Here is a 143,198-nt window from a genome sequence, read left to right as displayed (position 1 = left end):
CTAAGGTCGTACATAAGCAAACCTCGTGCAAAAGGACAACTTCCATCTCCACAACTGTAACAAACACCAATGGCCTCTTTGGGCGTCTTGTTTCCATGCCTTTTTTGGGTTGTCTATCTCCTTACCTTCTTTTGCTGCCTACCATTAGTCATATGTGATGAAAGCGAAAATGATCGACAAGCTCTCCTCTGCTTCAAGTCCCAGCTATCTGGTCCAGCCGAGGTTTTCACCTCATGGAGCAATGCATCCTTGGAGTTCTGCAGCTGGCATGGGGTCACTTGCAGTGCACAGTCACCTCGCCATGTTACTGTGCTGGACCTTGCATCAGAAGGCATCACAGGTACCATGTCACCTTGCATTGCCAACCTCACCTCTCTTACAAGGCTGCAGCTGTCAAACAATAGCTTCCATGGGGGCATACCGTCAGAGCTTGGACTCCTGAGCCAACTCAGCAATCTAAACCTCAGCATGAACTCTTTAGAAGGTAACATACCTTCTGAACTCTCTTCATGTTCCCAACTTCAAATCCTGGGTCTGTGGAATAATTCCCTCAACGGTGATATACCACGGAGCCTTAGCCAATGCATGCATCTTCAGGAGATTAACCTTAGCAACAACCAGCTCCAAGGGAGCATCCACCCTGCTTTTGGAAGTCTTCCAGAGCTGCGAATACTAGTTCTTGCTAGCAACAGGCTTAGTGGTAACATACCCTCGTCCTTGGGCAGCAGCCTTTCTCTGACATATGTTGATCTTGGTAGAAATGCTCTCACAGGGGGGATCCCAGAGTCCTTGGCAAACAGTTCATCTATCCAAGTCCTTAGGCTCATGAGTAATAGTCTTAGTGGAGAACTCCCAGAGACTCTCTTTAACACCTCATCACTTACTGCCATTTGCCTCCAAGAGAACGACTTTTTTGGTACCATACCACCAGTTACTGCCACCTCTCCCCCAGTAAAACATCTCCATTTGGGAGGTAACTCTCTCTCAGGAACAATACCTGCCTCACTAGGAAATCTTTCCTCCCTACTTGATCTTCGTCTCACACGGAACAAGTTAGTTGGGAGCATCCCTAAGAGCTTAGGTCACTTGCCAACATTACGTTTACTGAACTTGAACTTAAACAACTTATCCGGGCCAGTTCCACCATCTCTCTTCAACATGTCCTCCCTAACAGTTATTGCCATGGGAAACAACTCACTTGTTGGAAGATTGCCCTCCGACATCGGCTACACACTCCCAAACATTCAGACATTAATCCTCTCATCAAACAAGTTTGATGGCCCAATCCCAGCTTCTCTTCTCAATGCTTCCCACATGCAGTGGCTTTACTTAGCAAGCAACAGGCTAACTGGGTTCGTGCCATCCTTCAGATCACTGCCAAATTTGGAGGAACTTGATTTGTCCTACAACATGCTAGACGCAGGAGGCTGGGGCTTTGTCTCTTCACTATCAAATTGCTCCAGATTGACCAGACTGCTTTTGGCTGGGAACAATTTCCAAGGGGAATTGCCAAGTTCTATTGGCAATCTTTCCAGTAATCTCGAGATACTGTGGCTAAGGGCTAATAAAATTTCTGGGCCTATACCACCAGAGATAGGTAATCTAAAGAACCTCAATATGTTGTACATGGATTACAACCGTTTCACTGGTAGTATACCACCAACGATTGGAAATCTGGCAAATTTGGTAGTTCTAGCCATTGCACAAAACAGACTCTCAGGTGCAATCCCTGATGCTATTGGCAACCTTGTTCAGCTGACTGATCTGAAATTGGATACGAACAACTTGAGTGGCAGGATACCTGCAAGTATAGGACGTTGTACTCAACTCCAAATACTCAATCTTGCTCACAACTCACTGAATGGGAGTGTACCAAGAACAATCTTCAAAATTTCTTCTCTTTCTCAAGAGTTTGACTTGTCACACAATTACTTGTCTAGCGGAATACCTGACGAAGTTGGAAATCTCATTAATCTAAATAAATTTAGCATCTCAAACAACATGTTGTCCGGCAACATCCCATCCACTCTCGGCCAGTGCGTGCTTCTGGAGTATCTTGAGATGCAAAACAATATCTTTGCAGGAAGAGTTCCACAATCTTTTGCAAAATTGGTAGGCATCAAGGAGTTGGATATTTCTCAAAACAATTTGTCTGGAAAAATACCAGAGTTCCTCACGTCCTTGAATTATCTGCATTATCTCAATTTATCCTTCAACAATTTTGATGGGGCAGTTCCAAGCAGCGGTATTTTTGGCAATGCTAGTGCAGTGTCAATGGAAGGAAATGATCTTTTGTGTACAACAGTTCCAACAGGAGATATGCCTCTTTGTTCAGCAATGAATGACAGGAAAAGGAAACACATGTCTTCTGTTCTAGTCGCAAAGATAGTAATACCAATTGTTGCTATTGTTATAATTAGTTTGTTCTGTTTTGCAACATTTATTTGGAGGAAGAGAATGCAAACAAAGCCACGTTTGCAACAACTCAATGAGCACACGAAGACCATAACATATAAAGACATTGCACAGGCAACAGATATGTTCTCTTCTGCTAATTTACTTGGCTCAGGATCATTTGGAATGGTTTATAAGGGTAATCTCAAGCCTCAGGAAGATCGAGTGGCCATCAAAATTTTTAACCTCAACATACATGGAGGGCATAGGAGCTTCCTTGCAGAATGTGAAGCCCTCAGAAATGTCCGGCATCGAAACCTTGTAAAAATCATTACTTTATGCTCTTCAGTGGATCCGACTGGGGCAGACTTCAAGGCTATAGTATTCCCATACATGACGAATGGGAACCTAGATATGTGGGTACATCCGAAGGCCCATGAATATAGTCTAAGAAAGGTTCTGACTTTAAACCAAAGAATCAATATAGCCTTGGATGTTGCATATGCATTGGATTATCTTCATAACCAATGTGCATCTCCACTAATACACTGCGACTTGAAGCCAAGCAATATTCTTTTGGACCTTGACATGACTGCATATGTCACCGACTTTGGCCTAGCAAGGTTTCTATATACCAGATCAAGGGCACATCAAGGCAGCTCAACAAGTTTAGCTTGCCTAAAAGGATCCATCGGATACATCCCGCCAGGTGAGATCAGTTTATTTGTTAGTTCTTGGTTCAGCTTGTTCTTTCAGTTCGTACAAAATGACAACCTATCTAATTAAATTATATCTGGAAATGTACATGCAGAGTACGGCATTAGTGAAGAGATATCAACCAAGGGCGATGTTTATAGTTTTGGAGTGCTCCTATTAGAAATGATAACAGGGCATCGTCCAACTGATGAAGAATTCAATGGCGGTACCAGTCTGCATGAGTTTGTTGACAGAGCATTTCCAAATAATATTGACGAGGTTGTTGATCTGCAAGATGACATCAGTAAAACCAGATTGTTGCAGAATTGCATCATTCCCTTGGTTAAAATAGGACTGTCTTGCTCCATGGCGTCACCCAAAGAGCGACCGGAAATGGCACAAGTTTCTACCGATATTCTTACTATCAAACATATGTTCTCAAAGATAGAGGATCCGTCGAAACAGATTGGCTAGATTGTATCTAGTTGTAGTGATTCCTGCACACGTTACCAATGTACTAGGTGAATTTTTATGTATTACCCTTCTGCATTCGGTGTGGCTAGTCAAATTTGCCTTCATCTGCAGAAAGTTTGCCTCTTGCTTGCCTTTAAGCAGTTCATGTCATTTTTTTTCTTGGTTTATTCATCGTGTTGAGAATTTTTACAATGTCAACTCAACCAATCAATTATATATCCCGATCAGGTTCAACTTATGTTTTTTTTCCAATAAACCGGTTTTGGGTCAGAATTGGGAACCAACATAGAACTCGTATGGAGCCAGAGATGCCCCCAACATGAAGTTTCCCCCAATCCGCACGGCGTAACAACACACAATGACGCCAAACATACAGTCAGGCGTGCATACGCGTACCTTGGAGTCGCAGAACCCTAGCTCTCACACGGCTTCCTCCCAGGTACCCGCTGCTTGGGACACGGTGCAGCTCTTTGCCCGCGCCAACGTGAGCCGACGCCGCGTTATCTTACAACGCCATGGATTGCGCCGTTTGGTGCCGCGACGTATCAAACTAACGTGGCCGCCGCCGGTGCCGCCGCTCCCTGCGCCATTGGAACAGAGGAAGGCGGGGTTGGGAGGAAGAAGAGAGCTCTCGTGGGTCCTACCTGTAGGCGACGGGAGCGGATCAGCGGGTTGATGTATCTGACTGCAAGCTCTTCGGACCATCCGATCAAGATCGGGCGGCTATACCGCGCTCCAGTGCTCCTGTGCCAAGTGCGAGCGTGCTTAGGTCGTAGAGAGAATTTCTTGTTTGCCTTCGAAAAATAAGGTCATTCTCTGGTGCCATTGAGAAAAAAAGATTTTCGTCTTTGCCATTAGTTGAGTTTCTCGTTCTTTATTTGCCACTCACTGTGAGATGTCTGTTATTAGATGAAGAAAAGACATTATTGCCCTTTGGGCCTGCATTCCCCCCTCTCTCTCCCTCCCTCATTCTCCATTCTCCATTCTCGGTCGCCAAGCAAGCCACAGCTCCCTCTCCCATCACTTCCCCTCACTCAGATCTGCGGCCCATCCTCCATCCCGGGCTATGGAAGTTGAGCTCGAGGCTCTTCTTCCCCAACTCCGATTGCGAGGTGAGCTCAACTGCCGCTGTCGATCTGTCGTGCCCAGTGAGCGCCACGTCGATTCCTTCTATGCCCTACTTACTCGCGAGGTCGCGCAGGTAACACCAGCCTCCTCTTCCTTTTTCCCCTCCCCAGCTTGCCGGAATTGACGTCCTCGTTGTCTTCTTCTTCACCGACATGCGCCATCCGAGGAGCACGTTGACGCTAAGCCGCCCCAATGCTTCCTCGAACCAGGCAAACCTCTGGTGAGCTTTCCCATGCCACGAAGATGATAGTTGTCTCTTTCTTTGAGTTCCCCGTGTGCTCCTCCTTCCTCTGCACTAGAGACCGAGCTGCCTCTCCGTCTACCACTCACTGACTTGGAAAGAGGAACGAAGAAAACAAGGGTAGTTTTGCCATTTTTTGAAAAAACTGACAAGATTGCAAGGCCTAACAGAGAATTTATCTAACAAACTTGGCAGAAGTGGCAAATAAGGAACGAAAAACTCAACCAATGGCAAATAAGAAATTTTTTTCTCATAGCAAAGAGGGAACAACCTTATTTTTTGATGGCAAATAAGGAATTCTCTCACGTAACGTGTGGAAATTCAGTCCTGGCCATACAACTGGACATCCAAGGGGGGCCTGCTAATTCGCGCACGCCCCCTCACGCACCTTCCGATAAGCCAAAACTAGCATGTCCTCTATGGTCCTCGCTTCCCTCTCTTTCAGATTCGGGTAAAAAAATGAACATAATCTCTTCCCTTTTCTACAAGAAAAAAGTTTATTTCAAACCATTTGGACAAAAAATTTGAGAAATATCAACAAAGAGAGATGGAGATGGTAGGCGATGCCCCCTCGCCAGTTGCCACCGCCGGCCTTCAGGATTGCGATCCGGCGTTGGATGGCAGCATTGCGGCCTCATCAATAGTAGAGGTTCGGCCTCTCCCTTAGATCTATTCTAGAGAGCGGGCGGGGGGGGGGGGGAGGGGGAGGGGAGAGGGGAGGGCGAAGGGATGGCCGACGTCCTCATTAGCGGCCGTAGTTGATTTGGGAGGTGCCGAGAGAGAAAAAGAGGGAGAGACACATAGAGAGGAAGATGACATGTGGCTTCCACGGTTTCATGCTTGTCTAGGAAGGAAGGCACATGAGTGGGCCCAAGAGGGACATATGGGATTGTTGGAGGGCGACAGCGTCGCGCACGCATGCAAAATAGGATTTTCAGATCCAAGGACCCAAAATGCCGTGCAATTGCGATGCATGTAGTTTGACTCTGACCTCTATGGATTCACATACAAAAGGGTTCTGCGAGACTTATGGCAATTTTGCAGCATTGGTCGTGTGAGCCCTTGGCGTGTATGCACGTGATGATCTGATCCTCTATGATTTGGACCAAGGGGTAGAACTGCTGCAAGGAGAAGTAGTTGATCATTTCCTCAAAGAAAAAAGAAGTATTCAGTGCACAAATGCAGTGGTGCTGCTCTGCTCAAGAACAGCCTAGAATGGTCTGATCTATGATGATAGGACAGTATTACAGTTGTGAAGTTGTCCTACCTTTTTGAGTTGAGTAAGTAGATCGAGGATTAGGGGCCGTGTCAGTCGGAGGATCATTGATGAGGATCGGGAGACAAGATTTAGGGACGAATCGTTTTCAAGTGGGGGGAGGATGATGAGGATGTCCCTAGCACCTATAATCAACAAGACCATCTTCCAACTTTAGAAGACCAGTGTTCATCCTCTAAAAGACCGGCTACCAGTGTCTGAAGATCAATGCCCAACATTACAACACCGGTTATCAGCCTCTGAAGACTGGTGCAAAGAAGATCGTGTCTAGTTTCTGAAGACTGGCTCCCAATTTCTAAAGATTGACTTCGTGTTCGAGATGTGTATATGCCATGCTATTTTCAGTTTGGAGAAAATGTGGCATATGTGGATGAATTCCTGCTGTCTTAAGAGTTTCCAAAGGCTTGGAAGGCTTTAATATCTAGTTCTACATAGATTTGGATGCAATTAATACAAGGAAACAAAAGATGTGAAGTTGTCTCGAATTCAATTCGTCACAGCCAGAGATGCCTTAAGTAAAAAGTCCATAAAACACTCAAATAGAATCCGTTTTGGACATGTGAGTACTCGTTGGAAAACTTATTTCATGACCCATGTGATGGTTCTTTTCCTAGCTTCAATTTACTTTTGGGTATTGCAATTGGAGCAACAATCCAATAGTTCTATAATTAGTTTTCCTGTTAAGAGTCCATGTAATATTTAGATTTTGTTTTCTTTCCTTTCCTTTAGGGTTCGTAGACTCTATATAGTGCTAAGGTCACATCCATGTAACTTAGACTTGACATTATGAATATATTTTAGCTAAAAGCTACTCCCATAATGAAGGTCTCATATCTATGTTCGTTGTTCATGAATTTTGATCTTGGAATTCTTGTTGTTGAGTAGGGTTGATCTCTTAATCATGTTCTCTATCCTTCCTTGCCGTGTGGGTTCATTCACTCTAGAATCAAGATCATGTGCTGAGTGCTGACCATATCTGACTTCATCTGTGGTTTGTGTTCTTTGCTACGCGGGTCAAAATTGTATCATGGGTTTGGAGCTTCTCTTTGCCAAGTCACATCAGATCCTTCATTGCTCAAGTTCAAGAAGACGCTTCGTTGTTGCTGCTCGTTGATAGTACCACGAAAGATCAAGCAAAGCCTAGAAGAGAATTAGGTGTCGTTGGTTCTCCCTGTATCATATGGTATCAGATTGCCGAGGTTGACCATGGTATGTTGCTATTGAACTATCTTGGTAGTTTGTAGAGATCACAATGGATTTTTCTGTGGAACATTGTGAGAACGATCCATCGAAGAAACTTAGTTGGTCTATGTTCTATACTGGGTGCAACATGGGAAATATGACATGTGCTATTGTGGTGGATCCATATTGTCTTCGTAATTTTGCAAGTCAAAAATTGATGAATGCATTCAAATTACACACGTCTTTGCATCCGAAGCCATACAAGATGAAGTGGTTGGGTTCATATGTGGAGATAACACATCAAGTCAAGGTAAAATTTTCAATAAGTCAATGTTTATATTTTGCAAATTTTGATGTTATGCCTATGCACAAGAGAGTTTGCTCGTTGGTGATTGGAAAACCATGGACGGATCAACATGATTGGAAGCAAGATTTCCTTTGTCATACTACAAGATTTCCTTTTCTATTGAAGGGACAACAATGTTATGTTCATTCTTATATTCCAGCATAATATTTTGAAGATTGTCAGAAGCGTGATCAAGCTCTCAGTGAGAAGAAGAAACATGTTGCAGGTGCTCAAAATCTTTTTTGTCCTGTATTGATGAAGCTGAAGTACCTACATGTGGTTTGAATTTGCTTGAAAGTGAGCAAACTAGTGTGAATTCAATTTCTAGAAACACATAGATTTACAATCCATCTACATGCTACAATATAACCGGAGTGAGTTGAGGACACCTCATTTTGAAGGGAGGGAGAATGATGAGGATCAAGAAACTAGATTTGAGGAAGAATCCTTAGATTTGAGGAAGAATCCTTCTCAAGTGGGCGAGGATGATGAGGACACCACAGTGTGATGGGACAACGGGATTTGCGGGTCGGCCTAGAGTTTCGTGACCTCCAGTCTTCTAGCCGCACTCGTTGCCTTTATGACCACCCTAGGACGCATCGGATCCTCCTCTTGCTAGATCGGTCTATTCCCCTTGGTCTGGCCCGTGGGTTGCTTGGTGTTGGCTTTGTGGGTGGCATGCATGTGTGATGTCGACATAGGCTTCGTCGGCAGCGCGGCTTCGGCGGTCACAGTCTGTGCGTGTGCGGTTCGGTCATGTGGGGCTCCCTCCTGCACGTCTAGTGGCGCATGGGAGCTCGAGGTAAAAGCTTGCGCAACTATCTACCAGTGCTAGTGATGGCGACAACTGGGGGTGCTACTTCTCTCCTTGGAGGCATTATCGTGGCGCTTCCCACCCTAGAGATTTTCTAGTGACAACCTAGTTCCGTTTTTTGGATGGTCGATAGAGGTATCTTCAATATCATGTTTTTCTTGGAGGTGTCACCTAGGAGGTCATTTCCCACGTTTGGATGGCCCGCCATTGGTCAGTTTGGCGGCAAAGTTGACCACTCTATGCCTAGTTTAGCTAGGTAGTTGGTCAGATGTTGTGGTTTAGGTCAGCTGCTCTGGGTCTATTTTAGCTATGTAGTTTACCCGCGATGTCTATAGTTCAAGCCTGGTTTTCCCTAAATAACCGGACATTGTATGAATATTTTTAAATGAAATGGCAGTGCTCCAGCCTTGAGTGGAAAAAGAGTTTACTGCAACAACTTTCTTCCAAATAATTCAGGCAGAGCAGCTTGCAAAATGGCTTGACTGAACGCCGACAAAGCTGAAATCCAAAAGCATGCATTCCACATCTTTTCCAAGTTCGCACCGCATCTAACTACAAGCCCGTGTGTCATTTTGAGCACTGAGCTAGTCATACATCACCTCATGAAGCAAGGTATCCATGATGTTGCAAATGGCATGGGCTCACTTGCAGCGCCCTTGTCTCCGTGGCGTATCGATCCTATATGGACCTTGCATCTGAAGGTGTCACAGTCCCGTATCACCTTGCACTGCCAACCTCAGCATGGGTTCACAAATTCGGCCGGCAGGTGGTTACCAGCCTTATCGATGATCTCCAGGCTCCAGTAAGGTGAACCCCGCAGGACATCGTATGTTTGTTAGACAATTATGGTTGAATTTGGATAATTTTGGAGTCAAATTTCATTCAAAATTGAAACTCTTTCGAATGCTTTTGTATGAACAGCATTTGAAATTTAAATTGCACTGATTAGTGGACTAGTGAAATTCAGAACTATTTAGTAAATCTCTTCAGCAATGACTAAGCGTCGAAGGCTTACATCGTCAATAAATATCATTTTTCGGTTCAGCCTGGATGGGTGTATCAACACCAAGGTGTAGAATGGTATTTCTTTATTTTTGTCGTACATCCTTCCAACAACTAATGAGGAATTTTAATTCTTACGCGACTATGCCTGCCTCTGGGCGACAACTTTATACTCCATACTGTGCAAGTAGAGAAGTACACCTAATCAGCTACTACATCCAAATAATTCGAAAAAGTAGTGAAAGATTTGACGAGCACAAATGGCTTGAATATATACAGGGGAAGCTGAATAACGAAATGCATGCTCTGATCTCAATAGCTGTAGTTAACTCCATGTCTCCAGTGGCTACTTTCTTGGTTCTTGTTTGCCTTTTCCTATCCCTTCACCTTGTTTTACTGTTAAGCAGTAGGATCGAATATACATAAAATACTCGATCAGAGGGGTGAATGATTTTAGATGCTAAATTCAAAATTTAAATTACCCTAATCAAATATTCATTTTATTTGCAAAATTCAGTTCGGGACGGACATGTATCAGGTCACTAAAAGAGATGCCAAAAAACTACAACCTTTGGATTGCCCTAAAAATTTTACTATATAAACTAGGCAACCATACAAAACTATTTCCATAATAATTAGGTCAATCGCATCTCTGAATTTAAAGATATAAAATTCACAAGCAAATTGTAATAGACTGTTACTAAAATTCGACCAATCAAACTTTTCACGATTTCCAAAGCAAAAGTAACATCCAATGCTATGTTAATTATTTGACTCAAATTTAAAATCTTTCTTTGACCATGTCCCTGAACTCCGGATGTAGCCACATTTCTAGATTCCCATTGTGCATGTACTTGAACATGAGAGCCTTGAATTATTTCCCAATCAAATCCACAGAAGAGCATAAGGTAAGAATTTTGAGTAGATTCCGATGCCGTATGTTTTTTAGGGTTCCACACTCCACAATGAAGTTCTTATTTGCTCCAAATATGTCAAGATTGAAAACTTTGATAGCAATTATGTTGTCCTCAAGCTCCAAACAACCTTTATAAACTGTCTCAAATGATCCCGAACCGATCAAGTTCGCAGATGAGAACTGATTAGATGCTTTTCTAATGTCTTGAAATGTTACCCTCTTCAAGCCTTGATTGGATTGTTTGAAATGTGGCACTGATTGCTTTCTCTTCGTCTTAATAATTGCCACAAGGCATGATAAAGTGATAATAGTAACAACAACAATTGGTACTGTGATCTTTGGAACCAAGGACTTCCCTTTCCTCTTCAAGGTGGCCGATGTGGTGCAAAGAGTGAAAGAGGTATACCAAGAGCTGGAATAATTGTACACAACCTAGTATTTCGACGCAACACCACCGTTGCTAAGAACACCACCTGCTAGAACTACTCCTCCAAAATTGTTGAAGGATAAATTAAGAACGTGCAGATTACTCAAAGATGTGAGGAACCCTGGGATTGTTCCAGATAGATTGTTCTGTGAAAGATCCATCTTCATTCCCACCAAGTTCTTGAAAGACTGTGGAATGCTTCCTTCGAGAAAGTTGCTTTGCATCTGAAGAGACTCTAGAAGCACCCACTGGCCAAGATTGGATGGGATATTACTGGACAACTATTTTTTTGAGAATTTAAGAAGATTGAGATTAATGAGGTTGCCAACTTCCTCTGGTATTTCTCCAACCAAATGATTGTGCGACAAGTCCAAATATATTGAAAGTGAAGAAATTTTTAAAAGCTCGCTTGGCATCCCCCCAACTAGTGAATTGTGAGAAAGATTTAGTGCCTGGAGCTGCCTACAGTGCCCTATGCTAGCAAGTATGCTTCCACTCAAGTTGTTCTCCTCTAAATGGAGCTCGTTCAGCTGGCTAAGGCTCCCGATACCATCCGGTAAGCGATGAGCTATTGAAGAGAGCCTCTGGGAGCTTCCCAGTAAGACTATTGCTCATGAGCCTAAGTACTTTGTACTTGGACAGTGCTATTTGCCAAGTACTCAGGGATTCCACCGGTGAGACTGTTCCTCCCGAGGTCAACATGTGTTAGAGATGAGCATCCCAAGGACGAGGGTATGTACCCAGGTAGACTGTTGGCTGCTATGATCAGGATTTGGAGCTTGGGGAACACCACAAAGGCAGCCGGGATGCTCCCTTGCAGCTTGTTATTGCTAAGGTTTATCTCTTGAACATTTTTGCACTCGCTTAGTGTAGGTGGGATCTCACCTTGGAGGGAGTTGTTCCATAGACCAAGGACTCGAAGTTGGGCGCATGACGAGAGCGCAGACGGAATTGCACCATTGAGAGAGTTGATGCTGAGGTTGAGGTACCTGAGCTCGGTTAGGAGACCAAACTCGGGCGGTATGGAGCCATGGAAGTAATTGCTTGAAAGTTGCAGCCGCTTGAGAGAGGTGAGGTTGGCAATGCAAGGTGATACCTGTGACGCCTTCTGATGCAAGGTCCAGCACAATAACTAGGCGAGGCGAACATGCGCTGCAAGTGATACCATGCCAGTTGCAAAACTGGACAGGTGTGTTGCTCCATGAGGTTATGGCTTGGGCTGGATCTAAGAGCAGGGACTTGAAGCAGAGAAGAGGTTGTCTGTCATTTTCAATTTCATTTTGACTGCTGATGGCTAAAGCTGAAGAGCATACTAGGATGAAGAGGTAAAGAAGCAGAATAGGACTTGGACATGGGGTTCGCAAATGGATTATGCTAACAGCTGTGTACTGTGGAGCTCAGGATTCCTTTTGTGCAATATAGGAATTAGGAGTTCAAGATGGAATGTGTGTGTCTAAATGATCAGGTCTTGCCAGTTATATGGACGGTCCTACACCTACAGGGCTGGGCTCATTTGAGAACTATTTAGTGTTATCATAGCATGCAGAGTCACAGATGAGTATTCTCTATCTTTTTAAAGTCCATAAACATGGCATGGAGGCAACAAATATAATATAATATCTAATACCACTTTAAAAGTTTGAGTTTGACGCACCTTCCTAGTGCTAAGAAACCTATAAGAGAAAAGAAAAAAACACCCCTCAACAAACCAACTACTTTCCAACAAAGTTTTAATCTTATTTAAAAAAACTTCTCCCCACTCTCACAAATTAGTCATTTTTGTCTCCTCGTAATCCCTTCTTTGTCCTTTTAGTCTTCTTTGTCATCACCATGTTCGCCCTAAAAAACATATAAACGGAAGCATACATTTTAGATAAACAAAGTGAGAAAAAAGTTTTAAAGCAACATAACTCCACAGATAGAATATGAATCATAGGCTTTATTCAAAATTATTTCATGTGTCTTTATGAATAAAAACTTGAAACTTGAATGAATAATAAAGAAAAAAACAGTTATCCAAAGCGTCAACTATCCAAATTAATAGTTTAGAGATAAGTAGATTTAAGACCCTCTCAAATACATAAGTATGTGGACGTTCATGCCTCTAGTACCAAAAAGAATTACTTCACAAAGATTAAAAAAAAACTACATCTCAAAAAGAAAAAAAAACACAACCGAAAAAGAAAAACTTGAAAACTTACAAGAGAACCAATAGAGAGACTAGAAGAGGAGAATTCAAGCGTATACAAAAATATAAACTTCATTACTCAAAGAGGTCAGCCTTATTTTAGACGGATTACAAAGTTTTTTCTCTCAAAAATTCTCACATATTACACAGGCTAAGCACTCATCTTCCTCTACTCTAAAACCATAGCACTAGGTTCTCAAACGAGTGGTACAAAGGGTTCAAGTGGTTAGTTCAAACTCTTAAATGGGTGACCTAGGAAACTTGATTTCTAAGTTTTCTAATTTATTACCAAAATACCCCTCTCTAGTAGTACACTCCTATCTACCATTGAGAGTATTTTGATCTATATCCATTTCTTACTCCGTCCATTAAACGGCCGCGACGCCTTCACGACTTAGTTTCGCCTCGATGTAAGCTTCGCGATGGTGCCACATACTCCTATAATCTTCCCACAGCTTTGAGGTCCAACCGTGAAACCCTCTGCACGCTTCTTAAAGCGTGACTCGTCATTTGCTTACAACTTAAGCAATCGCTCTGATGTCAACACGTGTACTTCATCTTGCGATCTTGACCACCGGCAAGTCTCTCTCGTTTTTATTCCTTAAACCGTCTTGTCACTTGCACCGACATCCTTTTCACTTGACTCTATCAGCACGCTGTCTTCATCCTCTAATTCATGATTTACTTTACCTCCACGTGTACAGCTAGTGTCATCCTTGACTCCGCCCGACCTTATCGATCGTCCGATATCAAGCACTTGTTTAACCCCGATCAACTACTGTCGACCATCAAGTTGTATACATCACCTATAAACTATAAGACAAGTAAATACATTTCTCCAACTCTAACTCCAATTAATCTATAATCAAAATGATTAAATCAAACTCAAACAATCCAAAACTCAACAAACCAAATGCAAGAAATTAGTCTTTAGGAAAAATCATGGTACCATAGGAAAATAGTGGATTTAACATTGAATCCTGGCACTAATGTTGATGCGACAGTTTCCAAATATCTTTTCACCCAAAATATAAGCGTATTTTCCTGTAGTTTTAATTTTACCACCTAGGAGATTTTCAGTTGATAAATGTTACACGTTAACCTCAATGCAAGAAATTAGTCTTTAGCTATCAATAAAACTCAGTCACAAGCGTATTTTTAACTCAGATACTAAAAGTTTAATCTCTTGAATGTCTAATCCCAGGTGTTCGTCCATTATTATCACCGTACCCTTGATTCTATTGGCTTAATGTTTATGAGCAATCCATTTTTTCAGAAGTAATAACATTCAAAAAAAAAAAAGAGGAAGGAAAATACATCTATACACTTACATAAGCAAGTTTGATCTTTATTTAGACGATATGGTAGTTTATCCCCGGTAGCAAACTCTAAAAATTGCTCTAAAAGAAGCATGAAGAGCTCTGAACCTCTTTCCTCATCGATTAAGCAAGAACCCTCTCGATCTCTCCGTGTGCAGAACCCAAAGCTCCCTCCGTCTGTGTGCCCGCTGAGCCAAAGTCGCCCACCAAAGCAACCCTCTCTCTAGTCTTGCCCCATGTTCCCATCTCCCTCCGCAGCTCACCCTCCTCCACCCGCCACTCCACTACGCGTCTGTGCTACTGTGCGCTCGCCGTCGACCGCACGCGAGTAGCTGCCAATGAGAGCTCGAGCATGAGCATGGGATTTTAAATTTTATCATAACTAGTTATAAATTTCGTCTCTATAAAAGTATCTTATGATATCGAGCTTGTTACAGACGGTTACAACTCCATCTATAATAAAGCTAGATAGATTTAAATAAAATATACGTATGTAATATAGTTACATATAAAAATCCGTCTATGCGTATTAAGAGTCGCAGAAGGTTTTTTTAAAAATCCGTATGTATAAAGTGTCACAAATGGATTTTCTTGAAAAAAATATCTGTGTGACCCTTCTCCCCTGAGAAACCATTCTGCTTCCTGACTACAACTCAAGAAGCTAACGAGTTACGATCAATTATAATATATATATATATATATAAAGACCGTAGTTACATTTTAGATTGTACTACGATTACAATCACGTTCTTTAAGTTGTACATCATTAGACAAGAAATTTGTTAGGAGTTACATTCATCCATAACGCAATTACAACTCAATTTTTTATTTATTTACGTCTGGTTGTAAATCTCTATCTCGCGGATTATAACTCTACTATTTTTTAATTGTAACTAGAGGTATACGCAGACATAAACTACAGTAAATATACCTACATAATAATAACACATAAGAACATTGTTATGCCTTCAAAACATATTGTTCTATATACACTAGCAGCACATATTTTTTAAATATAAACCTAGCTAACTATACATAATTTCTAATTATATCTTTTATGGTCTTTCACAAAGATGAGATGTGTGACAGGCCAAATTGCTTAAGCATGTCATTAAGCACGATGAGTATTATTAGCATCATGTTTATTGTTTGAGGAAGTTTTGGCATGAAATTAAAGTTAAACATAAACTGTTAAAATCAATATTAATTCATGCGTTGTGAAGCACCTCACAAAGTTACTATGAAACATAGGGCTAAAAATAATTTTAGAAATTAGCTCATGTCATGTGAAGAATATAAATGAATTTTTCTAATTTTTTGGGAATTACTTTGAAGGCATAAAACTACCACAAGTTATAAAGTTTGCATTTTGGAGAATTTTAATTGAAAATTGGCTTAGGCAATTGGGGTCAAACAAGTCAAAATGAATTGCAAGTGAATCATAGTTTCACATAAAATTTGTCCCATAATTTTTGGACCATAGGAAAGTTTTCTTTTGGATTAAAGAAGTGGTGGGGGTATTTTCTTCGGTGGTCATTGTTCACCATGCCCCACCCGTCATCCCCTCTCTTTCTCTCTGCCTCTCACCGCCGGTTTTGATGACTACGAAGGGCAGTTGCCGTTGTGGACTTTTGTGGCCGACAATCAAGTCACGAGGGACGAGCACCTTCCAGGGCGTCGATCGCCCTTATCCCTTGCCCACTCTCTCTCTCTTTCTCTCACTCGATCACCCAGCACAGAGCAAAGCAGAGCAGAGCACAACGCCGCGCTGACGCCAAATCCGTCGCGCCCGTTGCCAATCCGTCGAGCCTGAGCCAAGAGAAGCACCAAGGTAGGCCGTCGAAGGTGCCCCAAGCTTCTCCCACCGGATTCCTCTCCTTTCCGATCGAATCGAGCGTGCAGATGCCATCTTCCCTACGTCGGCGTGTTCCTCTGCCGCTCACCGTCGACCTGCCTCACCGCAGCTTCTCCGCCCAATCAAAGCACATGGTGAGCTTCACCTCGCACACATCTACCTTTCACGCACGTTCGTTTTGTTTTAGCCCATTGTCGGCGTGACCATCCGCACGAACCGAGCGCCGCCGCCTATGGCCACCCGCCGCCAGCCCAGCTCCGGTCGGGCTCACCGGTCGTGAGTGCCTCGAACGGACTCCCCGCGGCGCGCTCCATCTCTTGGTGCCCTCGGGCGAGCTGATGGTAGCCGCTCGCCATCGACAAGGCGGTGGCCGAGTCGGCCGACCCGCTAGCGCGCCGCGCGCCATGGCCTCCAGGCCGATCTTGACCGAGGTCAAAAGCCCGGCCCCACCTTTCATCTCTATAGCTAGCTCAAGCCCGGTGTAAAAAGGAAGTAGGGTTTAAAATACTTAGTTAAATCAGAAATTGTGAATTTGAATATTGGTTCAACTAGTAATTCGGCTGAAAGTTATAAAACGCATAGAAAATAGAATATTACTCCAAAAATAGTGAAACCAATTTTGTTGGGTTTGTATGAGCATAATATGCATGTTAAAAATGCTAGGAGCTATGAAATATGTATTAGAACTTCATTGGTTAATAAAATAGGTTTACGATTTTATTAATCCATAATTAACTGTTGGTAACTCCAAAATTGGTGAGGTCAATTCTGTTAATCTCATTATCTTATGCCCTGTTCATTAAAAATACTCACACTCATGTTAAACATAGTTAACTTCCTAATTTGATTTGAGTTTGGTTTAAGCTTAACTAAATCCATAAACTATTAAATGTTTAACAATAAAGTTAAATTAAGGGAACCCTTAAAGCTATAAACCCATAACATGAAGCATTGCACCTCCATTGTTGCCGTACACTGTGGAGCATCCGTCATTGCATGTCATTCATGCTCATCATTGCATGTGTTCTTTAGTAGTGAACGAAGATCCGGAGCGTGACGCGAGCGCGATTGAGGACAACGCCAACCTTCCGCATTTCTGTGAGTTCTGTGCAGGAAGTATCAAGCAAACCTAGAGCAGCAAGGAAAGCATCTAAGCATACTGCACCCTTTGTTCAAATTAAATGGAGTCTAAATTAATAAATTATGCTTTATGTATGTTCGCATGTGTTGAGTCTAGTGTCGAACTGATATGGGTAGAACCTATGTGTTGGAACCGAAATCCCAGACAAGGTGGGCCTTCGGATACGGGGATATCGAAGGGCCCTCAGGGTGACACGTGTTAGAGGTAGAACAGTCTTTCGATGCCCTTTCCGGGTACAATGTGGCTTTATTTATAGCCCGTACCCGGCCACCATAGGTGCGATTTATAAATCCTACCCCCTCACCTGCTACATTCTTGGAATATCCAGGGGCACTATGGTACAAATGAGCATAATTACATAATTACAACCCTACCCCGGACGACCGAAAACGGGCCCATTGTCCCGCAGCGATTCCTGCCTCCGAAGATGTATCGAAGCCTTCTCCGCTCGGATGTCCATCAGATAGCCTTCGTCCCTCGAGCAAAGGTCGGCTCGCATCTTCGCCCGTCGCAATCGCTCCGGACCGCAGGTCTAGACTTCGCTCGTCGGCCGAAGGTCGCCTTCATCTTCGCCGGTACGGGATGTCGAAGGTGCGGGCGCGCCTACACCCTTTGACCAACGGCGCTTTGCGATCTTCGCTGCTTGCAGATGGAGTCCCTGAAACAAAGTCACAACGGCAAGCATGCAGTATTTCCAGTAGACTTCGTGGTACCCTCCGAAGAGGGGGGGGGAGATCATCCCCAACAGTAGCCCCCTACTGGTAAGGTTTATCTTCGATAGGTCGAACATGTAGTCTGCAAGATGTCTCAACGCCGTCCCCTTCGGCCTGTCGAAGTCTACTGGAGCAAATGCATGTCATTGAAGATTATTGTTATATATATATATATATATATATATATATATATATATATATATATATATATATATTACCAGACGGCTCCTTGGTAACTGCCGAAAGGTTCCTCAGTAACTACCTGCATTTAATGCTCTTGATGTATACCGAAGCATGGTTTTTCCCGCCGGTTCAATTTTCGATGCGGGCAGTTCTAACCGCCACCGCCCTACACTATAAATATCATGCCGCTGTCAATATTTTTTACCGCGCCTTTGTTGAAGCCGTCGCTCTCATACGAAGTCGCCTTAGTTTTCTTGAGCCTTTCAGAGGAAGCCCCAGTTTTTGTCCATTACTTCCCGGTCGACAGGAGACACCGGAGCCTGCCGATGACGAAGCGGTTGTGTTTGTCCATTACTTCCGAGCGGGTCTTCACCTACCATGCGATGACATGGTCATTAAAGTATTGAAATTATTTGAAATCTATCTCCACCAACTGCTGACGCCCAACGCAATAGTGAGGATGAGGCTCTTTGCCTGGGCAGCTCATTCGGAAGGTGTGAAGGCATCCGCTAGGGCCTTTGCTGCCGCACACCGACTTCATCATCAACCCAAACCAGTTTTCACTCCCGGAGTTCAGAGCGAGGCTCACTACAGCTGCTTGAATTTCGCGTACCGCGCTGGGCTAACTACGCCTGTCGTAGTGTACAATAATAAATGGCCCAGTGACTGGGCTCAATGGTGGTTCTACCACAAGGTGGACACCGAAGAATTTCTCGTATCAAAATGCCAAGAGGTCAAGGGAAACCGCGCGCCAGACATGCGATTGAAATCGTCGCAACAGACAGCCCTCGAGGCCTTCGCCAGGTGCGCGAAATATCTTTCTACTCACGACCTGGTGGAGGAGTTCATAGCTGCTGGGGTTTGGCCCCTCAGCCGGGATTGGACTATCCCAGAATTTGGGGAAAAAGGGCCCGAGGGGCTCTGCCGGCCCCACCCTCCTGTGCACGGCTTCGCAAGTACCCGTTTGCCCGTAGAGCATTCATATATATTTTATGTCTTTGGTCTTATTTGCTTAACGGTTTTGATATTTTCTAGATTTGTCGGTGGCCGAAGTGGAGGTCAGAGCTGTGATGCTTGTCGACAAGTTTACACCGGGCGAAGCACAGTTGTACGCTGAACAAGGCCTGATTCGAAGACTGAATAGAGTCTTTGAATACCGAGGCCTATCCTATCTTGAAAGGCCGAAGGTCTCCACTGTGCTGCAGGGTGGTAGGGAAGGTTCTCCGGCAGTGGATGCGGGTGAAAAGGCCGCCGATGGTTCTTCAATGAAAAGGAAACATCCTGAGCAATCGGCACAGGGAGGTCGAACGAAGAAGGCTCTCACCCTCCGGAAGAGGCCACGCGAAGCTGCCCCCGAAGTTGCCCATGCAGAAATGTCTTCGGAGGGTTCCGCTGCGTCGCGTGATGTGCCCAGGCGGGAAACTCCCAAAGGCACCTAGGAGGGCCGGGCTTCGAAGTCATTGTTCTGATCATGCGTGGACCTTCCAACGCTAATCCTGAGCGATGACGAGGAGGTGACAGAGACGGGAACAGTCCCTGAGGCTACCACTCGGGAACCAGAAGCTGAGGGTACCGATAATGTTGAAGTGGTAGCATACTCTTCGCCCTCTTCACCCTCTAGTTCATCTTTTGGGACTGAGACATCGACACCGAGTGCGCCTTGCCGCGGCGGAAAGGGATTGATGGGCCTCGGCGGGCTGCTCGACGTGAAGGCCATAACGCCTGAAGCGTTCAAGCCTGCCTCTTTCGAACCAAGCGTCGGGGAGGTTGATGACGCGAAGAAGATTTTTAGCACCTTCGTCCTCCCCAAGCTTGAAATCCCGCTCGGCCAGAAACCCACCAACGAGCTCCTCGACGCCTCCGACATGGCCATTGCGAAGGTATACCGCTATTTTCTGATATTATTGTACTTAGTATTTTGCTCATATGTGTGCACATTCCAGGCTTTGCTTTTATCGCGGGCTCAGCGCAAGCAAGCTGAGAAATCCGAAGCCCGGGCTCGGAGCGCGCACACACAAATTGATATGTTGCAAAAGCGCGCCGAAAAAGTCTAAGGCCAGAAGCACGAGTTATCGCGTCAAGCGAGGGATGCTGAATCGCGCCTGGAACAACTTGAAAAGGAACTCAGCACCCTTTGCTCGGAGAAGCAAATTGCTGAAGACGAAGTGAACTGCCTGCGCCAAAACCTACAGTCTTCCGAGGCGCAAGTGTGCGACCTACAGGCACTTTGTGCGTTGGAGAAAACTAAGGCGCAGCAGCTGCAAGCCGAATTGAGTGAGGTGAAGGCTTTTTCCGAGGATGCTCTTAACGTGATTGGGGAGCTCAAGCCGAAGGCAGTTGCCGCATGCGAAGCCATCAGCCATACCTTCGAAGGTATTGGTGCCTCGGCGACTCCCCCAACAATTGATCTTGTCAGGCTGGGAGGACTTATAGGTTGGATCAATGAAACCAGCGGAAGCCTTCTGCCTGCTGCTCAACTTTACGGTGACTTCTGCGCGATGGTCACTGCCCGAAGTCTCGTGCAATCGATTGAGATGATGGGCTGTGACCATCATACTGCTCTTCAGAAGCCTACCTTCCAGTATCCGGTGGTCTTGTCGACTTCGGCCGTTATGAGGGCATCGAAGAACACCGCTCGATCATTTACCACCAACTACTGGTGCAAACATGGTCGCGAGCTTGCTCTTCGAGAAGCGGAGATGAACCAGCAGCGGGTACGCTACTTTACATTACTTATTCTCTTATTTGGTTGTAGCACATATATATATATATATATATATATATATATATATATATATATATATATATTGGTAATGAAATCTCTTTTTGCAAGCCAAGGCGAGGTCATCCCTCGTCTAAAGCGACAACCGCGACGACCAAAGATACTGGAAAGGTGGGATGATTCAGCGCGAAACATCGTTTCGTTTTTAGTTTCACTTTTGTGATCTGGCAATGTAATGCACATTGGTGACATAATATATTTTACATTTGTTTCGAAGTGTTTTTGACTTGTTACGCTCCCAGCGCAGGTCCTTCCTTCGGATACTGCACAGCTAGCCAAAGAGGCTGTCCCCCTGACCATGATGAGGGACAATTTTTATGTGTCTTGGTCTTGCTGGGAATCTTTTCACCGCCGTCATACCGATGTTGAGCTGGAGCGATATTGGCATGCGAAGTGTAGAGCGTATGATGCTATGAATGCTAGGACGAAAGCGTTTTGGAAATCCCTTAGCCCTTCAACGCTAGCTAATCCCTGAGCTGAGCGTGACCTGCGTCGTACCGCGAGGGGAGACGTCGGAGGTCCGTCTATGCTCCTTGAGCCGAAGGTTGAGCCTCAACACGACGAGCCCCTCCTGCACCGGCCGCAACTTTGCTATCGCCGTGGCCCTTCTTCGCAAGTAATAGAACACGACGGCGGCGAAGATGGTCTTCGAGCATCTCCATCGTATTTGACTCATGTTGGGGCCCCACTGGCCCCAACCATGCATTTTCATGTGAGCGAAGGCATTGCTTTTCAGTTTGCTTTCAGTCGGTGGTATAAGGATTTTGTTGATCTTGATATTGATCGCTCTGTGGAATAAATTTGTATTTACATTATCACTTGTTTTCCTTTGTTGCACTTCGGCGGCACCGCACTCGAAGCAGTGTTTGTGATTTGAGACGTTTTCAAGTCTTAGGGGGGCACTTTGGGCACGACGTACCGAACAACGCCGTCCCCTGATTTTTTGCCGCAGGTACCTGCGATTGCACAGGAATAGTTTTTTAAACGCCGTCCCCCCCCCCCCATTTTTAGTCGCAGGTAACTTCGGCTGATAGAGATTTACGTTGTTGATCGGACACTTTTGCGTTAGTCGTTTGTTTTACTTTTCTCTCTTTTTATTTGCGTCGCCTTTTCTTAGGTTGGACGACTCTTCGACTTATCTTCCGAATGTTTGTTTTTCCTTCGGTGCGGGGGCAAGCACTCTTAGCCCCCGACTTCTGCTCGAAGTGCGCCGCCTTTTCGTAGGTCAGACGACACTTCGATTTTTCTTCTGAATGTTTGTTTTTCCTTCAGTGCGGGGGTAGGCACTCTTAGCCCCCGACTTCTGCTCGAAGTGCACCGCCTTTTCGTAGGTCAGATGACACTTCGGTTTTTCCTCTGAAGGTTTGTTTTTCCTTCGGTGCGATGGCATGCACTCTTAGCCCTCGACTTCTGCTCGAAGTGCGCCGCCTTTTCGTAGGTCAGACGACACTTCGATTTTTCTTCCGAAGGTTTGTTTTTCCTTCGGTGCGAGGGTAGGCACTCTTAGCCCCCGACTTCTGCTCGAAGTGCAATGCCTTTTCGTAGGTCGGATGACACTTCGATTTTTCTTCCGAAGGTTTGTTTTTCCTTCGGTGCGGGGGCAGGCACTCTTAGCCCCCGGATGTTTTTTTTTGTAACCCTGTTTTTTTTAGAGGTCGAAAGTGTACGTCTTTTTTCGTTGACATTTCGCACCTCATTTCGCGCCGCAAACGTGCGGCCCTCCAGTCGTCGATTGGTGCGCCAATCCACCCTTAGGTTGGCACACTTCGAGGATAAACTACTAGTACTCGAAACAAGCAATATTTTCTGGGGGTACTACTAAATCAATATGTTTACATGGGTTTCTCCCTCGTTAAAAACCTCACCCCTTAACGAAGGGATCCCCCTGTGAGGAAAAGAGTGCAGTTCCCTTACAATTTGATTACATGAAAAGATTGCATAAAGAAAAATTACATAGAAGTCTTCGTCTTGGCCGCCGACTTTCAGGCGTAGAACTTACGGAGATTGTCTGCATTCCAGGTGTGTGGAAGCTCCTCACCTTCCATGTTAGCTAGATGATATGAGCCGGGTCTTAACGACCTTTTGACTAAGAAAGGACCATCCCATTTACTCTGAAGTTTTCCCACCGATGTTGTTGTACCGAATCTTCGCAGCACCAGATCTCCAAGGGCGAAGGTTTTTTCGGATATATTCCTATCTCTCCCTTTTCTTGTCTCCTGTTGATACCTGGCCAGATTTTTGGCAGCTTGCAATCTCACTTCCTCGAGGGCATCCTTTGATGATGACTCTTCACCTTGCTCTGGTTCGTTTCCAACCCTAAATGATTTGGTTTTGCATTCCTCTGGGGTCACGGCCTCTTCGCCGAAAAGGAGGTGAAATGGCATGAATCCGGTCGGTCTTGCAACCGTTGTTCTTAATGACCATAGTACCTTGGGCAATTCTTCGACCCATTTCCCTTTTGGCAGCCCCTGCAGACGCTTTGCGACACCAGCGAAGACGATGCCGTTCGCTCTGTCAACTGCCCCATTAGATTGTGGGTGGTATACGGATGCGAAAATTACTTTTATCCCCAGGCTATTGCAAAAATCCCTGAAACCGGAACTATCGAATTGAGTGCCATTGTCCACAGTTACTTCGCTCGGGACTCCGAAGCGGCATACGGTATTCTGCCATAGGAATTTCTGTATGTTTCTTGATGTTATGCTTACGAGTGGCATTGCCTCCACCCATTTGGAGAAGTATTCTACCGCAACTACAGCATATTGCAAATTTCCTGGGGCTGGTGGCAACTGGCCAACAATGTCGATTCCCCACCGCCTTAGTGGCCAAATCGGCGGAATGAGTTGTGTCTTCGTCGTGGGTCTGTTTGACCCCTTCGCCCAGAACTGACACTGCTGACAACTTCGGACCATTTGATCCGCATCATTCACTACCTTCGGCCAATAGAAGCCCTACCTATATGCTTTTCCGACTAGAGCCCTTGTGCTCACATGAGAACCACACAACCCGCTGTGAATTTCTTTTAGCAGGTTCTGTCCTTCTTTCTGAAATATGCATCGCAAGAATGGTGCACAGACTCCGGCCTTGTACAAATTATTTCCCATAACTTTGTAGTTTCTAGCTCTCTGGGCCATACGCTTTTCCTCGACATGATCCTCAATGTTGCTCTGACCACGAAGATAAGCCAGTATTGGATAGCGCCAGTCTTCGCTTTCGATCATCACAACGGGACGTGTTTGCTTCAAAGTGTCTTCAGCGGCTGGTTCACTCAGCTTCTGGTAGAAAAAGTCTGAAGGCATAGGCAGGTTCTGCGAAGCCGCTTTTGCTAGCTCATCTGCTTCGAAGTTATCATTTCTTGATATACTCTTGACTGTGAATCCCAGGAAGTATTTTTTCATTCTTCGCACTACTGCTCTGTACTTAATTAGTTCTGGTTCTTTTGCCTGGAATGTCTTGTCAATTTGACTTGCAATGACCTTTGAGTCTCTTTTAACCAGCACTCTCCTGGCGCCCAAAGCCTTTGCCTTGCGAAGTACCAGGAGGACCGCTTCATACTCCGTCGTATTGTTTGTAGAACGGAACTCTAATCTGGCGGCATATCTAAGATTTGTCCCCGAAGGTGAGAATAATATCGCCGAAACTCCTACTCCTGTAGCTCCCCAAGCTCTGTCGCAATATGCAGTCCAGACAGGTTCTAGCGGTTCATCATCCGGGGCTTCGGTTTGGGGAGTCCATTCCGCCACGAAGTCTGCCAATGCTTGCGATTTCAATGATGTTCTTGCCACAAAAACAATCATGAATGGAGCGACCTCCGCGGCCCACTTCGCTATTCTTCCAATGGCTTTTTTTTTCTCAAACATGTCGCGAAGAGGCAAGGAAGTTGGTACTGTAATCTTGTGAGATGTGAAGTAATGGCGAAGCTTGCGGGATGCCATCACTAGTGCATATGCTACCTTTTTCAGTTCTGTGTACGTCTTTTTTGGGCCTGCCAGAACTTCTGATACATAATATATTTGGACTTGGCGCAATTTGTTGTCTTCGGGTTTTTCTTGCACAAGTACAGCGCTGACTGCCGAAGGGGATGCCGCTATGTATAACAACAAATCCGCACCTGGATCCGGGCTGGACAACGCTGTATGTTTCGTCAGGTAGCTTTTTAACTCATCGAAGGCTACTTGCTGCTCCGCATCCCATTTGAACGAGTCGGAGCTTTTTAACACTTTGAAGAACGGTAAACTTCGCTCTGTAGATTTTACAATAAACCTGTTCAATGTCGCCAATCTTCCTGCCAGGAGTTGAACTTGCTTTCTGTTCTGTGGGGGTTTCATATCTATTATCGCCTGTATCTTTTGACGTTCCACTTCGATGCCTCTCTTCGACACCAAGAACCCTAGTAGCCTTCCGGATTGTACTCTGAATACGCATTTTTCTAGGTTCAACCTTAGCCTTGCTTTTCGCAGGCTTCCGAAGGTTTCACGCAGGTCTTCGAGATGTTGGCTCCTTCTGGTACTCTTGACCACTATGTCATCAACATAGGCCAAGACATTTCGTCCTAGCTGTGATCTTAGTACTGTCTGCACCAACCTGGTGAAGGTTGCGCCGGCATTTCGGAGGCCGAAGGGCATCCTCATGAAGCAGTACATGCCGAAGGAGGTTCTAAAACTTGTCTTGTCCTCGTCCTCCTTCGCCATCCATATCTGGTGGTACCCTGCATATGCATCTAGGAAGCTTAACATCTCACAACCAGCCGCGGAGTCTACCAGCTCATCAATTCTAGGAAATGAGAAGTCATCCTTGGGACAAGCTTTGTTCAAGTCTGTGAAGTCGATGCACATTCTCCATTTTCCGTTGCTTTTCCTTACTAACACTGGGTTAGCCAGCCACTCTGAGTGCATTACTTCGCGTATGACTCCGGCATCGAGTAGTTTTTTCACTTCAGCCTTCGCTGCTTCTTCTCTTTCGCTTTGAAGCTTTCCTAAGCTTTTGCTTCCTTGATTCGCTTTAGGGTCACATTTAAGCTATGCTGAATGATTTCCCGACTTACTCCTTGCAGGTCCTTAGGAGACCAAGTGAAGACATCGTCGTTATCACGAAGGAACATTATAAGTTGCTGTTGGTCCTCCGCCGGAGCCTCCGCTCCTATAGTGACTTTTTTATCTTATTTTTCCTGATGTAGCTGCACTATTCTGGTCGCTCCTTCTGGTGCAGCCTTCGCTGCCTTGCTTATCTTCGACTAGTTGCAACTTTCCTCCCGATTCGTCGAAGGGTCTGTTATCATGTGGACATTTCGTCTTCCTGGAGCTATTCCCACTTCAATTCGTCTGGCCACTCTCTGGTCTCCAAATACCTTTATGACTCCTTCAGGACCAGGCATCTTCATGCATAAGTACGCATGGTACGGTATTGCTCCAAATGTATTGAGGACTCCCCTACCAAATATCACATTGTATGGGTAATCAATGTCCACCACATCGAAAGTAATGTCTTTCGTGCGAAAATTTGTCCCTTCGCCAAACGACACTGGGATTGTTATTTTTCCCAGAGCGTTGATTGTATTTCCGCCGAAGCCTAGCAACGGTGATCCAGCTTGCTTTAAGTCGCTTTGTTGCAGCCCCATTTTGTCGAAAGCATCAGCGAAGATGATCTCCGCTGAGCTTCCTCCGTCGATCAAGATCCTGTCACTTCATTTCTCGAGATGTTTGCTGTAATGACGAAGGCATCTATGTGTGGGTAGTCTAAGACCCTCATATCCTCTTGCGAGAATGTAATGGGAACGTTTGACCACCTTGAATGAATGTACGTTGGTCCCACTCAAACGTGGTTGACCCTTCGCACATATTCTTTTCGTTGTCTCTTAGATTCTGTCTGCTGGTTAGATCCCCCTGAGATGGCCAACACCACGTTGTACCCATGATTTACCGTGTTTACGGATTTGCTGCTTCCTGGTGGTGCTTCGATCGCGGGCCTCGGTGGTGGCAGAGGTAGCTCCCCCTGGAGGTTCATTTGCCTCGTTTGATCAAACTGAGCTGAGGCTGCAAGTGTATACTGCGGTGCAGGGATTTGTTGCCACTGGTTTGCAAACGCCATGTTCTGATTGTGGTTTTGCCACCCTTCGCTTCTCCCGAAACTTGCTGCATGGTGTACGGTCCTTGCGTGATCAAGAGACTGCTTCGCCAAGCTCTCTTTCATAGCCACGACCTGCGGGCACTGCTTGGTCCGGTGTCTGGCTCCTTCGCCATGCAGCTCGCAGTAAAAGGTTGTTGGGTCCTACAGAACCCGTCCTCCTCGGCCTCCGTGACCTCTTCCTCTACCGGCTCGGCCTCCGCTATTGGCCACACTGTGAGCTTTGCTTGCTCCCTGAGCAGCTTCAAACGGGCTAGAATTAATCTGATTGTTTTCTTTTTGCCTTAGATAGTCATAAACTTCGAGCTTTCTTGGATGGTGCAATCTGTCTCTAGGATTGCTGCTTTCTGCCTCTCTAGCTGGTGCATGTGGTTTTACTTTGGAGGCTGCCATTTCATTTTTCCTTCAGAGGTGATCGAGCTCAGATCTTGAGTACTCTTCCATCTTGTTGAGCAGCTCTTGCACGCTTCCAGGTATTTTTCTCGTGAGCTTTCGTGCTAATAGCTCTCCTCTAATGCCCTGTATTGCGGCATCGATAATTGTATATTCGCTCAGCCCCTTCGCTTGACAACGTATGTGTACGAAGCGACGCATGTAGCTCTGCAAGGTTTCTGTTGGTTGCTGTTTCAGCGCGAAGAGGTCGGTTGCGGTAATTTTGTCTGCTCGATTTCCCTGGAAATTGCTGTATAGTGCACTATGCAATTGCTCCCATGAATATTTGGATCCCAGGGGCAACACGGAGTACCAGGATCTTGCTATCCCTTTTATGGCCAATACAAAGGCCTTCGCCAAGGTTGTACCATCCCCTCCGGCAGACTCCACATCCGCTTCGAAACTCATTACAAATTCCCTTAGGTCTGACTCTCCGTCAAACATAACCACTCTGGGCATCTTGAACCCTGGCGGCCATGGCTGATTTTGCAGATCCATGGCCAATGGGGACTCTAGGTCTCCCGTGGACGACCTCCGTCGAAGCTCCTGCGAAGCTCGTACCATGTCTCCTGGCGGTGTCGCCTGGCGAGACATGCCTTCCGCTTGGTGCAGCATATCGATTTCCTCTTGGATTTTCTCCAATATTTTTCTAGCTTCATCTGCACCCTGCGGTACTCTGCGGCTTTTCGACTTGCTGCTAGGCCATCTAACATGCGTTTCTTCTGCGCTATCTGCCTTTCCAACTCTTCGGCTTCTAGCCTTGCTGTTCTTTCTTCATTCGTTTCTTCCTCGTTTTCAAACTCTGCGTAGTCGTCAAGGTCTTCCCATTCTTCATTACGCACCCTTTCGCCTTCTTTTGCCAGAGGCTCGAAGTGCGTACGATCTATTGGTTCCATGACCCGCATTGGCTCCATGTTAACACGGACTGCTTCACCTTGGCGGTCATCATTGGGTCCTTGTGGTGCTATTTCAACTTCGCAATGTTGTTCTCGTCCGCCCGAAGCTCCACCGGCCGAAGCATTACTTGATCCTGGCATGGCCGAAGGCGGTCTTTCGGCCGAAGGCCCGACTGCGGCTGGAGGTTCCGACAACGCTTCCACTGTTCCGGCTGGCATCGATTTCTTCTTAGGTGGCATGTCGTCGAAGGGTTCGATCCCGCGGATGGCGCTAACTGTTGGAACCGAAATCCCAGACAAGGTGGGCCTTCGGATACAGGGATATCGAAGGGCCCTCAGGGTGACACGTGTTAGAGGTAGAACAGTCTTTCAATGCCCTTTCCGGGTACAGTGTGGCCCTATTTATAGCCCGTACCCGGCTACCACAGGTGCGGTTTACAAATCCTACCCCTCACCTGCTACGTTCTTGGAATATCCGGGGGCATTATGGTACAAATGAGCATAATTACATAATTATAGCCCTACCCTGGACGACCGAAAACAGGCCCACTGTCCCGCAGCGATTCCTGCCTCTGAAGATGTATCGAAGCCTTCTCCGCTCGGATGTCCATCAGACAGCCTTCGTCCCTCGAGCGAAGGTCGGCTCGCATCTTCGCCCACCGCGATCGCTCCGGACCGTGGGTCTAGACTTCGCCCGTCGGCCGAAGGCCGCCTTCATCTTCGCCGGTACGGGATGTCAAAGGTGCGGGCGCGCCTACACCCTTTGACCGATAGCGCTCTACGATCTTCGCCGCTTGCAGATGAAGTCCCTGAAACAAAGTCACAACGGCAAGCATGTAGTATTTCCAGTAGACTTCGTGGTACCCTCCGAAGAGGGGGGGGGGGCAGGAGATCATCCCCAATACTATGTTGATGCATTGTCTCTACCTTGACTTATTGATGAATCCTTATCGCTTGTAGCCTTGATAATATAGTTGGTGTCTAACTTCAAGGATTATTCGAAATGCTTAGCAATGCTTAAGTCCTCAGTAGAAGCTGAGCGATTGTGCTGTCGTTGTTCACGAGCCTAGGGCTTAATCACTGTTCACAAATACAAAGATGAGGTTGAGATGTGAGATTGAGGCGAGATGTGGGCAGTGTTAGGGGTATCTTCTGCCCAGGAGGAGTCCTTTTGGTAGTTCGGGAGGAGTCCGAATTTCATAGACCACTTTGCGCCCGGATGTCAATTATGTCACCCCTATATTTCTTCTTGAAATTCCTAAGAAGATGTTTAAAGCACTCCTTGTGCTCAACACCAATATTGAAGACCTTGCTAACAACTCAAGTCCCTTTCCAGTATCAGTGTGTATCACTAAACCAGGAGGTGTACCAATTGCATGTTTTAGTCTTTGCATAAACCACTCCCAATTATCGAGCGTCTGCTTGTCAAACACCCCATAAGCCACCGGGAACAACTAATTATGGCCATCAATTGCAGTAGCTGCAACAAGCTGTCCTGTGTATCTCCCATTCAGAAAAGTTGAGGCTCATCCTAAATATGGCATACACCTTTTCAAGAATGTATCAATGCACGACTAGAGGGCCACAAACAATGCTACCTAGGTTGGCTCTCTCCATTGTTGCCTTGAATCTCCAAAGCCCTTCAACACTATCATTCCATGATCCATGAATGCTATCAAGAGCCTTTTGCCTCCCATGCCACACTTTCCCATATCCCAATTTCACATTGAGAAACCAAGTTAACATGTGCCTTGATTTGATTGTGATGAGTCATTGATATCATTGAATTTGAGTTGAACTTGGTTGGTATGAATTTATTTGTGCATGATATTGTTTATAGCTAACCCAAGTTAGAGTTGGAGTTTCTGTCTTGGTTCCAGGAAAAATGAACTCACCGAAATACGGTGTCTAGGAAGTTGGCTTCATCTAATGGTTCAGTGTGATGCTAAAGATGACGGCGGAACAATTATGTGCTTAAGCAAAAATGAAGATCAAGACACCGGATTGTCCGGCGATGGGCTTAGAGAGCACCAGATCATTTCCTGTAGAGAAGAAATTTTCGGTGAAAAGTGGAAGATCTCACCAAATGATCCGGTGATGCAATGTTGATAGTGCCGGATTTTCTACTGTGTGGTAAAATTTGAAATTCGAGTTTGGCGCCAAATTTGAAGAAGCCATCGAATAGTCCAGTGTGGGAGTTTGTGAACACCAGATAATACACCAGACTAATTTTTGCAGAGAGGTTGTAGAAGGAGAGTCTGGCGAAGATAAAGGCGTCGGATGGTCCAGTGATAGGAAAGTGAGCATCAGAGTGTCACAACGGATCAATTCTTGCAGAGAGCATTTTTCAATGCGCTAAATGGAAACACACTCACTAGATGTTCCAGTGGTCAGTGAGTGAACACCCCGAAACATCCGGTGCTCATGTTTTCTGCAGAATGAGTTCTAAACTGAGGATTTGTGTTATGGGCTAACTAGAGATATCCTTGAAATTTAGAGATATGTGTTTACTTGTCTCATATTGTACAGGTGATACAGGTGATGGATGCAATTTTACGGTCAATGGCGGGATGATCAGGACCAAGAAGGTGTTTGATGCTAGATGATCAAGGAGACTGGACGAAGTCAAGGGTGATCCTAGCAGTACATGTGGAGTTCAAGCAAAGCATGAAGAGAAAGAAGGATAAAGAAGGCGTGTGAAAAAGTCAAGCGAATGGGATGCCGGTGCAAGTGACAAGATGACCCAATGGATTAGGAGCGCGAGAGACTTGTCGGTGGTCAAGAATGTAAGATGGAGGACACGTGTCGACATCAGAGTGCTTGCTTGAGGAAAAGCGTGCTAGGGTTTCGCGGTTTGGCTACAAAATCGCGAGAGGACTGGAGGATCACGTGGCATCATCGTGAAGCTTACGTCGAGGCAAAGCTAAGTCGTGAAGAAGTTGTGGCCGTTCGATGGAAGGAGCAAAATCTAGACTACAATACTCCGATAGTAGGTAGGAATGCACTATCGGTAAAGGGTATTTTAGGAACAAGAAAACTTAAGGGCCAACGAAGTTCTCAAAGGCTATAAATAGAGGGATAGAGCCGTGGGAGAGCTTTAAGCCAGCCATTTGAGAGCCTAGTGATAGATTTTAGAGGAGAGGAGATGATAAACTTAACTTTTGTAATAGGTTAGAGCTTTTATGGAAGAAAAGTCTTTATAATCTGTTGAAAGTAAGACTAATCTATGTGCTTAATGAAGATTATTTTCTTGCATATGCTCGTGTTCATCTCCTTCTAGTCTCCTGCTTTTGGTTCTCTTACCTTCCGTGTAAGTTTTTCTATTTCCTTGTTGATTTTCATTTTTGCCTTTGAGCTGTGATTTTTCACCCTTGTGAAGTTCTTCTTCTTGTTGTTAGGGACATAAAATACGTATATAATAGTACAAGTTTGGGTCTCACATTCCCTTATCTCTGAGTCATCAACTTTGAGAGTTTCTTCACCCAGTGACCATCTTCTTAAGTTTCTTTTCAAGTTGTGAGTTTTTTGTGGCTATAGTCATGGAATGATCCTACATGGAACATCATGTTCATATCTCATCCATGGAGCCAGGTTTTTGGGTCTTCTCTTTGCGTCTCTCTATTTGCTTCCGCTTATGTGTTTTGAGGAGCGTTAGGTGATGAAGGAGTAGGTCATCTATTTCGAAAAAAAATTATAAGACACATATTCACCCTTCTCTAGTCACCAATCTCGGTCCTACACATATTGTACTTCTTTTCCAACCTTTCTTATAGCTTCCTGGATCCAATGTTTGGTTCTTTGATCATTATGTCTTTCCCCTATCTGCAATCCAAACCTGTGAAGCCATCTTGCCAGTAATCTTGCTTGTGGACATACATATATAAACAGTACCATGACTACAAAACAATATCATGACTACATGAAAAGACAGAAGCATAAGTACCTTGAAGGTTAGGCAATCTTTCAGCTTTTTTGCATAAATGAACCATTGACAATCGTCACTGCTACAACATTTTGCCTTGCACCTTTTTCGATCACTATAGATAACATTCGATCGCTATAGATAACATCAAGCTCAAATTCACGCTTAATGGCATGTAGTCTTATAGAAAGCTTGAATGTATCATTGTCAACAAATGTGGTATCAATTTCAAAAGTTGGATCATCTCTGTCATGCACATACTCAGGAACAACATCACCTTGCTCATCTTGAGGAAGTTCCTCATCTGGTACAGCAGCAGGGTCATGGTCATTAGGGACATCTACAAAAAAGGTCTCACTAGGGGATGACAGTGAATCGACAACTCCATACAGATGTTTCTCCTCAACACCAATTAGCTCATCTTCATCTAGTTTTATCTCAACAATAGCACCTGCTGATTTGTTCTTTACTTGATTGGCTATGTTGGCGTCTGAATTTTGTGCTAGTGGTGCTTCATTTTTAGATCTTTGACAGTCCACTCCGCACAATTTACCACATCCACAAAAAAACTTAGCTGTCTTGACATCAAACAAGACTCAACTAACTTAGCTAGCTCATCATCTATTATTAGATTTATGAATTAACCTGAGCTATTAAGATGACATATGTTGGCTTTCTTATTTGTTCCCCATTGGTAAAACAAGCCAATCTCTTTCAACAAACAACTAAGTGTAAATATCCTGCTATCAACTTACAGTGTCTTATTTTCTCTATTTGCAATATGCCTTCACATCCTTCCTCATATATGACCGCATCTCAATAAACAAGCTATAATCTGTGACCCTATAACATTGACATTGTTTAACTATCAACATGACTAAACTATCACCTACACATGTGCAACAAGGGAAGAACTGGAACGTGAGACCACTTACCCATCATGGTTTTTCTCCAGATCAACCATTCTTCAACTTTGTTTTGGTCTAATCGCACATTCCCCTGATCCAACAGCAATCCATCATAAAAACAATCAAATTCCCACACAGAAGCCAATGACATCCTAACGTAAGGTTTGAAACACATCTAGAAACGGAAGAAAAGAAGTGGAAGGGGAAGTGGCATGGAAACGGATCTCTAGTACTTACCCGTGGTTGACAAGCTTGATTGCCGCTGCCACCGCCTACCAAGGCCACCGAGCACCATCCCCGTCACCCAGGGCCACCTTAGTCGCGTCTCGTAGGCCTGTTTGTTTCGAGTTTAGGAGGGTATTCTGGGTAATAGAAGAAAAGGAAATGGCAAAGAGAAAGGGTCAGTGACGATTTATGGTTTGAATGAAAGAATTTGATGAAAGAGGGTGCTATTTGATGGTATTATTCTTTACGTAAAGAGTGCATTTCTAACATGTAACAGTTTTCAAGGATTGCAGCCGCGCGTGGTCATGGATGTCTCTGTCGATGGTGACGGCTAACGAACTAGGCTGCTTTTGACAGCCCACAGTTCACCGGCGCAGGTGCATGCACAGTCCCAGCACCGGACTGAGCTGCCGACGGCGGCCACGACCATGGACCAGAGGATTGGGCGACTCGCCATCTGCAAGAAAAAAATCATGAAATCAAGATCGAGTAAAAAAAAAAGTACAGCTGCCCTTCTGCACATCCAAACGACAATACTCACACGGGTGTCGCTGGCGAGAGCGCAGCCGACGAGCAGCAGCAAGGAAACAGATTTTTCTAGTCTAGTGAAGAGAAGCGATCACATTTAAAAGCAACACGGAAGAAATGCATGTGTTAAAGTCTTCTCTTGCAATTGTTGGATTGTAGACTCTATTGTAGACCGTTAAAAATAAAATAAAAATTCTTTGGTACCTTCGTAAATGGGTTCTTCTAACAAAAGAGAACCTCATCAAGAGACAAAATCAATGTAATCAAAAATATTGTTTGTTCAAAAAATAAGACGATTAAGCACTTTTTTTTTATTACCGTTTTGCGAGATTTAAATGGTTTGTCATTCAAATAGTTTTTAACCTATACCTACCGGCAAGTGTTCCGAACATGTTTAGCAACTGGCTATATTGTATTAGTAAGCAATGAAAAGCCAAAATAATGATGGCGACTGCAATTTTTTTAGTCGCTATGGCTATACAGAAATGATGTGATGTTTGATAAGAGAAAAAATAACTTTTCTTTACAGGTTATCTATATTTGTATGTGGTTGTTCCACTCATGAGAAGTGTTGCAGCGGCAAGAGGACCAACCTATGGCGGCGACGGCATATACTCTTATAGAGCGAGCGATCAAGAAGATTTTTACCCGTTTTGAATAGCAGTCTAGATTTTGGATTGATTTTTCGCCATAGACCGTGAATATATCCATTTTTCTCCTTTTGTATTTTTTTTCTGTGTGCATCCGTGATATGCAAAAACTAGAAGTGAACTCTTATTTACTTGTATCACATCGATATAACGATAAGAGTCAATAAAACTTCATTTATATAAAACAAAAAAGAATACTGCTCTTAGCCTCTGAAAAGAAACAATACAGATGATGGACATCACAAAGTCAAAGTGTGCCAAAATGTCTAAAGGAAACACTACTAGAAATAAGACAGAAATATTACAATAAATTCGTTTAAACACTTAGAAACGGACTCTAAAGTCTTGTACTTGGTAGACTATTATCACTAATTATCGCATAAATTTCTTAGCGTTGAAAGTTCCGTATTTTGACTACGTGAGAAGACCAACAATCGATTTGATCGTCATTGTCTGAACAAAGCACAGGACAAGAAACGATACCCAGTTGATCTTCCTGTCCGGCTGTCCCTGTCATGGTCCAATCGCCATACCACTGGATGGACTTTCAAGAACAACTAAGTTGCAGTAGGCAAACACCTTGTTGTGAAACCTCCATCTTTGCCGAACTTCTACAAGTTTACACCTCCCTTATAATATTTCTCTCAGGATTATAAATGATGTAGAGGACAAAGAAGCATTTCTGCAGTCTTCCTAGTACAGCAAAGCTGGCAGAAGACACAAGCTCGCAGAACGCAGCATGGATCCTTCTCCCCTCAATGCTTGCTTCCTCCTCTCATGCCTTCTCACTCTTGCAATAGACAGTCACTCTGCAGAAGCTGTTTCCCCTGCAGACACCACTGCTCGGCTACTTGCCGAGGCCGACGGCGATCGTCTGGCTCTCCTGTGCTTCAAGTCCCAGCTCTCTGACCCAACTAGAGCTTTGGCAGCATGGAACAACAACACATCCTTGGACATCTGCAGCTGGCGTGGTGTCACCTGCAATAACACGAGGCAGCCATCTCGTGTCACTGAGCTGGACCTGGAGAGCTCACAGCTCGCAGGTATCATTTCTCCCTGCGTTACAAATCTGACCTTTCTTGAAAAGATACATCTTCCGAACAACCGACTGTCCGGAAAAATTCCACCGGAGCTGGGTGATTTACAGATGCTCCGTTACCTCAACTTCAGCTCCAATTCTCTCAGTGGTAACATACCTAGTTCATTAGGTACTATTCCATCCATTGCATATGTTGATCTAGCCAGCAATGACCTCACAGGTCAACTTCCAGAATCCTTAGCTGGTAGTTCATCGCTGCAAGTGCTTAAACTTGGGAAAAACAACCTTGGTGGGGAAATTCCGCCAGTTCTTTTCAATTCCTCATCACTAGTCCGCATAGATCTTCAACAAAACAATTTTACTGGATCCATACCACCAGTTCCAAAGATTATGTTGATGCTTCAGTATCTCAATTTCATGTCAAATAATTTCTCAGGGAGTATACCACCTTCTCTAGGAAACATTTCTTCCCTCCTGTACCTATACCTTGAAGAGAACAATTTGATTGGAGGCATCCCAGAGAGCTTAGGCCATATCCCAGGCCTACGAGCATTAACCCTGACGGCGAACAGGCTGTCGGGGCAAGTGCCACTCTCCCTTTACAATACTTCAACCCTGGTTTATCTTGATCTTCGCCATAACTTACTCATCGGGAGGTTGCCAAATAACATTGGAAACTTGCTTCCAAATATTCAGACATTGATCTTGGAAGATAACAAATTTGATGGGACAATTCCAGGTTCACTTGCTAATGTCACAAGCCTAGAAATTATAGATCTTGCCAACAACTCGTTCTCCGGAGCAATACCATCCTTAGGGTCCTTACAGAATCTTACATACTTAGATTTCAGCATTAACCACCTTCAAGATCAAAATTGGTCCTTCCTATCCTCTTTGAGTAATTGCACCCGATTGACAACATTAGGCCTCATGTCAAATTACATCGAAGGGAACTTGCCAAGCTCAATAGGTAGCCTGCCTTCCAAACTTGACACTTTGTGGCTAAGCTTGAACAGGATATCTGGAAACATCCCTCCAGAGATAGGGAACTTAAAAAGCCTTACAGTTCTTATGTTGCATGACAACCAGTTTGTTGGAAGCATACCATCGGTTATTGGAACTCTGCGTAACTTGTCAGTCTTAAGTTTATCAGGGAACAGACTCTCTGGGCCTATTCCAGATTCTATTGGAAATCTTGAACAGTTGACCGAATTTTATCTGCGAGAGAATGAGCTGAATGGAAGCATACCTAAAAGTTTAGGTAAATGCAAGAACTTGCAATTGCTAAATTTTTCCCACAACTCTCTGGATGGAAGAATACCAGCTGAGCTATTAAAAATTACTTCACTTTCCGAAGGTTTGGACTTGTCACACAACAAATTCAGTGGGGTCATACCACAAGAAGTTGGAGGGCTAATCAATCTTGGTGTTCTTAATATCTCCAATAACCACCTCTCTGGCCAAATCCCTTCCACCCTTGGCCAATGTGTTGTGTTGGAGTCCCTCCGTATGGAGGGCAATCTTCTTGAAGGAAGCATTCCGCAATCTTTCATGAGCTTGAGAGGCATCAGAGAGATGGATCTTTCTCGAAACAACCTTTCTGGAGAAATTCCACAGATACTCACATCACTCGATTCTTTACAGTATTTAAACTTATCCTTCAATGATTTTAGCGGAGCAGTACCATCTACCGGTGTCTTTGCAAATGACAATGAAGTGTCTGTCCAAGGAAACAAGAGACTATGTGCTGGGGCACCTATGCTAGGTCTGCCTCTTTGCTCTGATAACTCCAAAAGAACTTCCAAGTCCTTAATACTGAAGATACTGATTCCACTATGTGTTGTCGCTGCAATATTGCTGTCATGCTTCTTCGCTGTCCTTTTGAAGAGAAGAAGACCACAACCATCTCATCAGGGTTTCAGAGAACAGGCAAAGGTGTCATATGAAGACATTGTTAAAGCCACAAATCGGTTCTCCTCTACCAACTTGGTTGGCTCAGGATCATTTGGAACAGTGTATAAGGGCACAATGGCATTCGATACGAATCCAATTGCAATCAAGGTGTTCAACCTAAATTTCCATGGAGCATCAAGAAGTTTTGCTGCGGAGTGCGAAGCTCTGAGAAGCATTCGTCACCGAAATCTTGTCAAAATAATTACTTCATGCTCTACTATAGATCCTACCAGGGCAGAGTTCAAAGCCCTCATATTTGAATATATGCCCAATGGGAGCCTAGACATGTGGCTACATCCAAAGGCACATGGATACAACCATATCCATGTGTTGACTTTGGCTCAAAGGATAAGCATTGTTCAGGATGTAGCATTTGCTCTTGATTACCTTCATAATCAATGTGTGAATCCATTGGTTCACTGTGACCTGAAGCCACAAAATGTTCTACTTGACTGTGACATGACTGCTTGTGTCAGTGACTTTGGACTTGCAAGATTTTTGTGCATAAATTCCGCTTCTGTGACTAATGGCTCTACCAGCTTATCCGGGCTTAAAGGATCCATTGGATATATCGCACCAGGTGATGCAAAGTCCTATTAATTTTTATCTCCTACAAAGATTTCTTTATGACATTAGCGAACTTTTTACTGTGAAAATTCTCCTCAAGTTCAGATTTTCAATTAATCTGCAGAGTATGGCATGGGTAGCAAGATTTCTACTGAGGGAGATGTCTACAGCTTTGGAGTGCTTCTGTTAGAAATTCTTACAGGGAAGCAACCTACTGATGAGTCATTCAAGAATGGCACGAACCTTCACAGCTATGTGAACTCGTCATTTCCAGATAAGGCTGGGGAGACCTTAGATCCCAACATAATGCATGAGATAGCTGAAGATAAAAATCAAGCAGTTCTTATCATGCATAGCTGCATAATTCCTCTGATGAAGCTAGGCCTTTGGTGCTCCATGGAATTTCCAAAAGACCGACCAGGGATGGAGCAAGTCACAACTGAAATCCATGCAATCAGTAGTTCCTTTTCAAACCTGAATGTTCAGGGATGAAAAGTGAGCTTTGGGTTTTAGTGATAATCACTTGATTTACTAGAATTAAGTACTACCCTGCTTCTTCTGTGCATGATGGATGTAATTTTGAATTGACAAGGAACAACCTAAAGATTACAAAACGAAACTGTCATTCTAATTGTTCCTGCCTCTCCTGAGTCTAACGATCCAAGTAGATCTGATTTGTTTTGTTTTAAGAAGCCTATCACTGGTGGTAGAACTTGAGAGTCGGTTCACTGTACCATAATGAGAAGTTGTTGACTGCTGAGATGAAACGCTCTTCCAATATGAATTCAAGAACGAACAAGAAGGCAAACAATAGCATGGTTACTTACAGAGTTGTCAACTGCAATGCAATGAAATTGGTACTGACATTGTTGGATCTACTGTGCCCGACTCCCCCAATTGTAGACTCAATCGGCAGGTAGGTGTCAACATCCAGCCGTTCCAGATACATTCTGGAACAATTTTGCTGCCAAACTGATGCCAAAACTTATCCCAGAAATGCTGAAGGTACACTACAAATTTACAATTGGATCTGCAGAAACAATATGATGATGGAATTAGATTACTGGAAGTAAAACATTACAATTGGGGCTGCAGAAACAATATGTTAACGAAACTCGTGCGGCATATTGATGCAAACCCCTTCAATCGAATCCCCCTCCTCTCAATGGAATACCGCAGATCGCACGGAGCAATGTCTACCTGACCGCCGTTGCTGGAGCGCACGTCGCGCCCCAGCTGCTCGTAGCTATAGCCCGACCAGTCGACCACCTCCCTTGAATCGCCAGCGGCGGCCACTTTGTCGCCCGACGGCCGCATCCGAGGTCCCACTGCATGCGGAGCACACCCACCGGCCGCCGTCGCCCTGTGCTCGTACGCACCCTCTTCGGCGTACGGTGCGCCGCGCGTTTTGCTCAGGCCAACCGAGCAGGTGGGTACAGGGAAACGAGAGCTGCGCGAGCCCGGGTGTCCGAAGCCTTCGAGTCGCTGGGTGCCGCGGCACGGCGGCGGGCAAACCCGCGCGGCAGGCTATGGGTGTTCCTTCGGTATCATCGGCAGGCTATGGGTGTTCCTTCGGGATCTACGGCCTTCCCTCTGGATTTTAATTGTGAATTGTATAAATTTATTTTAAGTTGATTGGAGATTGTACGATAATTAAAATATATATTTGCAGAATTTATTTTTAGAATTTGATAGTTTATTTTTAAATCTATAATTCACGATCAGAATCCGCAATACTGTGTTTGTTTGCTCGGATTGTAGATTCTGTAAATAAATAGTCAAATTTTAGAAGTGAATTATATAAATATATACCTAAATTATAACATAATCTATTTAAGATAAGTTTTTACTATCCATAATCTACAATCCAAAATCTAGAATAAAAATAAATAGAACCTAAATACAGCACCACATTTAGACCAAAAGCTAAGCTTGACCTAGCTTTTTTATAGAAAGCAAAACAGGAAACTAAGAGTTCATGCTGGGTTTCCAGCTTACAATGTTGGATCATAACAGCAGACGGTAATCGCGTCAACTGAGAAACAGTTGCAAACTAAACTCTAAACCAAGTCCTAACTCCATGAGGTAACAGAACCGGTCGCAAACTTATCCCAAATTAAACCAAAAGCAAGCAACTTTTTTTCGATTACAAGTAACACGCGCGCGCACTACGCACACGCGCGCGCAACCTCAGAGCAGCCACAGCGTGTGATTTTCGTCGACGCCTCAAAGTATATTCCATGCCACTGCAACACTCGGTGCTCTATGGGAATTTCTTGGCACCGGCGCAAGTAGAAGCATTAACGTCTGCTGATTAAAAATTTCGTGGGGCTCACCTGTCACTCAAATTTGTGCTTGACACCTAGCACAAGAAGGAATCCTTTTCCGTTTTCTTTATTTTCAGGTTGGGTCCTGCTGGTGCTCTACACGTTATGGCTTGCGAAGCTTGAAGCCAATTGACGAGTTGTGGGCCCTTTTTTTTTCCTGGCTTGGATGCCCACGCTGTGGCTGCCCTTAGGATAGCCAGCTGGTAAACTTGCAGCAACATATGCCGAGCTCAAAACATTCTCTGTCTGATGCTTCCCACTAGAGGTGGGGGCTTGGGCCGGGCCGGTATGGTATGGCTCTTTCGTGCAGAGCAGACTCAACCCGTTTAGCCTGTCAGTTTGTATCGTGCCAGCATAGTAAGCTAACGGTTAGGCTCAAGCACGACTCATGGTACGTCGTAAATATGGGGCATGTAGCATGATAAGATAGATAAAATGATATTGCAACGTAGTTATGGAGTTATACTTTTTCAACACTTTAGGACGTATTCTCAAGACTCTCAAAATATCGGAACAAATCGCTCTTTGACATCAGTCTCATCTAAATACTTCTGTCTCAATAACTCACTGCAAGGATCAAATATCACCTCTTTACAGTTTGTAGATCCATTTTGATAACAAGCAATCTTTCGTAACACTAGTTTCAGTGAAGCCTAAAACACCAAACCTTTTAAGTCTAGCCATCACCTCCCATTTAACCACGTCATATCTCTTTATTTTTCAGCACCATGCTGATAAAAAGTTAGATTTTGCAGTGTCCAGCTTGTGGTGAATTTCTTCATGTAAGAGAGATAAACCCCCAAAGTATAATTTGGGACAAAATTTGGGCTCGATATAATTAAGATAGATTTACCCCCTCCCCACTAAGGCAGTTGAGAACACTGCCATGTTGCAAGCAGTGTCCTCCACTTTCTGATCCATATAACCTAGATAAACAACTTGTTAGAATATATAGGTTTAGTTCATCATATTTGTATAATTTCAAATAAATCTTAAATGGCTAATCATGTGATAGAGATGTATTTCTTTAGTCTCACCTTGCTAGTGGATATAGATAGAGACTAACTTAAAAGGGCTTCTCTCCTCCACCTACTTAACATGTGTGGATGAGAGGACTAGAAGAACACACGAACTCGCTCGTTAGGCCGGACCGAGGCGTGGGCGCACGGCATCTGCGTGAATGGTCCGTTGAAATCGGGTCCAGTTGCTTACACAGGTCTAGCTTCCTTTTGCGGTTCTATTTCTTTTTGCTGCATGATCAAATAGATAAATATATATAAAAATTGTGTCGGTTAAGAATCTGATCGTAGCAACGTAACAGACTTCGATCGTGGTGTGTCTTAACCGCACGACTCTCCCTCTATATATATATATATATATATATATATATATATATATATATATATATATATATATATATATATATATATATATATATATATATATATATATATATCTGTCAGTCGTTGCATAAAGATGAGACGCGAGTTGCATAATCGTAATTAGGGTTTTGCCAATTTCTCTCTGCTACGCCATCACACGTAGACTACTCCATCCTGCTATGCCGGCGTGCACCGATAAATGGGAGAGTAGGTCTCTGGAACCCGTCGCTCTTGGGATCTTGCATCGGGAGATGACGAATAAGGGTTTTGGGAAGTGTTCGTCGTGATTGCTCACGATCTGCTTCCTCTACGTTATCATGTGCTACTTCGTCTACATTGCCACTGTTGTTGCCATCTGCTACATCAAGATCAACTTCAACTACTTCATCTTTATCATCGCCTACTGTATTGACATCATGGGAGCTTCTGCATCTTACGTCGACATCGAGTACGTACACTGCAATCCTACTTGAGTGTTTAATTGAGTGAACTAGTCGATATACTACTCGAGTATTTTAGCCCATACATTTCTCAAGTGAGCTAGTCAAGATACTTCTCGAGTATCTAGTTGAGATTGATTAGGATTGGTTGAATTCTAGTCGATTCTACTTAAATCTTGTCAGGACTCGTACGAGTTAGTCGATAATTGATTATTTGTATCTATTTATATTCATGTTATATCAAGAATTAGATTAAATTTAAATCTGAAAGTGCTATTATTTCCAACACAACTCTCGGGATCTCATTACTAACAGGAATATCTAGACACTTCATTGGTAGGGAACCAACTTTACATTTAGAAAATGTTGGCAACTATCATTTGTTCATGTTCATCAACTCCAACTACAAAAACTTAGCTTTAATTTCTGGTAGTTTATCATTAATCCAGACATATTTTCAAATAGTAAAGTAGGAATTTTGTATGAGCAATTGAAATACCATCAACCTCGAAGAAAATAACTATGCCATTTTTTATGAAAAAAAAAATGTGTGTCATCAGCATAATACAAATGTGTGAGGCCACCTGTCACTAAATGTGGTATCGAACCCTTTATAAAACTAACATCTCTAGCATTAGTCAGCATGGTGGATATAAGGCATCCCCTACTAAATTGAATAAGAGCAGAGGAAGTTCAGTGGATAAGGTATTATCCGTATATACAGTACAATCGGTAAGCAATGTATGAGAAGTGTGTATGTGAGAAGATATGAGTTATCCATGACCTTGGAGGGTCATGGAAAACTCATGGATATGCCATACGTTATCTATCATAGATTTTCATATATACCAAATACGGTAAGTGGTACATCCATGGAAAGAAAAAGTTCGTGTACAGAAAAGACAGGACAGAAGACGTTAAACTAGTGTTTCAGACACATAACAAGTCAGGCCAATACCAACTTAGTTGGTAAGGAAACTAGGTTCGAGATGCAGCAGAAACTACACAAGATGTGAATCTAGAAGCTAACATATATTAGTCTGTAAGGAAATTTTTTTAATTATCTACATTAAATGAACAATAAGAAAGAAAACGAGAGTTGAATGAGTTGACGGAGCTGTGAAGTAGTACGCGACACTCTTATCTTAAATCAAGAGAAGATGATATGTGGTTAAGTTTGGCTCAATTTAGGCCCGTCATCATCCAACTACAATATATCAAAACTCCATGCCTGGCAGAATTAATTAACTTTAAGATTCTAAAGTTTAAGAAAAATACTGTTTTGCTTCCAAATACAATTATATTGAGACTCCATTTATGGTATAATTGTTCGAAAGATCTTCAAAATATATATTAGAAAACTGTATGTAAAAAGGGAAACTATGACTCCCTTCCGAGTACAATTAATATTCAGGCTCCATTGCTGGAGTCTTAACACTAGAACACACGCGAACACAGGTAGCTGGAGATCGATTTTGCGCTGCGATACCCTGCAGCTTTTCTGAGCTGTTCCTTTTTATTCACACGAACTAGGAAAACAGGAAAATGAACGTGTCCGAGCTTTGTGCATCAATCTGGTTGTGCCGTGCCATCCCAAGAACTAGGTCGTGTGCTCGTGGTCGCATCGTGGACTCTACCGCACAGCTCTCACACATGCAATCGTGGGCTCGTGCAGGAATTACAAGACTCGAACAGAAAGTAACAAACTAACTACCCTAACTAACACGCCCCAGGATTATCCAACATCCATGTCCAACATAATTTTAAGAAAATATTAAAACAGACGGACCCCAACAAAGAATTTTTATTAAAAATCCGAAATTACCTCATTAGTGGCAGAAAAAGAAAATAGAGAAAAGACATTCATTCGGTACGGCCAAGTTGTAGTGGTTAGATTGAAAGGGTTACTGCTCCACATCAAATACATGACTTGTTTTAATTCTTGAAACTATTGCCTGCAAATGCCTGAGTTGATGACATTACTTACATAATACTACATATGTAGCGTCCTATCAGTATCGGTTCAATAGTAATCAGCACTGAAAACGTATCAGGACCGGTTCTTAAACTCTAGCGCATGAACGATAGCTGAGGAGATAAGAACCGACACTGATAGTTACTATCAGTGTCGGTTCTTGATTGAAACCGGCATTGATAGTGATTGTATCAGTGTCGGTTCTAGATACGAACTGGCACTAATATATCAGTACCGGTTCTAGCCACGAACCGGTACTGATAATCAGTATCAGTGTTATCAGTGCCGGTTCTAGTTACGAACCACCACCGCTATTATCATAACACATCTTAAAAAAATCATAACTTTTTCACACGAAGTCGGATGGGGAAAAACTTTATATGAAAATTATAGCTCTCGATGAGATCTACAACTTTTTAGTTGAAAACTTTTTAATTTGGGGTTATTAGAATGCCCAAATAATTATAATAAAATTGCAGCAGTAGTCGATGATAACTCATATTAAAAAATTCATAACTTTTTCACACGAAATCGGATGGGGAAAACTTTATATGAAACTTGTAGCTCTTGACGAGATCTACAACTTTGTAGTTGATCACTTTTTTCTTTGAGATCATAATTTTTTGAAACTTTTTTTGGCCCGAAAAATGTTGAATCGAGACCGACTATCAGTGCCAGTTAGTAGCTCCAACAGGTACTGATAGTGATTTTCAGTGCCAGTTCCATACTCGGCATTGACTATCAGTGACGAGTAATTAGTGTCGGTTCAAAACCCGTCACTGATGGTGATTTTGAACCGGCACTGATGAGGTATTTTGGTGTAGTGTGACTATGTGACAAATGTTTAAAAGCACTACAACAGAAATAATCATCCATGCCTCCTTTTCACTATCGGTTCAGAAGCTCCAAATGCATATAAAAAGTCAAGCTGATTCAAATTATCACTGTCGGTTCGTAATACAAACCGACAGTAATATTAGTGCATCAAAAGATGTGCTTTTAATGACTCACAGTGATAATAGATATCACTGTTGGCTGTATTTAAGAACCGATAGTGATATAAAAAATCCGTACGTCTTCATGTGTGCGATTTCTCGGCTTCACGTGCCCACCTACTCGGCTTCTCCCAATACCTTTAGATGTTGCTCTCACACTCGATCAATTTTCTCGCTCTCACCCTCTCCCCTTCCAGTGTCGTCGCCGCCGCGCATGGATCCGCTGTCGTAGACTCCACCGCCACCTTTTCCGACCACGCCTCTCACACCCACACCGTCATCCAGGGAGGAGGAGGAGGCCCCGTCGGTGCGATCGTCGGATGAGGCGCTGATGACCTCGAACTCTGGTGACTCGGTGGGGTCTCCCTCCAAGAACGAGGTGTGGGACTTCTTCGTCAATGAGCCAAAGGCGAAGAAGGCCCAGTCGATAATGGCGATGTCGACGACGACAACTTCTTGTCCTGGATTGAGTATCACGTTCGGTAGTCACGCGCGTTTAGGGTTTTTGCGTTGGGGGGTTTAGGGTTTTTGCGTTGGGTCATACATGATGTTAGATTTTGGTGTACAATAATGAATTAGTGTGATATAAACTTTACTATTATGATGATTAGTAATATTAATCTTGGTTAAATTAATGCTTGAATGCTTATTTTTTTTATTTCTTTTGGATTGAGTATCTTTGCCAGTTCGTAGCTGGAACTAGCAGTGATAAGTATATAACGTTAGAATAAGCTTAAAACCGGTAGTGATAGCTCATATCACTGTTGTTTTGTGTTACGAGCTGTCAGTGATATGTATAATCATTGCAGGTTATGTAATCATGGAATATTACTGTCACTAATTTATTTTCGGTTAAAAAATCAACAGTAATATAGTTTTAAAATCGACATTGATAATATTTTTTTTTATGCTCAAACGAAGATAGCCTTTGCTGCCACATTCTCCTTGTCGGAGAGGTCACAGCGAACTCCTTCCATGCCTTCCTTCACCTATGCAATGCTACCAATAGACGTATATAGTTGTTGTTGTTGAGCGACTTCAATTTGACGCGTAAGAGATGACTGTGGATAAGCGATGTAGTATATATCACATATGAAGATAAGGCAGAATTTGCCTGCCTGCAAACACTTTCTGTACATGGCGGCCCGGCTTTGATTGCAGTCATTTAGAAATTGGTACCAGCAACTCGAGTAAGAGATTCGTTGGAAGGAGTAACATGCGTCAGACGAGTGTGTGATACCACTTCAAGATATTTTGCCCAAACTATGGAGACTTAAATTAAGTAAACTAAACCAAATGGGAGACTTGACTCTTACACGAAAGATATATACAGTTCAACACCTTATTCTCCACTCTTACGACTCCTTACAGCACTTCCATATATATCTTATGGCTTGCGGTGAAGTGCCCGACGGCATGAGAGGGTTTGTTACCCCCTATTTGTTACATAACCATTGATTTAGACTGGTTGTAATATATCTATATATTTCTTAATTTTTACAATGTATTGTTATTATTTATTATTCATAACCCTCCAGGATCCTCTGCAAAATATCTTTACTTTTGCATGGTCTAAATTCCTCCGTAACTTTTGACGATGAGTGCTATAGAACTACCATATCTGGAGACATCAGGGTTTCTCCGTTATTCTCGAGGTCTATCTTCGAAAAAAGAGTCCCTAGACGTATAAAAACTGACTGCGGATTCTAGAATATCCCTTAAACAAGGAAGTTTATTCATAAGTTAAAGGATGACAAAATCCTACTAAGAAGGGAGTCAAGATGCTACACGGTAACCCCCATATATATATATAGATACACACACACATACGGAGCCAGGGGACCCTGTGGGGGACAAGTAAACTCAAGCGCTTACAATTCGACACAAGCCATCACACGCCTTTGAAAACTATGGAAGCTCTGACCCTCCAAGCCTTCTATAGTTTAGATAAGTATTAGTATCTCCCCCCGACTAGTGGTAAGGAAGCAATCCGACTAAATTTAGATTCATCTAGGCTAGCTACGCACCCCCTTATAATAGTCTCGAAGAATAATATAAGACAAACATGATGCATGATTATTATTTTAAGAGATACCTAAACCTGTATAAAAATCTCTCTCTATGTTATGTGATTCATCTACTCAAAGCATCCTCTACTATTTCTACAAGTTTTTAGATTGGCGGTTCACATATTGTCGACAGCTGGCACCGTTCGTTGGGATCATGACCAACGATGCCGAATCTTCGCCACACAACATGTCACTGACTCCACCTAAGTCTACCCCAAGAACTGGTTTCTCGGACGAGAGGTGGGGCTAAGGGCTTCGAGTTCCTTTTCATCTGTATATCTTTACCAAGAAAGGACTCAAGTATTGATATGATTAGCCAAATATCAAATCTGTCCATAGCTACTATGACCAAGATATCCAACAACGAACCCTCCAAGTCGGGAACCTGATTTTATGACCTGTTCAGAGCCAACATAACAGTCACAAGCTATCCTTGAAGTGGGAAGGTCTCCACATGGTGGTCGAGTCTACTCATCATGGGTCTCTTAGCAATGGAGGATGGATGGGTTTTCAATATTCTTGGAACGTCGACCAACTCCAAAAGTTTTATGTATAAGTACTAAGAGTAAGTTTATACTAGTAAATGTTCATATTTATCATAAGGTCGTTTGAATCTCTATCTTTTTTGTCCTCCCTAAACTAAGCGTCTAGCACCCGTAAGACAAGTACACCGATAGTAAGCTGCAATCCAGGTACATTTACCTATCACGCGCAACCAGATAAGCCTGGATAATGACACACGAGAATCGACTTGAAGAAACCAGAGTTCCTACGACATAGGGGAACTATGAGTGTTCAATTCTTTTCTCTTACCTTAGTCAGCTAATTCATAAAGGCCAGTCTATAGTTTTTATCTTATTATCTTTGACTGTTTATCTAAGTTTTCTTCCCAGATAATCAGTCGGGGCTAGATGAATACAATATACTAAGAGCTAATGACAACATATTGCGCGTGTGCCAAAACAACTTCCATAACGTGGAGACGATGTTGTAAGTTTTGACCTCGCGGGATGTGACAAAGGTTGCTTATTGTGTCCTCGAGTGCCCGGGGGCTACGATGCCTCCCACTCATGGTAGGTCTAGGGCTGACCCGATTAAGCTCCTCGATTAGTAACGAAGTCATCCTACCCTAGTCAAAGGAAGAAGCGAGTAGCATTAAGCATGTTAGGTTGTCGGTATCGAGTTCCCAAGAAATCCCATCGTTTTTATTTACATTCTATTTTATTCTTTTACTAACAAAAGAATAAATTTATGTTCCCAAGCACAGGTTATAGAAGAAAGCCTAAGAAAACTCAGCAATTCTCTGACTAACCATCACAGCGGTTTCGAGTACTACTCGGAGCTATGATCTTCTGTGCCAGGGTCCCATCACTTTTGATGTTTGGGATTTTTTTTCAACGCATGCGAGAGTTCTTGATACGAAATACCAGGAGAGTTGGTGCACTACATCGACAAATGCGCTCAGTTTTCAAATGTCATCATGATCCTTTGCCAGAAAAGCAGGAAAGATTCTTTTACCACCATGCGAAATCTCCACCACGATGGTTCAACTTTCGAAAAATCCACCGGACGAAGAGCCAAATTTTCCCCAACCTTCTCAGAATCCTAAGAAGTTGGGACAATGCTTATCGGTTGACCCAAATTTCCTACTCGGATGAGGTCCCTGCTCATACGCTCACAGAGCTACTTGGAGAAGACCTAATATCCTGACTAGATGACCCAATGACAACCAAGAACCCGGATCGACGTACATCCTACCTGAAAGCCCGAGTTATTACTCAGAGAGATAGCCTGTTGAGATGTCTTCATTAGCTGGGCTAAGTTTCTTGTCTGTCACAGCCTTATTTCATGTACTAATGGGAGGCTTGATAATGAGTAGTATAGAACGATCATATCCGGATACCCTAGGGTTTCTTTTGTTATTCTCGAGGTATATCTCTATCTTCGGGAAATGAGTCAATAGACGTATAGAAATTGCCTGCAGGTTCCAGGATATCCCTTAAACAAGGAAGATTATCCCTAAGTTTAAGGATGATAGAATCTAACTATGAAAGGAGTCTAGATGCTACAAGTTAACCCATATATATATAGAGCCAATGAACCCTGCGGAGGACAAGTAGACTCAAACGCTTACAATTCGTTACAAGTCATCCCACGCCTTTAAAGATTGCGAAAGCTCTTATCCTCCAAGCCTTCTGCAGTTTAGATATGTATAGCATCTCCCCCCGACTACTCGTAAGGAAGCTATCCACTAGGTTTAGATCCATCTAGGCTAGCAGCTATGCACCCCTTGTAACAGTCTCAGAGAATAATACAAGACAAACATTGTGTATGGCTATTATCCCTAAGGGATGCATGTATAGAAAATCTCATTACTACAAGTTCGTAAGATTGGTGATTCCACTACGTAAGAAACCAATATTAGTGACACCGCATTAGTGACAACTGACTAGAACCCGTCACTAATGGTTCATTAGTGATGAGTCCAAAGACGACGTGTCACTAATGTCACCCCGGGCTGGGACCTGAATCAGACACGTCACTAATGAAAAATATAGGTCACTTGACGAGTCGTCACTAATGATATGATCATTAGTGGTGGGTAGCAATGACTAAGTCAGTAGTGACAGGTGATAAAGGACATCCGTCACTAATGATTCAGTCATTAGTGATAGGTATCAGTTATCACCCGTCACTAATGTCATCTCAACCTGGGTTGTGGCCCATTCAGCCTTTCAGCCCATTCGACCGAGGCGGGTCAGCCGCGCCATATAAAAATGGTCAGGATTGTGGGTGGGTTAGGGTTTCCCGTTCCCATTCCCCCACCACCGACTGACACCGTCGTTGTAGAACACCACCGTCATCTCTAGGTCGTGTGACACCCGGAGAAGATGGTGTTGGCGCTGCCATGGAGCTTGCGTGTGACACGATCTCTCTCTCTCTCTCTCTCTCTCTCTCTCTCTCTCTCTCTCTCTCTCTCTCTCTCTCTCTCTCTCTCCAAATTTCTTCAGAGATTTGTAGTACTTTTATGTGATGCAGATTCAGAATCAACTATATTCAATCTTGTCGCTCCCACTAAAGGCTACGGCTGTGAGAAGATGCAAAGCTTCACTAGCAAGCAATTACACGTATGTGATTTCCACTATAAACTATATGTCTGATTGCTATGTGTTCTTCATGGAGATTTGCTCACGGTAAATTGTCTGCGATGTTGTTATGATCTTCTGATGGCATGATTCTTACTGCTTAATAGGCAAACCTAAATTAGTTGATTTGGACTGGGAGAACCCATAGTGTTGAATCCACCTTCTGAGGTCCTAAGTTGTGAACAGGTCAGTAAGGCGTATAGAACTATTTGATGTTTCCTTTAGAAATTATGAATTTTCTTATGGTTTAGGTTAGTTCATTTGCAAGCATTCCATGCATTTTGCCTGTGTGAATGGAATGAGCTGGAAAGGCCAAGACTTAGTACATTTCCTTGTTGATGCAGTGTTCCGTTAAAAATTGTATGCTAAGGAAATGAACACAATTTTTATGGAAATTTCAGCTTGACACAATGTGGTTAACATTTCTCTAATCTGTAGATGCTAAGCACCTTGATATTGCTTGGCTTAGTGTTTATTATGCATTTCGGCTTTAGTTGTTAAAAAATTAGAATTCAGTGGTAATTACCCAAGTTGACTTAGATTCTATCTGGAAATTTGATTCACCATAGACTAAATCATTTAACTAGACACTTGCCCATTTGTTCATGCTATCTGGTTTGCAATATATTTCCCCACATTCAGTGGTTGTTCACCTTCTGCTTTACACTTGCAGGAGATAGAGACTTGCTTTCTATCCCAGTTATCAACAATAAAGGTTGATCCGAGGCGTAAGGCAAAGTCCCAGTTTGTATTGTACTGTTGTGGAGCACTTAGCCACTTATTATGCTATTAGACTCTTAGTTGGTAGACTGTTAATTGTTCTATAACATAATTTTAAACAGCAAATTGTAAGATAGTTTTGAGGACCTGAGTTCCTCTTTAACTGCTTAAGTTGTTAGGTCACTTATTGAGTATATGTAATTAATGCATATTTGCTTGTAACCCATTTTATTTATTTATTTATTTTTTAAAAAACAGTGACGGATCTAATCATCAGTGACGGGTCATATCACTAATGTATAGTCATTAGTGATAGATCTGGATCCAGACTCATCAATAATATATAGTAATTAGTGATGGGTGCAGAGTAACAGAGATTTTTAGTGTCACTAATGAGAGTTATCACTCATCACTAATAAACTATTCTAACATAGTGTTTAGCAATCTTCCACAACTTTCTTGACAACAAGTATGCAGTGACTTATTATTCGGACAACCTTTGAAATATGATTCTCAATCTTTTGACCCCGGTATACATGTTCCGGTACTTGAGGAACCCCCTGGTGGATTTGGTGATTCGCAGTCTGTAGAATATATAGCGTTCACTCTGTTAAGAAAAAAAAAATAGATAAACAAAAGTTGCATGATATTTCACGGCAATATATATTTCTTGTACTAGCCAACCTTAGCTACACCAATATTCAGTACAATGCAAAAGATGAGCTTTAGGAAATGCTCATGAATCGGAGAAATATAGCTGCAGGAGGACGAAGAGGCTGGAGGACAGCATAGGATTTGAGTGCTTACAAATTGAGTAGGCCACTAGGGGGAACATGCTAAGCATCTCCAGGGACACCACGGCAACGACCCACAGGCATAGCACACTGGAGCTCACGGTTCATGAGTCATCACTACTATAGAATTAGTCATAAGTGTCACATTATCGATGTCGGTTCAGTTAAAATCGGCACTGATAAGGTATCAGTGCTGGTTGGTAGCAATATCAAACATCAACTCGTACATTCAGATAAAAACCAGTACTAATAACTAGTATCCGTGTTGGTTCGTATTACGAACCTGCACTGATACTACAATTGGACCTGAAATTGTTATGCAATAGATTTTTGGCTCGCGCTGACGTCCGCTCGGCTCGATCTCTCCTCCGACCTTATCCTCTCATTCGGTCTCTCCTCCGACCTTATCCTCTCGTCCTCACCCCATCTCTCTCTCGTCCACTCTCTCCTCCGATGAGATCTTCGAGGTGGCACGGGAGATGGAGGCCGTGGAGCGGGACTCCCACGGCTCCCCCAGCCGCGTCCTCGAGGGGTACCTCATGGCCACGCTTTTCTACGAGCCGCATGCTCTGCAAGGACATCTCCAGAAGTTTCTCCGCCGAACAAGTTCCAAGTAAGCAAGTCAACTCTTCTTCTCCTCTGCTATGCTCCAGAACATGCAGCTAGCTCTTGATTCATTGAAATATCTGCTTCTTTAAATGTTTGTTGATGTCTGGCGTTTTATTTCTACCTGCAGGACATCCTTGGATTGTGACCTAGGGGAAGTGCGGCGGTGGGCTGATTCAGATGCTCCACCGAGCTGATGGCAAATATGCAATTTTCCCTTACCTTTTAGGATTGGAAAAAAGTCCATCAGACCCTAAACTTAAATGGTACAGCCACGTAACCCCTGAGAGAAAAAAAAAAGTCTATCCAACGCTCAATGTTGCAAAACCAGGTAAATACAGCCCATATGATAGTTTTGAATGTGGTTTTTTCAACTGTAACAGCTGAGGTGGATGTTACATGGTGATGAAAAAAATTATATAGTGGGAGGTTTGTTTTTCTTACCTACCATTTTCTTCTCCTATAGCTGTTGTTGTGCAGTGATGACGCGGCTGCCACTTTTTTATTTCCTTTTAAATAGTGGGAGTTATTTCGTGTTAATAACTAAGGGTAAAAAAAGAAAGGAGAAGAAAAAGGTAACAAAAATATACTTTCCACTATTTTAAATATTTTTAAATAATCATCACCACATACATCCACTAACTGTCATGATGACGAAACCACTTTCAAAACCATCATATGGGATTGGTTGACTTGATTTTGCAAGGTCAGGAGTTGAATAGACTTTTTCTTTTCTTAGGGTGTTATGTGACCATACAATCAAACTTTCGGGGTTGGTTAAACTGACTTTTTTCTAGGGTTTGGTTGCACATGTGGGCTAGGATTTCCTCTTTAAGTTTGTGATTTTCTTCTTTCATTTCTAGTTTTGATTTTTTTTCTTTTTTTTACATTATATTTGTATTTATTTAATTATATTATTTTTCTCCCTCGACATGCCTTTACTTTTATTTACATAATAACAATACATTTTAAGACAACATCATAAAAAACAAACATGCGTTCCAAGCAAAGAAATTAAAGGCGAGCAGCAGCACGCGCTGGTTCCAGCCCTACCTCTTGGAGCTTCAACGGCCGGACGATCGCGGCCTGGAGCGGCCGGAGTGACCTCAGGATCGCTGCCTAGATCGAGTAGTGGTTTAACGGCCGGCGTGGCAGGTGGAACGGCAGCGGCGGCGGGGAGCGGCGGAGCTGTTGGCAAGTCCCGTCTTGCTCAAGGTAGAACACAAGCTGAAGGGTGATGACTGCCACAGATGGTTGGGTATTTATGCGCTCCGATGAGCTGCCACAGATGCAGTATGTGTCTCATGAGCCCGCGCGTGCTTCAGGCCTGCATGTGTTCATTCTCAGTTAGATGTCCACACGTCGGCCGGGTCAATGCAGAGGAGCAGAGGTTGGCGCCAAATTTCAGTCAGCACCAAGAGTAAGGCGTATTCATATCGTGCAGAGGATCGCTCCAGTCAGCTCCAAGTCTTCTGCTGCCGGCCAGAGTCAATGCAAGTATCACGCATGCAGACATTAGTGGTATCTCACTATCTCAGTCTCAGTTTGAAGTCACCAGTGCCGAATTTCGATCAGCAACAAGGTGCTGGTTCAGAATAATGAAATGGCCACTTAGCAGTCGTTTCTCCATGTCTTTGTTTGTACATCTTGTGTAAACGACTTGCTGCAAGTTCAACTTACTCGTACGACTGCATTTGGTGAAAACTTTGTCTAGCAAGAGTTAGATTTTAGTTGTGCCATTGAAGTCGACGTGAGAGAGAAGAGCGGTGGCATCTCCGTCTGCGAGGATGAGCGAGAACAAAAAGAGAGAATGGTTTCTAGCCTCGCCTGGGGATTTTTATCTCCCGTGGATTGGCGAGGTTTGGGTGTTCATTCCAACCCCGCTCATACCAAATGCACTTTATTCACCACGCGTGTTTTTCACCATGTGGATCTCAACTCCTGTGTGACGGGATCGGGCCCAAATCCTAGCCGTTCCATGTGTATTCAAACGAAGCCTTAGCTGGCCTTCAACCATCTCGTGGGTGCCCGGCGATGAATTCTCCATTACAGCGTTGAGTACACGACCTCCGGGTGAAGGATTCCGAGTCAGACGAAACACAACAACCGAGGAAAAGGGGTGAAAAAGCACCACTAGATGAAAGAGAGAAAGGAAACAAAAACGAACAACGTGGGGCTGCCAAACATTAGCTCTGAAAATAATATGGAAGAGAAAGGGGAAACTATACGGCTAAGGGCAACCAACCTAAAGAATTCTGAACAGTCCAGTACGAATGAACACTGCGCCTAATTTGCACAACATTCCAAGAAAACCGATGGCAATGTGATTTCCTAATAATTGCTACTCCATATTTTACAGGTAGAATTCAACAACTGCTTTCAAATAAAAGTATGTCACACCCGATTTTATAAAGGAATAAAATCAGATACAAACTATATGTATATCAAAATCAAGTTTCATACATACAACAACTTTATCAGTGTATCACATAAAGTGCCGTTATTATAATGTTTAACTTAAACAAAATAGATAGACCTCAAAGTCTTTAACTAAAGCACACAAATTAAACACAACGTAGCTCACATCTTTCACAGACAATTAACTGGAGGATCCACCAGCCTAACAATCTTCATCTTCATCGATGTAGAAGTCCGGTTCTTCTTCAATGTCTCCATTGTCTTAGCATAGGTTTAATGCACATTTGAATGAAAATAGTAAGTGTGATTACATATTGAAGACTTCTCAAGTGTGGAAAATATATGATATGCAAACTTGATTAAAGAAATAGGCTATAACAAGTAAATTTGCATAAATGCCAACTATGCTACCATAAAAAGAGTTATAAAAGCAACTTATTTATCTATGTGAACCATCACTAAACTCTCAACTCCTAGAAATATCTTCACATGTTTCCCAACTACCTAAATTCCACATCAGGTTTCCAAACCAAACAACTTGATACCCATCATAGGTAACCAAGAACCATCCACTGACATTTACCCATCATAGGTAACCAACCAAAACAACTAAACCAAACCAACTAATCATGTGAGGATCTAAGTCTCTGATGACCGTGAGCACGGCTGATATATCAGATTGTACACTCTGCAGAGGTTGTCCAGCTTTTCCTACGAGTCGTGATTTCCTTATTGCCGTGTTGTGCAAACACTTAATGCACGCCAGTAGTATGTCGCCCGGAGATCACTACAAGGTTGTTACAAAAGTATCATCCCAACAAGAATAAACCCGCTAAGGTTTCACCACCGTCAAAGTGGAGGCACACCACTCAGAAGCCCCCTCATTCGTCTTGTAGCTCCGGAAAGAATCACTCTTCCCTTCCACTACACTCATAGTTGCATAATTCATTAATCATATTTAACTGATAATCCATCCATACCCTTGTGCAAAGCTAAGCATAAACTACCCATAAACCACTACTGACAGCTAGTCGACAAGAAATATATGGAACATAGTACTATAAGTAAATAGGATTCAAAATTAATAGCATGTATGTTTGAAATAAATAACATATTTGAAAACTTGGATCAAAATGTTCAAGGACACTTACCTCATCCAACTTGCTGCTCAGACTTTTCAAAGACTTGATCCTGGAGATTCTCAAACTGCTCCTCGTCTGCTCTTGAAACATACCAAAAAAGCACACACCAAAACTATCTAAGAACATTACACCAAACAATAGCTAACATCTATGAAAAATGTACTATCACGAGAGCGCGAAAATCGTCTAAAACGAAGCTAAAACGAGAAAGTTACGATAAAAACAAGTTTTGGATTAAATCTGAAAAAGAAAATAACTTGTTTTGAATAAAACAGAGAGGTCAAGAGCCTTTTTGTAAAAACAGAGGGACCTAATTGCAAATATAAGAAAATTTAGGGACTAAGATGTAAAAAGATAGGGGCTTTTTGGTAAATTCAGAAAAGTCCATAGGCTTTATTGCAAAATTGACATTTTTCTCGAATTAAAATAAAACTAAGGCTGACTGGGTAAAGGCTGATGATGTGGCATTGACACATGGGCTCTAAGGCTGAGGTGGCCGGCTGACGTGGGCGATGAGGTGGTAATGGCGGCTGACTGGATTAAAGAAGGTGACATGTGGCGACATGTGGTTGGTTGGGGAAGGGTTATCCGCAGATCTAATCATGGCCGTTCTTTTTGGATCCGATGGCTGAGAATGCATCTGGGAATTAGGCAATTGGCTGCTGGGCAAGACACGGCGGCAGGAGGGGAACGACAGCGGCGAACTCGCCGGCGAGGGCGAAAACCTCGTCGCCAGGCACAAGGGACGACGGCGAGTGGCGGAGGAGACAAAGGAGTGGACAACGGACCCGTTTGACAGCTTACCTCGGACGGTGCGATTCGGGAAGGTAGGCGGTGGCGGTGGAGGAGGCGGCGGCGCACAGGGTGCGTCGGGGAAGGAGCTCCGATGACCGAGACGTGAAGGTGAGAGCACTGGCGCACTCGGCTGGCGGCGGCAAAGCTTGCACGTGGGTCGGCGACGCCACAAGGAGGCAGATTCGGCTGGCGGCGAGCACAGCCGAGGCGGCAATGGTGGCGCGACGGGAGCTAGGGGCGGCTCGGTTCGAGGAAAAACAGATCGAAGGAGGGGGGATGCGGACTTATATAGGCGAGGAACAGATAAACGCATAGATCAGCTCGGATTCGATGGGTTTGTTGAGATTTGGGCTCGAGTGAGGAGGCGGTGCGGTCGTCTCATGCCCGGCTCAGACTCAGGCGATGCGGCGCGAGGAAGGAGACGACGCACGTGGGCCCACTTGGCAACGACGAGCGAGGAGGCGGCAGGAGGCGCTTGGACACCTTCGGCAGTGAGCAGCAGCAGGCTGAAAGTGCATCTAGGCCCCCTAAGTGGGTTTTGGCTATTGATGATAAAATTATTAAGGGACTAATGAGTTTATTGAAGCTATGAACAGGTTTTAGTCTCATTGGTGAAGATACACGACGTTGACGTTCCTCGAAAAGAAAAGATAAGCGGTTTGTAGTACTCAATAGTTGAGAGACACATTCACCCACGGACACCAGGAAATAGGCAGAATGTCATAAGTCCGGAGTCTCCGGTGTTCACCGGATACTCCGGTACTTAGTGTTTTAGGCCGGAGTCTCTGAGTGAGACTCCGCCAGAGAGTCTCGATTCCGAATTATTTTTAATCGACCGGAGTCTCCGGTGTTCACCGGATACTCAGGTGCTAGGTGAATTTTGGCCAGAGTCTCCAAGAAAGTCTCTGGTAGAGTCTCGATTAAGCATTTATTTTAAAATGACCGGAGTCTCCGGTGTTCACCGGATACTCCGGTAGTTGGAGTTTTCGACCGGAGTCTCCGAGTGAGACTCCGTCAGAGAGTCTCGGTTAGCATTTAATTTTAATAGTCCGGAGTCTCCGGTGTTCACCGGATACTCCAGTACCTGGAGAGGCCGGCAAGTCTATGGGGTTTTTCTCTGTGGCGACTAAGTGCCACCTGGAGTCTCCGGTGTTCACCGGATACTCCGGGCAGTTCAACAGAACCGTAACGGCTAGTTCTGACACTGTTCTAAGCCTGTTTTAGATCTCAGGCCAGAGACTCCGGTGTTCACCGGATACTCCGGGTTAGGTGAACCAGAACAGTAACGACTAATTTTTTAGGGTCAGCTATATATACCCCTACACCTTCTTGCATTGAACGCTTGCTGTTGCTGCTGAGCTACACTTTGAAAAAGCTTCCTAAGAGCATTCAAGAGCCCTCCAAAACTCTCTAGTGTTTAGTTTGCGCCAAAATTGAGAGATTGAGTTTGAAAGAGTAATTGAGTTATTGAGCATTGAGTTCGTCATCAAGCACTCACTTGTGATCTTTTCTCTTGGAACCTCGTGCTCCTAGACGGCAAGGCGTCGCTCGTTGAGCACCCAAGAATTGTGGAGTGTCACGGGAAGTTTGTAATCGCCATCGATTTGAGTAAGAAAACCTAGCTTGATCTTTGTGGTCGCTAGGAGAGGATAGGGTTGAAAAAGACCGGCTCTTTGTGAGCTTCTCAACGGAGACGTAGGCACTTCTTTGTGAGGTAGCCGAACTTCGGGGTAAATTCTTGTCTCCTTATTTTGTGTAAGTTTTACTAATTGTTGTAGTTTTGGGATTTTTCCTAAATTCTATTATTCGTGAGAATCTTACTGCAGGCTATTATTATTTAAGTATTTTACTCATAGTAGAACCTGTGGTATCTCTTATATTCTAGTAAACTTGCTTAGATTCATTTGATTTCGAAATCCTGTATAACCCGGATAATCCGGACTAGACTGGATACTCCGGAACTACCGGAGTATCTGACCTTCACTGGAGTATCCGGTCTCTGAATAATCCGCTGCTGAGTTTTAATTTTCAGAAACGCCTATTCACCCCCCCCCCCCCTCTAGGCGACTTTAAGTACATTCACAGGCGCGCACGCGAGAGATGGGCCTGGCCTTCGGTCGGCCCAGTCGGGTGGGCGTAGAGACGGGCTACCAAGCGGCCCAGGCGGAAGGAGGAGTGGAGGCCGGCTCGGGCTGCACAGCGGCTTCAGCCGGGAGAAAAAAAGGATGGGCCGCAGGGAAAAAGAAAGAAAAAGAGAAGAGGGAAGGGAGATTAGGCCTAATGGGAGAAAAAAGAATTTTTTTTTTATAGAAACCTTTTTCAAACCTTTTCAAAATTAAACGACGCGCCTCGGGGTTTTAAAAATTCATTTTTCACATAATAAAACTCTAATGCTTCTATTCTCAGCATGAATACATACAACCAAGATACAACCTATGACAAGATTAAATTTATTTTAGAAATTTGATTTTAACCTATTCTATTCATTTAAACCCTAATTAAATTCTAGGTAAATTTTAGGAAATTATGAAATAAAAAAAATCAGGTGTTACAAAACAGTCGAAGAAAACTTAGCGAGCAGGTAGTAAATGTTTTAATTGACTGACCGATGACTGGGAAGCTTCACTTGCAGTGCCTGGTTTCCCCAACGTGTCATGGAGCTAAACCTTGTATTTGGAAGCCATCACAGCCTTCAAACAAACTCAATGGTAAGTCGCCTTCCTAATAAGTTACTACTCCATATATTTCATTCAAATAGACTTCAACTACTAATTCCAAGCAATTCAAACAGTGCTAGAAAACTTAACGAGCAGGTAGCAGATGTTCTGATTGACTGACTTTGAATCTGCATTCCTAAGCATCCGTTCAGGCATCTACTACTCCACCATATATTGCAGTAGATACAAGCCTACAAACCCGTGTGCCATGAAGAGTTGTTAGGTGTGATGCCATACATAACACATTCCCTTGCAAAGGAAAAGGAGAGCTCTGGTTGAGCTGTAAACTAACAACAATGGCCTATTTAGGTGTCTTCCCTATAGTTCCTTTTGTCTTCTTTCTATCTTCATCACCATTCGCAGCCTACCATTAACCACCACCACAGAAACCGAAAATGATCAACAAGCACTCCTCTGCTTCAAGTCCCAGCTGTCAGGTCCAGCCGATGTTTTCGCCTCATGGAGCAATGCATCCTTGGAATTCTGCAGCTGGCATGGGATCACTTGCAGCGCACAGTCGCCTCGCCGTGTTATTGTGTTGGACCTTGCATCAGAAGGCATCACAGGTTCCGTATCACCTTGCATTGCCAATCTCACCTCTCTTACAAGGCTGCAACTGTCAAATAATAACTTCCACGGGGGCATACCGCCAGAGCTTGGACTGCTGAACCAACTCAGCAATCTGAACCTCAGCATGAACTCTTTAGAAGGTAACATCCCGTCTGAACTCTCTTCATGTTCCCAACTCCAAATCCTAGGTTTGTGGAACAATTCCCTCAGTGGTCAGATCCCACCTAGCCTGAGTCAATGTGTGCATCTTATCGAGATTAACCTTAGCAACAACAAACTCGAAGGGAGCATCCCCTCTGCTTTTGGGACTCTTCCAGAGCTGTGAATACTAGTTCTTGCTAGCATCCCCTCTGCTTTTGGGACTCTGCTTTTGCGCCATACAACCATCTTTGGTCAGCAGCCTTTCACTCACATATGTTGATCTTGGGAGAAATGCTCTCACTGGCGGAATCCCAGAGTGCTTAGCAAACAGTTCATCTCTCCAAGTTCTTAGGCTCATGAGCAACAGTCTTAGTGGAGAACTCCCGAAGGTTCTCTTCAAAACCTCGTCACTTATTGCCATTTGCCTCCAAAAGAACAGCTTTGTGGGTTCGATACCACCTATGGATCCCTCACTAGGGAACCTTTCCTCTCTACTTTTCGTCTTCAGTATTCGATTTAGTTGGGAGTATACCTGAGAGCTTAGGTCATGTTTCAACACTAGAAATACTGAGCTTGAGCATAAACAACTTGTCTCGGCCAGTTCCACCATCTCTCTTCAACATGTCATCCCTAAAAGAACTTACGATGGCAAACAACTCACTCATTGGAAGATTGCCCTCTGACATTGGCTACATGCTCCCAAAGATTCATGGTTTAACCCTCTCAGGAAACAAATTCGAAGGCCCAATCCCAGCTTCTCTTCTCAATGCATACAACCTCCAGTGCCTCTTTGTTCAGAATTCGTTGGCAAGAAAAGGGAACACAAGATCTTGGTACTGGTACTAGATATAGTAATATCAATAGTTGCTGCTGTTAATGATAACTTTTTCCTGTATAGCAGCAGTTCATTGGAGGAAGAGAATGCAAGTAAAGCCACATTTGCCAAAATTCAACAAGCACATGAAAAAGATAACATATAGATACATTGTAAATGCAACAGATAGGTTCTCTTTTTCTAATTTAATTGGCTCGGGGTCATTCGGACTGGTTTATAAAGGTAATCTAGACCTTCCTGAAGATGAAGTTATCATCAAGATTTTTAACCTTGACAGATATGGAGCAGATAGAAACTTTGTTGCAGAATGTGAATCCCTAAAAAGCACCCACCATCGAAATCTAGTAAAAATAATTACTGCATGCTCTTCGGTGGATTCTAGTGGGGCAGACTTCAAGGCCCTAGTGTTCATAGCTACGTCCAATGGCCCATGAACATTGTCAAAGAGATTTTCTGAGTTTAGGTCAAAGAATCAATATAGCCTTGAATGTAGCGTCTGCTTTGGATTATCTTCATACCCACTGTGCATCTCCGCTAATACACTGCGACCTGAGGCCATGCAATCTTCTTTTAGACCTTGACATGCGAGCATATGTCAGCGACTTTGGCCTAGCAAGATTTCTATACACCAGAAGTACAAATCAAGATCGTTCCGCAAGTTTGGCTTGCCTAGAAGGATCCATAGGATACATCCCACCAGGTGAGATAAGCTTATTTATAAATTGCTGGTTTTGTTTGTTCTATATAGAATTGTAAGCCTCGTCTCTAATTATTATGTCTGGAAATGTGAGCGCAGAGTATGACATGAGTGAGAAGATATCAACAAAGGGTGATGTTTATAGCTTTGGAGTGCTCATGTTAGAAATGATAACAGGTAAAAGTCCGACCGATGGAAAATTTAGTAATGGTACAAACCTGCATGACTTTGTTGATAGAGCATATCCAGAGAAGATTCATGAGATCGTTGATCCCGTGATGCTGCAAGATGAAATCGATGCAACGGAAGTCATGAAGAACTGCATCATTCTGCTGGTAACAATAGGACTCTCTTGCTCCATGGCATCACCGGAAGAGAGACCTGGAATGGGACAAGTTTGCACTGAGGTCCTTACAAACAAGCGCACGCTCTCAAACATCCATGGTGAACGAAACAAATCAGTAACACAGTAGCTAGTTATATCGACTATTGCAGATCACTGATGTATTGCTGCTACCCCTTTCGTATTTTTGTATGCTTTGCAAAATTCGCCTTAATTTGCTGAGAGTTCACCCCCCTTTTTTTGGCAATTTCGGTTCATGTCATCTTGGTTCCTTTTCGTGCAAGTAGAGTACGATTCTGATTCAAAAACATGTTTCTAGAAGCCGGTTTTCTGTCAGGCTTGGGAATCGGCCCAGAATTCGTACACGAAATTTGCAATAATGCGCACGGAGGAGCGCCCCCAATGACACCGACCAAAGCGCCAGCCGTGCGTTCGCGTACCTGGTAGTCGCAGAACCCTAGCTCCTGCGCCCCTTCGTCCCGTGCGCCGCCCGCAGCGCGCTGCTCGGACAACGCCGCGGCCGGGTGAGCCGGCACCGTCGCTACCCTACGCCACAACTGCTCGCGCCGTTCCGTGAAGCGGCCGCATCGGAAGACGCCAGCGCCGCCGCCGCTGCTCGCCGCGGCATTGGAGTTGGGAGGGAGAAGCAACGGCGCTGCGAACCGGTTGCCCGGAGTTGTAATGTGACTGCAGACTTATCCAGTCCGTCCGATATTCATCTGTGCTCGGGTCGCTTAAGGCGGGCGAGCGTTTGATTAGGAAGATTCTACTATTTATTTACATGTTCTATGATATATTATTAGTGTGTTAATAACATATGGTTTCAGGTCTCAGATGTCATTTTCATAATTGATGATATATCGTAAAACATGTACTTATTTAGTAGCAAATCGTATATTATTTTTTTATCATACCATACCATTGTGTGTGATTCATCTGTGTAAGAATATCTTCAACTATATTTTATTTCTATCTTTAACTATATTTTATTTCGTTCCTTTCTTGATTCTCCTCTTTATCATTCTTTTTCTTCCTTTCAAAAAAACTTATGAAAAAAAAGAGAAAATCTTATTTGAGAAAAATAGTGTTTAGATTCTTTCGTAAAAGAAAACTGTTAGAACACCGAAAGAAATTAAAATCCTTTCGAAAAAAAATTTAGTCTCTGACGACAATTCTTAGAGATGATCCAAGTGTGCAGTTCCTATTGGACACAACATGGTGCCTTAGAAACTACATGATTCCATCTGACAGTACCTCAGCGATGTCAATAACCTGCATGATGGTAACTGGTAAAACCACGAAATTCTCCCAGAAATTCCTTGAATCTCCAGATAGACTTGAACAACATACTGGAATTCGCAACTGTACAGATTAACATCCAGACGACGCTACAGGTTTAACTGAACATACAGAGTACAGAACTTATAGGATTGGTGCAACAGGAACATGAGAAGAGTATGAACAGATTTGCGCAGCCAGAAAAGAAAAGCAATTAGAAATGCAGCTGCTTGCAGTGTGACGCGACAGCCTCCGAGGGGCAGTACGGGCACTTGAAAGGCCTGGAGCTGCTCTTCGACAGCTTCATGATGGACTGCTTGGAGACAACATGCCCGCAGGGCATCCGCATCGGAGGGTTCTCGTCACTTGACTGTTCCCTGAGCACTGGGCATACAAAGACAGAGTGGTACTGGAACTCTGGACCGATGTCTATGGGGACCGGGAGCTGCTTCATCACCTGCCACTCCTGCTTCTTTGTGGCCATGACTGTCGTCAACTTCAGTAAGGTTGGTAATCCTTGAAAACCAGCTGATACTGCAACACTCAGTGGGCTCTCACTAGACTGGCCCAAAATGCTGCAAAACTGATGGGTGAGATCCTCAGCTAGCTTCTCCCAAAGCGCTGATGACAAGAATTCAGAATATGGGGATTGCTCAAGCCGTCCAGCCCAGAGAATGCAACCCATTAGCTTCGGGATCTCAGCTTGGTGCACAGATGCAATGGGTGCAAAGTGGGCCCTCGCATACTTTAAAGCTTCATCTTTATTTCCTTTAGCAAGTATCTCAACAAACTGAAGCTGATGAAGCTTCAACTCAAGCATAGAGCCATTCTGCAATAGTTGGTCATGGTTTTTGGCAGCCCAACTGAGGGCGAGTTCAAGGTTTCTCGCTTTCATCGCTTCAAGTATTGCATACATCTCCTGAAACGGCAACTTCAAGGAAGCTTCATCTGGTTCTCCACACTCATGGATGAACATGTCACCAAGATCAAAGAGGCCTTGGCGGTAGAAATGATTCGCTATGATGTTGTTCACTGTATGGACCTCAAAATCCACATTTCTGTATGCCTTTGATATATCTGAATTGAAAGACTTCTCAAGGAGCTTGAGATATTTGCTCAGGGCAACATTTAGTTCCTTCTGGCAGCCTTCAAGTTGGTTTAGTGGCGCTATTGCATTCAGCTTAGCTTTCAGTTCTGCAAGGATAGACGAGGGGTCAACAGTGCCCATAGAATCCGTATTCATCATCTGCATCTGAGCAATCGCCTGCTCAACTTCATTCAATATCTTATCAACAGCTTCCTGAGCTTTGGCAGAAGATAACGCACGTTTCTCAACAACCCGATCGAATGCTTCTCTTAGGCCATCAAGCTCCATTGTAGCACATCCAACTAAGTAGCAGAGCTTTCAAATTAGCCTGCATGCATGGAAATATCATATGACCAATTACTTCATTGAGAAAATCACCAGTACGAAAATATTTGAAAGATGCATCCCATGAAACAAACGGATCACTATGCCTTGAAAAGAATCATATCATAGATTCAACCGTTTTGAGTTACAGACAAGACTTTAGATTTTAACAGGGTTAACCATACATGGAGGTCTGCCCAACGCCCCGACCTACCTAGATTCTTTCTATGCATATGTCAGCAGATAGGATATAGGCATATAGATATACTGTACTTAAAAAGAGCGAGGTTTTCCCATCACATTAATGCAGGAGCTAAAATGTCTCCACAAAGAAGAGTTACAAGTTACTAGACGGATAACTGTGCGATAAATACCAAACTCATTCCTAAGATAGCCAAAAAAACTGGTTTACTCATTCCTAAGATAGCCAAAAAAACTGGTTTTAACGAAAACAAATTCCAGGCAAATCCATGATTAGCTGTATCAACACTCACATATCAACTGTAGATTCACTGAGCAATATGCAGGCCGTTCCATGCAAAACCTTCCAAAATGGAATCATTACTTGTTGCAATTCAAAAGTCCTAGTAATTTTGGCGTGACGTCCATAACAGCATGCACTTCAAGCTTGACTTTGCAAAAGAGCACAAAATTGGAAAAGTGACGTCCATAACAGCATGCACTTCAAGCTTGACTTTGCAAAAGAGCACAAAATTGGAAAAGCAAAATGCTGATGCCATAGCACCGAACGACACGTCCCGTGATCCATGAGATGCCAAATGTCATGCCAGCGGGTCGATGGACAGTTTCCACATATAAAAGTCCGGTGTGTTACATTTTGGAAGGGATTTTCGTTCCTTCAGCGATCAAACAGTTTTCCTTCACGGTTTCCGTCACGAAATAATTCTCAAGATCATTCTTTTCAAGATGAGATTCTCTCTCCTTTCCATTCACGAATCCCTTTGAGGACAAATTGTTGGAGTAATAAATAGGAACGGGGAGAGGAATCAAGAAGGAACGAAATAAAAGTAATAGGAACGGGAAGGGGGAATCAAGAAGGAACGAAATAAAAGTAATATGGTTGGAGATGGTTAAGGAACCACAAAGAGGCAAACCGTAAACACGACCACAGAAGCTTTGCGCACATATTGGGCAACATCAAACATGTGGTTCAATGAGCTACTCTACTAAAACGCAATGCATGGGCCATCCAACCAAGCACGAGATTTATCTGCACGGAGGTGGTGCCACCCGAAAGGCACCATCCCCACCAAGGACTCGACTATGGTTCCTCTTCTTCGACCTTAACCCGCAACGGGACGCACACAAGCAAGGCACGCACAGGCTGGCGGACTGTCACCGCGGCCGCAGATTTGCGCTCCGCAAGGCGTTAGGTCAAGGGGCACACAAGGCTCGACCACGCGATGAGGCGCCTCACCGAACCCTAGAGGCCACGCGCAGCTACCGGCGACGAGAGAAAAAAACGATCCGCCAGCCGATGGTCTCCCCATAACCAACCTTACCTACGCATCCGCGCGTCCAGCGCCTCGGATCGAAGCAGCCCGCGGCGAGATCCAGCCTACTCGCGAATCGCACAGGGGGAGAAGGTAGAAGGAGGCAAACCGGGGAAGGGGAGGAGGGAGTACCAATCGCAGCGGCGGCGGTGCGGATCTCCTGTCGGGACCGTGCTGGGCGGCCGCGGCGAAGGAGGAGGCAGGGCGGCCTCTCCCAGCTGACTCGTCGGCCGGCGGACCGCGGCGGGGGTAGTTGGGTGAGGAGCCGCAGCGGCGAGAGAGAGAGAGAGAGATGGGCCTGGGGGCAAATGGGAAATTCCGGGATGCGGATGAGTTGAGCGTGGAAAAGCGAGGAGCACCGGAACGGAAGCGTGACGCGTGCGCCCATGCGGATGCGGGCGAGAGAGTTTTTATTTTTATATTTTCTAACTTAAATAATTAAATAAATATAATCTGGATAAAAAAAATTATAATAGTAGATACATAAAATATATCATAGTAGCACAATCAAGTCTTACCGTCCTTTTATTAGGTGGTTAGGCTTTACCGTTGAGAGAGCGTGTGTTCAATTTTCCCTTTTATCTTTTCTGTTTAAAATAATGGTCTTCTGTTACTTCAAAATTTTAAAAAAAAATTATATGTTCCATAATCCATAAGAAACATATTTAATTGTATTTATAAAAAACCTGTATAGAATTTAAGCTAAAATTCTCTAAAAAAAAAAAGTCTACTTTTATAACTTATAGTAATTGTTAGGGCATCAAATAAATTCTCAAAAATCTGGAATAATTCACTAGTATTCTTTATGTGATGAAATAATTTCTAAAATTATTTTTGAACACTAGGTTATATGGTGAAAAAGTTACTTCCTTTATAATGCTCAATTTATATGTATTTTTATAATTTCATGTGGTATTCTTTTTTTAACTCAATTTGAATTCAAACATATATAAAACTAGGGCTGGAAATAATTTTAGAAATTATTCCATCACGTAAGAAAATATTAGTGAATTATTTCAAATTTTTGGGAATTTATTTGATGCAATAACAATTGCTAGAAGTTATAAAAGTAGACTTTTTAGAGAATTTTAGTTTAAATTCTATATAGGTTTTTTAGGTAAATATAATTAAAATAGGTTGTACGTGCATTATGGAACACGTACAAAAAGCTCTAGTATTTTTAGAGCAATAGAAGATCATTATTTTAAACAGAGAAGATAAGAGCAGAAATTGAATATTGAATACTGTTCACCATGGGCACTGTTCATGTCGGGCCGCGCAGTGCGGTAAGACCTGACCATGCCACTGTGTATGCTTACGACTCTCTTAGAGGGCTGCAGCCCTCTCAAAAAGTGGTAGGTGGCATGCTTACGGCCCTCTCGGAGGATAGTATGCGTCTATTATTATAAATCTTTTTATCCGAAATCTATTTATTTAATTATTTAAGTTAGAAAATGTAAAAATAAAAAACTTCGGGCGAGATGCGCGACTGCTCGAGCCATCCACTAGGTGTCCTTGCTTTTGGGCTTCTTATTTCCAAGCTCTAGCCTAGCCCGAAATGTGAATTGGGCTTAGAATCGAGGCACTGATCTTTGAAGTATGAACTAAAAATAAAGAAAAGGCGACGAAAGTGGCGACTCAAGGGTGAAAAGTTTCTCGCCACCGATTCAGCCGCTCCCTCACCTTTAACGGTCTCCTGGCATCGGAGTAGGAGGGTGGTCCGGCCTCCCATGGTTAGGTTAGTGTATCTACTTCGTAGCTTAGTAGCTAGGTTAGTAGATTAGGTTTTTTTCGGTGGATTCAGTGTGATATCCATTGATGATTTTGTTCTTCCATGGCGACTCTGGTGGATGCGTCAATGTCGGGTTTGGCTTCTCCACCGATGAGGAACTCTAGAGGCTCTTTTGTTCTCGGTGTTTCTTCTCTGGTGTAGGTGTTTCTGGCATCGACCCGTGGTATGAAGCTACTGAGATTAGTTTCCTCGGTTTCTGGGATGCATGTGGTTCGGCTCCCTTGGTCTAAGGTTTTCTTCGACCTACTAGTCCTACCATGTTGGTTTTTGGTAATGTCGTTACTTCTACTTCCTCTAAAAGGGAAAGGTGCATCCTACTTCGTCTAACGGGGTTACCCGGTTCGTTCATCGTTCTCATCATTGCTCATGGTGGCTCAAAAATCTAATGGCCTCCAATGGCCGTATCTCGTCGATTGTGGAAGTATCGGTATCAGCTCCTTCAATCCAGCTTGGCAGCGGTATTCGGAGAAACTTCGGGGTGTTGGTGATCGAGATCAATGTTTGTATTACTTCTTATTTTTCAGGTTTCTGGTTGTACTTTATTTGTTACTACACTTGATCAATAAAGTCACCACTTGTCACACCCGATTTTATAAAGGAACAAAACCAGATGTAAACCACATGTATGCTAGGATTAAGTTTCATACATGTAGTGACTTCATCAGTGTATTACATATAGTGTCATTATTACAACGCTTAACTTAAACAAAATAGAAAGACATCAAAATCTTTAACTAAAATACACTAGCAAAACATAACGAAGCTCTCATCTTCCACAAGCAATCGACTAGGGGTCCACCAGCCTAGCAATCTTCATCTTCATCAATATAGTCTGGTTCTTCTTCATTGTCTGAGGAGCGTTTGATATATATTTGGATAGAAATAGCAAGTATGAGTACATGTCGTACTCTACAAGTATGTGAAATAAATGACATGCAAGCTTAAATAAAAGAACAAGCTGTAATAGGTTAAATTTGCATAAATACCAACTATGCTAACGAAGAGTTATAAAAGCATCCTATTTAACTATGTGATTCATCACTAGATTTTTAATTCCGAGAAACATCTCCATATGTTTCTCAACTACCCGAAAACCACTTCAGATTTCCAAACCGACTTGATACCCTCCACAGGTAACCAAGAACCATCCAACCAAACCAACTAAACCAAACCAACTAATCATGTGAGGATCTAAGTATCTCATGACCATGAGCACGGCTGATATATCAGATTGTACACTCTGCAGAGGTTGTCCAGCTTTCCCCACGAGTTATGATTTTCTTGTTGCCGTGTTGCGCAAGTGGTGTATCACCCGGAGATCACTACAAGGATGTTACAAAGCATCCTCCCAACAAAAATAAGCCCGCTAAGGTTTCACCACCATCAAAGTGGAGTCACATGTCACACCTAGTTTTAACAGACAAAACCAGATGCGGCTTTTATGTGGCCAGGATGTTCAACACAAATAAGGACGTCACAAGTGAAATAACAAAAGCAATACTTTTATAGAATAAACGTTAAACTCTTACAGCAATTGACATATATTGTCTTCTATAAAGATATCTGTAGCGGAATAGAAGCACTAGTGCCCAATAACACCGTAGGCAATCGACCGGGAGACACGCGCCTAGAACATCACAACCTCGTCTTGATAATCTTCAACATCTTCACTCACTGAGCAGCACCACTCATGTCTCATGGCATAGGAAAAATAGCAAGTGTGAGCACATGACGCGCTAAACAAGTGTGAGAAATATATGACATGCAAGTTTGATTAAAGGAATAGGCTATAACAGGTAAATTTGCATAAATGTTAACTATACTATCAAAAAAAGTTATAAAAACAACCTATTTATCTATGTGAACCATCACTAAACTCCCAACTCCAAGGAATATCTCCACATGTTTCCCAACTACTTAAATTTCACATCAGGTTTCCAAACCAACCAACTTGATACCCATCACAAATAACCAACAACCATCTACTGACATTTACCCTTCAAAGGTAACCAAGAACCATCCACTAACATTTACCCTTCACAAGTAACCAACCAAATCAACTAAACCAAACCAACTAATCATGTGAGGATCCAAGTCTCTCATGATCGTGAGTACGTCTGATATATCAGATTGTACACTCTGCAGAGGTTGTCCAGTTTTACTCATGAGTCGTGATTTTCTTATTGTCGTATTGCGCAAACACTTAACACACGCTAGTGGTGTATCGCCCAGAGATCGCTATAAGGCTGTTACAAAGCATCCTCCCAACAAGAATAAGCCCGCTAAGGTGTCACCGCGGTCAAAGTGGAGTCACACCACCCAGAAGCCCCCATATAAGTCTCGTGGATGGACGATAATTCTTGGGTTATCACTCCACGAAATGGTCCTTAGGACACCGAGCAAACACTACCACCCACCAAAGTGTTTCACACACTTGTGCCTCACGCACCATCATCAACCAACCTTCTGCTCAATATCCCTAAGTTCCATGTTGTCACACAAGTTACCATAATTCCCAACTCATTGTTGCATAGTTCATTAATCATGTTTAACTGATAACCCATACATACCCTTATGCAAAGCTAAGTATAAACTACCCATAAACCACTACTGACAATTAGACGACAAGGAATATATTCAAAATTAATAGCATACATGTTTGAAATAAAAAACGCATTCGAAAACTGGGATCAAAATATTCAAGGACACTTGCCTTTTACCCAATGCTGCTCCGTGTTGTCGAAATCTTGGTCTTGAAGTCCCTCGAACTGCTCCGGAATGTTATCGACTAATCGCGAGAACTACCGATAAATAATATAAAGGAAAATACTAAGAACAATATACCAAACATCATTAAAACACTTTAAAAATACTATGGTTGGATAGGTATGATTTTAGAAACATTTAGACGCAAGAATCACCTAAATTGGAGTTAGAATGAAAGAGAACAAACTTTCGGGAGATGGATTAGGTTGAAAAGGAAATGCTGGTTTACTGGAGTTATCTTCTTATGAGAATATGCATTATCACGCAATTATTATGTTATGATTGACAACATCATTGCACAAAAATCAAGAAGTATATGACTGACTAGACTTTGCTGATTGGCTAAGGAGGATGATGTGGCACTGATTTGGCATATGCTAAGCAAGCACTGTCTTGGGTTTAAGAAGGGGTACGCTGAGATCTAGTCTCAACCACCTATGATGGATCGAAAAGGTTAGAGGTTGCACTTCTGGGTTAAGGATACTGCCGGTGACCCTGTGTATCGGCGATGGTGGCGACACCGGCGAACGGGCAGGGCTACTGTGACGGCTAGGGTATGGAGGGATATAAAGGGAATAAGGGAGGACGTTCAACACCTATTTATAGGGCTAGGGCGGCTAGTTAAGGTGAAGTCAAAGTCGGACACGAATCGGATTCGAGTTCGAGTCGGTTAGGATTTCTTTTTTCATAGCTCTCTATTTTAAGGACAACATCTCCATAGTTAGGACTCCAAATTGGATATTTCTGGACTCTAAATTGTAGTACTCGAAAAGATCTATAACTTTAGTATTCATTGGAACTTCTGTAAATGCCATTTTGATTTCCAAAAATGTGTCACAAGATAAATTGTTTGAAGTGAGACTTATCTGTGTAGCACTGACTTCAGGGGGGGCATAACTCCTAGCTATATTATCTAAAATGGGACTTCCATAGGTTCAAATTGAATCTCTCGACGAGACCTACAACTTTGGTATTGTTAAGGTTTGCATTTGAGACCGTTTTGAACTCTGAAATTGCATGAGAAGATGAGGCTATCCAGGACTTCGTGAATACCCACAGATTTCATGGATACTTTGTGTTGGACTTTCTAGATGACTTGTGTGCTGGCCAAGGGCTTATGCTTGGGTAGGATTGGGTCCAAAGGCATTAAGCATATCTAGGATTTTAGAAAAGAAACATTTCTAGAGAAATTCGAATAGGGTTTGTAATTGAATTGAGCTTAGAGTGAATTTGAGAGAAACGAAAAATGAGGTTGACAAAATGAGAGTAGATAAGGAATTTAAATTTGGATTTGGGTAGAATTTGGGAAAGAGAAGAGATTGGCTTTAAACAAGGATTTGGATAAGATTTGAATTGAACTAGAGAAGAATCAGGTATGATCAAGGATTGAATAGATGATGAATTCAAGGATTTTGAATTCTAACCATTAAGATCCTTAACTAATTTATTACTGAGTTTTATAAAAACCTTTTCAAAATCTTTTTCACTCAAAACACCAAAGAGAAATAAAAAGAAAAAGAACTCTAATACATTTACCTGGCTCATAGCAAAACTCAGCATGCAATGCACACAAAATAATAAACTATATGGATTGATTGTTTATGAAAATAGGTTTTAAACCTATTCTATTGGTGAAGCTACTTACTAATGTTGAAAATTGTAAAAAGAGTTACAAATTCTAAAAACCAGGGTGTTACACCACTTCTAAAAAAACTGAAAAAAGAAAAGTTGCAGGGAATACTCAATCCACTGTCAGCAGTTCTGGTGTGCCCCCAAATCCAAACTTAGAATATGAAAGGGAGAAGGGGCTTGACCGCTTGAATTCAAATGCAACGGTTGTTGCCATGGAACTGGAGCCAAAGATTCCTCGGTTCGCACCAAAACGGATATGAAAGTCGTGCGGAGGTGAAGGCGATGCGGGAGGGTGTGCCACTAGGAGCGGGAGGTGCCACAGTGGTGGCGTTGAGTGCGAGTGGAAGCGAAGGCGTCAAGGAGGGAGATGAGAGGAGGTCACGGCGGTGAGTACAGGAGATGACATTGGCAAGCGGAGGCAATAAGCATGAAAGGAGTAAAGGCCAGGGTCGAGGACGAGGCCACCATTGGGAAGGAAAAATTTTCACCTGTGATACGCATGTGTAGCTTATCACAACCGTTCATTTACGTTAAGATTTATGCTGAAGAGATAGGTAAACAAATTATATAATAAGTGAGATAATTAATAGATGAATGAACAATGGGGGACAAGAATGGACCAACAAAATTAGCATGTGTGCACGAGGTTCGAGGTGTAAGGATGAATGGTAAACATTGATAGGGGAGCAAACAACGGAGATGGGAGCAGCCTTTTGTTTCCTTTTCGATTGCCATGTGGGTCTCACCAAAACGTTTTATACATTAGAACAAGAACTTACAACCTCGCTTTGTCTGTGGGACCCAACATCTCTCCTTCCTTTCAAAATGTTAAAAAGGAAAGCAACAACACAGCAAGAGGAGAAATTATATGCCAAAAAAAAGAAGGGGGAAATCATGAAGTGCCACATAGATAGAATCATTAACATTGGAATTTCATATGCCGTAGAAGCGCTATCATACAATGATATAAATTTACAATATAATGATCAATATTTCAATATACACACGTACACTTCCCACCTAAAAAAGAATGAAAGAAGTGAGCAAACCAAACCACCAGCTTGACAACAAAAGAATTTCTGCATGCTATACATTTATCCAAACGTCACAGCAGGGCCTTGCCCTTGCACCAAGATTATGAGAGTTCTTCGCTCAACTGCGCTCCTTTGGCGACCCTGACGAACACATCCTCCATGGTGGTGTCCGCGAGGCCCCAGGCCTGGACCTCCACCCTCTTCTTGAAATTCTCCACGGCCATGAAGACATCTGCAATCCTCGCTTCCTGTTTCGGCAGCTCGTACTTTTGTGTCCCTGACAAATGGTATACCTTCCTGGCGCTTGGTGAGAGCTTGCGCACCAGATTTTCGACCTCTCGTTGGAACTCGGGCGGTGTCGTCATCGTCAGCACATAGTAACCTCCATATCTAGCTATGAGCTGCCACATGAATTTTATTTTTTGGTGTCAATCCTCATTTTAATGGTGCCGTCGCAATTGATCATAAATTATGAAGTAAATTGTACAAGTATGCCAGTACCTCTTTGGGCGTCCCTATGCACTGGAGGCTTCCATCTACCATGATACACAATCTATCACAGAGAGCTTCAGCTTCTTCCATGGAATGGGCTGCGAAGATGAACAAAAATCAGTGAATTAATACCACCACTGGAGAGGAAATTATGGTTAAGCGCAATGTAGCAAATCATTGTAGTTTCTAGTCTGAACATTACTCGTAAGAATGATTGCTCTATCTTGCTTCGCTTGCTTCACAGCGCTCCAGAGACTCTTCCTCGAAGCTGGATCTAATCCAGTGCTAGGCTCATCCATGTACACAACCTGAGGAGCATTTAGAAAGGGATATAAACAGGGACTATTTTATGGCCCAATGAAAACAGGAGGTACTGTAGAAAGAAATACTTTAGCATCTCCGATCAGCGAGATGGCGACGCTGAGGCGCCTCTTCATGCCACCACTGTACTTCTTGACTTGCTTATCGGCAGCACCCCCATGAAGCAAATTTACGCTTCTTAAAGATTCTTCAACTGCCTGAAAACATTGTAATTGCAGTAAGAATCTTTTCAAGGTTGAAGCTCCAAAAAAGAAAGATGTCTGCTACTGTTTAACATACTCAAATAGGTGAACTAAAAAAACACGATGATTCTACGACATGCAAAAAAACACGATACTGATTTCATGTGAAAAGTAACGCTACTGCACCATGAAATTATGTAGTGAACAAATGGTACACATGTGAGTATGTGACAACTTACGAGGTCCAAAGAAGAACCACTAAGGCTCTTCAGTCGGCCATAAAACTGGAGATGTTCCCTTCCAGTCAGTGTCTCCCAAAGCATACTGCATTCAGAATCCAAATAAAGACAACAGAACGTGAAAACTGGAAGGCATTTTTCATGATTTTTTTTGTTCCAGACAAAAATTACTCAAAACATTTCAGCAATAAAGATATGCATATCGTACTCATTCTGTGGGCAAACCCCCATGCTGTTGTATATCTTTTCCATGTCTTTCTGTATGCTGAAACCCCGCACAAATGCATTTCCTGATGTTGGCTTTACAAACCCAATCATCTGTCAGGCACAAGCAGGAAGGATCAGTACCACATATGATTAGGAGGGGAAAAAACACAATTCACAATTCATTTGATAGTTTACAATTGGAAAATTAGAAAAAAAGAGTTCATTTGGCAATTCAGTAATCTGCTTATAAAGAAAGCATGGTTAATAGCAAGATGTGTCTCTAAAAAAAATATAAGAGAAGATTGCAAGGAAAAAATAATAATAGTAGTATGGACAAAGTTCTAAGTAATGTGTTTTAAACAGAAAAAAAGACTGGACAACAAGGACTTTATATTCTTTATATATGCATAATAAATAGAGTATAGATAAAGTGTATCATGTTAAGGGATCTGATGACAAACCATGCTAATAAAAGAGCTTTTGCCAGCTCCATTAGGACCAAGAATACCAAGACACTCTCCATAAGGTAAAGCAAGCGATACACCTTGAACTGCAAACTTATCAGGGTTACCATCCTTTCCATGATATACTTTTTTGAGGTCATCACAGGTGACAGCGTAGCCACTAGTTTGTTGCTGTAGCACTTGATCAACAGTCTCCCTCTGCATTCAAACCATACCATGGTAATTTGCCAGCATAAAATATAGTGGTACAGTGACAGATATTATTATTCAAAATGAATGAAGTTTCAGACTAAATTTAATTCAGAAGGAAAATATATGTGAATATTTAGAGTAGTAGTCGGGGGAAAATTTTAGCCTTACAGGTAATTCCAAAATTTTAAAGTACACTTAAACAATGCTGGGAGGTGGGTAATTGACTGTGTGCAAGAAAAACAAAAACAGGCGACTTTATTATAAGAAACTTACTTCTTTGATAATGTCTAGCTTCTCCACTTCTACATGAACATCCTTATCAACTATTTCGTTAACAGTTATCCTTCTCCAAGTAGGGTCCTTCTTCAGGAGACGTTTGATTATAGAAAGGGGACTAGATCTGTGTCCAACAGAAGCAGCATGGTCGAAATAATATGCAACAGGAAGCAAAACCAACCATTCTAGAAAAATAATTATTAACACATCTCTCATTCCATTCGCGTGGTCATTTAAATCACTCCATCGCATGCCAGGGCTTCCCGTTTCTGAAGCCCTAACAGCATATTGGCCAAGCTCATATAGTCCTCGATACAAAGAAAATGCAGGTATTATCTCTAGAACTGTAATCCAGTGTTCTGCAGTAGCACAGGGAAAATTGTTATGCAATGATTTCAGTCTGATTTATCAAAAGAACTGAGCCCAAAAAATCAAGGACTATGCGCAGGAAAGGTAACACCTCATATGAATGGTTTTTTTTCCATTAATAAGTCATACTTTTTGCTATGCATTGTTAAAACTATAATAGTATCTCACAAGACAACTAAACTTACTTGGGAATTTTCCACCTTCAATAAAATTGCGAATAAGAGATCCTGCCATCAACCCTGACCCAAATATGTACAGGTATGCAATTGCTGGTAGAAAGAATATAACAAGCAAGAAACATCACTTATCTTCCAGAACCGAACAATATGTTATGAATGTGCAAATAAATGGCGCGGTTCTGTCATACCTTGAGCAGTGTTAACTTTCGAAAAGAATGTTGCAGCTAGAAAGGATAATACAATCTGCAGGTTAATGAAGCTGAAAAAGAAAACAAACTGGATACTGTAGTCATTTATCTTGAAAAAGTTTAGGCCTGCAAAGTAGCAACTGAATTAGAAAAACATCTTAAATCAAAGGATTATATTGTTAGGATGATTGTTGTTAGATATCCTACCAATGACAGATCCAAAAATGACAAATAGGACCAGATATACTGTAGACAAAATAAGGAAGTACATATAGTAGATAATCCAGTAAGGGACATCCCCAAGCCCGTGCATTTTCATCATTGTTCGGAGCTTGTGTTGCTTCTCGTATACGAGATACGTCAGCATAACCTGCAATTACAACTTAAGAGTTTCAAATTTTCCATCACGCGTTACACAAATTGATATTCCATGTAGTATTTTTTTGTATGTTAGATATAATGATCTCATTTATATTCTTAATTCCAATCAAACTCCTAGCAAGAGACAAGTACAGTCTTACCGGGAAAAGCAGCGCAACAACCCATTCGAAAAAGAGAGGACCAGCAACAGCAGAAAAATCAAATGTCTGACGAGTTGCTTGCTTAGGCATTTCGTTTGTGAAGTCGAGCAACATTTTGACGCCTGAACCTTGTAAAAATTGGAGATAGGCATTTGAGACCTGCGCAGATGGCGAGGTAACAAGTTATTGGGAGAAATGACTGTATAGCTTCCTGACTGCATTGAAAAAAATAGTAATATTGACAAGTTAGAGTAATAATGTCTTTTTAAAAGAAAAGATGAAATCATTGTAACGATATTGGGATCAATTCATTCAATATTTTAAACAAAACAGACAGTTACAATTAAAGCAGATGCATAAGCAAATGTTCATACTTATACAAATCAAGATGAAAATATATGCTATGCATGTCCATCGGTTCATCCTCTGTTCTGGTTCACATCATATGTCTTGTTTCCATGGATCATGTTATGATGTGGTTAGTACTTTAGCACATAAAAATATATGAGAAAAGTTCAATTTTATATCAGTGAAGTAAATGACACCCACCGCATTCAATGAGCGTGAAATGCGCAGAAGTCCAAATGCCATTGGAACATAAGAGACATTCTGATAAGTTGAGTTATATAAAGCAAGCACATTGAAATGCTTCTCATTTGAGTCTTGGAAATCATATGCTGAAATAACAGAAGTTGTTAGACTTACTCGTGCCTTTTAATGCCTGCATGTCATAAAACAATTTCACTATCAGCATAGATAAGGGAGGTGACATACCCATCGCAATTTCATTTATCCCTCCTGCAGTTTTTCCTTTCCGGTAGCCCTTGAATGTTTCCTCATTGATTGTTGCCGAACTGTTCCGCCACAAGGGTAAACCTTGAACACATTTTATCTCTGCTACAACAAAATTTGAGGTTCAAATATGAAATCCTTTTCAACCGAACACCCCCAACAAGATAAGAGACATGTAAGTATGACAATAATAGGAATATCACTGTGGGAATGCAGAAAAGTCAATGGTTATTATGAGAAGACAAATACTAGAAATTGTGTGGCTGTCAGAGTAATGAATACGCAAAAGATTTGTGTATATTTTCTGTATAGATAAGAAAACAAGAGCAACCTGTCAATATGATGCCTCAGACTCTGCCAAATAGAAAAATCCATGGCAAGAAGCTTCGGCCAATTTTTTTTCTCGAGGTGGCACTCTTTTACTCAGAAGAAAGAAGAAAGGAATACAAGATACAAACCATACCTTTCTGAGCATTAACAGCACCAATGGTAATTGGGACTGTAACAGAATCACTGGACTTGCATTGTGGTTGAAGAACATATATGGGTCGATCTGAGATAAAAGCTGGTTCAATGAAGCCAGTAGAAGTACCTGGTGCATCTGTTCCCTGGAATTTATTTATATGTTAAAAAAACAAGTTTTGTTTCATTTTCATTCTTGAGAAAACATACATAGAAGTACTAGTAAAGCGACTTCAACTTACAAGCAGAAGACTAGATATGCTCGTGTAATCGGAAAGATTTGAAAGTGGCGAGCTTGTGAACAGGTTCTGCATGATACCTGTCAAACAAGGGGACAAAGTTGACGGTTTGAACATGGTGAATACACTATACCTTAAAAGACTATTCTTCTCATAAGTAACACAACGTTTACTTCCATTGTTACTGGAAAGTGGAAACAAAGCAAAAAAAATCTTAAAACAAATGTATTTCTCACTTCTGAGCCCAACATTAACCGGATTTGTGGGGCTTAGAAAAGCAGATAGTACAAATTACTTACTATTAGATAGAGTTCTGTTTACTCCAGAGAAGGGTATACTGGCTGGGCAGGATTGTGACTTTCTGCATGATGCATCAGGGAGGCCTGTGAACAAACCAGAGGAATCCTGCACGGCACGATACTCAGGGAGGGGTACTTGCACGAGAGCAGGCCATTTTGGAGGATTTGGTATGGGGCAACTGCCAGCCTGATCCAGTGTAGAGTACTGAATTCCACACACATTTTGGCAAGAGCCCGTGCCGTTGAAATCAACACACTTGCAACCACATCTAAATTTCGGCTTATCCAGCAAATTGTTGATGACTCTTTGAAGAACGCTGAGTATGACACAGAGGTATATCGGAACTATGATCAGCCTAATGGTTCCCTTCCTGTTACGTTTCTGCAAGGTGATGAAACATGGATTGCCACCTCTTAGCTTAACTCATACAACCAGTGCTAACCGTGTAATGAAAAGGTACTTCCTTGCCATAGAGAAACCTAGAAATGTTAACATCACTTGACATGTATAGTATAGACTTATAGATGAAAAGTGGAATATGCAGCACAGATGACATCACACTGCAAATTTTTGGCGTTCAAGACTAGAGAAACACATCGTCAAGAAATTGCCTATGCTGATGGTTGTGTGCCCTGATCATTGACTTCTTTCCATTTTGACATGTATCAAGTCCCAGACAACACACAACTGCTCAACTGGCCAAAAAAACAATCGACCACCGAGAAAATATTCAATAAAATTGGCCCCACTACTCAGATTGGAAATGTGAGTTCAGACATGAGTTTGCCAAGGTTATCCATAGGGCAAAAAAGATAAACTTCCCAATAATCAAACACTGGCTAGATAGTCTCCTTTAATTTTTCTCCGTTTTTTGTTTTGTAAATTTGTAAGTCTCTTTAAAATATATATTAATAGGGCCCTTCTCTTGCTCAGGTGACTGAGAATCAATTTAATCTCAGTCGAAGCACCGTGACTCTAGGATCCAAATCCAACGGTTGAGCCTCTTTCTTCTACCTCCAGTGGGGGCCGCTCAGCTCCCCTCAATATTCCGTGGTCTTCTCTTTCTCTCTCTCTCTCCAAACAAATCAACACCGACGAGCTCCCCCGCCCCGCCCTCCTCCCGTCTCCGGCTGCGAAATGTGGTTGTTCGTAGCAGAAAAGCATTTTTTTAGGAAACTAAAAGCATAATATTTATAATTTATAATTCCCCATAACTCAGGATCGAAGAAAGGTAGCAAATGAAAATCGAAATTGTATACCTATGCCCATCTCGCAGTTGGCTCAGTTGAGTCGTTAGCCTATGGGCATCGGATCACCATACACACACCGAAGCTAATCGGCTAATCCAATTATTATTTCCAAAAAGAGAAACAACAAGAGGAACCTGAGGAAGATGCTAGAATGGTTGGGGATTAGTACCTGGAAGATGAGATTCTTGCGCAGGAGGGCATTGGTCTGCGAGGCGAAGCTTGGTGGCCTCGACACAGCCACCGCCGTCCGCGCCTCAGCCGAGGGCGACTCCATCACGCGGCGGCAGTTCTTGGTTTTTCGCTGTCGTTTCTTTCTCTCTCCTTGGACTCAACGGAGAAGGATGAGGAAAGAGAAAGGCAGGAAGTATTATTAGCCGTTAAGATCTGAAGAGGGGGATTTATAGAGGCAATTGGAGAAGAGACACGCTTCCCGCCGCACTGAAGAACATTTTTGGTCAATTCTTTTGGCTCTTGCATTTTCTTTTCTCTCTTCTTGGACTAATTAATTAAACTGATTGGCACGTTTACGTCGCGCCTTTTTTCTTTTGCACGGCGCATGATAAAAGAAGACTAAAAAATAGATTCACCAATTTAAGATATCTCAATATTTATTTATAAATTTATCAATATTTAACACATTCACTTAATTATAGGGAAACAGTAGTACTTTCATGCATGCACATAATTTCAGCACGTAGACAACAGTAATACAAAACTAACAAAATTTGTTTCATATTTTTTGAGTTTTCTATATTTTTCTTTGCATTTTAGATTATTTCAATCGATTTATCAATATAACTAATATTCCTTTCGATATTTTTTGAATTTCCTAAAAATAAAATTATATTATATATGTACATATACATATATGTATACATATATATATATATATACGTCTACATATAAGTATATATATGTGTATCCATATATCTATACATACACATATGTGGGACCCACTGCTACAGTAGCTACAGTACTAAGATGGCTGCAAATCTTGGCAGGATAATATATGTTATAGATTGGTTAGACAGCTCCGTCCGAAGGCTTGCTAATTACTCCCTCCGTTTATATAGTATAGACGCGCACGCATTTTATTCATTACCTCTATAAACAACTAGTCTAATAATATTGTGTGCAAAAGTAGTATCCATTGAATCCGTACTTAAAAGTACTTCCCTATAGTCATGATTTTGTAGGCTGTGTGCATCATCAGATGCAGAGACCCAGATTTATATTCCATTATCTAAAAAGATTAACATGACTTTGTTGTTATTAACAAATTTATGTTAAAAACTTTGCACTGAAGATGATTAGAGCAATTCCTGTGTACTGGAACTCTGGGAGGGAAAATGAACATATCCCTAAGTCAAGCCATATACATGAAATAAGACATGCATATTTCAGTTTTCTGGAGTACTCAGCTCGGTTTCTCGTATATGGGTCTTTATTGAAATTGCTGATTTGCCCATTTTTTTCACTAAACCGTGATGTCCGACTCTCTACAAATCGTGATTTGGCTTTCCCTTTTTTTAATCCCGTTTACACCACGTGTTGATCACCTCGAAAGAAAACACATGTTTCCCCAGGACTATTCGGTGTAAACGGTTCAAAGAATTCGCAAAATATTTGCAAGTTTGACTTGGGTACTCGCATGGGTTGTTTAACATGTATTGAGCTGAAGATACGTTTTCTCTAGCCTCGAGGCTTTGCGCGGAAATTTCCGACATGTTTGTTAACGCGGTTAGTTGATTTTTGATTTTTCAGCTAGTAGACCACAAGCGCAATGCTAATTACCCAGAAATACAACGACGCATGCATTTTACTGTACGGCAATAATGCCTCCTTTCAGCTTTCTTCTTGCGCGCATATTCCTCGGGAACCAAATGAGAATTCAGGATTGTTATCCCTAAAAGTCTAAAACTGCAGCACAAAACATACAGGAACGTTTATTTTTTATATTTTCATTAAGATTGATTTTTTTTATAGTAGCTAACATACTCATCACGAACAAAACGTTTATAGTGATTTATTAATTTATTTTTGATATCTTTAATCTTCAGTATATATTATATGAATAAATATGTATGATAGTACGAGTGTGTTACTTATCGATCTCCAATCTATCTTGGCCAACCGAATGAGTTTTACGTATAACAGTCAACATGATGATCCGTGATTCCGCGGCTTTTGATTTGTCCGCTCGACCTGACTTGCAGTCACAAACCTAAGCACTTCATGCAGCCGCAGGTTATCCCTTTGACCCGGGAACTTGGTAACTGCTCGTGTAATTTTATTGAGAACGCACGGTTCATCTAACACAAACAGCAAGTCATAGATTATTAGCTTACAGTACAAGTCATCACGCTATTTATAATCAGGGCCAAATCGTCGCACGTGATAGAGTATCCAGCTTTGGAACGCGGGTAAGTTCCCAGATTCGTTTGCACTGGTGTGAGGAAAATGAAAAGAAAAGGCTTCAACACCACCAGATTGGTCCCGAGTCCTTTTTAGAGTTTGTGATCCATAATGATTTTTTTTCTGTATATTAGTTGAGTGCTCGTGCGTTACAACGAAAATAAAAATCGTATAAGATGACGTCATGCATATACAACAGCTATGAACTCCATAGTCAAGAATTACATTGAATATGCCAAAACAACAATGCAATATCTGGATTATGAGCCTTAGCAAGAATCTTGTAAGCAGCTAATTTTAAGAATAAAAATATTCCCAATAAAAAAAAAATGTACACTACATAAAATTTTAGATCTTACTTATGCCGTAAGAACCTCTCTGTAGACGATGTTTCTCGTGTATGTCCTACTTTGCTTTGAGCCCCTTTTTTTTGTCATCAGCCGGGACGACGAGGATCCTGATGTTCGCTCTGGCGGTGGTTCTAGATAGCGCAACGTATAACTGACCATGAGAGAACACCGACTCGGGCAGGTAAATACCGACATTGAGGATGGTCTGCCCCTGTGCCTTGTTGATTGTTATGGCAAAGCTGAGCCTGATAGGAAACTGCTTCCTTTTAAACTGGAAAGGGAACATCTCATCATCCGAGGGGCACAGGGGGATCCAAGGCAGAAAAACCCTCTTTCCAGCATGCTGCCCCAGCATAATCTCTGCATCAATGGCATTTCTCTGGAACCCCCAGACCACCAGCCTCGTCCCATTGCAAAGTCCGCTCGTGGGGTCAATGTTCCTAAGTAAGATGATAGGATAGTTCATCTTGAGCTTCAGAATATGTGGAGGCAGCCCGTTAAGTGTTAGCGAGTTAAGAAACTCAGGGGTAGTAGTTATGAGGATCGTCTTCTACACAATCAAAGCTATGATACACCACCTCCTCCCCTCGGAAGTGATCGATCATCTTCATATTAATTTGGTCCACACAATCGTTCCGTGTGGACACGATGGTTCTCGAGATGATGTAGTTTGGATCCGACATATTATCATCAAGCATTGGAAAAACGTTGTCTATCAGTTTATCAAGGTCCGTGTCCTCCCCTGTATACGGCACACATATATCGTCAGGAAGACGTACATCGCCATCACCATTGGCCTCCTTGGTTCCACCACCGATGCGTAGTAGGTATTCCGCAAACCACGGGTCGCTATGTGCCCTCATGTTGCGTACAAGCTTTAGGTGACGCATGCAATCCCATAGATACAACCTATGCAACGACGCATCGATTATCTGAGCCCTTAACCCCTTTCAGATAATGGGGAGGATCTGCCTGAAATCTCCACCAAACACAACCGTCTTCCCACCGAACGGCAGTTCTGGTCGACTCATTATATCACGCATGATGTTGTCCAGCGCCTCCACTACCTGTCTCTTTGTCATGGAGACTTCATCCCCAAATAATGAGTGAAGCTATCCGCAGAAGCTTAGCAGTCCCACTCTATTTTGTGAAGCTACAGAATGCACCATCGTCAACACTCAGTGGTATCTTGAAGAGCGAGTGCGCAGTTCTTCCTCTAGGCATTATGGAAGCTGCAACACTAGACGTAGTTGTTGCCACGACAATCTTCTCCTGCCCGTGTATCGTTGCGAGCAATGCATTGTACAGAAAAGTCTTCCCTGTCCCTCCTGGTCCATCCACGAAAAACACGCCACCCTCGTCACTGTCAATAGCAAATAGAATCTCATCGTAGGTGGCCCTCTACTCGGTGTTAAGGGAGTCAGACAGAGTTGCATCCTCATTGTGAAGCTCGATCATGTACTCCTCAAAGATCTCCCTAGGTACACTGTTTGTCGTGTCATGTGTCTCATCGATCTCAAGGAGAGGGAACGACCGTATATCTTTACCCATTGACTGTAGCATGTTTTTGATATCTATTAAAACCATCTTTACCCATTGATTGTAGCATATTTTTTATATCTATTAAAACCGCAAGCAAGAGGTGGAATACCACAAAGAGAAAGTGTAACCCATCTTTCTGGCGAATCCTACCCACGCTTACTAACAGGCAAGAGGGGACCCTTTCTCGCCCAAAGGTAAAAAAATAATAGGAAAGAGCTAGTGTAAGAAATGCTTTTTTCTATAAGATTAAGATAAAAATCCACATCATAATCCATATTGGATTCCCCAATTTATTTGTTGGACCGCGAGTGTGCATGGATTGATGCAGCGATAGTCTTCCGACATTGCCTCCAGGTGCTTGTTCCAAAGTACACGCATGTCGTTAGGCTCACAGAATACCAGTATTGTTGCAAAGAGCCTTCGGAGCGATAGTGGCATTTGGAACAATTCGGCTTTTGTAAGACACTCGTCCAATGTGTTGTCTGCCTCGATTAGGCCCCTTTTCCCTGTTGCTTCACGAAAGGTAGTTTGGATCTCACCGTCAACAGCCCTTAGGTTAGCAAAGGAGGTGGCACCAGTCACGTGGTTTAGGAGAACCCGCAGATAGTAGCGTTCCCCCTCGGTTGGATGAGCTGACAAGATTCTACCAACCTGTCCACCTTCTTGTCTACTTTGTTGCCAATTTTTTTTATTTTTGCCTTTCTTCCAAGTATACCACTCGGGAAAATCCCGGTACAAGATACCTCGAGCATGCTCATGTACTCTGTTTGCCTCGAAATACTTTGTCAGCATTGACTTCTCAGCATCTTCCTGATTGAGCACTTCTTGGATATCTTGACCCTCTTGAAATAAAACCATGTGCATATTTGAGAGATGATGTTGTAGTTGCATCACAGATGGTGAGTTCTTGCTCAGGTCAAAGCCGTATATCCTCCACAAGGCTTCCGGAGGGGCTACCCATCTCGCGTCCCTATATTGCCTGATCTCATCGATGTTGTCATTACTGTCAGCCTTGTTCACAGTCAAGGACGCCCGATCATGGCCCTTGTATTTGTACTTGAATAGGTATTTAACGGCCTTTATACTCGAGCATACCTCAACATTGATGTGATAGTTAAATAGCTGCAGGAGGTAAGGGTTATATGGGACGACCCACCTATTGTCTAGCTCGTATTTTTGAACTATTCCATGCCGGCCATCATCACGTCTCCTATACACCGGGGTAGGAGTCCTTGCCTTGTAAGGTAGTCGCGTTGAAAGGCCGCGGATAATGATTCTTGCATGATGGACGGTCCTTCGTGCACGGGCAATCGTGGTTCAGCACACCACAAGGGCCATGCATCATATGCTTAACGACCATCTTGTATAGCTCTGGGTACTTATGCTTGTCCGGGAACTCGGCAGAGATGATAAAATCATACTGCTCCAGACATGTGAGCTTGTACCGCCCCTACATGATGAGCAGGAAGTGGGCATGCAGTAGACCCCTCTTCTGAACTCAACCACATAGACGTAGGCCTTCACCTTGCCAAGCATGTGCTTATCAAGCAACTGTTTTTTTAGTTCCTCTAGCTTCGCCCTGAAAACACGTACGACGAGATTCGGATGATCCTGGGGTATCTGGCCAGGGTAGAGCTCACGTGTGATCTCATCCCAATTTGGGTTGCATGTCATTGTGAGGAAGACGTCCGACTTCCCATACTTTCGCACTAAAGCCATAGCATTCATGTACCGACGTCTCTTATCCCGAGGTCCTCCGATAAATGATGTAGCCAGCACGGTCCATTTTTCAACCGCGTCCGCTATACCCTCCCCAGCATGCATGCTTTCCACCAAGCCTTGGTACAGGTTCTCCCTTAACTCCTTCTGATGAGCCCATATGTAGTCCAGCCGCGAGCACTTGATCTTGATGTATGTGTCAACCACGAACTGCTGGAAAAGACGCTTGCCAAACAGTATTGGGTTGAATATCCCTAGCCATATCTGGAACTTGTAGTAGTAGTAATCCCGCATGGACACGCATAGCCTGCCATTAGAATCTGCACAGAGCATATGGCATTCAAAGTTAGTGTTGGACATCAACGAGTACAATGCCAAGAATTGATGGTGCAAACATCATCTTTTGAGAACACTAACCTGGGTCCTCATGATTATTACCACAAGTCGCACGAGCCGCGGTCACCGCATCGATGGACACACCAACCTTCGGGATATCGGGATGCCAGCCGAGTTCACCTCTAGGGAAGAAGAGATGGTATGACAGGGCATCGTAGCATCCATGATACGATCGGATGCTATATATTTGCTTGTTCTTCCCTTGCAGGATAACGCTATTCTCAAAGTGCTTTCGGCGTTCACTCCCCTCAACCCAAACAACGGCCACCTCTAAAGTGGCTGGCATGTTATATGTTCTCTGGTCCAACCTATGATCAAGGTTCGGTGTCACACGGTAGTCATCAAGATCCTCAGCATGTCCCATACTCCTGAGTTGTTCAGAGTATGGGTTGTCACGTAGTATATCAACCAGCTTCCTGATGACTTCCTTGTCTTGCTGGTACTGCTCTTCGCGGCAACGACGATACCAGTGCTCTAGACTGGGATCGTCATCGTAGAAGTAAAGCTCCAGGTGCTTGGGTTCGGTCCCGTCTATACCAAACGATCGTATGTTGTGGTCCATTTGGCCATGGGCATGAAACGTGTAAATACCACTTCTTCTCATGTCAGTGGTCTCATCGTCAAGGTGACAGTATAGTGAAGTGAATGACAAATGACCATTGAAAAACCTTATGTTGTCACATAAGTGCCTAGCATCAGCGTTTGCATTTGACCAGAGCCTCATGAGATCGGGTGGTGTTTTGGGGTAGATAGTTTAATCTTTCCATTACGGCAATAGAACCCCTTTGCCTCATGCTCAAACTTCTTCGCGTTGCAATGCTTGTAGTTTTCAACAGGCTTCAGCATGTGGCTTGGGGTATATTGCCATACACATGGTCGTACGTATCGGGTACGCTAGAGGTAGTACCTGAGGTGTCTTCAGCTTCATCGAATTTGATATCTTCATCATCGGTATCCCCGTCCGAAGTGATTTTTAGCATGAACGAGTTAGATAAGGCTGTAGAAGATATGGACGTAAGGCGAAACAATGCCAAAAGGTACCTTGACCAGCGAACATGTAGCCCTCCTCCTCTTCAGAGTCCTCCTCAAATACAACGCCATCGTCATCACCTATCACATCATACAGATTTGTATAAGTATATATGATGGCCCTGATTGTATTTGAATTACAAAATTAATACAATCAAGGAAATTACTATCCTCGCTAACTGGTGGACATGTTGTAGGCACCTAGACACTGGTAGTTTGAGAGGTTGGAAGGATATTTTCTGTCAATAACAACACGAGTACAATACATCAGGGTATACATTGTATTGAAATTTGAGGAAAGAGCAATACAGGTAAGAACATAACCATTGTTAATGACACCTAACTGTGGTGGAGGATCTAAACCATTGGTATCTTCTACAATTATAGTTGAATTTTCTTCTTTCGAGGCAGAAGCTTTCTTGTCCCGTCTACTTGCAAAGTGCTCATTGCGATGGGCTAGCAATGCTATCCTTTCTCCAGGTGTTACATGTTGTCTGCGCGTTATTTGATTGGCATTATTCATGTCCGACATCTGATATGAAGCTGACTAGATGTAAACAGGCGTTGGTTGGACCGGAGGAATTGACAAGTCATTTGCAACTTTGGATCCATGTGGATCAGATGCATCCATAGTAAGGGGAACCACCTTAGGGATATACATTGGGTTTTGCATGGCGATGGAATCTTGGCTCAAAGTGTTACTCCGCAACTCTCTTCTTGCTTTTTTGCGATCTCTCTTTTCCTAGCTTGCCCTCGGGCGTCATATTATGCACCCTCCGATGTTCACGACTTGCTTCGATTTGCTCCTCACTTAGGATGCTGCGTCGCAATACCTCGGAGACCTTTCGACGATCACGTCTCGCTTGCTTTTGTTCAGGTGTCGGATTTGCATATCGTGCACATTCTCTCACTCATTTAACTTCAATTTGCTCGTTTGTTAACTCTCCTATCGAATTATTAGGTGGTGGAGTGTGAGTGGCATAATCATCAATGGTTACGGTCTTGATACTATCAGGGGTACATCGTAGCTGTATTGGCTCTTCTGGCATGCTAATAAGATGCGATGCATCACGAGCACGCTTATTTCCTAAAATGGGATCACATGCCATCATCAGGAATCTAATATTGTGTGTCACATTTGTATGATGCTTCCACATGTAAGAATGTGGCATCATCAAGAATGTAATAACGCAGTTCCTAGTAGGTTCAATGTCCCTGTGATAGGGCAGTTTGGAGTTATATTGACGACAATGATGCTTTCGTGTCCATCTACTACTCCAGGTGTATGTATGCAGTGACCTGCAGCGTGTTCAACTTTTAATAGTCAATCAGTTAACATTGAACCAGATATCATATTGAAATTTAAATAAAATGAGATAAATATTCATAGTACCTGGCAATTAACCAGAGGTGGTCACAATATTTTCTTGACCTTGATATGATATATAAACTTGTTTCCTCTAGTATGCTTCATTTATGTGCAGCCAATCTGTACTTTCAACATTTGATGCACGGTGCTTGTTGCTAATGCTGACACCATCTAAAAATATAGAATATGTTTTTAGCTTCTTAAAATAACCCAACATGTACTTAGCTCGCTAAAAAATAATGTATGTTGGTTACTATTCAAAGTACCTGGAAATTGAATAGAGTTCTTTGTTGTCTGAGTTTGATGCTGTTCGGAATCTTTCAGATGGGTTTGTGCTTTCTTATGATGATATGCTTCACGTTGCTTCTTTAGAATTACATCCCTTTTCAGCGCATACCGTTCCCTTTCCCGTTGCCTCTTACGTTCTTTAGGATCTGCAAGGGGTGTCAATGAACTGGATGTTTTTGGTGGATCAACATTGCTATTGCTAACCCCATCTAAAAAGGCACATGTATTTAGTCGCGGAGCATCAAATGTTACATTTATAGATAATGAACTCGATATAGACAGAAGTAGTTTTGAAATACTTGTGCCGGTAGTGTTGGTTATATTTCCGAGTGGTGTGTGACCCTCGGACTTGTTCGAAGACGACATCTGCGAGACAGACTACTAGTGATTATACAATCAGTCATCAAAGTTTCTGAAATTAAGATGCTCTTGCTTTGTTAAGGATAAAGTCAACCAAACATAGCATTATTATGAAACGATTATGTGCCATTAAATTTACAGAAAGAAATACATTCATATCTTACTTGATTTTTTGTACATCTCTCGAATACACGTGTATTTAAAATCTCTAGGCCATAGGTGCATCTCAACAAACACATTAGTGATCAGAACTGAATTGCAGTCAGCAGGGATGCACCTCAAATTTACTTGTATCCAAACAGAAATCAACAACACCCTACCAAACTAAACAAACTAGGCTGAATGGCGCGCGTTGCTGCGCTCGTCTCGAATAAATGTATTAATGAAATGTTATATGATTTGTAAGCTATATTTGAAGTGTAAAATTGGTCTTTTTTGTTTTTGTTTTGTTATGAACACACTCATTGAAATGTTGTGATTATAACTTTTATTTAATACGTTAAGGGTCATGGATCAATTATGCGTTCTTTTGTTGTTGGGTATTTATGTGTTAAGCCGATAAACTGACATTGGTGTAATTTTTTATCTATTTTTTTATCATTGTTGTTTTTAAGTATGAATTGTCAATGTTGAGGGAAGCAGATCCGGAATTTTGACACAAAGAAATTGCAAAAAAAATCTTTGTTGCGCCCGCATGCCGAGAGAGAGCCGGGGAGGAAGACCGTGAGGCTGAAGAGAGAGCTAATGAAAAGCGCACCCAACTGATCGGTTCTCCGATTTTGCTACTCGGCAAGAGCAAGAGTCTTTGGACTCACGCAAGGCGGGAGTTGAGATGGAGCGAGAATGTGAGAGAAATATAGAAGAAGGAGGTGGCGAGGATTTTTTTGGGCCGGTGGCTAGTAACAGGAAAGAAATATTAATTTGAAAAATGAGGTAGCGGTGTTTTTTTTGGCCGCTGCCTGGAGTTTCCGGAGGAAAACGCTGGATTTTATTTGGTCTCACATGTATGAAGGAATAAATGAGAGAAGTATTAATTTGGAAAATAAGGTCGCGGGTTTTTTTTGCCGAAGATTAAAGTTTCCACCGGTGGCTAAAGTTTTCGGAGGGAAATATTGGATTTTATCTAGGCGTACGTGTATGAGGAAATAAATAAGTGAGATTTTTTCCGCCGGTGACTAAAGTTTTTGGAGGAAAATGCTAGATTTTATTTGGGCATACGTGTATGAGGAAATAAATAAGCGAGATATTTTGTTGATTTTTTAGAATGGAATAATTTTTAAAAAAAATATCTGAGAACATTAGTTACTATACGGCACAGTGTTTTCTCATACAATATTTGATGTCATGGCAGTACAATACAGTAGCTCCAGTACGTTTTCTTATTTCTGGTTCTTGCCTGAGCTCGCGGCCTGTTTTTTTTTTATATACTCTAAAGACTTGTGAGTACCAGAACTCGCTGGAACATGCTGTTCCGCTGACCAGGGAATGAAGTGGCGGTGCCTAACTGTTAGCACAGGAGCTACAGCGAGGGAGAGGGGCTGAGAGCGCGCCGATTCTGCCCTGCATAGTAGTATAGTATTGATATGAAGGCAACGAAACTGAAGAGGTCTCTAGTGATTCCTGTGCGGCTTCATGTCATCATGAGATCAGCATTTCGATGGGAGCTGGTTGGATTGTTTTGGTGGTTGATCTTCTTGTAAGTGGAGTTTCACAACAATCAAAGTTAGAGTATGCATTTTTGTTGCAAGATGTGTGGTCAGAAACTGGGAGAAAGAATGGAGCTTATGTACAAAGTGCTATGAGAATTTTCAAAAGCTGTCATCTGGTGGCAAAGATATGAAATCACCTCTAGATTAAGTTACTTGCGCCTAGAGTGGATCCATCATTGTTATTTCCTTTTGTTGTCAATAATTATGGATTTGTTGAAAAGAGATGGCCATCTTTTGGAGTTATTTTAAAAAAAAAATAAATTGGCGTAGCCTATGTATATTTGGCAAACAGATGGCTAGTCTATGTTGTTCTCTTATTTATTTTGGAAAATTTTGGAAGTTAATCAATGTGATCATTGTATTTGCAGAAGTTTTTAACAGTTATAGGACTGACAAGCAATGGAAAATAAGCAGAATCATACAGTATACTTGTAGCCACTAAAAGCTCCAAAGAGCTAAAAGGATTTATTGTACAAAATGAAAGTGGCAATGCGTCTGCACTTCCTGAACCTTCTGCAGTTTCTGCATTACCACAGTTGCAGGAGCTCTACCTGAGGTTGGAACATATGCAAATCATCTATGCTACAACTATTATAAGAACGTAATAATGATTTCTTTAGCGGTAATAAAAAAAATATCATCTCTCTCTCTCTCTCTCTCTCTCTCTCTCAAATAACAGCTGTGTATTCTTGACCTGAGTCAGAATAACCTTACAGCTGTACCAGAGGTAATTATCAAAATTCCTGTAAAGGGAGGCAATATTTTGGCTGTTTTTTAAATAATCATTTTCATTTCCAGATATACTGGTTTTAAAGCTCAAAGTTTTCTTTTAACTGTAGTTAAACAGGGTATCAATTATTTCAGTGCTCACATTGATCTTGATCTGTCGGACAACAATATAACAGCGCTCCCAGCAGAATGTGCTATTTCACAATGTTATATAACAGATCTCTTGCTATTCATGTTTCTTTCAAACAGAGGGAGAAATGTATCACTGTTTTTGCACCCATTTTGCACCAATTCAACAATACAAACCATTGATATTTATACCCATATCATTCCGATTTTATCCAATAAAACTTGATAATCACTTATGTCTATCTTTATACCCACATTGCTCATCATGCATTGCTAGATCAATTTGAATCCCTAATCACATACCTTCGAGTGTAAATCGCTGGCAAGCAAGGCATCCACGGTAGTCTGGCCTTGTGCAGTATTTCAGTTGACAAAATCTGCATTGCATAATACAATATTTCTTCGTGAATTGTAGGGAGCGGCAGGAGATCAGATGAAAATTGAAAAATAAATAATCTACAGCATAAGCAAAGCTTCTCGAAATCATTTCACAGTTTTCTTTCTTCTACACAGGCGAACAGATAAAAAATAATGTAATTAGCAATGAAAGAGAACACCAACTCCTGCAAAATGAACTGACACAATAATCAACACATGACAGTTGAACAACTCAATCAGCGAGATGTGCAAAATTTTCACATTAGTCAGGCATTCTTCAAATTTAGTGTAGAATGATGGTCTTCATTTTTAGCAGTCTAAACATCAATAATTTGGTATTTCTACATAATTGTAAACATCTCTAATCATAAAGTGTTTGTCTTTGTCTTTGTATTTAGTATGTCTCGAATAATCAGAAGGAGCATCGACAGGCGATGTGCTGCAAGCAATAAGTATTAGCAAACACTAACATATCTATTGCTCAACTAAACCAAAATATGTTAAACTGTTAATAGCCAGGATGTAAACATGGGCAAAAATCTGTCCTACTTAAAAAAATATGACATAATTCTTGCAGGCTGGATAGACGGTCAAAGACGAGAATTGGACATCTGATTCTTATACGTAAAAAGGGTAGCAAGGTAACCTGCCTTCATTGCAACCCTGCACAACCGGAAGTTCTTCTGAGCAGAGGAAATGATCACTATGTGAGTATGTTCTGCATATGTACATACTCCTTTTTTCTTATTTCATATTTAATATTTCCACATCTCTGTATATATTAGGCTCGTATGTGGGATACAAGGAAGCTTGAGCCCAACTCTTCCCTTGCCAGCCTTTCTCATGGACGGGTTGTTAATTCAGGGTATTTTTCCCCACATAGTGGAAATAAGATCTTGACAACATGTCAGGACAACCGAATTCGTGTATGGGATTATATTTTCGGTAATCTGGAACCCCCAAATAGAGAAAGTGTGCACAGCCCTGATTTCAATCGTAACTTGACTCCCTTCAAAGCCGAGTGGGATCCAAAGGTTCTGTTCTAACAACGAATTGCTTCGATTCTTCAGATTCTCTTTTTTATAATAGCACCAATATTGAAGTGGAATGCCAATGTTCTGATTCTGCAGGATTACACAGAAACAGTTGCGGTTATTGGTTGTTACATAAATGAAAACTATAATGGTGTTGCTCTGCATCCCATTGATTTCATAGATACCAGTTCTGGAAAGCTTCTGGCAGAGGTGATGGACCCCGGCATAACAACAATCAGCCCGGGGAACAAGCTACATCCGCAAGATGACATCCTGGTGACAGGAAGCTCAAGGTAGATCGGTCGATCTATTTGTACCCAATAACACTATCCAGTGCTAGATCTATTTTCCCCCCATAGCTCACAAGGTGGTTCTTGCAGGTCCATTTTCATTTGGGAACCAAAGAATGAAGCTGATCTTACAGAAGAAAGGACCAAACAGAAGGCTAAGGAATACGTATTTGGATCCGGTTCCCGGAAGAAATCAAATGGCAAGCATGACAATAGTAGTGATGATGACTCAGATGTTGATTCTGACGGAAAGAACAAGAAAGCGAAGAGGACTCGCTTCACTCATACAGTAAAGGGAAGGGGCAAATCCAAAGTTTGATACTTAATGTACTTAGTGCGGCAGCGATTTTGATAAGACAACACCCACTTAGCAGCCGCTGCCGCAACTTCTTTTGTACCATCCTGGCCCCTAGTTAAAATGCTGAAGAGTGAAGGCTCATAGTTGTCTACAGTCTTATCCTAAGGAGTTAGGTTTAGAGATATGCTTCTGTTACTTTTGAGTCCTGGCATGCTTATGGTCACTGGTCAATGTGTGCTTTAACTCTATATATATTAATATATAAATGCTCATTTACAGTTGGTTGAATGCAGTTCATGTGCATAAGTTATAAGTTGCTGATTGGTACTCTCATCTGTTTATTTTGTGTGGCATCATTTATCACCCATGCTGAAGAGTGAAGAACTGAAATTTTCTGGGTGCATATCCGTGTGCGTGCAGAGAAACAATAAGGCGCATAGATGGAAAAGTAATAACCCTTCCATGCTGCTTAGAAAACAAAAGAAAAACTCTTCTACGAATAACCCTTGTAGTATCAGGTGAATGGCAGGATAATTGATACATATGATCGAATTATCAGATATCAATTGCCATGGATAGGCAATGTTGGAGCGCCAGACAACACTCCACAATTGACCGGAGTTGCTAGTTCAAAGGAAGAACACACCCAGATTTTTTTTAAGAATAGAACAAAATCTGCTGATGCATTAATCATAGTATTTATGTTTCTAACAGTGTAAACTGTAAACATCTGGTCACATACCAAACGTCGATGAGGCGGCCAGCACTTGAAAGTGATAACGCTCAGGGAGGAGGTGTTGTGGTGGCCAGGATCATGGCCGGGGAGGCCTCGAGCACGCTGTGGTGGCGTGGATCGTGGTCAGGGAGGGAGCGGGTAGGAAGAGGCGGCGTGGATCAAGGTCGGGGAGGGATCGAGCGGGCCCGCTGAGCGACACCGCCCGCCGTGCCACCGCCCGCCGAGCACCGCCGCCGGCTGCGCCGCAGCCCGCCCAGTGCCGCCATTCGTGCTGCGGATCTTGATGGACAACGTTGATGAGGCAGCCGGCACTTGAATGCGATAGAGATCGGGGAGGAGGCGCTGTGGCGGCGTGGATCATGGTCGGAGAGGGAGCGGGCAGGAATAGGCGGCATGGATCGGGGTCGGGGAGGGAACGAGCGGGCCCACCAAGCACCGCCGCCTGTCGCGCCACGGCCCGCCAAGCACCGCCGTCTGTCGCGCCGCGGGGAGTGAGCAATGGGGGAGAGGGCGATGGGGAATTGGGAGGCAGCAGGAGCGGGAGGATGGAGTCCGATGGAGCACGAGGTCGGATGGAGGCTGGATGCGGGAGCGAACGAAGGAGTGACCGGATTACCGTGCTAGGGTTTGCGAGAGTAAGCGCAATACGGGCAAGCATTCAAATCGTCGTGATCCGTCGTGGCTAGGCCGATTGAGGGGTGGCGTAGCTAGTGGAACCGTCCCGAACCAGGTGGCATGCGTGGAGGGCAGTTGTGCGGGGGCAGAATGGAGCCATTGGACGGACGGACGGAAGGAGGATGGGCAGAAGAGTGGGCAGAGGAATATTTCTAGTAGACCATACATGGTTTATGTAATTTTTAAGTAGGAGAGATGTAGCAAAAATGGTCATATTAGACCACGATTGTGATTTTGGCGATTAATGACAACATAGTCATTGGGGCTAACATGTTTGTCAAGAATATATGTTAGTAGGTCTCATAAATACAATACATCAAGAAGCCACCGCAGCTGGGATAAAATTTGATTGAATTGGAAAAAGTCCCAGAGAAATTGTTCTCACCAGAAGGTCCGGCGCTAGAAGAATTGCACTCACCGGAGTATTATGTCCAAAGGCAGTTTGCCTCACCGGATTATCCGGTGATAAGGAATATATACGCCTAAGCAATTCTGTCAGAAGGGGTCTGAAGAAATGCACATCGGAATATTTAACAGAAGCTTGGTATTTTAGGAGGAATGGATTATAAGGCACCGGATGATCCGGTGATGAGATGGATATCACACCGGAGTATTTTGTGACTTGTGTCACGATGCAGAAGACTATAACTCAACGGATAGTCCAGTGATGAGGTGATGCACACCGAAGGCTTCACTGGAGCATTTAACAAAGTGTGTGAAAAATTCAGAAAAGAAGAAGTTCTACACACCGAAAGGTCCGGTGATGAAGACAATGCACACCGGAGTATTTTGTGCAGAGAAGAAGTTTGGCGCGGTCTGGCTTAGGATAACTTACCGAATAGTCCGGTGATGAAGAGGATGTATACACCGGATAATACGGTGTACAGAAGAACTCCGAGTGGAGTCCCAACGACTAGTTTTTGAGAATGTACATATCGGATGGTCCGGCTTGTACCTCTGTTAACACCGGATCATTCGGTGTTCATAGAATTTGTGAGCCGTTGGGATAACGGCTAGTTCGCGGGGTTGAGACTATAAATACCCCTTCACTCATTCATTTGAAGTTGCTGGAGTTCAGAGAAACCCTTGTACACCTAAGAAGACATCCAAGCCATCCAAGAGCATAAAGTGTTCATCCAAGGTGATTAAGCACACAATTAATGAGTGATTAGTGCTTATAGGACTAGAGATAAGAGTTGCTAGGTGTTGCAACCTAGAGTGTGGATCAAGGAGTGATCCAAAAGTGTACCAAGAGGTACACAGGCGTCTTGGAGTCTTTGTGACTCGCCGGTAACTTGTTGACCCTCCGACTTGGTGTGGAGCGGCGACAAGAGGATTGTGCGGGGACGTGGAGGCCCTTGTCTTTGTGACTAAAGCTCCGAAGTGAAGACGTCGTTCAAATGACTTGAAGAGAGGTTAGTGGTGAGACCTCGCTTTGGTAATTTAGTGGCTCATCGTGCTTGAACCTTGTCTTGGTGACTTAGTATCTCAAGAGCCGGGACCGGAAGATACTTGGTGATCGGAAGCATATCCTTTGTGGAGCTTCAACGTGAACTAAGGGTGGCTTATGTGCCATCGATACCACGGGATAAAAACCCCTCATGCCGAGTTTGTCTCTCTACCTCATTTACGCTTCCGTATTTACTTACTTGTAATTTACCTTACAATTCTTTTAAGCGGTAGAGTAGACACACTAGATAAGCCTATAGCATATTTAGATAGAAATTGAGATATGTTTATCTTGTGAAAATTTTGGAACAAATAGTTCTAAGTATCATAATTCACCCCCTCTTAGAACGTCCTCGATTCCTACGAGAGATTATAAAATCTAAAAAAAATCACCAATATGTTGTCTATAAGCCATATTATACAGCTTCTCATAAACAAAACTACAAAAAAGACTAAAAATGCATTTGAGACATGGAACAGGTTTGGCTCCCCACACCCACCCCGCTCAAAGGGGGAAAAGGTCTTACCTCATCACAAAATTCCACATATGTCATTTTCAAAATTGTTCTCGTCTAAAAAGATGCATATGTAATATTAAGAAATTATAAGGATTTCAATACTTAAATTGGAATATCCACTACATTATAATGTTAGTATGAGAATTATCAAGTTCCGTATTTTCAGGGATGCTTCTAAAAATAGGATGTTTATGCAAAGGAGTGGTTAAAATATTGCTAGGTGGCAATGATATCTTTTCTCGAGTGTGTTTTAGCAAAGATGGATTGTTTTGTCATGTCCGGTAGCAAATTTTGCCCATTTGTTATCCATGTTAGAGAATATACAATTACAGTTTTAGTGGATTGTAAAAAAACAAAAATAAAATTTTCCCAAGTCAGAACAAAGTTCCACACAGAGTTTGGGAAATGTGTTACGCTTTTCATTATCCATATTTACCATGGTTGATTTCGTGGCATCCAAGCCACAAAAATAATCACAAAGTATGTCATAAACCATATGACCAATAATGGGTACAATGAATTGGCTGGTGATCTTAATATTTTCTCGTTGTGTCAAAGATATTTCAAAAGGTCATAAAATTAGCAGGAAACTAATCATCAAAAAAGATGGATAAATGAAGGTTTTATCATTAACAAGCATGTTTGATTGTCAGGATTTCTATATAGACATGTTTTAATCAGTACACATCAACAATGGAAGGGTGAAGAGTTGTCAGATTTATGACATGACTCTATGTAGAAAAAAAAGTATCAGTAGGCTTTACCTCCAAATTAGTGATCCTAGACATGCATGCAAATAAAGTCGATACCATGAACATGTCCCGTCACTGACCGTGTTTAGGAGCTAGACAAACTGGACTTCAAATCATTTAAAACCGAAATAGTACAAGTATAAGATTTTGAAGGTTGTAGAGGTTTCAGGGAGAACCATGTCAAGATCTCGCACATATGCGAAATGATTACTCAAGTATTTGAGCCTCCGAGGAACAGACATAAAAAAATCTAAAGAATCCTTCCAGTAAGTACATGGAGAATACATAAGGGAGACAGAGATCAACATTTGCCTAAAATTGTAGGACTGCTATAACGAATCAGAAACATACTCGACGGAAATAAGAAGACATGAAAGTACTTAACTACCTAAAGAGATCACGAAGGGTCTAATGAATGGATTCGGATTCTTTGACTTCACTGTTTATCACTAACGTATGAGATCGAGTTTACACGCTAGTGATGAAGTCACAATAATATTGAAGTTAGGAGATCTCGATCCCTAATGAATACCCTGCTCATATTGTCAGATATTGAAATAGTCGAGGGACTGACTGCTGCATCAAACCTCCAAGATTTTACAAGGTCGAGGAAGTTGGCCATCTACAAGCTTCACATGGACAAAGCAATACTCAAAGATGCTGCTAAAGAAGGCAATGAGGATCCACAAACGTAGAAGGGTAGCTACCGAGTACAAGAATATCCTCTTTAAATGTCCATTCAACTGGTCTGAAACCAATCTAGCTTGGCTGTATTATACATTAATTGTTGGCTTCTCTAGGCGGGATCATCTTGTCTTGTAGAGTAGTTGATGTAATCTATGTTCACCCAGTATCAATATGTGTGCACGTACTTTATTGGCTTGATGAAAGTTTCAATTTACCTGACGCACCTCTACGATAAAACCATAATAGAACATAACATAAATACACAACGAAAAAAAACTACACATATCTAAAAATTCTGGAAACTCCGAACAAAAATAAAAACCAAACTGAAAGATTTAATAAAAGATGGGTCTTATGGTTGGAATCAAACACTAGGTTCTACATCAAACTAATTCATGACTCATCGCCACACAAAGTTTGAATCTTGAAAAAAGATCACTCAAAGAACAAGAGATAAACACCAAGTGAAGAAGATCTCCAAGATGATAGTCTAAAGGCAAGGAAATTTAAGACCCTAACACATATGCATGTGTATGTGAATTTTATATCTTTAGCATCAAGAAGAACAACCTTCCAAGGTGTAAAATTTCAGCTAAAAAAACAAAAATCAACACCGAAGAAAAAAACTTGCACACAAGACAAATGAACCAAGAGAGGAAAACTAGAAGGAGGGGATTCAAGCGTATGAAATAAAATAAACTTTATTACTCAAATAGATCAGCCCTAATTTAGGTAGATTATAAAATTTTCTCTCAAAACTCTCATATATTATATAAGCTAAGCACTTATCCTCATCTCCTTTAAAATTATAGTGTAATGCTCTTATATGTGTGACACAAGTGACTCAAATGGCTGGTTCAACCTTTTACGTAGCCCTACCCCTCTATTTATAGATCTAGAAAATTTGACCTCCAAGTTTTCTAACTTTTTCATAAAATACTTATTTTTTATACACTTCTACCTACCACTGAGAGCATTTTATTCTATTTTCTTCTCCATTCATCAGACGGTCACGATGCCTTTACGATTTAGCTTCGCCTCGACTAAAGCTTCGCGATGATATCACGTACTCCTCCAGTCCTCCCACTGTTTTGAGACCAAACCACGAAATCTCAATACGTTTCTCAAAGCGTGACTAGCCTCCACTTGATTCTATCTGAAGCAAACGCTCCAATGATGACATCTGTCCTCCGTCTTGCTATCTTGACCGCCGGCAAGTTTTTCCCGCTCCCGATCCCTCGGGCTGCCTTGTCACTTGCACCAGCATCTCCTTCGCTTGACTTTGTCAACATGCCATCTTTATCCTCTATTTCATGTTTTGCTTGACATTCACGTATACAGCTAGGATTACCCTTGATTCCGTCTGGCCCTCCTTGATCGTCTGATACCAGCACACGTTTAACCTCGATCACCCGTCGTCAACTGCCAATGTGCATCAGTCATCTGCACACCTTCAAACAAGTAAACATATTTCTCCACACTCTAAAATATCTCCAGGTTAGCATAAATCAAAATTTTCATCTCAGAGCACATCCTACAGCAAACGTGAACACTAGATGTTCCGGTGTATTTTGCTCCTGAACTCTGAACCATCCGGAGAGTGTAACACTATCTCCTAAACTCTGAAAAACCGCATACCGGATGTTCCGATGAGACATAATTTCCTAAACCCTGAAACAGTTTGCTCCAATTCAAACTTTATTTAGTCATAAATAAGATCTCACGCACAAAAACTCATGCCAATCAAAATCATTCAAATCTAATATTATCAATGACTCATCACATATAAACTAAGGCACATTTTAACTTGATTTCTCATGTTACTCTAACATTACTCATATTAAACTAGTGGCTTTTTAGTTCCTTCATTTTCCTTTAGTGTGTTTGTGTAAGTGAGTTTGGAAAACATATGGGTGTTAGGAAAGAGGTGTACACACGAGTTGTTTGCCTCATGCTTTTGTTTGTTCTGAGGAAAATTTGCTTATATTTGCCCGCATCCAGGACGTCAATATTCTACAATAGTTTGTTTCATGTTCAGAACATGCATCTGAACCTAGATTGCATTAGATGGATGGATTGTGTTCCTTAAAAATGGAATGTGACAACACTAATAGGTGTACATAGCTAACTAATTTTTTATAATCTCTTGAGAAAAAACAGTACCATTTATTAGTATGAAAGCAAAGTTGTAAAATAAATAAGATATCATTCAAGTAAAAGTTGTATCTTTTCAATATCATATTGGTCTTTCATTTCATTAATCAGTATTCAGTAGGAAAGAAATATAAAAGACAATATGTCACGTGATCACATAAATTAAATATAAAAAATAATTTATCTTTTATTTAGAAATTATGATTAAAACACAATGAACAACAAATTAGCAATGCCATCTTTGAAGAATTTAAGGTGAGAAATTGATAACACATATTTAAGGGGATCAAAGCTCTACAACTTGTAGCTTCTTTAGAAATGAAGTGACTCCCATGGACACGATCGTGCATGCACCGCCTTGGCCTGCCGCGCTTGCGTCGCCGCCAGGCTCGGTGTCATGGCACTCCATCTCATGCGTGCTTTTGGGTGCCAGAACATAGTTGCACATTTGGGCAATTGAGGATTGGGAGGTGGTTGTTGGGCGTTGGGCCACTAGGGACGTTGCCGACTTGCCACGTTAGACTTGGGCTATTGGGCATTATCGCGTTGAGCTTAGCCACTTGGGTCACCGAGAGATGCGGCAACGATGAGAAAAGAGCAAAGACTTAGGAGACTAATGAAAATATAATATATACTTAATTTTTCAAAAAAAGATATACATCTGTACACCCTTCCCTCATGTAGGCCCGCCCTGCATCCGTAACAAATCGCTGGACCAATCATAAGTGGTCAAACAGTTAATTAGAAAATTTTATCACAATTTAAGGATGTGGTATTTAATTCTTCTTTTCAATAAAAAAAACAATCTTCTGTACAACATAAATGTCAAATGTTGTTCTTATTCCTCTGAAATAGCGTATTCCAACCGAAAATAAAAAGCATCATGTTTGGATACTAGTGAATATGCCCGTCCTAGGTTTAAAAGTTACTTCGCTTAAATTACTAAAGACATTAATTATTATGGAAAAATCATGTACTACGAACTGAGAGCAGTGCATATATCTAACGGATTCTTCACCAATCGAAGTCTATTGGCGCTTCAGACTGTCCCAACTATTTTCCCTTTACTTTGTTCTTTTTCTAGTTTTCTTCACTATTCTCATCCCATTTATTTCTATCCATCTCCAACAACTCCTATTTAAGAGGAATTATGAAGAGAAAGGAGAGATAATCTCGTCCCGAAAGGAATAATCTTAGAAATCCTTTTGTGACGAGAACCGTGAAAGTAAACCATTAAAACGCTAAAGAGAATGAAAATCTCATCACGAAGAGATTCTGCCTTTGACTCATGGGCCAAGGCAAGGAGAAAGGTGAGATGTCCTACACGAGTCGGACGAAAAAGTCATACCCATATCATTTTTCATAAAATAAGCTTATACCTGAGCCATCACATGCATTTCTACAACCCTCCGTAGGTTGGGCTAGGGAGGATCCGTTAGTCGGATGCGTATCCTCTGATTTTGCTGAAGCAATATCAGAGAATGAACTGTGCCATGATATTAGCCCTCTTAAACCATTAGATCCAAAATGGACATACCAGATTATTTACTACAGTTGCTTCATAAACAGTAGAATCGATATAGTATTTTACTACAGTAAATAACACTCCCCGTTAAACCATTAATATACATTCAATGATAACTAGACTCAAATTACTGTACATTCATTTGAATACGAATCCCCGTTAGGCCGTTACCCCTACACGGTCCGAGTGGGCCCCACTCAGGTGACACCTGGTTCTGTACCACTACCAGCTAATCAAAACGGGCCCACGGCCCCTTAAACCCTCCCGTCCTGCCTCGCCGACCTTCCCTGCCCGCCCCACTAACTACGCCATTTACGCACGCCCCCCCACTCCAGTTCGAATTTCCAAATTCCGCCGAACGGCCGGCCACCCTTTTTTCCCGCGCCTCGCGATTCAAACGGCGCCGCGGGAGGGCGGGCCCCACACCCGCTCCCCATGTCCCGCAGATTGAACTCTGGCAACTCCCACCCTCGCTCACTGACAGGTGGACCCAGAACCCACCGGGGACCGCAGGACGGGCGCGACAGCTAGCGGATACGCCTCCCAGCCGTGCGTGGCTGCGAGCGCCGTTATACATACGCTCCCCAACCCCAAAGGACGAAACAAAATTCTCGAACCCAAAACCCAAACCTCTCCCTCGAAGGTTCCACTTCACGTCGCCGGTTTCTTCCTCTCCCGCGGTGGTCAAGCCCGAGCGCGCGGCGGGGTTTCAGTTCGATGGCCACTTCCGGCGATCAATCGGCTGGCGGCGGTACGGGGGATTCAAATTTGTTTTTCGTTTTTGCCTTTGGTCGACTTTGAGGTGAATTGTTTTTTTTTTTCCTTTTTAATCTTCTGTGCAGGGTCTTCGGCGAGGGCGTCCAAGCTGCGGTACCCGCTGCGGTCCGCGAGCAGGGGGAAGGCGGCCGCGCCCCCGGCCGCGGATGCGCCTTCCATCGTCTCCGCTCCGAGAAGGTGCCTTTCCACCTTATTTCTTTCGCGTTTCCTACTCAACAGTCGCCTGAAAACGCCAAAGTTGTAGCTGGCGGACCCGGCGGCGCCATTCCTTTTTGTTTCCCTCCCTTTCACGATACCGTGATCAGATTATTTCGCGCGTGAATCCAAGAATCCTATGCCCGTCTGAAATCTTTGATGTAGTTGCGAACTAGTAATTCCGTTGTGCAGCAGTAGAACATGACGATTCTGAGCGATTTGTTACGCCGAACGTGGACTGAGATGCGATTGTTCAGATGACACCTTTTCAACTTCAATTTTTCTCACAACATGGAAGGACAGCTAAAGTGCTTCTGGAACACTTTTTTTTTTGCACTTGTGCTCATGGCCTTCGTTGTGTTGTTAATAAGTAGTTCTCGAATAGTGGCTCATAGGTCTGCAAATAGTTATGCCACACCTACTTATTCAGAAAGCTACTCAGGATCAACTGTAGCCTACATGAATACTATATGTAGCGGCAGTGATGCATTCCTTGACATGTAAGGGTTATAGGTGTGATTTCTGTTCAGGAATGTTATGGAGAAAATCAACATTAGTTATCCAAAATTAGAAATGCAAGCCTGGTTGCTATGGCTGGGTGCTGAGAGAACTAAAAACAGTTAAAAAGAGGAAAAGGTACGTTCCTGTAGTTCGAGCTGTCTAATTGAGATTGGTCGAATGCCATCCGGCTTGCCGTATTGTAATTTAGCCTGTTTGTGAGCTCAACAGTCCGAACTCATAGTGCATGCCTATGAGCTAATTTGGAAACGTTAATTCTGTGGTGTTTCTTTGTGGGTCCTATTTTTGACACAGTACAACTTTAGGTATTGTACGTTCTGGTAGTCCCCCATTGATTTGTTCCGGGGCATTACTCATCACAAGGCTGGGCAATCAATCTTTTGAACAGTCTCTGAGAAAACCATCCGTCAGCCTTCAAGAGTGCAGATGCGCAGAATATCGCTTCAAAACTAAGCATCTGATTGTTTGGTGTTATGTCAATGTACAATTGTCTAGAATTTTTGTTGGACACCTCTCTCAAGGTCCAACATGATATCATGTACGGACTAAAATTGCTCTAACAAAGCATTTTTCATATGATTCCTTATATAGGGCAAAACAATCTTCAGATGTCAGCAAGAGCATGTGTGTCCTTGACCTTTCTGTGAAGGATAAATCAACCAAACCTCCACGGAGGCACTCAATACAAACTAAGCCAGGAGCTAGCCCGAGGCCAGCTCCTTCTGGAACTGTCACTCCTGTATCTGGGCTTCGATCAAGGAGATCAGACAGCCAGGGGAGGTTTGATACTCCAACATCAGAAGTGTCCATGTCCACTGCAAGGCGCAAGTTCAGCACACTGTCCTCAATCTCATACTGGATGACACAGATCAGGCTGGCAGAGGCTGCTTCCAAGCACTCGGTTTCTCTGGGCTTCTTTAAGCTTGCTCTTGAATCAGAATGCGAGGTGAGCATCGATTCTTTACTTGGTTATTTCTGATTAGTTGAGTTTGTTATGTTGATAATATTAGAATGACACGTGTTTTTTTACAGCCCGTTGACCGGATGAGGGAAGAACTCGAGTCCTACATAGTCCGGCATGGCCTGGCGACAGAGTTGGAGGACCCAGTGAAAGACATTCTACAGGTATATGATATTGTGGAGGATTTTGAGAAGCTGAAGATCTCTGCAGACCCCTCACAGCAACAAAAAAAGTCTGACAAGGCTGTGCGTACAACCACCAATGCGTCACCAAATGGTAATCTGAAGCCAAGGTCACTAAACGGTGATGCAACTCAAATTAAGGAAGCAGGAAAGAAGGAGAACATTCAGAAGATGAAGCCTGATGCAAAGGTCAGAGGCTCTTATAACAGGAACCCAGCCAAAAACACCACTGCAAAGGAAGTAGTTGCCAAAAACACCAGCAAGAAAACCAAGAAACAGGGCAAGTGTCAACAGGAAATTTGCAATGGAGATAGTGAGGCATTAGCTGCCCTCCCGGATCAGGAATCTGGTAAATATCATTGCTCAATGTAAGTATGGCACATCCACGCAATATTATGTGTTACTAACCGCGTTTTTGCTTTTCAGTTGATGTGGTGAAGGAGACTACACATGAAGACAAAGAGAACATGGTAAATATGGTTAGCAACTGAGATCATTAGAACATTTCTTAGGGCAGCAAGAGGTTATTGTTTGTCTTGCCAATCGATTTCATTTGCTTGTAGGGAGATACTGAAATGCCTATGGATGCTGGCCTAGCCCAAGAAATCTAGAACAGCCGGACCGACTTCAGATTCAATCCTTTTTTATCGCTGAAGATGAAGTATTAGTGTGTGGTGCTTGTTTTAGTTTCCATTGTTAATATGTTTCTGGAGCTTGCCTGTGTGATTGCGAAGCCGTAACAGGTCTTCAAGAGTGTATTATGCTTTAATGGTTGATTGATTGCATGTATTCCTTTCTTAAGTTTCGACCTTTGCATGTCCTATTCGTGCATCTGAATATAGTTGCATTCTTTATTTGTGTGGTACTTCCGTCCAGAAAATCTTTCCCAATGTTTGTGACCTTTTCGTGTATTATACTGTTAGTTCGTGGTATGATTCGTCAAAAGCGTGCTTTCATGCTTAGTAGATTATGATCAGGGCCTGAATTCTTTGCACCTGTGAGCACGTTCCATGCTGTATTGGGGCAGGAGTTTGTACCGTGTGGTCATGTGGGTTTCCTTGTATTAGTGGATCTATCAAAAAATCCAGAGCAGAGCACACAAGATGTTGGTTTTGATTACTTAAGTCACGTTTCCTGATGTCCACTAAGGGTCTATCTGTAATGTGGAAATTGTACCGGAAATAGTCCAATTCCATAAGGAACAAGGATTAATTCTGGAGGTCTAAATCGGTCCTAATTATTACGTACACTGCAATTAGTCGCGACGTCACACTGGCCAAATAGACTCGTGGAATGTAAGCATACATGACGAGTGCACAAGGCTACTGTAGAGAAATTACAAAAATTACGTTAGTATAAGATTCTGACAATTGCACTGGACGTGAGATGACAAAGAAAATAGGTGTCCGGCCGCATAAAATGACGCGGCGTTTGATAGTAGTGGGTCGCATGGGAACAGCTGCAGCAGCGCGATGCCGAGGAAGAGAACAAGGAAAGTTAGGTGGAGCGGTCCGAACTCTGAATAATATCTGTTGGACGGTGGCAAGTGACGTGAAGATAAAGCTAGGGGTGCTCCACAGTGTAACTCTGTTCTTAACGCGCCACTTGCAATGGGTAAGCGGCAATTTTCCTCCTGGTAATCACCAGCATGCCTCTGCCATTGCCGTGGTGATCGAGTTGCCCTGGCCCGGCGCGTCCTGCTTTCGCTGATGAGCTTTGCTCTAATCGAGCCATCGACACATGCATGACAGCAACTAGCATCATTACAGAAAGGCATCGATCTCGTAATTGAATACAGCTTAATTCTAGCGACCAGATAATACACAGAAATCGGTGTTATCTGGACACCCATATCTATTTTTTTAATTAAATTAGACATCTCAAATTCAAATTGGATTTCCACACCATGTTCAAATAACACGGACAGAAATACATCTGCTCGACATGATTTAGCAGCATGGGCAAGTATCAAATATTCATTTCGTAAAGGAAATCGCGTTTCCGAATCATGAGCGGAGACAAGGAGACGAGAGGAACAGGCCATCCATATGAATCCCGTCGCCGTACCAACTAAAGACATGGGCCATGGCGGCATCATGGTCTTTCCCTGCAAGATCTGGAGAGCGTGCCTCGGAGACGAGGGCATCCAATGCAGCGCAGAAGGGGTCGGCACGGTACGTCCACGTCGCCACCGCGCACAAGGTCACTCGTTGTTTCATGGATCGGAGCGGACCACTACTCCACGGAAAACGGCCTCGCCATTGGCGAATTCGGATCCCTATCGCACATCACATGATGGCCTGTACAGATGTTACTCGGGACTTTCTTTGCGACTTGCGTCAATCAAGCGGGCGCCGTTATATTTAGCTGTGGCTGTCACGTTCGTTATATTTTTTTCCTCCTTTGATTAGCCTTGCGAGAAAATCCTTGCTCCCTCTTGGGCGGGAAAGTAAACAAGCTTTGATTCCTTGCTCGATAAATCCTTTGTAGCACTTGAAATTTTTGTATAAATACAGAAAGTGTAGAAATCGCCCCACTAAGATATGAAATTAGCAAACACCTTTTGGTGAGCTCTTCTCTTGAACCCTAGCTGCCGTTTGGGGAGAGACGACAACGACGCAGACGGAGTAGCGGCGGCCACCCAGTATTTCTCCACTGCACCCTATCCTCTTCTCAGCGTTCTCGCCGATATTGAGTGGGTGGGGGATCTACCATTTTCCAGGACTAATTTTGGATAAGTTGTACTACTTTATTTCTCATTCAAATATTTAATTGAATATGGTTTTACCAGTGATGGGTTTTATTGGATCAGCTCAATAGGACGACGACACCTACGCTGAAGATTGTTTCCCTGCACATATGGTTATAAATAATTCCCCTTTGGTTTTCTTATGACAAACAACATTGCTACCAACGTACAACTCCTATTCATCTGTAAAGGCTGTTGAAAGTCTTTTTTTTTTTGCTTCCGTGATCGTGGGCAACCATGTTGTCGTTGTAACATCTCAGGTCTTTCACAAGAACTTGATGGTAACAAGTTATTAAACTAGGATATTCAATGCAAAAGTAAACACTCATATACTCATTTGTATTACTATTAATATAATTCAGAGGTCTTTGTCAAATAATATAAACATAAAATTAGTGATAATAGAATATATACTTCTATACTCCTATAAAATGCGCGAGTTGTGACAGATCTGATTAATCTACACCATCCACCCGGGTTGATCAAACGATTATCACGTGACGATAAATAGTATAGAACTATCATATCCAGATACTCTAGGGTTTCTCCATTATTTGCGGGGTATATCTCTATCCCCAAGAACGGAATCCCTTGACGCATAGAAACTGCTCGCAGATACTAAGGATATCTTGTAAACAAGAAAGTTTATCTAAAAAATAAGAATAAAGGACTCCAGAGGCCGTACAACGACCCCCTATATATACGGAGCCAATGGACACTACAGGGGACAAGTCTATACAAGTCATTAGAGGTCAATACATCTTCATTGACGCCATTCAAGCGTGCAGAAGCTCTGCAGCTTTGAAACATCTGCAAATTAGATCTATATTAGCTTCTCTCCCCAACTACATATAAGAGAGCCTTCTGACTATGCTTAGATCTATCTAGGCTAGTCAAATCACCCCCTTGTACATAGTCCTGGAGATTAATATAAGACCAACATAATGTATGGCTATTATCTTAAGTGAGGCTTGAACCTATATAAGATTGTGTGTGCACTATGTGATTCATCTACTCGAAGCATCCCCTATTATTTTTATAAGTTCGCAAGTTTGATGGTTCACCAATCGTCGACGATTGACGCCGTTCGTGGGGATCATGAAAAAAAGCGCTGTAACTTTTGCCCACGACATGCCATCGGCTTGACCTAAACCTGCGCTGAGAACTGGCTTCTCGAATGAGGGGTTCTACAACTACTTTAGCCCCTCGACTAATGACAAGCCAGCGATCGACCGGGTGAACCTCGACGAAGACCTAACTGGCGATGACTCCAACGATGAGGTAAGTCGCTTTATGGATCAATGTGCCAATGACTACATTATCGAGTTCAAACTGCTCGATTGCCAAGATGATCGCAAGAGCGACGTTCATCGCAAGTCAGGATCCTCCCCGCGGCTTCCGACAACATGGATTGTCAAGATACCTATCTGGAGAATTCCGATGATAAATCCATGATGAATCCAGACTTCTCCTCCAGTGGATGTTACCCTTGAGAAGCCTTCACTATTGGAGACGGGGATGTCGATCTGGTTAATCATGAGGATAACGACCCTGTTGACACGCGGGCTCCAGTTGCTCCAGCTGCAAGGGGCGACGACCAAATTCTGCTGGCCACACCCCTCAGATCTAGAACCTTAACGGAGCACATGTCCCAATGTCTCCTGATCATCAACATGGGGTTCAATGCTACAGATCTGCAATGGCGCAGGGACTCCTCTTTCTACAGGAGGTCCTCATGCGCCCCTTACTGTAGATTTGTCGATCCCCATCGGTAAGAGTTGGAATCGTACTTATCTCCCCAACAGGGGAAAGCCTACAATACGCTTTGCAGATTGATTTTCTGGCAACAAAGAATGTAGCCGAGTATGAGGGTCTGCTTGTCGGTCTCTGAATAGCTTCTGCTCTTGGTATCCGTCACCTTCTCATGAAAGGGGATTCACAGCTGGTAGTTAGACTTGTTCAAAGGCTGGGCTTCGGGCTGGGCATTGAAAAGCCCAACAGGGAAACTAAAAGCATAAGCTCGGCTTGAGCCCGGCAATGGGCTGGGTTCCTAGGCCCGAGCTCGGCTCGATATCGGGTTTTTTTGGGCTAAGCTCAGGTTTTTTAGGCTTTTCGGGTTTTCTCAGGATTTTTCGTGTTTCAAGCTATTTTTTAAGCCCGAGCTTGGCCCAAAAAAACCTATGGGCTAGGAAATTAAGCCTGAGCCCAGCCCATGCACTGGTCGGGTTGGGCTGGGTCAGGCTTTTTTAGGTCAGGTCGGGTCAGGTATGCCGGGTCGGGCTACCTATGATCAGGTCTACTGGTGGTGAGGCAAGTCAGCAAGAGGTATCAAACCTTGAATAGTCGGACTTGAGGTCAAATATATCCCAAGAAAGGATAATTGTCTCGCCGATAATCTTGCTGTCAATCCTCCTCACGATCTCCAGGACAAACCAGGGTTTTCATAGAGAAACTCTCGAAGCCGTCTGTAAAATCATCAGATGACATGGCTAAAGTAGTGATGGTCTACGAGACCTATAACCAGCACAGGGGCTCGCCAGGGATCAACGTCCCAAAAGGAGTCATAGAGGAACTTGTGGCTCAACTTGAAAATAAAGATTTATGAATGGATCCAATTCACAAGCCTTGAAAATTGGTACTTCTCCAAATCCAGAAGATAGATGATTTTTTCTTCAAGATCGAGTTGTGGTTGAGGATGATGCACTATCCGAGCAAATTTCCCGTCAATCCAGGATGTATACCCTGGTGGATGACGCTCTCTATCGTCGAGGTGCCTATGGAGTACTCTTGAAGTACATCTCTCAAAAGCAGGGTAGAGAACTACTATAATAAATCCATGGAGGGGTGTGTGGATCTCATGCTTCCTTCCAAACCCTGGTCGGAAAGTCCTTCAGACAATGTTTCTATTGATAGCTCTCCATGATGTGAACGAGTTGGTAAAGACATGTACCAGCTGTCAGTTGCATAGTAGGCACATACATCAGCCCGTCCAATCCCTATAGACGACCCTCTTGTCGTGGCCATTCTCGACTTGAGGACTAGATATTCTGGGGCTCTTCCTGGTAGCATCCAGGGGCTTCAAGTTTCTATTCGGTGCAATCGATAATTTCACCAAGTGGATTGAAGTTCAGCTAGTCGGCAAAATTACCTTGACAGTGGCAAAAATTTCATCATGAAAAGCATCATGACAAGATTCGATGTCCCGAGTAGGATCATAACCGACAACGACACTCAGTTCTCAAGCATGGTGTTCATCAATTACTGTGAAGGACTAGACACTACGATTTGCTTTGCGTCAGTGGCCGATCCACAAAGTAATGGCCAGGTTGAGCGAGCCAATGGTTTGGTGCTTCAAGGAATCAAGACTTGCGTCTTCAAACACTTATCAGCCCACGCTAAAGCTTGGGCCTCTGAATTGACTAATGTACTCTGGGCACTCTAGACAACACCCAATAGGGTGACAGGTGAAATGCTTTTCTTTCTAGTCTACGGAACCAAAGCCATGCTACCGTGTGAACTAAAGATAAAATCCCTTGTGTCAAACTATACACCAACAAGGATGAAATCCTGAGAAGACAGGAAAATATCAATGTTCTCGAGGAAAAAATGACTCAAGTGCTAATACGATCGGCACGATACCGACAAGCTCATCGGTGCTACCATGACCAGAACATCCAACAGAGATCCTTCCAACCTAGAGACTTGGTTCTACGATTCGTACAGAGACAGAAAAACAACAACAGGATATCTCTAAAGTGGGTGGGTCCTTATAGGGTGGTCAAGTCTAATTGTCCAGGGTCGTATAGGGTAGCAATGGAAATTAGTCAAGTCCTTAAAAATACTAGAAATATTGACCAACTTCGTAAGTTCTATACATAAGTACTTAGAAGACATTTTGTAATACTAGTCATCATATTACTAAACAGATCAATATATCTCGTTTTTCCTATTTCAATCTAATGCCTTAAGCTGAGACAAACCACTATTCGGGGTGCTTATGCCCATGGGCGCGTTGGAAGTTTTAGACTGTCTATCTGAAAACATTTTCCCGGTAAACTTCCAGCGTTATTGAGGGCTTCATATGTACTCGGGCTACCAATACTTGTCGTGTGCACCGCGAAACGTTTTCTGACGAAAAGGGATGACATTCTAAAACCACTTCTTCAGGGACTGTGAAGATCCTTATCAAGTACATGAGTGCCTAAAAGCTACTACGCTTTTCGTTCAAGTCTGACCTAGGGTAATCCACGATGAACATCCCAACAAATGGTTGTGAAATTCTCCAAACTAATTGGAAGATATGATTCAAAGGCTGAATGCGTGTTTGCCATATCTCACACTCATACACAGGTATTGCAATAGATTTGTTTTTTCATTTAACAAGATTTTGAGTTTTTTTACAGATATGCTAAAGAGAACATCCAAAATAGGATCTAAAAGCCCTACTATCTACTCGGCACTGGGCAGTAGGAGGAAGAAACAAAAACATCAGGGTTGCCTCTCCTTCCTCTTTCTTCTCTTCCACTGATGCCATCATTGTCGACATTGTGGAGGATGAGGACGGAGTGGAAGCCTTGGCCTCTTCTGTCGTCATTGTCGGTGTCATGGAGTATGAGGACGGGGTGGATGCCTTGGCCTCCTCCTCAGGCGTCATTGTCGGTGTCACTCAAGGATGAAGGTGATGAAGAAGCCAAGACCTTACTGTCTTTAACGAAGACACTATTGGTCGCTGCCTCTTCCTTCTCCTCAGCGACTGCATCTTCTTTCTGTATCTGTTTCTCCAAGAGGTCCCAGTCCACTTCTTGGCATGGGGACGATCCCGTGGGAGCCGGGCGCTTGTCGTCTTTAATAGGGACATCGCTGGTCGCCACTTCCTCTTTTACCTCCTCATTAGAGGAGATGTTGAAAATCTCCACAACAGAGTTGGACTCGGCTAGGGATGACAGTGGTGTTGGGAGAGGAGACTTTGGTGGCGAAGGCGGAGGACTTGTTGGGGACGAAGACTCCATGGCAGAGTTTGGAGCAGATACAACAAGGGTTTGCTGTCGGGGGCTTATAAAGGCCTCCTCGTCCTGGGGCGACTATGTCTTTTTATCTTCAAGCGTTGAATGGAGGGTGCAGCCACATAATGGTTCACGGTAAACCAAGTGCCAATCAGCCGTCAACATCGCGTCCTTTTTGGCTAGCTCGTGTAGACAAAGAGGCAGCCTCTCGCCGTCAAACATTGCATATTTTTGGCTTGTTTGCAAAGACAAAGAGGCAACCTCTCACTGCATTCAAATACCCGATGTGTTTTTTTGAAGCATACAGAGTAGTTGAGAAGACAGAGCATTACCTCGCCATATTTGCGTAGTCCCCCGGCGTCATCATGATACTATTGTCAGGCCAAGAATCTCTTCACCACCATGCAAAACCTCTGTTGCGGTGGTTCAAATTTCAAACCTGACTAGTGACAAGTCCTTTCTCCCCCGTCCTTTCAAAAGGTTAGGACAAATTTTCTAAGATGAACCGGAATTCCTACTCAGAGGTAATACCTTCTCGAGGGCTTTCTTGAGAACTCGAAGGTGTTCAAAATCCCGAATAGACGACTTGATGATCTCAAAAACCTGGTTAGATGTATCATTCTAATCGGGAACTTGAGTCGTACTCAATGATGCGATCGATCAAAACATTTTGTCTTTGCTGACCAAGCCTCTGATCCGTCGAAATCGCATTTCACATACTAGTGGGGGGGCTTGATGATGAGTAGTATAGAACTACCATATCTGGATACCTAGGGTTTTTCTGTTATTCTCGGGGTATATCTCTATCCCCAAAAAAGGAATCCCTTGACGCATAGAAACTACCCGCAAATACCCATGATATCTCATAAACAAAGAAGTTTATCTCTAAGAATAAGAAGGAAGGACTCCATAGCCAGGGGATCCTACGGAGGACAAGTCCATATAAGCCATTAGAAGTCAATACATCTTCATTAACGCCATTCAAGCCTGCAGAAACTCTGCACCTTTGAGCCCTCTGCAAGTTAGATTTGTATTAGCTTCTTTCCTCGACTACATACAAGGGAGTCATCCGACAAGGTTTCGATCTATCTAGACTAGCCAAAGCATCTCCTTGTACTCAGTCCCAGAGATTAATACAAGACCAATGGGATGTATAGCTATTATCCTAAGGGATGCCTGAACTTGTATAAAATTGCGTGTGCATTGTGTGATTCGTCTACTCGAAGCATCCCCTATTATTTCTATAAGTTTGTAAGTTCAGCGGTTCACCATGTGTCAACACCATACAAAGTTGGACCCCGTTCCTCCATCCAAAATATATTCAATCTCCTATTATTTATCTTCCATACCTAGACGCCCAATTTTCCTTTCATACATTCCAAAGATACATCCAATCTCTTATTATTTGTCTTTCATACCTAGATGTTCAATATTTGCATTCCATACATTTACCGCCGGGTTTCTCCAGAAAGTGTGTCGCCTCGCGCACTTTGCCTACAACGCTAGGTTTCTCCAGTGGATGTACCGCATCCCGCACTTCGCCTACAACGCCGGCTTTTTGGAGAGGGTGCATCGCTGCCCGCATGTCGTGTCCACCACCCTCTACCATGGATGTCGTCTCTGTCATACTATCTTTATACCAAGATACTATGCAAGAATTATTTTCATCCCTTTATAAATCGATCACCATCTTGATCCTCCTTACAACGTCAGGGGGCGGGGGGAAACGGACGGCTGGGGTGTGGGAAGTGTGGCCGCTAGAGTAGGGATAGACTGTGCTGGCTATGTGGGGGAAGGAATCCTAAGGAGTGAGGAGTGTGGTCGATGTGTCGAGAACAAGAACCCTAAGGTGTAAGTTTGTTAGTTTATATATTAAAAATAATTTAAGCATATGTGTCATATGTCCATATTTATCTACCTGTTAGGTTTACATCAAATCCGCACCCAGACCCATAGGTAAAGAATGTATCCTAAATCTAGTATCAAATTTGTAAACCGGTTTAACCTAGAATTCTTTGCAATTAAACCTACTATTCCTGACCATTGACGATATTTTGATAAAAAAATTGATTACATGTGGAGACCATAGACTGTTTCAAATTTTGGCTTGGCGAGGAACAAAACATTACTTCTTATCCCAATTTTGACACTGCCCCAGATTTCACCATTGCGAATATTTGGACAAACTTACTGGGCATACAACCAAACAACCCATTGCCAACATTATTAACATAAGAAATAAACTTAGTACTATTCAAATTTGTCCTTATTTGAGCTCCCATAGGGACAAGGATGGGAGAAACACAGACAGTGCCCCATATGCTTAGAATGTAGGTGCTGCTATATACAGCCTATTTGTACAATTTCGTAATAACTAGGAGATCAAATGTCTGAAATCACTTAGGCGGTGGTTCACTTAGGAATCGAAGGGCCCGAAACACTTTGTTGTAACAAAGTTGTACAAATATTTGTACGTGGATTATTTTCGAGGAATGTAGATGCGGAAACATCCGGCGAAGAATTGGCCATGCTTCCATTCCCAAATTAATTACTGTCCAGTCGCAGTAGTATGAATGTTATTCAACTCCTACCACATATATATTCTAAACAACCTAATAGAATAATTGCAATGCATTATTTAATCTGCAATCTTCCCTGAGGTAAATTCAGAAGTTTTTAAAGTCGAGTGGCAGATATTCATCTTTGCGCCGAGTTTTGGCGTAGGAGCTACATTTCGATTCATCCCAAGTTACAAGTGCTTATTAAATAGGATTATAAAATAGCGATGGGTTGACCTATGATTTCCCGTTTGTAGTGATCATCAACGTGCAAGGATAACTTTTTTTTTTGCGGGCAGATCCAAGAGCTTTATTAATAACGAGCAGGATTACATTCCCTGGTAGTTACTACCTCCTTAAGCCAATCTGGAGTACAACTAAGCCAAGAACAAACAGGATTATTCAGCGAGGGCATCCTCGCACAACGGTGGTTCATAAGCAGATCTCGTGGCCGTTTCTCATTGACTCATGTGTTTACAGTTAGAGCGCCCTCGATAATACGCATTAGCACAGTTGTTTTAGTCTACAGTAAAAACACACTCCAACCGATATTTTAAAAATTTATCTCTTATAATATTATTACAACATCTCCTAACATTATTACAGTATCCACTATTTTTTTTATCTTCCACAGCTACTATATTTCCTACCTTCTATTACTCTACTCTTTCGTTCGGACCCACAAACATACTCAGAAAACAGTAATGCGGATCCTCAAATTCATCGGCAAAGAAGCCGCTCCTGTCCTAGAAAAAAACGTTGCCATATCGATATACCTCAGGATACCGTCTCTGTTAGACTGCTGTTCAGATGACGTCGATCGGCAAAATCACATGAACAAAGATACAGGTTGTTTTTTGATCTCCGTTGAAGATGGCCTAACCATTACTATCACTCGAGATATAACCATTAATCGAACTGCACATGCCAACGGAGTGGTGGATGTACGACTCTGCCCATCTGAATTCAATTCATAATGCCCATCTTATATACACAAGTATTTTTTTAGTAGTAAAATCGTGTTGAGAACTTAACATGTTTGGACCATAACGTTAGTAGCAAGTATCAGGAAACACAATAACAAGCACGGCTGAAAACATACATATTTGTTTTGAGAGCAGAAAACATAAATATCTCATCTGGTACAATTTAGATTCCATTTATTTGATTCTATATATACTTTTGGTTAGCTTATCCGAGAACTTGCTCCATCAAACACATCTGTAAACAACACTATATCAAATAACTCATCCGACGCATAAAGATGTAGGCTCTTTTGGAAAGAAGGAGCTCCACTGAATATATTCAGTTAAATTCACGAAAAATCCGGCGTTGCAAGTGGGGCTTTAAAGATAAAAACTCCCGTCTAGTCTGCCTAATGCGATTGAATTTGATATGATCTTCGCCATTCCCGACGCATAACGAACACATGCGTCTCTCACCAAACCCACTCGAACTCTTGGCGTCTTTACAGCCAGATCTTTAGTCGTCGTCGTGCCGGGCGGTTGCTGACAAATTGCGCCAGTGCCTGGACTGGATCGATCCGCCGGGGAATCAAAAACCTGAAGCCGGGTTGAGTAGTTGGACCCCCAGCATTGCGCTGCTGCAGCCTTGGTTTTTGGGCAAAGGTGACAGAGAAAAGAGGAGCAGCAGCAGTGTACTCGATCGATTGACTCGTCGCATGGAAGCAAGGTGCACTGCACTCCATGCGCGTGAGTAGACCGACGAGGTGAGCCGCGGGGCTTGCAGCTGCAGCTGCCGGTGTGGCGTTCTAGGGCGTGTTTGGATGGTCTGCTTCTGCTCCTCTCGTGCGTATAAACTCCGGGAGTCAAACGTTTGGTTGTGACGATGGCGGAGGGCCTTTGCATCCACTCGTGCGTTTGGCTCCGCTTGTCAGCTGCAGTGAAGCCTCCCATACAACTTTAAATTCAATCTATCAAATATAAATTTAAATATTTAACAAAACACTTTTATTTTCTAAAATACAGTTATTCTGATTTACTTTTACTCATTTAAAATATACGATACAACTATACTAAACACCGTACAAATAACTAAATACACCTCTAACCGCTCTGAGTGAGCCTCGATCTCTTTCTCGCTGCGGTTTCCTCGGATCTTGGATGAATTTCACTGGTGCCGCCTCACGAATCCTCGTCCTCTGCGAACTGACTGAGAACCCGTACGAATGAAGTAACGAACCTACCGAGCAACTTTCATCCTTGTCGTTCCAAGACACGCATTTCGGTTCTAGTTTTGCAGATTTTCGCATCAAAACCAGGGAAAAGTCGTCCGGCCAGATACGCGGCCTTGTATTCCGCGCCGTCCTTGGAGCCTACTGCGTGGCACCACTACGCTCTCCATTTTCCAATTCCTACAACTGCACTGTATGCTCTTTTTACAATATCATAAAAAGTAATATTCCAGGGTAATATGTTAATATAATTTCCATATACCCTACCGGCAATTTTTTCCCATATATCCAATCTCCGGGCGCGTTTGAATCTCTTACCGCCACTTGCCTTACCTAGCTGGACAAGAAATCGAAAGTTTGATTATCTTACTTGTTCTTCCGATACCTATGCTTTTCAGGATTTACTGCATTAACCTGAACAAGGCAAAACCACTCTCCGACAACAAGACTGCCCTTCCCGAGCGAGGAGGGGCAAGCCAACCAAATCATACATTTTCGCTTACCCCTAGCCCTAGCTATCACCTTATCCACGTAGAGCTTGTTGAGAAAACACTGCTACCAGGTGTAGTCCAAAGATTTTTTAAGAAAATAATTGCACAAATAAGACATAATATATGGGAAAAACTTTCTCTTCTTTATTCATCTATTATTTACAATAAGGAGTTCTGCCCCGTATATATAATGTCCAAAACTCCTAAGAGATAGAATCGAATCTTTTAAGACATTGAGACGGATCCATATTCGGTTGTAAAACTCTAGTTTTCTTAACACTCTTACTTGTACACTTCTCGCAACATGCATATGTCTCATTAAAACTCCCAAAAAATCCAGTGAGAAAATTGAGAGAAAGAGTACATAGCTCGCGACATAGTCATACGAATTGCCTCATTAAAAACCTTATCATGAGAAATTTTAATAAAACTTATTTAAGGGAAAACGAGTTCAATCCTCCTAAAATACTTCACATAATCTTCATGATTAACTTTGGGTACTTAATCTTCTTGACTAAGGTTTAATTCTTCGTATCGGTATTATGTGAAAATTCTCTCTCTGAAATGTGCAACTCTCTAAGCCTCATCATTCCAATGCCACTGACACATCTTTCAAAACTAGATGCAGAGAGAGACTTAGTGAATAAATATGCAAGATTTTCACATGATTTGGTACGCATCAACTTTATTTCATTCATTCTATACAATTCATGAGCATAAAATAATTTGAGGTTGATATGCTTCGTTAAGTTGCTTTTCACATATCCTGATTGCACTTGTGCAACACATGCTACATTATCTTTATGGATAATGGTGGAGGTGTTAATAGTGTTCAAACCACATAACTGCTGGATATGATTGATCACTATTCTAAGCCATGCACATTCCCGTGCGGCTTCATATAAAGCTATTATTTTCAAGTGGTTCGTCGAAATAAATACAAGACTGCTGGTCATTGCCATATACTCGTCCTTCAAAGTAGCGGAGAGATGGTGGTGAAGAGAATAAAGTGCCTGATCTTTCTTATCCTTTGTGGGAACCATTGCATTACTTGTTCCAAGGTCAATAGCAGCGCGGAGCCTTTTCGCCCCAAGTACAACCCGGAAATCCGACGTCCAAGTGAGATAGTTGCAATCATCTGCACTCAGCTCAACGAACTCCTTATTCATGATGCCAGCCATCTTCATATTTAAATGATGCAAGCATTACTATTAGTAAGATTGCATCGTGTTGCTAAATAAGATTGATGCAATCTTTTTTATATTTTCGATGCTATTATATGAATATTACTAAATTTAAATACATAATAGGCAATTTGAAAAGTAACAATAACATAGAAACAAATACTGTATAATTGTGAAAACAGATGCAAAATTCAAATTCTGGAAGTGCTTCTATGCAAAAATAGAGGCTCTAGATAATTTTAAAAATAACTAGAGGCCTAAATGCAAAAATATAGAGGCTGCGCTCAATTAAAAGAAAACTAGGGGGCTAAAAGTAAAATTTTAAAATTTTCTTTATCCATTTTTTTCTTTTTTCTTATTTCCACCAGTTTTATTTTTTATTGGGCCCGCCTGCTAGTTTGGACCAATTCGACCCATTTGGCCCGCTCGCCACACATATATTGGGCGGCTAGGGTTTGAAAACCCTAACCGCTTCCCAATTGGAATGAGCAATGGCTGGTGGTGTACAATGCCCGTGCGAGGGTAGCGCTGGCATGGCTCACGGAGACCTGTGGTGGCTGGTGTCGGCACAACTCTGGGTGGTGACGTGGCGCTCCGACAGAGCTGCCACGGCTCGTGCTTTCGGCGGCTTCGGGCGAACGGTGAGCAAGGCGGCCAGCTTCGAGCGGCATGCAGTGGTCGGAGTGGAGGCGAGCAGCAACGCTGGCGACGGTGGGCCACTAGCTTCGAGCGACGCGCTGCTCGGCAGGTCAAGTGTCGACGTGGCGTTCATCGGCTGGCGCACGACGTGGATGCGCTTCCGATGCAGCCAAGGGACGACGGCGGGCACCTCAGCGGCTCGACATCTGGTGGCTACATGCAGCGGTGCTGCTTCAGGCGGCTCGACATCGGGTGGCGATGCACGGCGATGCGGCGGCGTAGAGGCAGTAGCGCCGGTGGCCGATGGCGTGTTGGTGGCTGCAGGCCCCACCAGTTCTACGCCATGTTCATTGTGATGCTATTCATGATACTGTTCATGCGATTCAGAGATATGTTTTGACACAAAAAATGTAGCAGCAATAAAAAAAACATACCAGACCGATCTCGTACCATTCAATTCTTGCGAACAGATTCGTGTCGTGTAAGGTATATAGGCTAGGCCATGATCTGTCCGCTTGATGACGATGACGATGCAATGCAGATTGGTCACAAGCAGAGTCTTTTCACTAACTTGATCTTTGATAGAGTTTCGTGCTAATAATGTGTTGAAAAACCACTTCTACCGGATGTAATCTAAAAATCACTCAAGAAAATAATTATACAAATAAGATATAATGTAGAAGAAAAACTTTTCCTTTATTATACATCTGTTATTTACAATAAACAAATTTATTTTATTATATATATATATATATATATATATATATATATATATATATATATATATAGTACCAAAACCACTAAATAATAAAATTGAATCTTTTAGGAAAACCAGACGGAGTCGTTCAGTCGTAAAGCTCAGATATCTTAACAAGGGCAAAAATCCAAAATTAGACAATATACGCGATCGTATTTGCCGAAATAGACAACATGTTAGCGTATTTATAATTTTAGCATCCGTATTCGGTACACCGTGTGCCTAATATGACACTGTAGCCCATATTCGGCACACCGTACTACGAAAATAAATAGTACCTCGCATGAACAGTAACATCAGTGCTTTTGAATTTTATTTTCCCCTTTTTCAAAACGGTGATCTTCTGTTACTCCAAAAATGTTAAATTTTTTTTACATGTTCCATAATCCATGTGCAACCCATTTTAATTAGATTCACCAAAAAATCCTTTGTATATTTAAAACTAAAATTCTCCAAAAAAGACTACTTTTATAACTTGTAATAATTTTTAGTGTCTCAAATAAATTCCCAAAAATCTAAACAAATTAACTAATATTATTCTTATGTGATGGAATAATTTCTAAAATTATTTTCATCCCTACTTTATATGATTAAAAAGTGAGTTCCTTTTTAATGCTTCATTTATATGCATTTTTATCATTTCATGTAAATGAAGCATTACAAAGGAATTTACTTTTTCATCATATAAACTAGGTATGAAAATAATTTTAGAAATTAGTCCATCACATAAGAAGAATATTAGTGAATTGTTCTAGATTGTTTGGAATTTATTTGAGACACTAAGAATTATTACAAGTTATAAAAGTAATCTTTTTTAGAGAATTTTAGTTTTAAATATACAAAGGATTTTTCGGTGAATCTAATTAAAATAGGTTGCACATGGATTATGAAATATGTAAAAAAAGTTTTAACATTTTTGGAGTAACAGAAGACCACCGTTTTGAAAAAGAGGGAAAATGAAATTTAAACATACTGGTGCTACTGTTCATGCGCGGTACTGTTCATTTCGGAGTAAGGTGTACCGAAAATGTCATTGTAGCCCTTTTTCGGTACACCGTGTACCGAATACGTTGCTACAGTACTATTTTTGGCATACCGTGTGCCGAATATAGGCTCATATTCGGCACACGGTGTGCCGAATACGGTTGTTAAAATTGTAAATACACTGATATGTTGTCTATTTCAGTAAATACGGTAACGTATGTTGTCTAATTTTGAATTTTTGCCCTTAACAAGCTGTCCTACGTGCAGTTAACTCCAGCCCGTGCAGCACGCAGGCCAATTTAATTCCCCGTACAATCAATGCAACAGCCACCTGGCCCCGACATATGGGCCCAGCGTGTGTCCTCGACCCCAGGATCCAGTGACACGCACATGCCATGCTTCGCGCGATATCGCGTTTAGGCCAACTCCATTAGCTACTTAAAATTTCATCTTAAAATATTATTATAGTATCTCCTATCACTATTACAGTCTCACTCATTCCATCCATATCCAGTAGACACTCTATATCTCATCTCCTATCTTCTCTCTCCTATATTAAATTCTTTTTTCTTCAATCGACATCCCCTCGTCTTCTCTCTTCGTTCAACCCCGTCGCCTCCCCCTCCAACACTAGCCCTCCCGTCTGCGCCTCCCTCTCTAGCGCCCCCTCCCTCGTCGGACCATGCTGCCTCCCTCTCCAGCGCTCCTTCTCCTCCCTTGCCGCCTAGCCTCCCCCTCCACTCCTTCGCTAGGCCTCCCCTTTGGGTCGCAACAGCGGCACGAAGGGTAGATCTCGTTAGGCTAACGGAAGGAGGCGAGGAGGAGCGCGTAGGGCACCGAAGATCGGATCCATTGCCCGTCACCAAGGACACGAAGGTGCGATCCACCACCCGCCGTGCAGTGTCCCGAGTTGGCGTGGTGGTAAATCGAAACGAGGATCGTATCCTCCGCCTCCACTGAGGTGGTCGCCCCCGCTCGACTCGCTCCGCCGCCACGAGGTCTCCGTCGAGAGCTCCGTCTTCTGTTGGCGTCGAATCCCGTTTGTCGTAGCCCGTTGCCCGCCATCGAGGACATGGAGGTTTGATCCACCGTTGTACTGTGCTCCAGGCCACCTGCGACAATGGGCCCTCTCCGACCACCTCAACCCGCTGGATCTGGTCCCTCCTCGAGTTAGCGGGAGCGGCGGTCGTTGGGTGCCAGGCGAGTGTGAACAGTGAAGCGGTCGAACTCGCCGTCTGTAAATTTGCAGTGCTATTTTCTCTCTCCGTATCACTGTATCACTCGAAAAGAACTCTGCTGGAGACGTTTGCCAACCTCCCCGATCGGCAAAAATCGTTACAGTATCCACTGTATCAGTGGATACAACTCTTGCTAGAGATGGTTTTAGATCATCTCCAACCATATTCCCTTCATTTCGTTCTCTTCCCGATTCCCTTCTCCGTTCCTATTCTCTTTATTTTCTTTCATTTTGAACTGTTTCCCTTCGAGAGGAATCGCGAAAGGAAAGGAGAGAGAATCCCGTTCTGAAATAAATGATCTGAAAATCCCGTTATAAAGAGAACCGTGAAAAAAAACTGTTAAAACATTAAAAAAAAATTCTTTCACAACAAAATTTTTATCCTGAAAAAAAACTGTTGAACGTAGCCTTAGCCTACCTGGGATCCGCGCCGCCGTAGCCCCACCCTGCGATGTGTCCGGGGGCTCAGTACGCCACGCCACGCGTCAACACTGACACATGTGCCAGCCATATATGCGGCCCCACATGTCAGGGAGGCCTAGTCCAACTCCGGGGGCAGATTAGTCCTGGTGTCAGTGCTAGTGTCCCCACTTCAAGTTCGGCTGGGAAGCACTCGCATCGCACTCGTCGTCGATCGCCATTGGCCAGGCCTCCCACGCCTTCCTTCCTCACCCCCACCTCTCTCTCTCTCTCTCTCTCTCTCTCTCTCTCTCCGCCATTGTACCATCCCTTCCCGGTTTCTCAGTCGTGAGGCCGTCACGACGCAATGGCACTCTGTTCTTCGTCTTCTTCTCGCAGGCCGACCACTCTGCTCCTCCTGCTACTCCTCTGCACGAGCATTGTGAACGTCGTGTCCGCCCAGCCGCTGGCATCCTCGCAGGCGAAGGCGCTCCTCCGTGTGCGCCGCCTGCTGGGTTACCCGCCCGTGCTCGACGCGCTGCGCGCGGCGCCGGACCCCTGCGCGCTCCCGCCCACGCCGGCCCTCACCGTCGCCTGCGCAGGCGGGCATGTCACGGCGCTCTCCGTCCTCGGGGACCGCGAGCCCGACGCGGCGTGGCGCGCCGCGCTCCCGTCCAGCTTCTCCTCCGAGGCGCTCTTCACCACGCTCACCAGGCTCCCGGCGCTGGCGCGCCTCTCGCTCGTCAGGCTCGGCGTCTGGGGCCCGCTCCCGGGACCCAAGCTCCGACGACTTCAGGCGCTGCAGCAGCTCAACCTCAGCTCCAACTACCTCTACGGCGCCGTCCCGAGCGAGCTCTCCCGCTTGTATTCTCTGCAGAGCCTCGTGCTGTCCAAGAACTGGTTCAACGGCACCGTGCCGTCCCTGTCCGGGCTCCAGTTTCTGGAGGAGCTGGACTTGGCGCACAACAGGCTGGGGCCGGCATTCCCGGAGGTGGGGAAGGCGGTGGAGCGATTGGTATTGGCGGACAACAACTTCACCGGGAGGATTCCGGCGGGAGTGACCTCGCTGGGGCAGCTCCAATTCTTGGACGTGTCAGGTAACCGGCTCCAGGGGTGGATCCCCTCCTCCATCTTCGCGCTCCCGGCGCTGCGTTACATCAACTTGTCCCGCAATAAGCTAGCCGGGCAGCTGCCGACGAGCACGGCGTGCGCGGAGGCGCTGGTGTTCGTGGACGTTTCGGCTAACCTTCTCACCGGGGAGTCCCCAGCGTGCATGCGCGGCAGCTCGTCCGCGCGCACGGTTCTTGTCGAGGGCAATTGCTTCACCGACGCGAAGCAGCAGCGGCCGAGCACGTACTGCAGCCCTGGGGCGCTGGCCGCCGTGCTGCCGCCGCCGCAGGGGAACGGAGGGGGAGGGCACGGGAGGGGCAAGGGCGGTGTGGTGGCTATGGTTCTTGGCATTGCCGGCGGCGTTGTGGCTAGCGCATTGCTGATTGCGCTGCTGTTAGTGGTGGCGCTGACGCAAGCGAGGAGGAGGCATCCGGAGGTGAGCGTCTTGCCAAAGTCGCCGGCCGCACCATCGGCAAGGAAGGGGGATGGCGGAAAGGCTCATGCTAAAACGACCGAGAGGATAATTACTCCTGCTGATAAGAGTAAGAGGATAAATTCAGTTGCTTGCATAGTTGCATTGGTCGATGTATTTCATTTTTGTTGTGTTCTTCAGTTTTCAGTGAGGTTCTTAGCCTTAGTTCATTCAAGATTATGGGCAAGTAATTACAAATGCATGAGTGATCTATGATTAGTGGTACAAAGAGGAAATATAGAATTGAAATACTAGTAGCTTTGAACATCTATTGGTACATCTATTGGTTTCATACTCTCATCTTTTATTTTGTGAATAAAGTCTACTCAATTTAGTCAAACAATTGGGAGCTTTGCTTGAGGGAGTGTGGGTCTAACTTGAACTCTGAGCTTTTGAAACATGGGGTGAATCTTTATTCCTTACTTGAAAGAAGACTTTGAAAGGCTTCAAAGTCAATCAACCCTTTAAAGAAAACAAAAACAATGAGCTATGCTCTAGTGATCAGTAAATTTGATCTAGCAAGATAAATATTTTGGAGGTTTCGTTTGTCATTCTTATACGGTCTCCATTTTCACAGGGCATGCATCACAAGCTGCAAGGGTGAATACTCTGGAAGTACCAGCGTACCGCGTGTATACACTGGAGGAGCTCCAAGAAGCAACCGACAACTTTAGTTCGTCCAAGTTTATCAAGAGTAGTCCTCTTGCACAGGTATGCAATTTTGAGATTCTTTAAAGCTTCAATACCGGGATGGTAGACAATAAATATACAGATAAATGTTCCACTGTTCGTATTACCTCCTCCGTAGAATGGTTCTGCACTTCAGAAGTGTGGTAGACAGATAATGTAATGCACATTTTTTTTTGGTTTGTGCATTACTCTTAATATTTTTTTCTTTTTATTTCTGGTAGCGTACTAGGCTAGGAACTTGTCAAATGGTCCACAGTAGCATCTCCATTCATGGTAGAGTACAACTGTGTCCTGCCAATTATTGTCATGTTTGGCACTTAGGCCACTTTATACAATTGATAAACAAAGGCTTTGGGTGGTTAAAAAACATCTCTTCATAAATTTAGCAAGCCTGCTATTGGAGACTTCAAAATTTTAACTAACAGTACAACACACATCTAACTGGGAGCAAACTGATGATAATATTTCTGTTTTCTGATATTACAGGAATTTATCAGTGTCTAACTGAACTTAAGGCTCAAATTCAGTTGCATCTATTATTTTGGTTAGACACCTACTTTCCCACAATATCTTCAGGATTGCAGCCTTAGTGAATTATTGCTGTTTTGTCCATTTTATTCTGGGTATTATGCATATTTTCTCATCAATTAATGTTGGCATTACGTCACACCCTTACAATCAGTACGTACAGCTTCATGCTAGAAAATTTTGTGAAGACTAATTTTTTTTTTTCCTTTTATGTGCCTCATCCTCATAGCATTACAACGGTCAACTTCAAGATGGTTCAAGAATCTTGGTTCGATGTCTGAGACTAAAGCCGAAGTATTCTCCCCAGAGCCTTGTCCAATATACAGAGATAATTTCTAAACTTCGCCACCGTCATTTGGCCAGCATCATTGGTCATTGCATTGTCAATGACCAGGAGAATCCTAATATTGCCAGCTCATTATACCTCATTTCTGAATGTGTGTCAAATGGATCTCTAAGAAGTCATCTTACTGGTAAGTACAGTGAACGACATCATGGATGCATTTATATAACTGAATACCTGCAAGACACCCAACTTACGGTTCGAGCGGCTTTACAGAGTGGAGAAAACGTGAAATGCTGAAGTGGCCGCAACGAGTTTCTGCTGCCATTGGTGTTGCACGAGGGATTCAGTTTTTGCACAATGTAACTGCTCCAGGCATCGTACAGAACGATCTCAACATAGAAAAAATCCTACTGGACAAGACTCTCACATCGAAGATCAATGAGTTTAGTCTTCCAATGATATCAACTAGCAAGAATGGCAAGGTGAGTTCAAATGACTGGTGAAATCCTCATTTGCCTACCTGACAACTAAATTTTAACCTTTCATATCTTTCAGGTCTTCTTAGAGACTCCATTTGCTGTTCATGAAGATAATGATACTGGCAGGTACGATGCCCTTGTTACCTAGTGATTGGGTGTTAGGTTACCAATCAGTTTTCAAAGCGAATGAGGATTTGATTAGTACAATCTTAATGAGATAATGTTCTCTCTGCTACCCAGTGCTCATAATGTGGAACGAGGAGACAAGCAAGACATCTACCAGTTTGGCCTGATTCTCCTGGAAGTCATCACAGGCAAACCAACAGAGTCACAAAGTCAACTGGAGTCCCTAAAAATTCTGGTTAATCCCAAGCTCCATTTTCACATTACAACAATGAGTTTGTACTTCTCAACAGGATTACTATAATAAGTTTGCTTGCTTGTGATGATTCACAGCTAAGCGAGGTCTTGACTGAAGACCCGGAGAGGTTGAAAGACATAGCTGACCCCGCGATCCGTGGTACTTTCGCAGTGGACTCTCTGACCACTGTCGCCGAGATAGCCCTCAACTGCACGGCTAGCGACCTGAGCTGCCGGCCTTCCATCGACGACGTCCTCTGGAACCTGCAGTACTCCATGCAGGTGCAGGACGGGTGGGCGAGCAGTGAAAGCTTAAGCTTGAGCATCAAATCGCAGGGCTGAAGAGAAGTACATAACCAGAGCGGTGCAATGCTTTTGTTTCGATCCAGTGGTAATTATGAAGTTATGTGCACCATCAGTCTGCCTCTGGTTTTCATTTGGTTTTTGTTCAGGAAGAGAGATCATTGATGTTCTCTATGTATAGAAGTGGTCTTTTTCAGATTTTTGTTTCTGGTAGTTGTAAAACTGAGGCTCTATTAATCAACGTTGCCACGAGGTTATGTGTTCATCAAGTGACAAGACATGACCTAGCATGATGCAGCACAAGTAGTTAACCTGGGAATTACAGAGTGAATTCCTTATAAAAGACCCCTTAGTTTCGATGCCTGGAAGTCGAAACTAAGGGGTCTGTTAATCATCGTTGCCATGAGGTTATGTGCTCATCGTTGCATTTTTTTTTAAAATCTTGTTTGCATCTTTATTGTTTGGGCCTCTCCTAATACGCAACAACTGAAAGAGGTAAAAACGGTAGCTGAACTGGCATTTTCATTGATTGGGCCTCTCCAAATAACCTTTTTTTTTATTGTTTGAGCATGTTATGTATATGTGAGGTATGGATAGGCCTGGTAATGGGTCAAGGACCACGCCTAACCCCGCCCCAGCCCCCTAATTTTTTAAGTGGAGCCCAATCCTTATACAACCTATCACTATTTGCTTGGATCCTTGAGAGAATAATTGTGAAAGAAGATATAAGAGTAGAGAAAAAATTGTCTATTTTTTATTCATCTGTATATTACAATGAAAGTTTGCGTCTTGTATATATAGTGTTAAAAATCCATAAGAGATAGAATCGAATCTTCCAAAAGATCCAGACGGGTCCACATTCAGTTGTAAAACTCTAGGTTTTCTAACACTACTCCTTAGTCATTTCTCGTGAAATGTATATGTTTCATCAAAACTCCACAAAAACACAATGAAAAAAATTAGGAGAAAGAGTACATAACTCGTGACATGGTCATATGAATTACCTCATTAAACCTTAATATGAGAAACTTCAGGAAAACTCATCTAAGAAAAAAAGAGTACAATCCACCCAAAATATTTCATATAATCTTCATGATTAACTTTGGGTGCTTAATCTTCTTGACTAAGATTTAATTCTTTATATCGATATTATGTGAAAATTCTCCTATGAAATGTGCAACTCTCTAAGCCTCATCATCTGAATATCACGAACACATCTTCCAAAACTAGATGCAGAGAGAGACTTAGTGAATAAATATGCAAGATTTTCACACTTGGTATGCATTACCTTTATTTCATTCACCTTATGCGATTCATGAGCATAAAAGAACTTGGGGGTTGATATGCTTCGTTAAGTTGCATTTTACATATTCCGATTGCACTTGTGTAACACATGCAATATTATCTTCATAGATAATAGTAGGGGTGTTAGTAGTGTTCAAACCACATGACTGCTGGATATGATTGATCACTCTTCTAAGCTATACGTATTCCCGTACGACTTCATATAAAGCTATTATTTTTGAGTGGTTCGTCGAAGTAGATACAAGACTTTGCTTTGACGATTTTCAGAAAATTATAGTTCCACCACATAGGAAAACATACCAGCCTATGATTTTGCTGTATACAGGTCTGACAGATACCCAACATCTGCGTATCTAACCAGACTTAGGTCTCGATTTTTCTGTAGAACAGGCCCAGACCTTTGCTATCTTGAAAGTAGCGTAGAATATCCTTCATGCCCTTTCAATATCTTTTAGTGGGCTCTGCACTGTATCATGCAGATAGGTTTACTGCAAACGCTATGTCTGACCTAGTGCAATTAGCTAGATACACCAGCGCGTCTATTGCACTTAAGTATGGGAATTTTGGTCTCAATACTTTCTCACCCTCTTCTCTAGGTCTATAGGAATCCTGATCTACTTGCAAAGATCTTCCGACCATGGGGGTTTTAGCGGGAAATAATTTTTCAAAACCAAACCACTCTAACACCTTCTGAGTGTAGTTTGATTGATGTATAAAGATTTTATATGCCACATGCTCTAGGTATAGGCCCAAGTAAAACTTAGTTTTACCCAAATCTTTCATTTCAAATTCAGACTTCAAGTATGAACTTACTTCCTCTATTTCTTCTTCGGTACTGATGATATTCAAATCATCTACATATACAGATATTATGCAAAATCTATTATGGGACCTTCTTATGAATACACAGGGATAATCTGTGCAATTAGTGTAGCCTTGTTTTCCAAAAAATTCACTCAAACGATTGTACCACATTCTACCTGACTGTTTCAACTAATATAGCGACTTCTTCAATTGTACGCTATAAATGTGTCTATTTCTTCTATCTTGATTCAGCAATGGTATTCCTTCAAGTATCTTCATGTAAATGTTCGAATCTAGGCTCCCATAAAGATATACGATCACAACATCTATCAATTTCATTTTCAACTCCAGGTTGATTACCATCGAGATTAAATATCTAAAGGTAATGCAACCTATCACCAGGGAATAGGTTTTTTCATAATCAACGCCTGATCGTTGGGTGAAACCTTGTGCAACTAGTCGTACTTTGTACTTCACAATTTCATTCCATTCATTCGTCTTATGAACAAAAACCTACTTATATCATGCTAGTTTGATGTGGGGAGGTGTGCGGCATACTGGCCTAAAAACTTCTCTTTTGTTCTGGGATAACAGTTCAACTATTATTGCCTTCTGCAAGTCTTCCCAATCTGACCTCATTCTACTTTCAGCGAGCGATGCAGGCTTAGAGTCATAATCTATAGTTGTGGCAATTTTATTTGCGAAGTATGTGTCAACTATTGTGGTTGCTCTATTTCAGGATTCCCCTGAATTCACATAATTTATTACTATTGCATCATGGGCTGCACTTTCAGGTGTTTCTACATCTTGCTCTTCATAATTTCTTACTATCAGAGCAAGGTCCTTTAGTTTACCAACGTCGATTTCAGCGTGCGCATTTTCTCTGATTTCTTCCTACGTAGGAAGATTAAAATTCAGTATGCCTACTTCCTGAGGTTCCATACCATCACCAAATCTCAACCAGCTCCCTTTCTTTTTTTCCTTTGGGGCATTTTTGTAATTGGCTATGGTAAGCTCTCATTTCCCACTTTCGCCAGACGTCTCTAGCTATTTGGGACTTGAGAAACCAAATTTTTTGTCCTTTTATTGTTTTCTAGAGGTCCTAGGACAAGATGAGGGGTACCTTCTTTTGGTACTTCCATCCTCTTCGGTGCATTGCGTGCATCCACATGCGACTTAGTCATACTCTTCAAATCACAAAAATTATCAGGTAGATCGTTTGCTAATTTATGCAAATTGATAATTTTACGTAATTCATCATTTGCTTCACTAGTGCGAGAATCAGGTGCCATAATTCCTTCATCCTGCCATATAATTTCCTGACATATTTCATCCAAGGGTATATTTTCTCCCCCTAATGATGGATAATTATGTTCATCAAAAATGCAGTCAGGGGAGCGGGATGTATGCAGATTTCCAGTTGTTAGTTCTAAATATCGAGTTATAGATGCAATCTCATAATCGATATATATTCCAACTTTTCGCAAAGGTCACATAGCGGTTCGTTGTGGTAGCGGTATTGGCATATAAACCATACATTCAAATTTACGTAAATGAGAAATATTCGGAATTATCCCTTGCACTAGTTGCATATGTGAATGTATGTCATAGGAGGATGATCTATAATTAATGAGAGCTACCACATGTAAGATTGTATGTCCCCAACATATAACAGGTAAATTACAGTGCTGCAACAAAGGTCTAGCAATAAACTTTATTCTTTTTATCAGTGCTTCGATGAGTCCATTCTGAGTGTGGACATGCGGTATAAAATGTTTAACTTTAATTCTAATACCAATGCAATAATCATCAAATGCTTTAGAAGTAAATTCTCCAGCATTGTCCATTCTAATGGATTTCACGCGATGATCTAGAAAATTATTCCTAATTTGTATGATCTGCGAGATCAACTTTGCAAAAGCGTGGTTGCGGATAGATAATAGATATACACGCGACCACTTTGAGAATGCGTCTATTAATACCATAGAGTACCGAAACTGTCCAGAGAGAGGCTGAATTGGACCACAAATATCCCCTGGATTCGGTGCAGGAATGCAGAGATTTTATCTTGTATATTCAAGGTAGACAGTCTTATTATTAATTTCTCAGTAGCACATGCAGGGCATACAAAATCTCCATGATTCGGGAAATTCTTCACATTTATGCCATGACCTTGTGAGTTAGTAATTATGTTTCTCATCATTCTAAGACCAGGATGACCTAATCTATCATGCTATAGGGAGGATAATTCTGCACTATGAAACACAGTCTTCAAGATAGTGAACACTTCAGGTGCTTCAATGTGAGTGTAGTACAAGCCACTGCTCATGAAGCGAAGTTTTCCAGTATTCTTACTTGACTATCACGCTTAGTGATGTGTATGTACTCCCTACCATCTTCTTCACTCATTTCTACATGGAAACCGTTAGTGCGAATATCTTTAAAACTTAAGAGATTTCTTGTAGATTCAGGTACAACAATGCTTCTTCAATCTGCAATGTAGTTCCCATAGGTAGTATGACTGTGTCTCTTCCATAATCTACTATGCATTTATCACTACTAGTGATTGTCATCATATTTTCAGAGCTATTTTTAATAGATTGAAAATACACCTTTTCTCTTAAGATAGTGTTTGTGGTTCCATTATTCACAATATACACTTCCTCCATACAGGCGCCACACATATTCTATAAATAAAGCATTCAATCATTCACATGCGAGGAAGTAGCAACAAGACCAAATGCTTTACTAACTATCGAAAAATATTGTTTGCAGCTAAGATTGCTCTTCTAGAGCTTATATTTATTCATTCAATTTTCCTAAATTCAGCAACAAGTAAATGACTAATTACTCTAATTCTAGATAGAGTCTGCGAAATATCTGGCCACTTCATCTTCAATGCCTTTTTTTTCACTTCATCCCTCATGACATCTTCTATGGCAGTGGAGGAGGACAAAGTAGAGGCCTCTGCATCCTTCATTGGGAGGTCTTTTACTGCCAGTGCGGGAGTATCATCAACTTACATGTGAGATGCATCCCTTTCAATTGTGGTTGCTTTGTCCTCTTCCATTCCTACTGCAATGGTGAGATGTGCTTCTAGCTGCTCCTTCTTCTTCTTCTAGTATGCTTCCACAACATGCGTTGGTGCTTTGTAGATTCAGGACCAATGGCCCCAAACACCACACTTATAACATGTGTGGTTCTGCTCACCATATGAGTTGACTTCTTTCTTTGTCTTGCCATTATCATCATCAGACTTGACATTGTCTATCACCACTTTCCTTCCTCCCTTCCTCCGCTTCTTATTGCAGTTCTTGCGTGCTTTGAAAGAGTAATAATTGACTTCAAGGCCACTGCTCTTCCCTTGTGGTTGGAAAAAGAAGTTCTTGTTTATGACTTCATCATGAACTTCATGAAGCTGCAACACATCAATCAATTCAAAATACTTCTTGTATTTTGATTGACGGTGATTATGTGCAGATTCTGCCGTATTCGAGTGGAAAGTGGAGAGGGTCTTCTCAATTTTCTCCTCTTCTGTGATATCTTTTCCACAGAAACACAGGAGTGTGCAAATACGGTGCAATGTAGCTGACATGCTTGAAGTCATAGAAATGGAGACGAACCTATTCTTGCTCTGCGAGAGGCTTGATGGTGTACTTAAGATGTTCAAAACGTTGTTGCAGTGCGTCCCATAGTGCCTTAGCGCTGGTCATTGCCATGTAATCATCCCTCAAAGTGGGAGAGAGATAGTGGCAAAGAAAATGAAGTGCCTAATTATTCTCATCCTCTGTGGGAACCATTGCACTACTTGTTCCCAGGCTAATTGTAGCGCGGAGCCTTTTCGCTCCAAGTACAATCTAGACATCTGACGTCTAAGTGAGATAGTTGCGGCCATCAGCACTCAGCTCAGCGAACTCCTTGTTCGTAATGCCAGCCACCTACATATTTAGTAATGTAAGTATTACTACTAGTAAAGTTGCATCATGTTGCTAAATTAGATTACTGCAATTTTTTTGATATTTTCTATGCTATTATTCAAATTTACTGAATTTAAACCCATAACAGGTAATTTAAACAGTAAAAACAATAATTAACAGCATAGAAATAATAACAACATAATTAAGTATTGTATAATTGCAAAAATAGATATAAAATTTGAATTCCAAGGTACTTCTATGCAAAAATAGAGCGTCTAGATAATTTTTAAAATATCTAGGGGCCTAAATACAAAATTTAGGGATTGCGCTCAAATAATAGAAAATCCGGGGAGCTAAATGCAAAATTGGATTTCCTTTTCCTTTTATTTTCTTACACCAGATTTTCCTTCCATCGGGCCGGCATGCATACCCTTTTGGGTTGGCCTGGTCCATCTGGCCCATCTGCCTCACCTAAAAGCAAGGTGGCTAGGGTTTGGGAACCTTAGCCACCACTCGGACCATCGGCGGCCGGCGCGAGGCATGCCAGAGCGAGGTGCAGCATGCGGCCCATCTGCATATAGGCGGCGTAGGGTGGCGAGGTGAGCACATGACGGTGGTGAGGTGAGCACATGGCGGTGGCTTCCAGCCGGGCGGCTGCAGGCATAAGGCGAAGCTGCTGGCCTGTGGTGGTGTCGCTTTGTGCAGCGTAGGCAGGGCGGACGGCCGACAGCCTGGCGATTCGATTCGGCGAAGTGAGGGAGCTAGCGTGTCGTAGGTGGCCGGCTTCATGCGACGGCGTCCAACGCGGCAAGGTGAGGGAGGAGGAGACCTACGGAGCATCTCCATCGACCAGGTACGGCTTCATGCAGCGCGTTGCATGTTGCCGGTACGGCATGGTGGCGGCACGTAGCAGTGTCGCTTTGAGCGAGTGGCGCATACAGTGGGCGGCAAGGAGGAGCTATAAGGCCGCTGGCTTCATACCGATGGTGTACTCCCCCTCTTTTTTTGATTTGTGCAGGGAGGTGGCCACTGGTTTGCCGGCCGATGGCACACGGTGGCGGCTACGGGCCCCACTCATTGTATGTCGTGTAGATCAATCTCACTTCACCGCGTTCATGTACTAGATACTTTTCACACGTACGAGGCGATGCTACTATTTGTACATACTTGGTACTATTCATGCATACACGATGCTATTGCGATGGAGTTCATACGAGAATGCTACTATTCATGCGATTCAGATCTATTTTAATGCAAAATAAACAATAGTAGCGAGTATACGTACTGAATCGATTGTACCTTTCAATCCTTGCAAGCGAGACCATTTGATTCCCTAGCTTGTCTTTGACAGAGCTTCGTGCTGATAACATGTTGAGAAACCGCTGCTACCGAGTGTAGTTTAGCGATACCTCAAGAGAATAATTGGAAAAGGAGACACAAGAGTAGGGGAAAGATTTTCTATTCTTTATTTATCTGTGTGTTACAATGACGGGTTCTGCCCCATATTTATAGTGTCAAAAATCCCTAAGAGATAGAATCGAATCTTCCAAGAGATCGAGACGGGCCCATATTCAGTTTGAAAACTACAGGTTTCGTAACAAGGTTAATGGAGTGGAGGCGACGCTGGCGTGAGGAGAGACGTGGCTGCGAGGCAGACTCAGACACATGCCTGCATGATGTGGGGGTAGGAGACACCAAGCGGTCGATGGGAGCGTGTCGAGTTTGACTCAGCAAATATGTCGCCATCCCACTGAGAGTGCCCGCAATAAGAAACATATCAGGTCGTTGTCGACTATCGAGTCAACTAGCTGGTCGATGTGCGAAAGAGGAAAAAGGTCTTTCAGGCCTGCCTTGTTGAGGTCGTTGAATTCGACGCACATTCTTCACCTACCATTGTGCTTCCGGACCATGACTGGGTTAGCCAGCCACTCTGGGTACTGCACCTCCCGAATGAAGCATGCTTCCAAGAGCTTGTCAATCTCCTGACGAAGTGCTTCCTTTCAGTCGGCTGCGAACCAACGTGCCTTCTGCTTCACTGGTCTCGCGTCTGGTCGCATAGACAACTTGTGCTCAATCACATCCCTGGGGACTCTGGGCATATCGGACGGACTCCATGAGAAAACATTCGCGTTTGCCCAGAGAAAGGCGATGAGCGCGAGTTGCTATTTGGTTTCCAGCATGGCCCCAATCTGGACCGTCTTGGACGGGTCGGTGTCATCCAGGCCTATCGCATTGAGCCGATTATCTGGGCTGGTGACTACGTGAACCTTCACTGGTCGCCCGCTGGGTTTGGTAGTTACGGGTTGCGACCCGAGAGTTAGCTCGACTATGTCGAGGCTCCTCTTGTTGCAGTGCAGGGTCATTTTTACGTTGCCTATAACGGTGATGGCCCCTACTGGTCCAGGGAGTTTTATCACTTGGTTCACGTAGTGGGCTATGGCCATGAACCGAGCCATCGTTGGTTGCCCGAGGATCGCGTTGTATGCGGTCTGTCGGTGTATTTAGAACCAGGGGTCCCTAAGTCCCGAGGCCAGACCGGCCGTCCACCACATATCACCACCCTGCAAGATAGGTAGAAACAGAGTGCTCGGGAGAGAGTGCTCGGGGCTGCACGTGGCAGCCCCCGAGGACTCGGTGCCCCGAAGGTCCCGCTGAAGTGCTCGGGAGAGAGTGCTCGGGGCTGCACGTGGCAGCCCCCGAGGACTCGGTGCCCCGAAGGTCCCGCTGAAGTGCTCGGGAGAGAGTGCTCGGGGCTGCACGTGGCAGCCCCCGAGGACTCGGTGCCCCGAAGGTCCCGCTGAAGTGCTCGGGAGAGAGTGCTCGGGGCTGCACGTGGCAGCCCCCGAGGACTCGGTCCCCCGAAGGTTCGCGCAAGCTCGTTCAAAGACTCGAAGGGCCCCGTCGTCAGGGTGTCATCCAGTCAAGGGCCCGATGCCGCATTTAATAGGCGCGCGTGGCCTGACATTCTGACATCCTGACATTCTCGGCTGCCCACGCCCCAGTGTCAGACCCTGCCATGCAATGGCAGGGGGGCGTGGGTCCATTAAATGCACGGGTCCCGTCCCGTTTTCGCCTGCGCGCCTCGGGATAACGTCGCCAGAATCGAAGCGCTCGGCCTGCCACCCTGCCCTGGCAGGAGAACAAGACAGGGTGGGCGCACCGGGCACCTCTGAGGCTGTCCGGTGGGCCCTTTTCAGAGCACCCCGAAGCTTCCGCAGCGGCTGGTGGTCGAATGCACGCCGCCTTCCTCCACCGCCCCTGTCACTTCGCCAAAATGAAATGATTACGCCTTTCTCCGTGGCACCTGGGCATTCGCGTCCCCTCTTTCCCATTCAGGATATGTCGAGGTCGGCGCATCTATAAAAGGAAAGGATGGAGGACACCGAACAAAAAAAGAAAAGAGGAAGAGAGTCAGTCGAAGAACAAGAAAACAACAGCCCCCGATCGCAAGACGATCAAGAGACCAGCTAGCTAGAACATAAGAGCCTCCAGCTCTTTGTAAACAGCTCTCCTGGGAGAACCAGATATATCCTTGAAGGATCCCCTTCAAGGATAGATATAACACTCATACAGGAGTAGGGTGTTACGCCCCCGCGCGGCCCGAACCTGTTCAAAAACCCGGTGTACCCGCAAGCCAGCGCATTTACTTCCGTTCCCGCTTTTTTCCCGTACAAGCTTTTCTAGGATCATCCCCCCGGCCGAATCTCTAAAGAGGGGTCTCTCGGGATCCCTGCGACAGGAGTTCACTCTCCGACAGCTGGCGCGCCAGGTAGGGGGGAATATCCCTAGATTGTTTGTTTCCCTTTTTTCTCCACAGGAAAAGATGGCCGGTGGGCACCGTCTCCAGCGTTCCGGCTCCACTTCCAGTAACGGAACGCCGCCCCACGACCAAGAGGTTTTTCCCGCCCAAGGGGATCAGGGCGCTGGGCCCATCAGCGCCGCCGCTGCCGGCGTACTCTCCGACCCCCAGCAGATGGTCGGGGCCCCGGCCGCTAGGTCCGCCTCTGGATCACGTCGAGCGCCGCCCCGGCGCAGGCTAGCTTTTAGTGAGGCCAGCCCAGGGAGCGCCTTGCTTGCAGCGCAAGCCCTCCTCAGGCACCCTCCCATTCGGGCCACGCCAAACACTCCGGAAGGCCGGTGGATGCAAGATATCGCCGCTTTGGTCGGCACCGCTCGTCGCCAGGTGCAGGTCGAGAGCCCTCGCGCCACTTTTCAGCGCGGTGCCGCCAGAGTCGGCTCCTCAGCGGGCAACACCCGCACGGGCCGAGGGGCCTCCAGGCGGAGCGCCATCCCCCAGGACGTATCCGAGGCCCGGGACCTCCGTTTGCGTCTCGACGAGCGAAGGGGCCACGAGGATGCCCGGGTCACTCTCGAGCGCCAGCGGGAGACCCGGCAGGGGGTTGGGGCAGAGGACCAAGCTTCCTCTCTCCCGGTCCACGACCACCGGGGATCCCCGGCTCGCCGTTCCTCTCCACCAAGAACCCCCGCTCGTGCTGCGGGGTACGGCACCGGTTGCCGTGCCTTCACCACCGAGCTCCGTCGGGTGAGGTGGCCTTCCAAGTTCCGCCCCGAGCTGCCGGAGAAGTACGACGGGTCCATCGACCCCGTCGAGTTCCTCCAGATCTACGCGACGGCCGTCCAAGCGGCCGGAGGCAGCGAAAAGGTGATGGTAAATTATTTTCATGTTGCCTTGAGGGGTTCCGCCCGCTCCTGGCTTATGAACTTACCCCCGGGATCTATCAGCTCCTGGGACGACTTGTGCCACCAATTTGTGGCCAACTTTCAGGGTACGTTCGCACGTCCCGGGCTGGAGTGCGACCTCCACGCCGTCCAACAGCAGGAAGGGGAGACGCTGCGTCGATTCATACAGCGTTTCAGCCAGGTTCGCAACACTATTCCGCGAGTGGCCCCCCATGCTGTTATTGTTGCTTTTCGGCAGGGCGTACGTGATGAGCGGATGCTCGAGAAGCTAGGTACGCACGAGATCGAGACCCCTGCGGAACTTTTCGCACTGGCCGATAAGTGCGCCAAAGCTGCGGAGGTCAGGGCATGGCATGCTCCTCGCCCCGCTTCCGATCGACCAAGTTCTTCCCGCTCTGATAAGCGGGAAAAGAAAAAGAGGAGGAAGCGCGAGGCTGCTCCCGTTGAGCTAGCCCAAATCCCCGCTCACGGGGAGCCACAAGAGCCCGATCGCCGGCAAGAGCGTCGGCCGGATGCCGATCGGCGCCCCGTCAGGGCCCCTGCTCGGGCTCCTTCTCGGGCCTCTGCGCCCGCGAGGGCCCCAGCGCCGGCTAGGGCGTCAGCTCCAGCAAGAGCCCCGGCCCCTGGCCGGGCTCCTATTCCAGCGAGGGTCCCCGCTCCCGCGGGGCCCGAGCCAGGTAAATGGTGTCCCATACACCTGACCAGATGGCACGACCTCACAGAGTGTCGTACGGTCAAGGGACTCGTGGAGCAGCGCCAGAGGGAGCGCGACGAGTCTCGCGGGGGAGGCAATACCGAGGTCATTCCCAACAATGCCGAGCTCGGCTTCCAGGAGCCCGAGCATGCGGTTGCCTTCATCGACGGAGGCGCCTACACACCCTGCTCGCGCCGTGGCATCAAGGTCATGCGGCGCGAAGTATGCTCGGCAACCCCGAGCGAGGAGGCCGCAAGACCCCTGAGGTGGTCGGATGCTCCGATCACGTTCAGCATGGCCGACCACCCCGTCAGTACTGCAGCTGTGGGGCGGCTACCTCTGGTCGTATCTCCCACTGTCTGCAATGTCAAAGTCGGCAGAGTGCTGATCGACGGTGGTGCCGGCCTCAACCTCCTTTCCAAAGAGGCTTTTGAGAAGCTGCAAGTACCCTCCCGACGCCTAAAGCCGTCGCTCCCCTTCTGTGGAGTAACGCCCGGACACTCCCTGCCCCTCGGGCAGGTTGAGTTGCCTGTCACGTTCGGGAGCCGGGACAACTTTCGTACGGAGTGCGTCCTCTTCGATGTCGCGGAGCTCCCTCTCCCCTACAACGCCATCCTCGGGCGTCCGGCGCTCGCCAAGTTCATGATGGCCGTGCATTATGCATACCTTACGGTTAAGATGCCCGGCACCGCAGGCTCTATCTCCGTGATCGCTGACTCCGGTGGCGCTGTCTCCTGCGCCGAACAAACCTACATGGCCCTAGTCTCAGCGCAAGCCGAGGCTGATGGCTCTTCAGGGGGCCCGGGACCCTCTTCATCCAGACCCCGACTCGCCGCCGACACGACTGTTCCAACGAAGGAGGTCAAGGTGGGCGAAGACGCTACCCAGGTTGTCCGTATCGGCAGCGACCTGGGCAGCAAATAGGAAAGCGCGCTCGTCGCCTTCCTCCGGGCTAACGTAGACGTGTTTGCCTGGCAACCGTCCGATATGCCCGGGATCCCTAGGGAGGTGATCGAGCATCACTTGGCCGTGCGTCCGGACGCCCGCCCAGTGAAGCAGAAGGTCCGGCGGCAGGCGCCAGAACGACAGGAGTTTATCCGCGAACAAGTCCGCAAGCTCCTCGACGCCGGATTTATCCGAGAAGTTCTCCACCCCGACTGGCTAGCAAATCCAGTCATCGTCCCGAAGGCCAACGGCAAGCTTCGCATGTGCGTGGACTACACCGACCTTAACAAGGCTTGTCCTAAAGATCCTTTCCCCTTACCTCGCATTGATCAAATCATAGATTCAACTGCGGGATGTGATCTTTTATGCTTCCTAGATGCAAATTCTGGGTATCACCAGATTCGCATGGCCGTAGGGGACGAGGAAAAAACTGCTTTTACTACCCCGGTGGGGACTTATTGCTACATGTCAATGCCTTTCGGCCTGCGCAACGCTGGATCATCCTTCCAGCGCGCCATTCGCATCACACTTAACTCGCAGGTTGGCCGCAACGTTGAGGCCTACATCGACGATCTCGTGGTCAAAACCCGAGACCGCGCCACCCTGCTCGAGGACCTTGCCGAGACTTTCAACAGTCTCCGCTCTACCCGCCTCAAGCTCAACCCGGAGAAATGTGTCTTCGGGGTCCCGGCGGGCAAGCTCCTTGGTTTCTTGGTCTCTGGCCGAGGAATCGAGGTCAATCCGGAGAAGATCCGGGCCATCGAGCAAATGCGACCCCCGGTTCGACTCAAGGAGGTCCAGCGCCTCGCCGGCTGCATGGCCGCCCTCGGGCGCTTCATCTCTAAGCTCGGGGAGCGGGGGCTCCCCCTCTTCAAGCTTCTGAAGAAATCCGGTCGTTTCGACTGGACGCCGGAGGCCGAGCAGGCCTTCCGCGACTTAAAGAAATACCTTACCTCGCCACCCGTTTTGGTGGCTCCTTCTCAAGGTGAGCCCCTGCTGCTTTACGTTTCGGCCACTCCTCAGGTTGTGAGCGTAGTATTGGTGGTGGAGCGAGACGAGTGTTCAGGGCCGGGTGCTGGGTCCCAGCTCCCAGAGGCCCCCGATCACTCACCTGTCCTCGTGGCTCCCCCGGAGCGAGGGGTCGAGCCCGAGCACACTGCTCTTCCTAGCCAAGGAATCGAGCTCGAATGCCCGGCCAACCCCGACCATACCGCCGACCCTGGGAGCTGTAGCAGCCCCCCGGGTGGGGCCACCGTCCGGACCCGCCGGGCACAGCGACCGGTGTACTTCGTCAGCGAGGTCCTCCGGGAAGCCAAGACAAGGTATCCTCAGGCTCAGAAGCTGCTCTATGCCGTGCTCATCGCCTCCCGGAAGCTGCGCCACTACTTCCAGGCGCACAAAATCTCAGTGGTTACCACTTATCCACTGGGACCCATTCTCCGGAACCGGGAGGGCACCGGGCGCGTTGTCAAATGGGCAGTAGAGCTGGCGGAGTTCGATCTACACTTCGTTAGTCGCCAGGCAATTAAAAGCCAGGCGCTCTCTGACTTCTTGGCAGAGTGGACGCCCGTCCCCTGCGTCGACCCAGAAGAGTTTTCTGCCTATCCCGGGCGCGACGCGCCCGGGTACTGGGTCATGCACTTCGACGGCTCCCTCTCGCTGAAAGGCGCAGGGGCCGGAGTGGTTCTCACCTCCCCAACGGGTGAAGAGCTCCGGTACGTCGTACAGTTGCATTTCCGCGCATCCAACAACATGGCGGAGTATGAAGGTCTCATCGCCGGCCTCCGGGCTGCGGTGGGGCTCGGGATTCGTCGCCTCCTGGTCAAGGGGGACTCCCAGCTGGTCGTCAACCAGGTCTCCAAGGAGTACCAGTGCACGGATCCTCAAATGGCGGCGTACGTGGCCGCAGTCAGGAAGCTCGAGAAGCGCTTCGATGGCCTCGAATTACGGCATATCCCTCGCCGCGACAACGCTCCGGCCGACGAGCTCTCTCGCCTGGCCTCATCACGTGCGCACGTCCCTGCCGGAGTCTTTGAAGAAAGACTCGCACGGCCTTCCGTCCTGCCTGCCGAACAGGATGAAGGGGAAACCTCGAACTCAATTCAGGGGACCCCGGCGGTGCCCTCAGTGGGAAACCCCGTCAGGGCGCCGCCGTCCGGCGAGTGCGCTGTGCTCACCGAATGTTCTCAAGATGCCTCGTGGATGTCTGACATCCGAGGGTACTTGAAAGAAAGGTTCCTACCCGAGGATGAGGCGACTGCCGAAAGGGTTGCTCGGCAGTCCAAACGCTATGCCATAGTAGACGGGGATCTCTACCGACGTAGCGCAGGAGGTGTCCTCCTAAAATGCATCTCTCGGGCAGAAGGCGGCGATCTTCTCGCTGAGATCCACGAGGGCGAGTGCGGTGGCCATTCATCGTTCCGCGCGCTGGTCGGGAAGGCCTTCCGGCAAGGTTTCTACTGGCCCACAGCTCTCCAGGATGCTTCCGAGCTGGTTCGGCGCTGCAGGGCATGCCAGTTCCATGCAAAGCAGATTCACCAGCCCGCTCAGGCTCTCCATACCATTCCCCTGTCATGGCCTTTTGCGGTCTGGGGTTTGGACATTTTGGGTCCATTCCCCCGAGCAGTCGGGGGCTATGCATACCTATATGTCGCTATCGACAAATTCACCAAGTGGCCGGAGGCAGTCCCAGTCATCAAGATAACCAAAAGC

At 43.7% G+C, this 143,198-nt stretch overlaps 8 protein-coding genes, 1 long non-coding RNA gene and 2 pseudogenes across 12 annotated transcripts in view; 6 read left to right on the top strand and 5 right to left on the bottom strand.

Moving 5' to 3' along the window:
* LOC133883515 (probable LRR receptor-like serine/threonine-protein kinase At3g47570) overlaps nt 1–3,786 on the top strand; it is a 3,845-nt gene extending 59 nt beyond the window's left edge. Inside the window, exons 1-2 of the mRNA XM_062322864.1 lie at nt 1–3,103; nt 3,206–3,786. The exon at nt 1–3,103 is cut by the window's left edge and continues 59 nt beyond it. Coding sequence (XP_062178848.1) covers nt 70–3,103; nt 3,206–3,564 — 3,393 coding nt within the window. The 5' untranslated portion in view covers nt 1–69 and the 3' untranslated portion in view covers nt 3,565–3,786. The remainder of the gene's footprint in view (nt 3,104–3,205) is intronic.
* Nucleotides 1–4,269, bottom strand: part of LOC133883516 (uncharacterized) — a 5,404-nt gene extending 1,135 nt beyond the window's left edge. Inside the window, exon 1 of the long non-coding RNA XR_009902905.1 lies at nt 3,961–4,269. This is a non-coding gene — a long non-coding RNA (uncharacterized LOC133883516). The remainder of the gene's footprint in view (nt 1–3,960) is intronic.
* Nucleotides 4,270–10,188: 5,919 nt separating this feature from the next.
* On the bottom strand, nt 10,189–16,614 carry LOC133930080 (LRR receptor-like serine/threonine-protein kinase EFR; annotated as a pseudogene).
* A 17,228-nt stretch (nt 16,615–33,842) lies between these two features.
* Nucleotides 33,843–39,897, bottom strand: LOC133883539 (uncharacterized). Of its 2 annotated transcripts, none has more exons than XR_009902911.1 (3): nt 39,521–39,897; nt 39,148–39,350; nt 33,843–34,040 (listed from the first exon to the last, which is right to left on the bottom strand). XR_009902911.1 is itself a non-coding variant. In XM_062322890.1 (3 exons), exons 1-3 carry the CDS (start codon nt 39,635–39,637, stop codon nt 33,923–33,925), a joined length of 372 nt encoding a protein of 123 aa, XP_062178874.1. In that variant the 5' UTR covers nt 39,638–39,897; the 3' UTR covers nt 33,843–33,922. The 2 variants fall into 2 exon arrangements, 1 of the variants encoding a protein (XP_062178874.1); XM_062322890.1 differs by having other exon boundaries at nt 39,148–39,284.
* On the top strand, nt 35,413–38,973 carry LOC133883538 (probable LRR receptor-like serine/threonine-protein kinase At3g47570). Its single transcript, XM_062322888.1, has 2 exons — nt 35,413–38,333; nt 38,445–38,973. The coding sequence occupies exons 1-2, from the start codon at nt 35,501–35,503 to the stop codon at nt 38,810–38,812; spliced, it is 3,201 nt and encodes a 1,066-aa protein (XP_062178872.1). The 5' UTR covers nt 35,413–35,500; the 3' UTR covers nt 38,813–38,973.
* Nucleotides 39,898–52,647: 12,750 nt separating the features above from the next.
* On the top strand, nt 52,648–62,148 carry LOC133930079 (receptor kinase-like protein Xa21; annotated as a pseudogene).
* Nucleotides 62,149–63,735: 1,587 nt separating this feature from the next.
* LOC133883512 (protein RMD5 homolog) lies at nt 63,736–66,957 on the bottom strand. Of its 2 annotated transcripts, none has more exons than XM_062322861.1 (2): nt 66,768–66,957; nt 63,736–65,125 (listed from the first exon to the last, which is right to left on the bottom strand). In XM_062322861.1, exon 2 carries the CDS (start codon nt 65,083–65,085, stop codon nt 63,925–63,927), a length of 1,161 nt encoding a protein of 386 aa, XP_062178845.1. In that variant the 5' UTR covers nt 65,086–65,125; nt 66,768–66,957; the 3' UTR covers nt 63,736–63,924. The 2 variants fall into 2 exon arrangements, with proteins under 2 accessions (XP_062178845.1, XP_062178846.1); XM_062322862.1 differs by lacking the exon at nt 66,768–66,957 and adding an exon at nt 65,616–66,668.
* Nucleotides 66,958–73,738: 6,781 nt separating this feature from the next.
* On the bottom strand, nt 73,739–80,885 carry LOC133883763 (ABC transporter A family member 8-like). Its single transcript, XM_062323197.1, has 18 exons — nt 80,702–80,885; nt 79,282–79,663; nt 78,986–79,062; nt 78,745–78,889; nt 78,264–78,383; nt 78,039–78,166; nt 77,490–77,648; nt 77,176–77,338; nt 76,969–77,094; nt 76,787–76,870; nt 76,230–76,591; nt 75,762–75,962; nt 75,302–75,411; nt 75,094–75,178; nt 74,741–74,869; nt 74,554–74,659; nt 74,361–74,449; nt 73,739–74,260 (listed from the first exon to the last, which is right to left on the bottom strand). The coding sequence occupies exons 1-18, from the start codon at nt 80,804–80,806 to the stop codon at nt 73,961–73,963; spliced, it is 2,871 nt and encodes a 956-aa protein (XP_062179181.1). The 5' UTR covers nt 80,807–80,885; the 3' UTR covers nt 73,739–73,960.
* An 11,223-nt stretch (nt 80,886–92,108) lies between these two features.
* LOC133930078 (DNA damage-binding protein 2-like) lies at nt 92,109–94,637 on the top strand. Its single transcript, XM_062376787.1, has 6 exons — nt 92,109–92,132; nt 92,246–92,310; nt 93,523–93,652; nt 93,731–93,979; nt 94,076–94,272; nt 94,360–94,637. Exons 1-6 carry the CDS (start codon nt 92,109–92,111, stop codon nt 94,586–94,588), a joined length of 894 nt encoding a protein of 297 aa, XP_062232771.1. The 3' UTR covers nt 94,589–94,637.
* A 9,017-nt stretch (nt 94,638–103,654) lies between these two features.
* Nucleotides 103,655–106,551, top strand: LOC133883761 (uncharacterized). Of its 2 annotated transcripts, none has more exons than XM_062323195.1 (6): nt 103,655–103,814; nt 103,906–104,017; nt 105,146–105,500; nt 105,587–106,046; nt 106,124–106,176; nt 106,261–106,551. In XM_062323195.1, exons 1-6 carry the CDS (start codon nt 103,781–103,783, stop codon nt 106,306–106,308), a joined length of 1,062 nt encoding a protein of 353 aa, XP_062179179.1. In that variant the 5' UTR covers nt 103,655–103,780; the 3' UTR covers nt 106,309–106,551. The 2 variants fall into 2 exon arrangements, with proteins under 2 accessions (XP_062179179.1, XP_062179180.1); XM_062323196.1 differs by having other exon boundaries at nt 103,656–103,814; nt 106,124–106,167.
* A 17,533-nt stretch (nt 106,552–124,084) lies between these two features.
* On the top strand, nt 124,085–128,385 carry LOC133883660 (probable LRR receptor-like serine/threonine-protein kinase At1g14390). The gene is made up of 7 exons (XM_062323031.1): nt 124,085–125,544; nt 126,052–126,185; nt 126,922–127,165; nt 127,252–127,460; nt 127,534–127,583; nt 127,698–127,818; nt 127,914–128,385. Exons 1-7 carry the CDS (start codon nt 124,260–124,262, stop codon nt 128,157–128,159), a joined length of 2,289 nt encoding a protein of 762 aa, XP_062179015.1. The 5' UTR covers nt 124,085–124,259; the 3' UTR covers nt 128,160–128,385.
* The last annotated feature ends 14,813 nt before the right edge of the window (nt 128,386–143,198 follow it).

Source organism: Phragmites australis, chromosome 10, assembly GCF_958298935.1.
Source record: "Phragmites australis chromosome 10, lpPhrAust1.1, whole genome shotgun sequence".
NCBI lineage: Eukaryota > Viridiplantae > Streptophyta > Magnoliopsida > Poales > Poaceae > Phragmites > Phragmites australis.
The sequence above is the reverse complement of the archived record's forward strand: the minus strand, read 5'-3'. Positions and strand labels throughout refer to the sequence as shown.

Excerpts from the sequence above, each read along its gene's own strand:
- LOC133930078 (XM_062376787.1), top strand. The coding sequence starts at position 92,109 with ATGGAAAATAAGCAGAATCATACA. Across the intron at positions 92,133-92,245 it reads AAAATAAGCAGAATCATACA|TTGCAGGAGCTCTACCTGAG; the intron begins GTATACTTGTAG and ends GCATTACCACAG. Across the intron at positions 94,273-94,359 it reads CTGGTGACAGGAAGCTCAAG|GTCCATTTTCATTTGGGAAC; the intron begins GTAGATCGGTCG and ends TGGTTCTTGCAG.
- LOC133883512 (XM_062322861.1), bottom strand. The coding sequence starts at position 65,085 with ATGGAGCTTGATGGCCTAAGAGAAGCATTCGATCGGGTTGTTGAGAAA.
- LOC133883761 (XM_062323195.1), top strand. The coding sequence starts at position 103,781 with ATGGCCACTTCCGGCGATCAATCGGCTGGCGGCG. Across the intron at positions 103,815-103,905 it reads CGATCAATCGGCTGGCGGCG|GGTCTTCGGCGAGGGCGTCC; the intron begins GTACGGGGGATT and ends TCTTCTGTGCAG. Across the intron at positions 105,501-105,586 it reads CTCTTGAATCAGAATGCGAG|CCCGTTGACCGGATGAGGGA; the intron begins GTGAGCATCGAT and ends GTTTTTTTACAG.
- LOC133883660 (XM_062323031.1), top strand. The coding sequence starts at position 124,260 with ATGGCACTCTGTTCTTCGTCTTCTTCTCGCAGGCCGACCACTCTGCTC. Across the intron at positions 127,461-127,533 it reads CAACTAGCAAGAATGGCAAG|GTCTTCTTAGAGACTCCATT; the intron begins GTGAGTTCAAAT and ends CATATCTTTCAG. Across the intron at positions 127,819-127,913 it reads TGGAGTCCCTAAAAATTCTG|CTAAGCGAGGTCTTGACTGA; the intron begins GTTAATCCCAAG and ends GATGATTCACAG.
- LOC133883538 (XM_062322888.1), top strand. The coding sequence starts at position 35,501 with ATGGATCCTTCTCCCCTCAATGCTTGCTTCCTCCTCTCATGCCTTCTC. Across the intron at positions 38,334-38,444 it reads CATTGGATATATCGCACCAG|AGTATGGCATGGGTAGCAAG; the intron begins GTGATGCAAAGT and ends ATTAATCTGCAG.
- LOC133883763 (XM_062323197.1), bottom strand. The coding sequence starts at position 80,806 with ATGGAGTCGCCCTCGGCTGAGGCGCGGACGGCGGTGGCTGTGTCGAGG. Across the intron at positions 77,649-78,038 it reads TTTCACGCTCATTGAATGCG|GTCTCAAATGCCTATCTCCA; the intron begins GTGGGTGTCATT and ends CCATCTGCGCAG. Across the intron at positions 77,095-77,175 it reads CATTTTTGGATCTGTCATTG|GCCTAAACTTTTTCAAGATA; the intron begins GTAGGATATCTA and ends GCTACTTTGCAG.
- LOC133883539 (XM_062322890.1), bottom strand. The coding sequence starts at position 39,637 with ATGCGGCCGTCGGGCGACAAAGTGGCCGCCGCTGGCGATTCAAGGGAG. Across the intron at positions 39,285-39,520 it reads GCTCCAGCAACGGCGGTCAG|CAAAATTGTTCCAGAATGTA; the intron begins GTAGACATTGCT and ends TCAGTTTGGCAG. Across the intron at positions 34,041-39,147 it reads GCATTGCAGTTGACAACTCT|ATGGCGAGTCGCCCAATCCT; the intron begins GTAAGTAACCAT and ends TTTTTCTTGCAG.